This window comes from Oncorhynchus mykiss, chromosome 23 (assembly GCF_013265735.2).
Source record: "Oncorhynchus mykiss isolate Arlee chromosome 23, USDA_OmykA_1.1, whole genome shotgun sequence".
NCBI lineage: Eukaryota > Metazoa > Chordata > Actinopteri > Salmoniformes > Salmonidae > Oncorhynchus > Oncorhynchus mykiss.
The window spans coordinates 52,479,611-52,623,789 of NC_048587.1; the positions used below are offsets into that span (position 1 = coordinate 52,479,611).

At 43.6% G+C, this 144,179-nt stretch overlaps 1 protein-coding gene across 1 annotated transcript; it reads left to right on the forward strand.

Annotated features, from left to right (window-relative positions):
• Nucleotides 1–45,963: 45,963 nt before the first annotated feature.
• Nucleotides 45,964–108,278, forward strand: LOC110502958 (heparan sulfate glucosamine 3-O-sulfotransferase 3A1-like). Its single transcript, XM_021581305.2, has 2 exons — nucleotides 45,964–47,029; nucleotides 104,982–108,278. The coding sequence occupies exons 1-2, from the start codon at nucleotides 46,395–46,397 to the stop codon at nucleotides 105,601–105,603; spliced, it is 1,257 nt and encodes a 418-aa protein (XP_021436980.2). The 5' UTR covers nucleotides 45,964–46,394; the 3' UTR covers nucleotides 105,604–108,278.
• Nucleotides 108,279–144,179: the final 35,901 nt, after the last annotated feature.

Sequence of the window (144,179 nt, forward strand, 5' to 3'; positions counted from 1 at the left end):
GGGCGTGGGAGCCATTCTTTCTCAGCGCTCCCTCTCTGACGACAAGGTCCACCCATGCGCGTATTTTTCTCATCGCCTGTCCCCGTCGGAACGTAACTATGATGTGGGAAACCGCGAACTGCTCGCCATCCGGTTAGCCCTAGGCGAATGGCGACAGTGGTTGGAGGGGGCGACCGTTCCTTTTGTCGTTTGGACTGACCATAGGAACCTTGAGTACATCCGTTCTGCCAAACGACTTAATGCGCGTCAGGCGCGTTGGGCGCTGTTTTTCGCTCGTTTCGAGTTCGTGATTTCTTATCGTCCGGGCTCTAAGAACACCAAGCCTGATGCTTTGTCTCGTCTCTTCAGTTCTTCAGTAGCCTCCACTGACCCCGAGGGGATTCTCCCTGAGGGGCGTGTTGTCGGGTTGACTGTCTGGGGAATTGAGAGGCAGGTAAAACAAGCGCTCACTCACACTCCGTCGCCGCGCGCTTGTCCTAGGAACCTTCTTTTCGTTCCCGTTCCTACTCGTCTGGCCGTTCTTCAGTGGGCTCACTCTGCCAAGTTAGCCGGCCACCCTGGCGTTCGGGGTACGCTTGCTTCCATTCGCCAGCGTTTTTGGTGGCCCACCCGGGAGCATGACACGCGTCGTTTCGTGGCTGCTTGTTCGGTCTGCGCGCAGACTAAGTCCGGTAACTCTCCTCCTGCCGGCCGTCTCAGGCCGCTTCCTATTCCCTCTCGACCGTGGTCTCACATCGCCTTAGATTTTGTCACCGGACTGCCTTCGTCAGCGGGGAAGACTGTTATTCTTACGGTTGTCGATAGGTTCTCTAAGGCGGCTCATTTCATTCCCCTTGCTAAGCTTCCTTCTGCTAAAGAGACGGCACAAATCATCATCGAGAATGTTTTCAGAATTCATGGCCTTCCGTCAGACGTCGTTTCGGACAGAGGTCCGCAATTCACGTCTCAATTTTGGAGGGAGTTTTGCCGTTTGATTGGGGCTTCCGTCAGTCTCTCTTCCGGCTTTCACCCCCAGTCTAACGGTCAAGCAGAACGGGCCAATCAGACTATTGGTCGCATCTTACGCAGTCTTTCTTTTCGTAACCCTGCGTCTTGGTCAGAACAGCTCCCCTGGGCAGAATACGCCCACAACTCGCTTCCTTCGTCTGCGACCGGGCTATCTCCTTTTCAGAGTAGCCTCGGGTACCAGCCTCCGCTGTTCTCATCTCAGTTCGCCGAGTCCAGCGTCCCCTCCGCTCAGGCTTTTGTCCAACGTTGCGAGCGCACCTGGAAGAGGGTCAGGTCTGCACTTTGCCGTTATAGGACGCAGACTGTGAGGGCTGCTAATAAGCGTAGAACTAAGAGTCCTAGATATTGTCGCGGTCAGAGAGTTTGGCTCTCCACTCAGAACCTTCCCCTTAAGACGGCTTCTCGCAAGTTGACCCCGCGGTTCATTGGTCCGTTCCGTATTTCTCGGGTCATTAATCCTGTCGCAGTTCGACTTCTTCTTCCGCGATATCTTCGTCGCGTCCACCCGGTCTTCCATGTCTCCTGCATCAAGCCCGTCCTTCGCGCCCCCGCTCGTCTTTCCCCCCCCCCCCCCAATCCTTGTCGAGGGCGCACCCATCTACAGGGTCCGTAGAATTTTGGACATGCGTCCTCGGGGCCGTGGTCACCAGTACCTCGTAGATTGGGAGGGGTACGGTCCTGAGGAGAGGAGTTGGGTTCCCTCTCGGGACGTGCTGGACCGTGCGCTGATCGAGGATTTCCTCCGTTGCCGCCAGGTTTCCTCCTCGAGTGCGCCAGGAGGCGCTCGGTGAGTGGGGGGGTACTGTCATGTACTGTCATGTTGTGTCTTGTCTCTGTCCTTTCCTTTCACCCTGTCTCCCTCTGCTGGTCGTCTTAGGTTACCTTTTCTCCCCCGCTTTCCCCCAGCTGTTCCTTGTCTCCTCCTAACTACCCATTCACCCCGTTTCCCACCTGTTCCCTTTTTCCCTCTGATTAGGTCCTCTATATCTCTCTCTGTTTTTGTTCCTGTCTTTGTCGGATTCTTGTTTGTTGTGTTTCATGCCTGAACCAGACTGTCGTCATGTTTGCTGTAACCTTGTCTTGTCCTGTCGGAACCTGCCGGTCCATCTGAGCCTACGTTTTGTTTTGTTATTAAAGAAGCTCTGTTTACGTTAATTCGCTTTTGGGTCCTCATTCACGCACCGTAACAAGCTGTGTGCTGTTGTACTATATGCCTGTTATCAATATGATATAAGTGCTCAAAATGGTTCAGATAAGAAATACAAGTTTGGGACAGAGATCACAACGGAAGTTGTACTTGAAAGACAGCGTTAAATCACAGTGATGCCCTTACAACAAACATAAATACAGCGTATACATTGTCATTAGCTCACATGTATTTACTAAACATAGCCACGCTTAAAACTATTTTAATGGACATTGAGGGCTTCAGAATGCCAGAGTTTACCCCAGAATGCACTGGGGAAATTCAGGGTTTCACATCTGACAGCACACCCTCATCCATTAGTCCCTATTATCCCGGTCCCCTGATCTGTGTTTGATTTGCCTGTAGCAGGAGTCAGCTGTCCTGTGTGTTTAATGTGAAGCTGTCCGGGTTTTGTAGCCTGTTTAACCAGAATGAATGCTGCTGCGGGTTAAACCGGACCAAACCAAACAAGCATTCAGGCTGGTTTAACTAGGCTATGGGTCACAACCAACCAGAAACAATGATGAAGCAGTGTGTACCCATGGCAACCCTTGAGGTCTACCATTATTGTTGGTATATTTTATTAGAAATTTCATATCATGGCTCTTCTTCTGAGTAATTTTCCTCACAGCTTGCCACCGCTGGATTTATGACTCATATGTTGTGATTATGTGTAAGATTATTATGTATTACAGGAAGTGTGTTTTACAGGAAAGGTGACAGCTGTGTATGGGGATGTGGGGACTGGAGGCCTGGCTTGGGCGTGATGTCTGGCTGACATGTTAGGCAGGGATTCATCCTGTCTCATCAAGGCTTACCAGGGGACTGGCTGTCACCTACTAATGAGGTATGGAAATCACACATTTACAAACCAGAAAGAGTTACTTTTACTGTTACAGACACAGAGGAGGAGCAATATCATGAGCGATTTCAAGTATAGGTCTAACCCAGGGCTGTTCAATGTCGGTCCTGGTGAGCCAAAACACTTCTGAGTAGGTAAACCACCACTACCCTGCATACTATTGGCCAACGTGCAATCATTGGAAAATAAGCTGGACGATCTACAATTAAGAATATCCTACCAACGGGACATTAAAAAACTGTAATATCTTATGTTTCTCCGAGTCGTGGCTGAACAACGACCCGGATAATATAGAGCTGGCAGGGTTTTCCGTGCATCGGCAGGAAAGAGCAGCTACAGAAGTCGGAAGTTTGCATACAATTAGGTTGGAGTCATTAAAACTCATTTTTCAACCACTCCACAAATGTCTTGTTAACAAACTATAGTTTTGGCAAGTCGGTTAGGACATCTAATTGTGCATGACACAAATCATTTTTCCAGCAATTGTTTACAGACAGATTATTTCACAATTCCAGTGGGTCAGAAGTTTACACACACTAAATTGGCTGTGCCTTCAAACAGCTTGGAAAATACCAGAAATGTATGTCATGGCTTTATAAGTGTCTGATAGGCTAAATTACATAATCTGAGTATTTCAAGGCCTACCTTCAAACTCAGTGCCTCTTTGCTTGACATCATGGGAAAATCAAAAGAAATCATCCAAGACCTCAGAAAAAAATTGTAGACCTCCACAAGTCTGGTTCATCATTGGGAGCATTTTCCAAATGCCTGAAGGTACCATGTTCATCTGGTACGCAAAGTATAATTACCATGGGCCACACAGCCATCGAACTGCTCAGGAAGGAGATGCATTCTGTCTACTAGAGATTAACATACTTTGGTGCGAAAAGTGCAAATCAATCCCAGAACAACCGCAAAGGACCTTGTGAAGATGCTGGAGGAAACAGGTACAAAAGTATCTATATCCACAGTAAAACAAGTCCAATATTGACATAACCTGAAAGGCCGCTCGGCAAGGAAGAAGCCACTACTCCAAAACCGCCATAAAAAAGCCAGACTACGGTTTGCGACTGCACATGGGGACAAAGATCATAGTTTTTGGAGAAATGTCCTCTGGTCTGATGAAACAAAAGTAGAACTGTTTGCCCATAATGACACATAGTTATGTTTGGAGGAAAAAGGGGGAGGCTTGCAATCCGAAGAACACTATCCCAACCGTGAAGCACGGGGGTGGCAGCATCATGTTGTGGGGGTGCTTTGCTGCAGGAGGGGCTGGTGCACGTCACAAAACACATAGCATCATCAGGAAGGACAATTATGCGGTTATATTGAAGCAACATCTCAAGACATCAGTCAGGAAGTTAAAGCTTGGTCGCAAATGGGTCTTCCAAATGAACAATGACCCCAAGCATACTTCCAAAGTTGTGGCAAAATGGCTTTAGGACAACAAAGTCAAGGTATTGGAGTGGCCATCACAAAGCCCTGACCTAAATCTTATAGAGAATTTGTGGGCAGAACTGAAAAAGTGTGTGCGAGCAAGGAGGCCTACAAACCTGACTCAGTTACACCAGCTCTGTCAGGAGGAATTGGCCAAAATTCACCCAACTTATTGAGGGAAGCTTGTGGAAGGCTACCGTTTGACCCAAGTTAAACAATTTAAAGGCAAGGCTACCAAATGATAATTGAGTGTATGTAAACTTCTGACCCACTGGGAATGTGACAAAAGAAATAAAATATGAAATAAATCATTTATCTGACAATTCACATTCTTAAAATAAAGTATTGATCCTAACTGACCTAAGACAGGGACTTTTTACTAGGATTAAATGTCAGGAATTGTGAAAAACTGAATTTAAATGTATATGGCTAAGGTGTATGTAAACTTCTGACTTCAACTGTATGTCTGATAAGATGAGGGATGAGGGTGTGTGTCTATTTGTCAATAACTGCTGGTGCGTGATGTCTAATATTAAAGAAGTCTAGAGGTATTGCTTGTCTAAGGTAGAATACCTCATGATAAGCTGTAGACCACACTATCTACCAATAGAGTTCTCCCTTATATTATTCATTGCCATCGGTTTACCACCACAAACCAATGCTGGCACTAAGACAGCACTCAACGAGCTGTAGAAGGCCATAATTACACAAGAAAATGCTCATCCTGAATGGACGCTCCTAATGGCCTGGGACTTTAATGCAGGGAAACTTAAATCTGTTTTACATCATTTCTACCAGCATGTCACATGTGCAAGCAGAGGAAATAAAACTCAAGGCCACCTTTACTCCACACAGAAAAACGCATACAAATCTCTCCCTCGCCTTACATTTGCCATTTGCCTGAACACTGACTATGATGAGACAACCAATAGGGAGGGGGTCAGAGACCTGACAGTGCGAAGACAGGACAACAACCTCTCCCTCAATGTGAGCAAGACAAAGGAGCTGTTCGGCTGTTCGGCCCTTCATTAACATCGACGTGGCTATAGGTCTCTGCCAGCATTGGTTTGTGGTGGTAAACCGATGGTCGAGAATTTCAAGTTCCTTGTTGACCACATCACCAACAAACTATCATGGTCCAAACACACCAAGACAGTCGGGAAGAGGGCACCACCTTTTCACTTTCTGACTGATACAATTTGGCATGTGTCCCCATATCCTCAAAAAGTTCTACAGCTGCACAATCCTGTGTAATGCCCCAGTACGTCACCAGGGCTACAACAACTCCCGTACGGGCTCGGAAGAGACGAAGGATGAAAGTCATGCGTCCTCTGATACACAACCCAACCAAGGCGCACTGCTTCTTAACACAGCGCCATCCAACCCGGAAGCCAGCCGCACCAATGTGTCAGAGGAAACACTGTGCACCTGGCAACCTTGGTTAGCGCACAGGAGTCACTGGTGCGCGATGAGACAAGGATTTCACTACCGGCCAAACCCCCCCTAACCAGGATGACGCTAGGCCAATTGTGCGTTGCCCCACCGACCTCCCGGTCACGGCTGGTTACGACAGAGCCTGGGCGCGAACCCAGAGTCTCTGGTGGCACAGCTAGTGCTGCAGTACAGGGCCCTTAACCACGGCGCCACTCGGGAGGCACTTGGAAGTAAGCATTTCACTGTTGTCGTTGTTTCATGTGATAAATGTAATTTTATTTTATTTTATTTGAATTAACTACTAGGTAGGAACAAAAACCAGAAGTGTTTTGGTCCTTCAGGATTGGAATTGAACAGCCCTGAGCTGTGTTCGAATACTCATATTAGCCATACTAACAGCACTAACCGTACTACTTGTGATGTAAATTGAGTATGTAGTATGCTTATTGGTCATGGTATGGATATAGTTAGTATGCCAAACGTTCCCGGATGTTGTACTAAATTCGCCAAAATACGAAGTATTCAAGCACATTATTGGACATTATTTCTGTGCTTTCCATACAAATCACAGTATATCATTACAGCAGTAAGTACCAGTATGTTAGCTAGCTACCTAACATTTGTTGACTACTAATAAATCGAACTTGCCAATATATTTACTATATGTCATTCTTAGCTTAGCTAAGTGGTATAGTCGGTATGTGTCACAATCGTTTAAAGATGGATTGGACCAAGGTGCAGCGTGGTAGGCATACATTTTTATTTTATTTTCAATGACACCAAAAAAACACCAAAATACAAAAACGAACGTAAAGCTACATGAAAGCAACTACACACAAACAAGATCCCACAATCTAAGGTGGGAAAAAGGCTGCCTAAGTATGATCCCCAATCAGAGACAACGATAAACAGCTGCCTCTGAGGGAACCATACTAGGCCAACAAAGAAATAGAAACATAGATTTGCCCACCCAAGTCACACACTGACCTAACCAAATAGAGAATAAACAAGGCTCTCTAAGGTCAGGGTGTGACAGTACCCCCCCCCAAACGTGCAGACTCCAGCCGCAAAACCTGAACCTATAGAGGAGGGTCCGGGTGGGCATCTCATCTTGGTGAAGGCTCCGGTGCGGGATACAGACCCCGCTCCGCCTGAGGCCCCCCCACTTTGGTGGCGCCACTGGTGCAGGGATCGTTGCTGGGGACTCCGGACCGTAGATCATCGTCGCGGACTCCAGACTGGGAACCGTCTCTGAAAGCTCCGGACTGCGGACCGTCGCTGCAGGCTCCGGAATGGGGACCATCGCTGCAGGCTCTGGACTGGGGACCGTCGCTGGAGGCTCCGGACTGGGGACCGTCGCTGCAGGCTCCGGACTGGAGACCGACGCTGCAGGCTCCGGACTGGAGACCGACGCTGCAGGCTCCGAACTATGGATCATCGTTGCAGGCTCCAGGCCATTGCTGGAGGCTCCGTGCCATGGATCATCACTGGAGGCTTCGTGCCATGTATCCTCACTGGAGGCTTCGGGCCATGGATCCTCACTGGAGGCTTTGGGCCATGGATCATCATTGGAGGCCGAGTGTGTGGAACTGGCACAGGACGCACCGGGCTGGAGAGACGCACTTGAGGCCGGGTGCATGGAGCTGGCACAACGCGTCCTGGCTGGATACCCACTTTAGCTCGGTAAGTGTGGAGAGCTGGCACAGGACACATTGGGCTGTGAAGGCACACAGGAGGCATAGTGCGTAGAGCCGGCGCAGGATATACTGGGCCGTTGAGGCACACTGGAGGTCTGGAGCGTAGAACTGGCACAACGCGTCCTGACTGAATACCCCCTGTAGCACGGCAAGTGCGAGGAGCTGGCCACAATGAGTTGTGCTGGCGAACTGGGGATACCATGATTAGAGCTGGTCCAGGATATCCTGGGCCAAGGAGACGCACTGGAGACCAGGACCGCTGCGCCGGCACAATCCGTCCTGAACAGATGCTCACCTTAGCACGGCAAGTACGGAGAGCAGGAACAGAACGCACCGGGCTAAGAGTGCGCACTGGAGGCACGGTGCGCAGAACCGGAAAACACGGTATCTGAACCGTGAACAACTCCTCATCGTAATTACAGAGTTGATTTTTGTTCCCACATTTGCTCTGCTCGCCATCCCGTGTGTCCCCCAAAAAACATTTTTGAGGCTGGTTTCTGGCTTCCATTGTTTCCTTGATTCCTGGTCTCGTCGCCGTTCCTCTCTCGCTGCCTCCGCCTGCTTCCATGGCAGGGTCTTGACCCCTGCCATTACCTCCTCCCAGGTCCAGGATATCCTCCACTCCTGGGCACGCTGCTTGGTTACTTGGTGGTGGGATCTTCTGTCACGATCGTTTAAAGATGAATTGGACCAAGGTACAGAGTGGTAGGAGTAAATTTGTATTTTATTTTAAATTACACCAAAAAACACCAAAATACAAAAACGAACGTAAAGCTACATGCAGTGCCGAAAGCAACTACACACAAACAAGATCCCACAAGCTAAGGTGGGAAAAAAGGCTGCCTAAGTATGATCCCCAATTAGAGACAACGATAAACAGCTGCCTCTGATTGGGAACCATACTAGGTCAACAAATAATTAGAAACAGAGATTTGCCCACCCAAGTCACACCCTGACCTAACCAAATAGAGAATAAACAAGGCTCTCTAACGTCAGGGCCTGACAGTATGTGTTCTCAATGATCATTGTTAATTATTTTTACTCCTCTTTATTTCAGAGGAAGCTCATGTGCTGCTAGTGCTCAGGCTGTCCTAAATCTGATGCATTAGACGTTTTTCCAAATTGCACCCTATTCCCTATATAGTTCACTACTTTTGACCAGAGCCCTATGGGGAATAGGGTGCTATTTGGGACGAATCCCATGAGTGAAACAAAAACTGTAGTCTTCCTGAAGCTCTGGCTCTTCTACAGTGCCTTGCGAAAGTATTCGGCCCCCTTGAACTTTGCGACCTTTTGCCACATTTCAGGCTTCAAACATAAAGATATAAAACTGTATTTTTTTGTGAAGAATCAACAACAAGTGGGACACAATCATGAAGTGGAACGACATTTATTGGATATTTCAAACTTTTTTAACAAATCAAAAACTGAAAAATTGGGCGTGCAAAATTATTCAGCCCCTTTACTTTAAGTGCAGCAAACTCTCTCCAGAAGTTCAGTGAGGATCTCTGAATAATCCAATGTTGACCTAAATGACTAATGATGATAAATACAATCGACCTGTGTGTAATCAAGTCTCCGTATAAATGCACCTGCACTGTGATAGTCTCAGAGGTCCGTTAAAAGCGCAGAGAGCATCATGAAGAACAAGGAACACACCAGGCAGGTCCGAGATACTGTTGTGAAGAAGTTTAAAGCCGGATTTGGATACAAAAAGATTTCCCAAGCTTTAAACATCCCAAGGAGCACTGTGCAAGCGATTATATTGAAATGGAAGGAGTATCAGACCACTGCAAATCTACCAAGACCTGGCCGTCCCTCTAAACTTTCAGCTCATACAAGGAAAGACTGATCAGAGATGCAGCCAAGAGGCCCATGATCACTCTGGATGAACTGCAGAGATCTACAGCTGAGGTGGGAGACTCTGTCCATAGGACAACAATCAGTCGTATATTGCACAAATCTGGCCTTTATGGAAGAGTGGCAAGAAGAAAGCCATTTCTTAAAGATAGCCATAAAAAGTGTTGTTTAAAGTTTGCCACAAGCCACCTGGGAGACACACCAAACATGTGGAAGAAGGTGCTCTGGTCAGATGAAACCAAAATTGAACTTTTTGGCAACAATGCAAAACGTTATGTTTGGCGTAAAAGCAACACAGCTAAACACACCATCCCCACTGTCAAACATGGTGGTGGCAGCATCATGGTTTGGGCCTGCTTTTCTTCAGCAGGGACAGGGAAGATGGTTAAAATTGATGGGAAGATGGATGGAGCCAAATACAGGACCATTCTGGAAGAAAACCTGATGGAGTCTGCAAAAGACCTGAGACTGGGACGGAGATTTGTCTTCCAACAAGACAATGATCCAAAACATAAAGCAAAATCTACAATGGAATGGTTCAAAAATAAACATATCCAGGTGTTAGAATGGCCAAGTCAAAGTCCAGACCTGAATCCAATCGAGAATCTGTGGAAAGAACTGAAAACTGCTGTTCACAAATGCTCTCCATCCAACCTCACTGAGCTCGAGCTGTTTTGCAAGGAGGAATGGGAAAAAATTTCAGTCTCTCGATGTGCAAAACTGATAGAGACATACCCCAAGCGACTTACAGCTGTAATCGCAGCGAAAGGTGGCGCTACAAAGTATTAACTTAAGGGGGCAGAATAATTTTGCACGCCCAATTTTTCAGTTTTTGATTTGTTAAAAAAGTTTGAAATATCCAATAAATGTCGTTCCACTTCATGATTGTGTCCCACTTGTTGTTGATTCTTCACAAAAAAATACAGTTTTATATCTTTATGTTTGAAGCCTGAAATGTGGCAAAAGGTCGCAAAGTTCAAGGGGGCCGAATACTTTCGCAAGGCACTGTATTTGTCCCCTGTGAGGCTCAGTCTGTGAGGTGGAGCATACATTACTTCTGAAGGTACAGGGGACCCAGACAAACATACTCCTAATACCCATTCAAATCCTTATTGATGCGGTGGCTCTGGAGAACTCAAATAGAGATAACTACAGTAACTGTAAATGGGTGTTTTGATGAGGAATTGTGGTTGTGTTATGCTGTTGAAAGTTAGAAGGGGCTCTGTGTGTGGAATGAATGTGATGTTTTTCCAGCCCTACTGGAGCCATAGGCCTTCTCGTCTGTCTGCCTCCAACCCAGTGACAGGAGCCATTATATTTGACTGACAAAATTGGAATGGAAACAGATTTACAGAGTAGACACAGTGGAATAGCTCATCTAATGATCAGTTTAATGGTAGTCATAATAACTGGTGTGTTACTGATTGAGTTGGAACAGATGAATGTCTACAACACCAAGAAGTGACAGCTAGATATTTAATTTCAGACTCACTACTGTAGTGACACAAGGTTCCATTATATAGAGCTGGCAAACCATCCAGCTCCCTCTGTTGCTCTCTCTAAGTCTTAGTCACAAATGGCACCCTATTTCCTACATAGTGCACTAATGTTAACCAAAGTCCTATGAATTTTGGTCAAAGTAGTTCACTATTTGGGGAATAGGGTGCCATTTGGGATGCCGACTAATACTACTACCTATAAAGATGTGTGCTGAGAGTCGGGAAGCAAGTTCAGGGAGTGAGTGATTTAACCAATTAACGAAACACGAACAACGCACAGACATGAAACTGAAACAGAAACATTTATAGGGAAGGTAATCAGGGAAGTGATGGAGTCCAGGTGAGTCTGATGACACGCAGGTGCGCATAACGATGGTGACAGGTGAGCACCATAACGAGCAGCCTGGTGTCCTAGAGGCTGGAGAGGGAGCACACGTGACACTACCCATACAATAGAGTAAGCCCATCCGGTGCCTCCATTAATCACAGCTAACAAACAACTTCTATCTGAAGGCCATCAGACTGTTAAATAGCCATCACTAGCCAGCTTCCACCCAGTTACGCAACCCTGCACCTTACAGGCCTTATATACATAGACTGGGAATCACTGGCCACTTTAATAATGGAACACCTAGTCACTTTAATAACATTTAAATAATGTTTACATACCGCTTTACTCATCTCATATGTATTTACTGTATTCTATTCTACTGTATTTTAGTCAATGCCACTCCGACATCGCTCAATCTATTATTTATGTCTTAATTTCATTTTTTTACTTTTAGATTTGTGTGTATTGTTGTGAATCATTTTTAGATACTACTGAACTGTTGGAGCTAAGAACTCAAGCATGCATCTACACCCGCAATAACATCTGCTAAATATGTTTATGTGACCAATAAAATTATATTTTGTTTTATTGTATTTGGTCCTCTACCAGGCTCCCCACCAAGCAGCCAGGTGTGTCCCAAATGGAACCCTATTCCCTATATAGTAAATATGATCCATTGGGTTCTGATTCAAAGTAGTGCACTATACAGGGAATACGGTGTCATTTGGGATGCAATCCATGAAAAGACTCGTCCAAACAATCTCTGACATCATAAGCTCAAGGATTTCCCAGGTGTTCCGGAGCCAATGACATCACCCTACCATTCTAGAGTACAATGGGGACTTTGAGAGGTGGCTGGTGACTGGTGTCTAGTGGCTGGTGTCTGCTGGCTGGTGGATGGTGGCTGGTGCCTGGTGACTGGTGGCAGGAGGCTGGTGAGAACAGTCAGTTAAACAAGAACTGAAACAGACATCAACAAAAAGTCCTCTCTCTTAAAAAAAACATAAAGTGGAGATGAGATCCAAAATAGCTTTGCAGCTGAACCCAGTTAACACTATTTGGAAAATATTGAAGGGGGGCAGTCTGTGGCTAACATTTAGGAGAGTGTGTGTGTGTGTGTTTGTGTGTTTGCAGTCAACACTGGATGGGGCATACATATTCAAAACATAAACAATATCCTTTTTTTAACTCCACTAGAATTCTGCAGTAAAAACACATGTATTATTTCTATGTTTTGAAGCCAAGGTCTTTCTGAAACAACTAGGTGTTTGTGTTAGAGCCCTAGACTGTGCTGTCAGCTTTACCTTATTAAAATGTAATTAAACAGCATATTTATTCATTGCTAACCAGCACTGTGATAGCAGGCAGACAGCAGAGCCTCCACAGCAAAAAACAGATTCCGTATGCGTCCCAAATGGTACCCTATTTTCTATGTAGTGCACTATAGGGCTCTGGTCAAAAGTAGTGCACTATATAAGGAATGTGGTGCCTTTTATGATTCAGCCAAACTCCCTTTCCTTCTCCCTTTCCATGGCAGGCTGACTTATTCCCAGACTGCCTGTGTCAGGCAGTGTCACACCTGCTCCCGCTACTCCTCCCTGGCGCCAGGCTCCCCTGCATTACACACTCCTGCTACCATCAGTACGCACACCTGCCTTTCCCCGTCACACACATCAGCGTATTATTGGACTCATCTGGACCCAATCACCTGTTTATTGCTTGTCCTATATTTGTCAGTTCCCCATCTCTGTTCTGCGCTGCTGCATTGATTGTCGTTTGTCATTGTGTATCCGTGTGCTGACGCTGTTCCTGTCTTGTTCTACGTCTGTTCCTAGTTACATTTCAACTCCATGTACAGTATCTGTTCTCATCTGCGGCATCGGTCCTTTCACAGAAATAAGGTTTATTACGCAATGTATTCACAGGCACTCTTTGATAGATGCTTCTCCATTATTATTATTATTATTATTATGTCCTGGCTGGGTAGTATTTTCCTGGGTGTCATTAAAGACCAGGTCTACTTTACTTGTGTCAGATTCCAACGGCCAAGATGCAGGGCCCGATCTGAACATCGAAATGAGTTGGCAGTGTCAGGGTGCTGGGTTGATGGCAGGCGCAATGTTCAACCAACACAGTTACAGACAGCAGCATTAGGGTTCAGCTCAGGGAAAGTGAACATTTTTCCCATTAAATACAGTGCCTTGCGAAAGTATTCGGCCCCCTTGAACTTTGCGACCTTTTGCCACATTTCAGGCTTCAAACATAAAGATATAAAACTGTATTTTTTTGTGAAGAATCAACAACAAGTGGGACACAATCATGAAGTGGAACGACATTTATTGGATATTTCAAACTTTTTTAACAAACCAAAAACTGAAAAATTGGGCGTGCAAAATGATTCAGCCCCCTTAAGTTAATACTTTGTAGCGCCACCTTTTGCTGCGATTAGAGCTGTAAGTCGCTTGGGGTATGTCTCTATCAGTTTTGCACATCGAGAGACTGAATTATTTTCCCATTCCTCCTTGCAAAACAGCTCGAGCTCAGTGAGGTTGGATGGAGAGCATTTGTGAACAGCAGTTTTCAGTTCTTTCCACAGATTCTCGATTGGATTCAGGTCTGGACTTTGACTTGGCCATTCTAACACCTGGATATGTTTATTTTTGAACCATTCCATTGTAGATTTTGCTTTATGTTTTGGATCATTGTCTTGTTGGAAGACAAATCTCCGTCCCAGTCTCAGGTCTTTTGCAGACTCCATCAGGTTTTCTTCCAGAATGGTCCTGTATTTGGCTCCATCAATCTTCCCATCAATTTTAACCATCTTCCCTGTACCTGCTGAAGAAAAGCAGGCCCAAACCATGATGCTGCCACCACCACGTTTGACAGTGGGGATGGTGTGTTCAGCTGTGTTGCTTTTACGCCAAACATAACGTTTTGCATTGTTGCCAAAAAGTTCAATTTTGGTTTCATCTGACCAGAGCACCTTCTTCCACATGTTTGGTGTGTCTCCCAGGTGGCTTGTGGCAAACTTTAAACAACACTTTTTATGGATATCTTTAAGAAATAGCTTTCTTCTTGCCACTCTTCCATAAAGGCCAGATTTGTTCAACATACGACTGATTGTTGTCCTATGGACAGAGTCTCCCACCTCAGCTGTAGATCTCTGCAGTTCATGTTTAAAGCTTGGGAAATATTTTTGTATCCAAATCCGGCTTTAAACTTCTTCACAACAGTATCTCGGACCTGCCTGGTGTGTTCCTTGTTCTTCATGATGCTCTCTGCGCTTTTAACGGACCTCTGAGACTATCACAGTGCAGGTGCATTTATACCAGGATTGTAGTTATCATCATTAGTCATTTAGGTCAACATTGGATCATTCAGAGATCCTCACTGAACTTCTGGAGAGAGTTTGCTGCACTGAAAGTAAAGGGGCTGAATAATTTTGCACGCCCAATTTCTCAGTTTTTGATTTGTTAAAAAAGTTTAAAATATCCAATAAATGTCGTTCCACTTCATGATTGTGTCCCACTTGTTGTTGATTCTTCACAAAAAAATACAGTTTTATATCTTTATGTTTGAAGCCTGAAATGTGGCAAAAGGTCGCAAAGTTCAAGTGGGCCAAATACTTTCGCAAGGCACTGTAATAGCTTTTTTCAGTCTCTATGTAAACTAGACATGTGCATCCCAAATGAACCTTTACTGCCTTTATAAGGCACTGCTGTCCTAAATTATCCTTTGAAGCTCAGTTTGTAGAGCATGGTGCTTGTAATGTCAGGGTAGTCGGTTTGATTCCCAGGACCACCCACACCTAAAATGTATGCACGCATAACTATTCACTTTGGATAAAAGTATCTGCTAAATGTTATATATTATTTGGCAGTCTCTCTCCCTTCTGGGTTCCTGGGTTGCAATTAACAAGGGCAGAGAAAATGAGTTGTGGATCACATACATATGGAATGATGTAGATAAGTGGTTTTCTCCAAAGAGAGAAGTCAATTAAGTAAGGTACAGTCTTGATTTCAATCTCACCGACTCCTCGCATCCAAGCATCACAAATGTGTAGGCCCGCATCCTAAATGGCACTCTATCCCTTATATAGTGCACTGTATAGGGAATTGGGTGCCATTTAGGACTCAGCCTAAATCATTCCAGTAGTTAGCACTCTACAAGAAACTCTGTATATCACGTAGAGGACGTCTGCATTCGTCATTCTCATTACATGTAGAAGGGAGTTACAGTTTAACCACTTTGGCCAGACTCACATTTTATCACCCTCATCTCATGGGAGGTAGAACTGATGTGAGGAAGTGGGCTATGATTCCATTTTGTATTCACATTTGCATCTCATCCTGGCAGCTCATCAGAGAGAGAAGGGATATCTTGTTTAGTAAGGACCTTTATGATGAGGTGTGTATGTGTGTGTGTGTGTGTGTGTGTGTGTGTGTGTGTGTGGCATCTAACACGTTCACCACGTTAGAGGGCAGAGAATAGAGAATGCAGGGCACTCCTGAGTGTGTGTGTGTGTGCGCATGTGTGTCCATTGAAGTCTAAAAGGTGGTTAAAATTCAATGGAATTTATGTGGTTAGAATTCCATGGAGTTTAGAAGGTGGTTTGAACTCTGTAGAGGTCCGGTGGTTAGAATGCCATGGAATTTAGAAAGTGGTTAGAATTCCATCGGGAGTTAGAAGGTGGTTATAATTAAATGGGGGTTAGAAGGTGGTTAGAATTCCACAGAGTTTAGATGGTGGTTAGAATCCCATGGGGTGTTTAGAAGGTGGTTATAATTACATGGGGATTAAAAGGTGGTTAGATCTCCATGGAGTTTAGGTGGTTTGAATTCCGTGGAGTTTAGCTGGTTGGAATTTTGTGGAGTTTAGGTGGTTTGATTTCCATGGAGTTTAGAAGGTTGTTAGAATTCAATAGAGTTCAGAAAGTGGTTGGATGACCATGTGGGTTAGAAAGTGGTTAGAATTCCATAGAGTTTAGAAGAAAGCTAGAATTCCATGGAGTTAAGAAAATGATTAGAATTCCATGGGGTTTAGAAGATGGTTAGAATTCCATCGGGGTTAGAAGACAGTTAGCATAATCCATGCAGTTTAGAAGGTGGTTGGAATTCCATGGGGGTTAGAAGATGGTTAGAATTCCATGTGGCATTAGAAGATGATTAGAATTCCATGGTCATTAGAAGGTGGTTAGGATTCCATGGAGTTTAGAAAGTAATTTGAATGCAATGTGGGATTAGAAAGTGATTAGAATTCCATGGTCATTAGAAGATGGTTAGAATTCCATGGTCATTAAAAGATGGTTAGAATTCCATGGTCATTAGAAGATGGTTAGAATTCCATGGAGTTTAGAAGGTGGTTAGAATCCCATGGAGTTTAGAAGGTGGTTAGAATCCCATGGAGTTTAGAAGGTGGTTAGAATCCCATGGCATTTAGAAGGTGTTTAGAATCCCTTGGGGGTTATAAAGTGGTTAGAATTCCATGGAGGTTAGATGATGGTTAGAATTCCAGAGTTTAGAAGGAAGTTACATTGCCATGGAGTTTAGAAGCTAGGTAGCATTATATGGGTGGATAGAATTCCATAGGGGGTTATAAGGTGGTTATAATTATATAGAGTTTAGAATGTGGCTAGAATCCCATGGGTGTTAGAACATGGTTAGAATTCCATGGGGGTTAGAAGGTGATTTGAATCCCATCGGGGTTAGAAAGTGGTTAGAATCCCATGGGGGTTAGAAGGTGGTAAGAATTCCATGTTGTTTAAAAGGTTATTAGAAATTCATGGAGTTAGGTGGTTAGAATTCCGTGGAGTTTAGATGGTTAGAATTCTGTTGAGTTTAAGTGGTTAGAATTCCATGGAATTCCATTCCCTGGACTTTAGAAGGTGATTTGAATCCCATGGGGGTTAGAAGGTGATTTGAATCCCATGGGGGTTAGAAGGTGGTTAGAATCCCATGGGGGTTAGAAGGTGGTTAGAATCCCATGGGGGTTAGAAGGTGGTTAGAATCCCATGGGGTTTAGAAGGTGGTTAGAATCCCATGGGGGTTAGAAGGTGGTTAGAATCCCATGGGGGTTAGAAGGTGATTTGAATCCCATGGGGGTTAGAAAGTGGTTAGAATCCCATGGGGGTTAGAAGGTGGTTAGAATCCCATGGGGGTTAGAAGGTGGTTAGAATCCCATGGGGGTTAGAAGGTGATTTGAATCCCATGGGGGTTAGAAAGTGGTTAGAATCCCATGGGGGTTAGAAGGCTGTTAGAATCCCATGGGGGTTAGAAGGTGGTTAGAATCCCATGGGGGTTAGAAGGTGATTAGAATTAGAGTTTAGTTGGTGGTTAGACAATTGTCATTACTTGGTATGATGATTACTTCTCCAGTTGAAGTCGTTCAGTTCCACAGGGAGACATTACAGACACAGAGAATAAATGATCTTACCACTTAAATGAATTAATGGATTCTTTAATTTACAGTTTTTATGTCAGCAATTGAGACTTTAGCACTTTCAAGTTCAAAATACTGTCTTTATAAAATCATTCTGAACAATAAAGGATTAAATTACAACAATCAAACACACATACACTGTCACGCCCTGACCGTAGAGACCTTTTAATTCTCTATGTTTGGTTGGTCAGGGTGTGACTCGGGTGGGAAACTCTATGTTCTGTGTTTCTATGTTTTTGCCGGGTATGGTGGTTCTCAATCAGGGACAGCTGTCTATCGTTGTCTCTGATTGGGAATCATACTTAGGCAGCCTTTTTTCCTTTTGTATTTTGTGGGTCTTTGTTAGTGGACTGTATAGCCCTAGTAAGCTTTACGTTCGTTATTGTTGTTTCGTTTGTTGGCGACATTTATAATAAAGAAAAATGTACGCTCACCACGCCGCACCTTGGTCCGGTCATTTGCGTGACGATGATCGTGACATACACAGCATGCATCCTGCAATTAGCAAACAAACACAGAGTACCAAACTAATGCAAACAATAAGTATACATTATTAGGAATGACTTCTATATTTGTCTAGCTGCAAACGACCACATCTTTACTGGAGTCTGCCCTGTCTTAATGTTTATGTATGTACCAAACAGATTTCTCTCGTCGCTAGGAGACTCATCAGCGATACACACTGAATGACAAAAACATTCCATGACATACGCTGACCAGATGAATCCAGGTAAAAGCTCTGATCCCTTATTGATATGACTTGCTAAATCCACTTCAATCAGTGTAGATGAAGGGGAGGTGTAACGGCATTCTTCCTCCTCTTCAGAGGAGAAGTAGTGAGAAGGATCGGAGGACCAATGCGCAGCGTGGTAAGTGTCCATAACGTTTATTTAAAGACATAAACTGAACACTACAAAACAATACACGTGAAACGAACGAAACCGAACCAGTACCGTGTGGCAAACAAACACTCACACGGAAAACAAACACCCACAACTCAAAAGTGAAACCCAGGCTACCTAAGTATGATTCTCAATCAGACAACTAACAACACCAGCCTCTGATTGAGAACCATACTAGGCTGAACTCAAAACCCCAACATAAAAAAACACACATAGACTGCCCACCCCAACTCACGCCCTGACCATAATAAATAAAGACAAAACAAAGGAAATAAAGGTCAGAACGTGACAGGAGGAGACAGGTTAAATAATTTTTTCAACCTTGAGGCAATTGAGACATGGATTGTGTATGTGTGACATTCAGAGGGTGAATGGGCAAGACAAAATATTTAAGTGCCTTTGAAAGGGGTATGGTAGTAGATGCTAGGAGCAGCAGTTTGTGTCACAAATTGCAACTGCTGGGTTTATCATGCTCGGCAGTTTCCTGTGTGTATCAAGAATGGTCCAGTACCCAAAGGACATCCAGTCAAGTTGACTCAACTGTTGGAAGCATTGGAGTCAACATGGGCCAGCATCCCTGTGGAACACTTTCAACACCTTTTAGTCGATACGCTGATGAATTGAGGCTATTCTGGGGGCAAAAGGGGTTCCAACACAATATTAGGAAGGTGTATTGAGGAATTTAAATGACAATGCTGTGTCAAGTGGCTTGCTTTCATAGCATTGCATGTGATGAGGCTGGCAGAGTAATTTATGCCTTACTCTTACCCTACTGAAGGTATAGTCCTATATCTCAAACCTGTATTTAAACTAGTCAGGCGTCCTGAGACAGTTACACTTATCTCTTCAATAGAACCCATGTTGATATAACACCAACAATTTCAGAGGATGTTTCAAAGATAGTAGTATAAACATTTTATATACTAGTAAGATGGACATGTACAGGAGAGTGGATGCTGTAAAACAGGGTTCCCCAACTGGCGGCCCACAGGCTGAATTTGGCCCGTGGGTGGTTTTATTTGTCCCCCCAAGTTGTCTGAGCATTAAACCTGTAAAAACTCCAGGAGTTCCAAGTAGCATCCACTCTCCTGGGTAAGAGTAAGACATAAACTGATAATGTGGTCATTGTTCAAAGCCTGTAGTCAGACATCTTGGACAGTATCTTGGTCACAAAGACAACTCCAAGACTACAGAACTTCTACCCTTGGCACCCGCCATTCAGACACATAGATGGAATAAACTGGCTCTGCCCTTGACTATTTTTATTTTTTTATTTTCTTTATTTAACCTTTATTTAACTAGGCAAGTCTGTTATTAAGAACGGTCAGATGTGATTCAGTTTGGATTTGAACCAGGGACTGTAGTGACGCCTCAAGCACTGAGATGCAGTGCCTTAGACCATTGAGACATTCGGGAGCCCCATGCCGTGTGGCGAACAAGGTTTCTCACGCTCTGGCTGATATTAACAAGTCATTGAATGCAGAATTTTAATTAGGCCTGTGGGGCCTCTAGCAGTAGATAAATAAATGAAGGCTAAACTTATTCCAGGCCGCAGATGCTGATGTTAACAAATAGTGTTCACTATTTACCGAATTACCAAGCCGGCTTCTCCAGAATGTAAATATTGTGAGGCGAGAGGTTAGCTGGATTCACGCTTAAACATGAAAGATGGTGAGTGGAAGCTTATCGGCCAGTGAGTGATGGTGAGTTTATTGCCCAATTGACGATGATGAAAATTAACCTCTGGAACATAATTTCCTTCTCATCAGCTTTTAACACATCACGCGCCACCTCATTCATTAATGTCATTAAGTGATGGAGTTATAGGTATTTTCAGTTACACAACCATGCTATTTCAAAAACACTTGAAGATACACTATATACGTATGTGGACACCACTTCAAATTAGTGGATTTGGCTTTTTCATCCACACCCGATGCTGACAGGTGTATAAAATCGAGCACACGGCCATGAAATCTCCATAGACAAACATTGACAGTAGAATTGCCTTACTGAAGAGCTCAGTGACTTTCAACCTGGCACCTTAATAGGATGCCATCTTTCCAACAACTCAGTTCGTCAAATTTCTGCCCTGCTAGAGTTTTCCCGGTCAACTGTAAGTGCTGTTATTGTGAAGTGGAAACATCTAGGTGCAACAACAGCTCAACCGCGAATTGGTAGGCCACAGAAGTTCACAGAAAGGACCCGTCGAGTGTAGAAGCGAGTAGCGCATAAAAATTGTCTGTCCTCAGTTGCAACAGTCACTACCGAGTCCCAAACAGCTTCTGGAAGCAACGTCAGCACAATAACTATTCATAAGGAGCTCCATAATATGGATTTCCACAGCCAAGCAGCTGCACACAAGCCTAAGATCACCATGCGCAATGCCAAGTGTTGGCTAGAGTGGTGTTTAGCTCGCCGCCATTGGACTCTGAAGCAGTGGAAACACGTTCTCTGGAGTGTTGAATCACGCTTCACCATCTAGCAGTCCGACGGACGAATCTGGGTTTGGTGTATGCCAGCAGAATGCTACCTTCCCGAATGCATAGTAATTACTGTGAAGTTTGGTGGAGGGGAGAATTATGGTGTGGGGCTGATTTTCATGATTCAGGCTAGGCCTCTTAGTTCCAGTGAAGGGACAACTTAACGTGACAGCATACAATGACATTCCACATGATTCTGTGCTTTCAACTTTGTGTCAACAGTTTGGGGAAGGCATCTTCCTGTTTCAGCATGACAATGTCCCTGACCACAAAGTGAGGTCCATACAGAAATGGTTTGTCGAGTTTGGTGTGGAAGAACTTGTCTGGACTGCACAGAGCCCTGACCTCAACCCTGTCGAACACCGTTGGGATAAATTGGAACGCCGTCTGCAAGCCAGGCCTAGTCACCCAACATCAGTGCACTATCTCACTAATGCTCTTGTGGCTGAATGGAAGCAAGTCCCAGCAGCAATGTTTCAACATCTAGTGGAAAGCTTTCCCAGAAGAGTGGAAGCTGTTGTAGCAGAAAAGGCGGTACCCTTCTCCATATTAATGCCCATGATTTTGGAACGAGGTGTTCGACGAGCAGGTGTCCACATGCGGTTGCCCATAGAGTGCAGTTGTAACGCTATCCCACCAGACGTCACCTCAAACACGCGCACACAGCCAATCACTTCACCAGACATCACCCCAAACACAGACACATACACCAACACACACACACTCTGCTGCCAATCAACCTTGTTTTCATAACGTTAGTCTGTTTCCACAGAGACGGGGAGAGCTCAGGTGTTTTCATAGTGTGGGGTTTCAATTCCAGCGTTCTAGGGTCTCCCTCAAACAGACACCTGGCCTCCCTGACTGAATGATTGACTGAGGAGCGAGAGAGAGAGATAGTGAGAGATAGGTGTAGAGGTAAACAAAATATTGGAGAATAATCTATGTTACAATAATCTATGTTATAATAATCTATTGTTACATATGTTCATAGACTTTCTATACAGTTCTGACAAAAGGAAGTTGGGGAGCCATAGTCATCTCTTCCCACACACCTATGACTGAATTCTAATCCTCATACTCTCCCTTATAGAGCAATAACTGTTTATTATCTTTTTCTTACATGGGAAATCAAGATTTTGATTGATTGCAGTCACGCTATAGTAGGGATTGATTGAATCTCAATGTTAAATTCAAATTTCCCTACCGTCATGTCTAAGCCAATATGACACCAATGTCGAGGAAAATCAGGAAATCAACTTGATTGGAGGTACACAACACACTCCCTGTCTCCCGTCATAGTGGTTACAGAGAACAGCTATACCGGATTTTTAGTCATAGGGACGTCAGACACATTTTTTGCCCAAACCTAGCTCAAATTCGAGAATTCGTATTAAAACGAGGCTACAGAGTCCATTAGGTGACAATTAGACTTGAATCAATTTGGACGGAATATGTTTGTAGGTGTAACAGTTTTTATTAATTGTATAATTCATCGCTCTCGTGCCCATTTCAGTCCATTAAGAACCAATGATGTGTTAAAGAACATGGACCAACAAATTAGGTTTGTGTGTAGCAGCTAGCTAGTAGCAGGCTAACAGCTGTAGCTAGCTAACATTAGCTAACACCAGTAGATGAGAAGCAAAGGAAGCTAGCTTGCTAGGTATATTTTGCTATGGAAGGTTTTTCATATGGCTAAATTCATCTGTGTAAACTAAATCAGAGCACAAACAAATAAGCTAGCGAACATCCTTGGCTGCTATTATAGACAGTTAGCCAGGTGTAGCTGCAAGCCAACGAGACTGTACCATAGCTGTATAGCACCAACCACAACTCAATTTTGACAATATAGCCTAGCTAGCTACATTCTTCCATAAAGCATAGCTAGCTAGCTGTACAAACTTGTAAATCATAGACATCTATGATTGGTTCAGATTGGGTCCAGACCAAAACGTCCGTGGACGAGATTCTCTAAAAACACTCTACTTTGATACAGCTTCAACTTTTTCATAACAGGTTAGCCGAATATACACAACAGGTTAGGATGATTCACGCAGCAGTTTGGGATACTTAAAGTAGCAGTTTAGGAGAATTGGGTTAAGGTTAGGAAAAGGGTTAGGGTTAGCCTTTTTGGGATAAGGGGCAGCATTTTCACATTTGGATGAATAGTGTGCCCAGAATGAACTGCCTCCTACTCTGTCCCAGATGCTAATATATGCATATTATTATTAGTATTGGATAGAAAACACTCTGAAGTTTCTAAAACTGTTTGAATGATGTCTGTGAGTATAACAGAACTCATATAGCAGGTGAAAACCTGAGAAAAGTCCAACCAGGAAGTGGGAAATCTGAGGTTTGTAGTTTTTCAAAGCTTGGCCTACTCAAATACACAGTGTCTATGGGGTCAAGTTGCACTTCCTTAGTCTTCCACTAGATGTCAACCATCTTTAGAAACTTGTTTCGGGCTTCTGCTGTAAAGGAGGGGGGAATGGGAGCTGAATGAGTCATGGGTCTGGCAGAGTGTCTCAGGCTCGTGACGCGAGTTCCCAACAGAGTTAGATCTCGTTCCACTGCTTTTCTACAGACAATGGAATTCTCTGGTTGGAACCTTATTGATGATTTATGTTCTAAACATCCTAAAAATATATTCCATACATCGTTTGACTTGTTTCTACGACCTGTAACGGAACTTTTTTAGTTTTTGTCTGGACGTAGTGCTCGCGCCTCATGAAGATGGATTACTGGGCTGAACACGCTAGCAACAAGTGGACATAAATTATGGACTTTATGGAACTTTATGGAACAAATAAGTCATTTATTGTCGAACTGGGATTCCTGGGAGTGCTTTCTGATGAAGATCATCAAAGGAAAGTGAATATTTATAATGTTATTTCTAACTTCTGTTGACTCCAACAGGGCGGATATTTCTTTGGCGGATTGGTCTCTGAGCGCTGTACTTTCCATAAAGCTTTTTTGAAATCTGACACAGCGGTTGCATTAAGGAGAAGTCTATCTTTAATTCTGTGAATAACACTTGTATCTTTTATCAATGTTTATTATGAGTATTTCTGCAAAATCACCGGATGTTTTGGAATCAAAACATTACTGCACGTTATGCGCCAATGTAAACTGAGCTTTTTGGATATAAATATGCACATTATCGAACAAAACATACATGTATTGTGTAACATGATGTCCTATGAGTGTCATCTGATGAAGATCATCAAAGGTTAGTGATTCATTTTATCTATATTTCTGCTTTTTGTGACTCCTATATTTGGCTGGAAAAATGGCTATGTTTTTTTGACTTGGCTCTGACCTAACATAATCAAATGTTGTGCTTTCACTGTAAAGCCTTTTTGAAATCGGACACGATAGGTAGATTAACAAGAAGTTTATCTTTCATTTGCTTTATTGGATTTGTTAATGTGTGAAAGTTACATATTTCCCCCAAAAAATGTTTTATTTCGCGCACTGCCTTTTCAGCGGAATGTTGTCGAGGGGTTCTGCTAGCGGAACGCCTGCTCTAGAAAGGTTAGCAAAAATGCTCTCCTAACCTGCTACGAGATTACCAGACTATTTGCATTGTGTGCCCCCCTCCCTAACCCCTCTTTACGCTGCTGCTACTCTCTGTTTATCTTCAAAGCATAGTCACTTTACCTATGCATTCATGTACATACTACCTAAATGGCCCAACCAACCAGTTCTCCCGCACATTGGCTAACCGGGCTATCTGCATTGTGTTCCACCACCCGCTAACCCCTCTTTTTACTCTTCTGCTACTCTCTGTTCATCATATATACAGAGTCACATTAATGATACCTACATGTACATACTACCTCAATAAGCCTGACTAACAGCTGTCTGTATATAGCCTTGATTCTTTTTTTTGAAATGTCTTTTTACTGTTGTTTTATTTCTTTACTTACAAAAACACACACACACACACACACACCAAACAATACTGGGTAAAAAAAGGTATGTGTGAGTCTGAAAACACAGCAGCACCAGAACCCAGTCTCCCATCTACCCATATACTATATCATGCCTGACACCTTCAGATCCTTCAGTTTGACAGCAGCTGGCCCCACTTCCCAGTCTCCGTTGTCTTTGCTTTCACAGATAATTATTGTTACTGTGGCAAAATAATCACACAGACTGAGAACTGTGTTTGTTTTGGAGCTTGTCTGGACTATCAGGTGTCCATCATCAACAGAAATGTTGGGAATGACTTGTCTAGCACCTCAGTCCAGGCCTACCAGTGAAAGCTATACTTAACCTGAACACCTCAGGCTTCTTTTGAAGTACACTCATAGGAGCTCATGTAAAGGAAATATGTAAGAGACCATGTTCAATTAAGGAAAGATAATGTTTATAAAAATATATACTGCTCAAGCTAATTATTGACTGTTACTGAAATGGGGCTCAATCATATGATGTCATCTATGGTGGATAAGACGTCTGTGCTGTTTAGTGCTGAACGATTAACCAAAATGTTGTAATTTTTTTTGTTTTTTACACCACGTCGAATCAATTATTTTAATTCCATTCACCAATTAGTTTTTAGAAGAGATGTAGTCGGGAGTTGTAGTTTCCAATAGGCCAATATTCTACATAGTTAAGTGCAGAAAACGTGATCATTAACTACAATGACCATAATCCATTGCATGCCTACTTGCCCAGCCTGTGTTTCTTTTACATCTGCTACATTAGTTTAATGTGGGCGGAGAGGAAGAGGCAAAGTGAGAGGGATAACTGGACCCTAACCTAGTCTTCTCCAACAGGTGCTGTTTTTTCCTCTTTTTTTGCTAACCAAGTGAGGAGTTTTTTTATGGATGTCAATGAGTGTCAAACAAAATATGCAACGGCTTATTTTCTGTGTGACTTACTCGATCAAATATACTTTTCATATTGCTTAGGGTGTTACAAGTGTACTGATATAAGTAGGACAAGTGACATCCTTTGAGAAAAAAACACTTTATATCGTAGTTGTGCCTGTTGTTCACACGTATATATCTGCCCTTTCATTGGCTAGAATGGTCCCGCCTGATCTTGGCTCCTCCCTACTCCATTTTTGAAGACATTTTATTTTCATTGTTAGAGCGGCGACTAGAGGATCTGGCCAACATAATGGATTATCTGTGGTGTGGGCCAGACATGGAGAGGGAGAGAAGAACGCTAGATCCAGAGGGATAAAGAGCAATTGCTTCTAGATGAAAATACATGATCTAAGTGATTGATAGTTGGTAATCAGCAGTCATAAAAGCATGTATTACTTACTTTGAAGAACTACTAAAATAGTGATTTTGTCAGACAGCATACAGTAGGGAGCAGCTCTATTGAGATGAGATGATGACTTGGAATGAAATAATAGTCATCAAATAAAACAAATGTAATATACACAACAACTGAAATGTTTTATTAATGTAAAGTAATGTGAATAAGTTATGGTTAAAAAGGGATAAGGAGTAATGGGCAGTCACTACCATCATAGGAATTGTATTCATTGTTGTATGTGTTACAGCATTCAATCCATGTAATGCATTATGCATTTAATGTAACTTTTTGAAATCTAAAACGAAATAGAAAAAACTGTGAATATTTGTTAATAGCTGAACTGAAACCGAGTCGCCCTCAAAAAGCCCTAATCCCTCAGCACTAGTAGTTATGTTAGCGAAAGACAGCTGGCTTAAACCCTCATCTACACATCCATATCCCATAACATAAAATGAATACAATTTCATACATGTTGCATGATATTTCATCAATTACCTCAAATAAATCATCTTCACCGAGAATTCAAACTGTAGCTGTACGTAACCCACCAGACCACGTAAGGATATTCAACCCTACTCCTGAGTCACAGTGACGCTATGCAATCATTTCATTCAGGAAGAAAAACAACCGATTCAACAAATGACTGACTAAATTGATTTGGCTTCATTCAATACATATGAGAAAAAACTGCAAGAAAATATGCTAGATTTCAGTAAGTCCCAAGCCCTATATGAATTTAAAAACAACAAAAATCCCAGAATGAACAACCAGTGCTGTCCAGCTGCACTATAATGGACCACCAGCTCTGTCCAGCAGCACTATAATGAACCACCAGCTCCACCAGCAGCACTATAATGAACCACCAGCTCTGTCCAGCTGCACTATAATGAACCACCAGCTCCTCCAGCAGCACTATAATGAACCACCAGCTCTGTCCAGCAGCACTATAATGAACCACCAGCTCTGTCCAGCTGCACTATAATGAACCATCAGAGTGGTGGTCTGTAACGGACCTAGATCTGCACTATAATGAACAACCAGCTCCTCCTTCTGCACTATAATGAACCACCAGCTCTGTCCAGCTGCACTATAATTAACCACCAGCTCCTCCAGCAGCACTATAATGAACCACCAGCTCTGTCCAGCAGCACTATAATGAACCACCAGCTCTGTCCAGCTGCACTATAATGAACCACCAGAGTGGTGGTCTGTAACGGACCTAGATCTGCACTATAATGAACAACCAGCTCCTCCTTCTGCACTATTATGAACCACCAGTGCTGTCCAGCTGCACTACAATGAACCACCAGCAGTGTCCAGCTGCATTATAATGACCCACCAGTGATGTCCAGCTGCACTATAATGGACCACCAACTCTGTCCAGCAGCACTATAATGAACCACCAGCTCCACCAGCAGCTCTTTCATCAACCATCGGCCAATCCATCTGCACTACATTGAACAAGCAGCTCGTCCATCTGCACTATAATGAAGCACCATCTCCATCTGCAATATAATGAACCACCAGCTCCTCCATCTGCACTATAATTGACCACCAGCTCTGTCCAGCTAAACTATAATGAACCACCAGCTCCTCCATCTGCACTATAATGAACCACCAGCTCTGTCCAGCTAAACTATAATGAACCACCAGCTCTGTCCAGCTAAACTATAATGAACCACCAGCTCTGTCCAGCTAAACTATAATGAAAACCAGTGGTGTCCAGCTGCACTATGATGAACAACCAGTGCTGTCCAGCTGCACTATGATGAACAACCAGTGCTGTCCAGCTGCACTATGATGAACAACCAGTGCTGTCCAGCTAAACTATAATGAACCACCAGCTCTGTCCAGCTAAACTATAATGAACCACCAGCTCTGTCCAGCTAAACTATAATGAAACACCAGCTCTGTCCAGCTAAACTATAATGACCCACCAGTTCTGTTCAGCTGCACTATAATGAACATCCAGTGCTGTCCAGCTGCACTATAATGAACATCCAGTGCTGTCCAGCTGCACTATAATGAACATCCAGTGCTGTCCAGCTGCACTACAATGAACATCCAGTGCTGTCCAGCTGCACTATAATGAACATCCAGTGCTGTCCAGCTGCACTATAATGAACATCCAGTGCTGTCCAGCTGCACTATAATGAACATCCAGTGCTGTCCAGCTGCACTACAATGAACATCCAGTGCTGTCCAGCTGCACTATAATGAACATCCAGTGCTGTCCAGCTGCACTACAATGTACATCCAGTGCTGTCCAGCTGCACGATGATGAACAAGCAGTGCTGTCCATCTGCACTATGATGAACAACCAGTGCTGTCCAGCTGCACTATAATGAACATCCAGTGCTGTCCAGCTGCACTATAATAATCCGCTGTCCAGCTGCACTATAATGAACATCCAGTGCTGTCCAGCTGCACTATAATGAACATCCAGTGCTGTCCAGCTGCACTACAATGAACATCCAGTGCTGTCCAGCTGCACTATAATGAACATCCAGTGCTGTCCAGCTGCACTACAATGTACATCCAGTGCTGTCCAGCTGCACGATGATGAACAAGCAGTGCTGTCCATCTGCACTATGATGAACAACCAGTGCTGTCCAGCTGCACTATGATGAACAACCAGTGCTGTCCAGCTGCACTATAATAATCTGCCAGTGCTGTCCAGCTGCACTATAATGAACCTCCAGTGCTGTCCAGCTGCAATACCATAATCCACCAGTGCTGTCCATCTGCATTATAATGGACCACCAGCTCTGTCCAGCTGCACTATAATGGACCACCAGCTCTGTCCATCTGCATTACAATGGACCACCAGCTCTGTCCAGCTGCACAATAATGGACCACCAGCTCTGACCAGCTGCACCATAATGACCCACCAGTGTTTGTCCAGCGGCACTATAATGGACCACCAGCTCTGTCCATCTGCACTATAATGGACCACCTGCTCTGTCCAGCTGCACTACAATAAACCACCAGCTCTATCCATCTGCACTATAATGGACCACCAGCTCTGTCCAGCTGCACTATAATGGATCACCTGCTCTGTCCAGCTGCACTACAATAAACCACCAGCTCTGTCCATCTGCACTATAATGGACCACCAGCTCTGTCCATCTGCACTATAATGGACCACCTGCTCTTCTGTGACTTAATCCAGCTTGTCTTTTAACCTTATCCTGCTTACTTGAAATATGGGGCTCCCTGTGCTGGAAAGACTCCCTAACCTCCACCCACCCACCCTCTCTCTCTCTCTCTTTTTCTATCTCTGCATCCCACTTCATCTTAAGTTACGGAATGGGACACTCACACACATACCCACACACACCCACCCGCACACACCCACACACACCCACAAACATGCATGCACACACACACTCAACAAACAGTCTGAGATTTGAATGTTAATGATGTGGTGAATGAAATGTTCTGTTCTGCAATTCATGTTATTAGATCTTTGTTGTAAAAGCATGAGTGAACCAATGAGGTCTTTTCATTTTAAGATATTATCCAACCAGAACACTGGGAATAATTAATTAACCTCTCCGTGATTGGTGTCCCTATACCAGGATGGTTGTTGCTAATGTGCGCTAATGTGACTAGCATGACGTTGTAAGTAACAGCAAACTTTCTAGGACTTAGACATGTCTTATAAGGGCAGAAAGCTTAAATATTTTTTTATCTAACTGCACTGTCCAATTTAAAGTAGCTTTCACTGTGAAAAAATACCATGCTATTGTTTGAGGAGAGTGCAAAACAACAACAACAAAATAATCACGGCAACCTGTTTGATACATTCACATCTGAAGGTAAATAATGCACTTATATTCAGTAATCTTGCTCTGATTTGTCATCCTGAGGGTCTCAGAGATAAAATGTAGCATATTTTTGTTTGATAAAATCCGTTTTATATTCGAATGTAGGAACCGGGTTCTACAGTTTGAACTGCCTGACCATCTAGATGTGTGAAAGTTAGTGTATAAGTTAATGATCCATCATGTATGACATTCCTGGGAGTGTGTAAACTGCAATTTTCTATTACCATAATTTTTGTATGTTCTCTATAGTTATGTAATTGAAAATGTATTAATTGATCAATTCGGCACATTTGGGCAGACTTGATAAAGAATATTGTGCAGTATTGCAATGCTTCGCTGGATCAATCTGAAACTTTGCAAACACACTGCTGCCATCTAGGTGCCAAAATCTATATTGTGCCTAAACTCCTATATTACATTATGGTCTTTCTCTTTGTATTTCAAAGATGTTGGAACAAAACAATATATATAAAATGCCTATTTTTTTGTTTGTATTATCTTTTACCAGATCAAATGTGTTCTATTTTCCTACATTAATTTCACATGTCCACAAACTTCAAAGTGTTTCCTTTCAAATTATAGCAAGAATATGCATATCCTTACTTCAGGTCCTGAGCTACAGGCAGTTAGATTTGGGTATGTCATTTTAGGCGAAAATTGAAAAAAAGAGTCTGATCCTTTTAACCTAATTCAACTGACAAAAAATTGCAGGGTACTTTGCTTCATACAATATATATTTGTGACACTGTGATACAGGTCATGCAAACACAAATAAATAAAACATTCTCAATCTTTTTGAAGACCTCTTTAAATTGATGAGCTATGGACCCTTAAAGTCCATGGAAAGTAGTGAATGGACCTCCATCATATCCTTCCATTCTAAAAAAAGAATCTTCCTGATCAAGTAGCCTCTCTTTAATCCCCTGCCTAGTGCCTACCGCTCACACACACAGCAAACAAACTTTCAAGATAACTCACTTACAGATTAATCATATTGTTTTTGACATATTGTAAAGACATTTTAAAAATCCATGTCAAAACAATCAACTTCACTTGAGCAGTAATCTGATTTAGAGTTTGATTTATTTGTGTTTCCGTGGTTACTTAATAGGAACCCTTCCTCCTATTCAGGCTCAGATGATGACAGTGAAAACATCACCCCAGTGACTGGCCCACAGCTGTGTATATACAACCCAATACATTTCCTCCCTGTCTCCACAGAAAAAAGCCTACAATATGCAGCTATGCAACACTTTAGGTCTGCCCACCTGGATATACAGTGAATGATATGTTGCTATTATATCATGTGATACATATGTTGTGTATCAGGAAAGATGGGTTTCATTATTCCCTGAAACCTGTTACTTTAATCCAGACCTGGGTTCAAATATTATTTTAAATCATTTTAAGTACTTTATCTGGGCATGATTGAGCTTACCTGGAGCATTGGAACCAAAAGAATAGTTACAAAAGGGAAAAACCGTCTGGCACTCCAGACAGACTATAACAACAGATTTCAAATACTATTTGAAGCCAGGTCTGCTTTAATCCCCACTCAAATAATCTAAAGTAGTTCATTACTGGGTGCTGAAGAGGGTATGACATCGCACTGGGTGGCATTAAGCTCTGTCTTTTACTTAGCTCTTACTAACTGTCTTAATTGAACTCTTAAGTGTACGATGCCACTTCAATTCACTTTTTCTTTTTTTGCCAAGTTGCTCTGTTTCAGCCAGAGATCAAATACTGAGCTTGTGTGGAAAGTTTTAATTTAGCTCATAACTCACCCCAGGGAACATATTATGAATCATAATTTAAATTCATCCATTTGTAAAAGTTTTTAATGGTAGTATATTCGTATAACAATGTTTACACTGTGTAGGCCTCAGACTTATTTATCCTGTGTGTCATCCTCAAACCCAATCAAATCAAATTGTATTTGTCAAGCTTCATAAATAACAGGAAATAATAGAAAAGTTAAACACTTTATAGTAAAAGTAATAATAAATACAGAATGAGTAACGTTAACTTGGCTTCAAACACAGGGTACCAGTACCAACTTAATGTGCAGGGGTACAAGGTAATTGTGGTAGATATGTCCATTTAACTGGGAATAAGTGACTAGGTAACAAAAAACAGTAGCAGCAGCGGATGTGATTAGTCCAAAAAGTTTTTTTTAAAGTGTCAATGCAGATATTCTGGGTAGCTATTTGGTTAACTATTTAACTAACTATTTAGCAGTTTTATGGGGTTGAAGCTTTGGGGGTTGAAGCTGTTCAGAGTCTTCTAACAGTAGGAAACTTCTGACCACGTCCAAATCCCACCAGAGAGTTCTGATGAAATTAGTATTTCTGTTTTACAGCCTTGAATTTCCAGAAGCCTCCAGCAGTATGTGGCAGTAAAGATGTCTCTTGTGAAAGACAGGTCCCAAATCTCATAAAGCGGACAATGATGTGAAGGCCTGAGACGCACAGTCCGCATCCCAAATGGCACCCTGTTCACTATACACTGACATTATACACAACTATACAAAACATTAAGAACATCGCTTTTTCCATGACAGGCTGACCAGGTGAATCCAGGTGAAAGCTATAATCCCTTATTGATGTCACTTGTTAAATCCACTTGAATCAGTGTAGATGAAGAGTAGGAGACAGGTTGAAGAAGGATGTTTAAGATTTGAGACAATTGACAATTGATTGTGTATATATGCCATTCAGAGGGTGAACGGACAAGACAACAGATTTAAGTAAACGGGGTATGGTAGTAGGTACCAGGTGCATCAGTATTTATCAAGAACGGCAACGTTGCTGGGTTTTTCACACTCAACAGTTTCCCATGTGTATCAAGAATGGTCCACCACCCAAAGGACATCCAGCTAACTTGATACAACTGTGGGAAGCATTGTAGTCCACATGGGCCAGCATCCCTGTGGAACGCTTGTAGAGTCCATGCCCTGATGAATTGAGGCTGTTCTGAGGTCAAAAGGGGTGGCAATTCAATATTAGGAAGGTGTCCTAATGTTTTTTATTTCTCTTTTTTTTATTATTATTCTTTTTGCATTTTCCAATTACGAACATTCAAAACAAAAGTTAAAAAATTATTAGACAACGATAGGACAAAGTGACAGTAACAGACGAGCGTAACAACAAAAATAAAAATAATTATATATACAAACATACAATAAAAAATAATAATAATGAGACATTGGATCATATGGTCACATATTATACATTACATGTGAAACATTATGTGAAGATTATATAGAGATTCAATCAATGTGATGTGGGGGAGATTCTCCATGTAGTCAATAAAAGGTTGCCAAATTCTGTAAAATGTCTTTAACTTATTCCTCAAGCAGTAAGTGATTTTCTCCAGTGGGATACAACTATTAACTTCTGATAGCCACATTGCAACTGGCAGGGAGGAATCCAATTTCCATTTCAAGGCAATACATTTCTTGGCAATCGCTAGCAATATTTATGTTAGCTTTATAGTATGGCTTTGCCTAAGATTGTTGTTAGTAAAGTTACCCAGTAAGGGAATGCAACCCCGTGAATTGAGGATATGGTATCACATACCCCCTGCCAGAAACCGTGTAGTTTTGAACACTGCCATGTGGAATGGAGGAATGTTCCTTCATGTGAGCCACATCTAAAACATAGGGAGGAGATATCTGGGTTGAACTTGTGCAGTCTAGATGGGGTGATATAGAGCTGATAGAGGAAATTAAACTGGATCAGTCTGTATCTGGAGTTCAAAGTGGATGTAACACCATCCCTGCATAGGTCACTCCATAGACCCTCATCAAGATCAATACCCAGATCTTTTTCCCCATCTAAGTCGGGGTTTATCTAGCCCAGGCAGTGTTAGTCCTGACATAAGAGCATCGTAAACACGGGAAATGGTCTTGAACAGTGGTTGGTCTGCGTGGCAGAGTTGTTCAATAGGTGACATCTTAGGTAGGTTCCATTGTCCCTTGAGAGTCACCCTAATAAAGTTTCGTAGTTGTAGGTAGCTAAAGAAGTCCCTGTTAGACAAGTGGTATTTCTGTTTCAGCTGATCAAAAGACATAATAACTCCCTCCTCACAACAATGTTACAGAAGAGTGATCCCCTTATCAGACCATGGTCTAAAGTTACTATTCTGGAAAAACATAGGGATCAATCTATTGTTCCATAAAGGGGTTTTAGGGGAAAGGAATCACCTCTCGTCCAAACAGCTCATGCAGTTTGCACCATGCCAGGACAGAATGTATGATTAAAGGGTTGTCTGTGATGGTTTTTATAGACTTTCTGTCCCATTTGTAAAACAATTCTGTCCCAGTGTCATCATTTACCTCAAGCTTTTCAATGTTCAACCATGAGGGAGAGGGACCATTGTCAAACCTCTGAGCCAGAAACCTAGACTGTGCAGCCCAGTAGTACATTCTAAAATTGGGGAGGTTTAAGCCCCCTTGACTGTAATCAAGGGTCAGTTTATCCAGGCCAACCCTAGGGGTTTTGCCATGCCAGATAAACCGTCTGGTCAGCTTGTCGAGAGAGGAAAAGAATGCTGCGGGAACAGGGATAGGGAGAGATTGAAACAGATATAGAAATCTGGGCAGAACATTCATTTTAATTACATTGATTCTACCCAGTAGAGTGAGCCGTAAGTCCATACATTTACAAAGGTCACCCTCCACCTTTTGCAACAAACTGGCCAGATTGAGTTTATAGAGGTTGTTCAGATTACCATCTACCATTATGCCCAAAGATGTGAAGCCCATAGGCGACCATCTAAAAGGAAACTTGTGCTTGATGGTATGATGGTCAAAAACAGACAACGGTAAGATTTCGCTTTTATCCAAATTGACTTATATCCAGAGAAAGAACTATAACACTGTAGCAGGATCTACAAGTGAGAGAGGGAGTGTTCTGGGTTTGTTAGAAATAAGATAAGGTCGTCCGCAAAGAGTGATCATTTATGGGTATGGGGGCCCACCTCAAAGCCATGTATGTCAACCTTGTCTGTTCCCCCTATAAAGAGCTAAAGAGGAGGAAGTAATCCCATTGGTAGCAATCCTATCTTTAGGAGATTTGTAGAGTGATTTTATAAAAATGTACAAACACGGTACCTAAACCAAACTTTTCCAAGACGCGAAAGAGGTATGGCCATTCAACCCTATCAAAGGCCTTTTCAGCATCGAGGGAGACTGCGACACTAGGTATTTTGTTTTTGTTAGCAAGGTGAATTATATCAAAGAACCTTCTGAGATTATTGGAGGACAATCTATTAATTATGAAGCCAGTCTGATCTGGGTTGACCAACATTGGAAGACATGACTCCAGTCTCTTAGATAGCATCTTGGTGACCAGTTTACAATTTAATGGCGTCCTAATGTTTTAAACACTCAGTGTACAGGGCACTACTTTCGACCAAGGCCCATTAGGCTTTAGTGTACTACTTTTGGCCAGAGCCCTATGGACCCTGATCAAAAGTAGTGCACTATATAAGGAATTGGGTGCCATTTTGGACATAGCCCCAGTCTCCTTGCTGTATCAAGACTACTGGGCCAATTCAATAATGTTGGCGCAAACAAGGTTTCATTATTAATACACAGTACTATAAACAGGAAAACATACGAATCTGCAGAACTATAATTTAAAACAACAATCAGGGCCAGATTATTTTATGATTTTGGTATTTGTCTTCTTTGTTGACAGTGTTGACTTTGCCTTGCCGTGGCCCTTAGAATTTATTCAGTATACAGGGTAAAGTGTAAGTCTTTATTCTGAGGATAATAAACAGCTTTGTGTTTTGCACTCCCTTTAAACTTAAACCCCAACTCTGCATCCAAGATTCCGACAAGGATCCGTCAATGTAACCATAGTACAGTAATTTGGATAAATAGTGAAGATGAAAGGGGGATTTTGTTCTTACATGCCTTCTAGACTGTTTGCACATTTTTGCTTAAACACCAAAGTCTGGGTGTATAACTACACTCTAAATGCTGTTTTTTGTTTTTGAAGAAAATGTGTATCCTTGCACTCCATTACCATGTTACACAGACAAACCCCAGATCACACAGGCTAAGTCTCGAAAAATATAGAAAAGCTGCTTGATGGATAGTTCTCCTGAATCACTACAAAATCTGTGTGTCTAACTCTTGACTGTCCTCCTGCACAAGGAAGCAGAAACTCTATGAGGTAAGATATGCAGCCATTTCTTCTCTCTCTCTCTCTCTCTCTCTCTCTCTCGCTCTCTCTCTCTCTCTCTCTCTCTCATATAGAAACTCAGCAAAAAAAGAAACGTCCTCTCACTGTCAACTGCGTTTATTTTCGGCAAACTAAACTTGTGTAAATATTTGTATGAACATAACAAGATTCAACAACTGAGACACAAAATGAGCAAGTTCCACCGTCATGTGACTAACAGAAATGTAATAATGTGTCCCTGAACGAAGGGGGGGTCAAAATCATAAGTAATAGTCAGTATCTGGTGTGGCCACCAGCTGCATTAAGTACTGCAGTGCATCTCCTCCTCATGGACAGCACCAGGTTTGCCAGTTCATGTTATGAGATGTTACCCCACTCTTCCACCAAGGCACCTGCAAGTTCCCAGACATTTCTGGGGGGAATGGCCCTAGCCTTCACCCTCCGATCCAACAGGTCTCAGACGTGCTCAATGGGATTTAGATACGGGCTCTTTGCTGGCCATGGCAGAACACTGACATTCCTGTCTTGCAGGAAATCACGCACAGAATGAGCAGTATGGATGGTGGCATTGTCATGCTGGAGGGTCATGTCAGGATGAGCCTGCAGGAAGGGTACCACATGAGGGAGAGGATGTCTTCCCTGTAACGCACAGCGTTGAGAATGCTTGCAATGGCAACAAGCTTAGTCCGATGATGCTGTGACACACCATAACAGACCCTCCACCTCCAAAACGATCCCGCTCCAGAGTACAGGCCTCGGTGTAATCCTCATTCCTTCGATGATAAACGTGAATCCGACCATCACCCCTGCTGAGACAAAACCGCGACTCATCAGTGATGAGCACGAATCCGACCAAATCCTGCACCTCCTGTGCAGGTGTTGTTCCACGTGGTCTGCCACTGCGAGGACGATCAGCTGTCCATCCTGTCTCCCTGTAGCACTGTCTTAGGAGTCTCACAGTATGGGCATTGCAATTTATTGCCATGGCCACATCTGCAGTCCTCATACCTCCTAGCAGCATGCCTAAGGCACATTCATGCAGATGAGCAGGGACCCTGGGCATCTTTCTTTTGGTGTTTTTCAGAGTCAGTCGAAAGGTATCTTTAGTGTCCTAAGTTTTCATAACTGTGACCTTAATTGCCTACCGTCTGTAAGCTGATAGTGTCTAAACAACTATTACACAGTTGCATGTTTATTAATTGTTCATGGTTCATTGAACAAGCATGGGATACAGTGTTTAAACCTTTTACAATGAAGTTCTGTGAAGTTACTTGGTTTTTAAAAATTATCTTTGAAAGACAGTGTCCTGAAAAAGGGACGTTTTTTTTTGTTGCTGAGTTTATTATTATATATATATATATATATACTGCGCCTTGCAAAAGTATTTAAATCATTAGCACCATTAAATCATTAGCACCATTAAATCCATTATTAAAAAATTGAAAGAATTTGGCATCACAACAAACCTAGTCTATTGCATAGTTACAATGTGTAATCATTGATGTCCCAGGAGCAGGAGTGGTTGAAGACGGAACACGGTTGAAGTGTATAATTGTAATACATTCATGCAGACACAGCATCATTCAAATAATGGAGTTAGATACAGTGCCTTGCGAAAGTATTCGGCCCCCTTGAACTTTGCGACCTTTTGCCACATTTCAGGCTTCAAACATAAAGATATAAAACTGTATTTTTTTGTGAAGAATCAACAACAAGTGGGACACAATCATGAAGTGGAACGACATTTATTGGATATTTAAAACTTTTTTAACAAATCAAAAACTGAAAAATTGGGCGTGCAAAATTATTCAGCCCCTTTACTTTCAGTGCAGCAAACTCTCTCCAGAAGTTCAGTGAGGATCTCTGAATGATCCGATGTTGACCTAAATGACTAATGATGATAAATACAATCCACCTGTGTGTAATCAAGTCTCCGTATAAATGCACCTGCACTGTGATAGTCTCAGAGGTCCGTCAAAAGCGCAGAGAGCATCATGAAGAACAAGGAACACACCAGGCAGGTCCGAGATACTGTTGTGAAGAAGTTTAAAGCCGGATTTGGATACAAAAATATTTCCCAAGCTTTAAACATCCCAAGGAGCACTGTGCAAGCGATAATATTGAAATGGAAGGAGTATCAGACAACTGCAAATCTACCAAGACCTGGCCGTCCCTCTAAACTTTCAGCTCATACAAGGAGAAGACTGATCAGAGATGCAGCCAAGAGGCCCATGATCAATCTGGATGAACTCCAGAGATCTACATCTGAGTTGGGAGACTCTGTCCATAGGACAACAATCATTCGTATATTGCACAAATCTGGCCTTTATGGAAGAGTGGCAAGAAGAAAGCCATTTCTTAAAGATATCCATAAAAAGTGTTGTTTAAAGTTTGCCACAAGCCACCTGGGAGACACACCAAACATGTGGAAGAAGGTGCTCTGGTCAGATGAAACCAAAATGGAACTTTTTGGCAACAATGCAAAACGTTATGTTTGGCGTAAAAGCAACACAGCTGAACACACCATCCCCACTGTCAAACATGGTGGTGGCAGCATCATGGATTGGGCCTGCTTTTCTTCAGCAGGGACAGGGAAGATGGTTAAAATTGATGGGAAGATGGATGGAGCCAAATACAGGACCATTCTGGAAGAAAACCTGATGGAGTCTGCAAAAGACCTGAGACTGGGATGGAGATTTGTCTTCCAACAAGACAATGATCCAAAACATAAAGCAAAATCTACAATGGAATGATTCAAAAATAAACATATCCAGGTGTTAGAATGGCCAAGTCAAAGTCCAGACCTGAATCCAATCGAGAATCTGTGGAAAGAACTGAAAACTGCTGTTCACAAATGCTCTCCATCCAACCTCACTGAGCTCGAGCTGTTTTGCAAGGAGGAATGGGAAAAAATGTCAGTCTCTCGATGTGCAAAACTGATAGAGACATACCCCAAGCGACTTACAGCTGTAATCGCAGCAAAAGGTGGCGCTACAAAGTATTAACTTAAAGGGGCTGAATAATTTTGCACGCCCAATTTTTCAGTTTTTGATTTGTTAAAAAAGTTTGAAATATCCAATAAATGTCGTTCCACTTCATGATTGTGTCCCACTTGTTGTTGATTCTTCACAAAAAATACAGTTTTATATCTTTATGTTTGAAGCCTGAAATGTGGCAAAAGGTCGCAAAGTTCAAGGGGGCCGAATACTTTCGCAAGGCACTGTACACCTGGTCTTGGATATGGCTGAAAAACAACTTGCTAAATAGCGATTTTCGTAAATTAACTTTATGACAAAAATTATGCACAATAGTTTATCTCTACATTAACTAACATATTCCTATCAATTGTAAAAATAAAAAAAAAATGGATTGACTCATTATGACGTTATAACTACTTACAGCCATTGTTGCTGAAGAAAGTCACCAGGGACGGGTGGCTCGAGTCAATTTCGTCATTGGAACCATGGGATATGATTGGTCATGTAAAAACCTTGAGACCCAAATGCTCTAAGTGCTTTAAATCCCCCTTGTGGTGGGTACCTACCTCTAAGTCTCGCGGTGTAAGCTCGCAACTTTTAAAGTAGGAACCACTATAAGGCAACAAAATAGGAAAAATGCTAAGGGGTGAATACATTTTACTGTTCAAAAGTTTGGGGTCACTTACAAATGTCCTTGTTTTTGAAAGAAAAGCTAATTTTTTCTCCATTAAAATAACATCAAATTGATCAGGAATACAGGGTACACATTGTTAATGTTGTAAATGACTATTGTAGCTGGAAACAGCTTTTTTTTTTTTTTATAGAATATCTACATACGTCTACAGAGGCCCATTATCAGCAACCATCACTCCTTGTTCCAATGGCATGTTGTGTTAGCTAATCCAGGTTTATCATTTTAAAAGGTTAATTGATCATTAGAAAACCCTTTTGCAATTATGTTAGCACAGCTGAAAACGGTTGTCCTGATTAAAGAAGCAATAAAACTGGCCTTCCTTAGACTAGTTGAGTGTCTGGAGCATCAGCGGGTTCGATTACAGGCTCAAAATGGCCAGAAACAAAGAACTTTCTTCTGAAACTCATCAGTCTATTCTTATTCTGAGAAATGAAGGCTATTCCATGTGAGAAATTGCCAAGAAACTGAAGATCTCATACAACGCTGTGTACTACTCCCTTCACAGAACAGCACAAACTGGCCCTAACCAGAATAGAAAGACTGAACAAGAGGACAAGTACATTAGAGTGTCTAGTTTGAGAAACAGACATCTCACAAGTCCTCAACTGGCAGCTTCATTAAATAGTACCTGCAAAACACCTGTCTCAAAGTCAACAGTGAAGAGGCGACTCCGGGATGCTGGCCCTTACCCTCTAATCACTCTGTGTGACACTGATTTAGCCCACTGCAGTAAAGTTAATAAAGTCTTGAGGTTCTGCTCGCCTCAGTTAGAATACTTCATGATAAGCTGTAGAACATAGTATTTACCAGGAAGGATTTCATCTCTATTTTTCGTAGGTGTCTATTTACCACCACAAACCGATGCTGGCACTAAGACCACACTCAACGAGCTTTATAAGGCCATGAACATACAAGAAAATGTTTATCCAGAGGTGGTTCTCCTAGTGGCCGGGGAATTTAATGCAAAAAAACTGAAAAAACTGAAATCCGTTTTGCCTAGTTTCTACCAGCATGTCACATGTGCAACCAGAGGGGAAAAAACTCTAAGTTACCTTTACTCTACACTGAGAGACGTGTAAAAATCCCTCCCTCGTCCTTCATTTGGCAAATCTAACCATAACTCTATCCTCCTTATTCCTGCTTACAGGCTTATTCCTGCTAAACAGGAAGTCAGTGAAGCGCTCAATGCAGAAGTGGTCCGATGAAGCGGATGCGAAGCTACAGGACTGTTTTGCTAGCACAGACTGGAATATGTTCCGGGATTCATCTGATGGCTTCATTAATTAGTGCATTGATGACGTTGTCCCCACAGTGACCCCACAGTACATATCCAACCCAGAAGCCATGGATTACAGTCAACATCCACTCTGGTGCTCTCATGCATGTTTCAGTGTTATTTGCCTCGAAGCGAGCATAGAAGTAGTTTAGCTCATATGGTAGGCTCTTGTTACTGGGCGGCTCTCGGCTGTGCTTCATTCTGTAATGGTTTGCAAGCGCTGCCACAGCCGACGAGCATCAGTGCCGGTGCAGTAGGATTTGATCTTAGTCCTGTATAGACGCTTTGCCTGTTTGATGGTTCGTCAGAGGGCATGGCGGGATTTCTTAAAAGCTTCCGGGTTGGAGTCCCGCTCCTTGAAAGCGGCAGCTCTAGCCTTTAGCTTAATGCAGATGCCGTCTTTAATCCATGGCTTCTGGTTGGGGTATATACATACAGTCACTGTGGGGATGACGACATTTATCGATGAAGCCAATGACTAATGTGCTGTATTCCTCAATGCCATCGGAGGAATCCCATAACATATTCCAGTCAGTGCTAGCAAAAGACTCCTGTAGCTTAGCATCTGCTTCATCTAACCACTTTTTTATTGATCTAGTCACTGGTGCTTCCTGCTTAAATTTTTTCTCGTAAGCAGAAATCAGGAGGATAGAATTATGGTCAGATTTGCCAAATAGAGGGCAAGGGAGAGCTTTGTATGCGTCTCTGTGTGTGGAGTATAGGTGGTCCAGAGTTATTTTTCCTCTGGTTGCACATTTAACATGCTGATATAAATTTGGTAAAATGGATTTAAGTTTCCCTGCATTAAAGTCCTTGGCTACTGGGAGCGCTGCCTCTGGGTGAGAGTTTTCTTGCTTGCTTATGACGGAATACAGCTCATTCAATGCTGTCTTAGTGCCAGCCTCTGACTGTGGTGGTATGTAAACAGCTACAAAGAATACAGATGAAAACTCTCTCTGTAGGTAGTGTGGTCTACAGCTTATCATGAGATACTCTACCTCAGGCGAGCAATAGCTTGATACTTCAGAAATCGTGCAGCTGTTGTTCACAAAAATAAATAGTCCGCCACCACTTGTCTTACCAGACACCACTGTTCTATCCTGCCGGTACATCGTAGAACCAGCCAGCTCTATGTTGATATTGTCGTCTTTCAGCCACGACTCCGTGAAGCAAAATCATTTACAGTTTTTAATGTCCCGTTGGCAGTTTAATCATCCGCCTAACTCGTCGATTTTACTCTCCAAAGATTGCTTGTTTGCCAGTAGAATTGAGGGTAGTGGGGGTTTATTAGATTGCCTACGAATTCTCAGAAGGCAGCCTGCCCTTTGGCCTCTCTTTCTCCACATCCTCACAGATCACGAGGATCGGGGCCTGTTCCCGAGGAAGCAGTATATCCTACGCACCGGGCTCATCAGATTTGTGAAAGGAAAAAAAGGATTCTGCTAGTCTTTTGAGAGAAATCTCAGTCCTGATGTCTAGAAATGATTTTCTAGACATTTTCTAGATATGGTAGCGGCAACATTATGTACAAAATAAGTCAAAAAATAAGTTACAAACAAAGCCAATAAACGAACAAAAAAACACAATCAGCTGTGGGCACATAAAACATGCACCTTTTTCTCCGGTGCCATCAAACTCTTTACCTCCTCCAAGCTAATCAGTAAGCTAAGTACCCAGGGACTGAACACCTCCCTCTGCAACTGGATCCTGGAACTTCCTGTTGGGCCACTCCAGGTGGTAAGGGTAGGCAACAACCCATCCACCACGCTGACCCTCAACACAGGGGCGCCTCAGGGCTGCGTGCTTAGTCCCCTCCTGTACTCTGTTCACCCACGAGATTTGGCATGGGTAGTCAGATCCTCAAAAATGTATACAGCTGCACCATCGAGAGCATCCTAACTGGATTGCCTCACCACTTGGTATGGCAACTGCTCAGCATCCGACCGCAATGGCGCTACAGAGGGTAGTGCGTATGACACAGTACATCACTGGGTCTGAGCTCCCTGCCATCCAGGACCTGTCAGAGGAAGGACCTAAAAATTGTCAAAGACTCCAGCCACCCAAGTCATAGACTGTTCTTTCTGCTACCGCATGGCAAGTCTGGGACAAAAAGGAACCTTAACAACTTATACCCCCAAGCCTGTTGAACAGGCTTGGGGGTATAGCCTGCTGAACAGTTAATCAAATAGGCATCAAGTAATCAAGTAGGCTCAATGTACACTCAGTGGACTATAACCACACACCCACACATATTACACTGACACTCCAACACACACACAAACATGGACAAACACACAAAACACACACACACATACATTCACATTCCTTCACACTCTTCTCATAACCAGATTGGCCAGACGGAAGGCACTCCTCAGTAGAAGGCACATGACAGCCCTCTTGGAGTTTGCCAAAAGTCACCTAAAGACTCTCAGACCATGAGAAACAAGATTCTCTGGTCTGATGAAACCAAGATTGAACTATTTGTCCTGAATGCCAAGCGTCACATCTGGAGGAAACCTGGCACCATCCCTACGGTGAAGCATGGTGGTGGCAGTATCATGTTGTGGGGATGTTTTTCAGAGGCAGGGACTGGGAGACTAGTCAGGATCGAGGGAAAAGATGAATGGCGCAAAGTACAGAGGGATCCTTGATGAAAACCTGTTACAGAGCACTCAGGACCTCAGACTGGGGTGAAGGTTAACCTTCCAACAGGACAACAACCCAAAGCACACAGCCAAGACAACAGAGGAGTGGCTTCGGGACAAGTCTCTGAATGTCTTTGAGTAGCCCAGCCAGAGCACGGACTTGAACACGGTCGAACATCTCTGGAGAAACCTGAAAATAGCTGTTTATTAACACTCCCCATCCAACCTGACAGAGCTCGATAGGATCTGCAGAGAAGAATGGGAGATGCTCTGCTAATACAAGTGTGCCAAACTTGTAGCGTCATACCCAATAAGACTTGAGGTTGTAATGGCTTCAAAAGGTGCTTCACCTCAGGGTCTGAATACTTATGTAAATGTTATATTTCATTTTTTGTGTGTAGATTGATGAGAGAAAAAAAATATTCATTACATTTTAGACTAAGGCTGTAAAGTAACAAAAATTTGAAAAAGTCAAGGAGTCTGAATACTTTCCAATTGCACTGTATCTTCGTTATTGTTATTGTTATATTTGTTTAGTTTATATAGCAAATTTTTCTTACTTACCTTTTTAAAACTACATTGTTGGTTAAGGTGTCATAAGTCAGCATTTCACGATAAGGTCTACAACTGTTGTATTCGGCGCATGTGACAAATAACATTTGATTTGATTATCTTTCTCTCCCTCATTGCATTCCTCCATCCTGATGGCAATGATGTGATTTGACCCACGGCATCCGCGGGGCGGCATGGGAGCCGGGAAGGACCCTCCTATTGCCTCTCCTTTTTTAGGAAAGTCAAAAAGGCAGGGGGCACCCCCTGTATTGTGGGGGCATCTGGCATTAGTAATACAGCCCTGTGTAATGGTCTCTGTGGTATCTGTCCTCTTTCTCGACCAGTGAGCTGTGCACCCTTGAAGCACTGCCCAGGCATTCTCATGCTAATACACAAATGGCTGACAGCAGATGGGAAACATTTGGTTCTTGTTCACTTGTAAAGTAATAATGTGCCTGTTACCATTATTTTACTTTCTGCTCTTCCGCTCTGTATTATAAAACAGAGAGACAGAAAGTTTACAATGGAGGCCATCTTCTTAGGTGGCCTGACGCAGAGAGAGGGTTGAGTTTACGTGTGACTGTTGGGAAATGGAAAATCTAAGGAGAGTGATGGAGAGACAGTCCCAATCGTTCTCAGGTTGACTCAGTCGGAAAAAAAAACATTTTAGCTCCAGAACAAGGGTAAACCACAGTCATTGAATTATACTATAAGGAAAATGTTAACAATGACTTAATAAAACTGTGTGTGTATGTGTGTGTGTGTGTGTGTGTGTGTGTGTGTGTGTGTGTGTGTGTGTGTGTGTGTGTGTGTGTGTGTGTGTGTGTGTGTGTGTGTGTGTGTCTGTTTTTGTTGAACTATCCTTGTGGGTACTAAAAGACATTCGGATAAGTGGGGTAATTTTGTCGATCCCCATGAGGTAAAATGCTATTTTAGGTTTAGGGGTTAGGTAAGGGTTACAATTAGGATTAAGGTTAGGTATAGGGTTAGGGGTTAGGTATCATTTTAGGGTTAGGGATTTGGGGTTAATGTTAGGTTTAGGGTTAAGGTCAGGGTTAGGTTAAGTGTTAAGGTTAGGGAAAATATGATTTTGGATGGGAATCAAATTGTTGGTCCCTAGGAGCATAGCAATATCTAACTATGTGTGTGTGTGCATGCCATGCGAGTGTGTGTGAAAGCCCCTGAGAAAAGGGAAATTGTACCCTCCCTACTGCGATTTTATTGGTTCCTGACATCACATAGGCTACCTTTGCTAAAAGTTTAAGCAGACTAATTGGCTGAAGACATGACATTGTTTACTCCACATTGCAGTTGTCTGATGTTTTCAGAAGTTTGATACAACAACTGCAATGTGGAGTAGACAGAGGTGCTGAAGTTACCATTGCCTCGTCTTTTTGACCTGGCATTACACATGGACATTTCATTTAAACAATAAACAAACATAACCTAAGTGTCATCTTTTAGTCGTGGCTAGGCTACTTATAATGCTGTTTTGTTAATAAAGGATTCGTTTTATGCGGGACTGCCAGCCTATATAAACAACATTCGACATTTAGAATTGCACTGCATATTCGACAGTTTTTGTTTTATGTTGACATAGACCTACACTATTATTTATTATAGTGTACAGCTCGAGCTCTGGGACACATGTGAGAGTTATTTTGGTGTGACGCGTGTGCGAGGTCTAATCCTCTGCTGGATGCGGAGCAAGCTCAGGTAGCCTAAGAGCTGTCCTCTCTATTTCTTAATGGCAAGACCCAAGAATGTCTGCTTAGCATGGCTGTGGCTCCTGAACCGGCGACCCAAGGACCGTTATGGCTTTTAGAACAGTCTATTCGGACCCCCTGTCCCGAAGCATTTTCAAGAAATTCGTGGTTATGCTGTGTTCTCTCCTCACCTCCATGTACCTCCTCCACTGCCTCACGGACCGCTGTAGCAGCATGCCCACGCCGGTGAAAGCCTCCAGCCAAGTCGTGGGCTTTTTCGCATCGGAACTACAAGACTTGATGTCGCTGAGGAGGAAAAGACTGTTAAAGAAATGGACCACGGAGTCCAAGGTGCGCTTGAGCTACGAGAGCGCTGACGACACTAAACGGATCTCTGAGGACTCACGGTTCGACGATACTGATAAGGGACAGGTTTTGTACGAACCGGTGGACAGCGATAGCGAGAACCGGGAATTGTCGCGTGATATCCAGCTTTCATTGGATGACATCGTTTCTTCGAAGAGATTGTCACACCGGTTTACAGTGAAGACGGGAAGTACCGGTAAACTCAGTCCACTTGGAGAGGGGAGAAAGGAGCTGCCCCAGGCGCTGATCATCGGGGTGAAGAAAGGAGGGACGCGCGCGCTACTCGAGTTCCTCCGCGTGCATCCAGACATCAGAGCCGTGGGAGCCGAGCCGCACTTCTTCGACCGTAACTACGAGAACGGACTGGAGTGGTACAGGTAAATGTAAATATATATATTTTTAAATATAGGTGAAATAATTATACTTTTTTATTGTTATTATTATTATTATTATTATGAGTAGTATTAGTATTAATATTATAATATTATGTGCAGCCTATGCCTTATGTATACTTTTCCCAAACTAACTGCTGAGTTAAATAGTATTTGCTGAAAAGTTTTAAAAGTTGTGCTGTTAAATGCAACGCCAGTGCCTTTCACTGGCAACACTTGTTCACCATTGGGATAATACAAATGGCCCCAGTTTTATAGCATGCTTCTTTGCTATTACTTCATTGCATTTTCTATTTGGACAACCTGGTGCTCTATAGTTCTACTTTATTCAGCTGTTCAACCAGTGTCAATGTTGTGGGAAAGCTCTAATCACACCAAAATATATCTTATAATTCACTACTGATTCATTCGATATTTTCTGTAGCCTAAAATGAACACTGCATAGTTATGACCTATAGACTAACGAGATGGTTGTCCTACCCAATTAGATATTGTTTACATGTTCAACAGTAGTTTACATGCCTAAGTAGCCAATCTAAGCAATAAGTAAATATTTTATTAATTTATCAAAACTTATCTTGGTGAAATTCGTTAAACGAAACTACTGTCTAGGCTTAATGGCAGAGCTCTGCTATGATATCACCTTGTAAAATGTATCGAAATATATGACTATTAACATAAATTAAGACACTTTCCATATGAAATAAAGTATATACATCCAATGTAAAAAATGGACCTAATTGCTGTCTTGTAAAGAATTTAAATTATTATTATTTTTTATTTTAATTTTAAATACAATAGAACAACTGTTTTTCATAGGCCTTATTCAACATCACCAACAGTTGAATTGGGAGCTAAAAGTACAAATTTTCAATTTCAAGGATTATATGGAAGAGGCCCAGATTTAAGTAACAAGCAAAGTACCGCTTCCAAAGTGAGTAGCACTTTATTAAAGTGCTGATGGAGTAGGGTCAATGTCTGACCTGAAATAAATATTCTGAACAAACTCTAGATACACATAATTACACACAAACACTTGCTTCCCCTCAATCCCCTCTCTTCTTTGAGAGTTATCGTATTTTATCTCACTTTTCTCTCTCTGTGTTAAATGGATTTGTGATTGATTTTTATCAGTAGCTTCATGTTCTTGTGTGTGTGTGTGTGTGTGTGTGTGTGTGTGTGTGTGTGTGTGTGTGTTCTCTCTCCAGGGGAAAGTGTCTCTCCCCTCTCACTGTGTCTGTGTGTAACGGGGCATTGCCGACACTGCAGCTCTGTTAGTAAGAAGGATTAGGGTTGAAAAACGGATTAGGGTTATAATGAAGTTACCTGAGTGTCTCCAGAGTTATAATTCACCTTTTGATTGAGGTAACACCAAGAAGCTCACTTTAAAAGCCTGGAGAATCTTCTGCTCTCACCCGGGCCCCTCCCTCTAACTCCCCCAAACTCCCCTTCCAGCCTCAGCCCCCTCTCATACATTAGCACTCCTACCCTCTCCCCACACACAGATACATCCCTCTTTGTGCCTGAGAGTGAATACTCTATATTTTGGCCATCACTCTTTCTTTCTTTTAAAGAAAAGCTACAACAATGTGACTGACTAGTCAACCTGACGGAGTGGATCTGCTGTGCGGAGGAACACTCCTGTCAACTCTGTTTCAGGGAGTCTGAGAGAGAGACCCTTTATTAATGGTCTTTGTGTGTGGACGCTTTTGATAGGAAGTACCAAAAAGCTCTGGAAATGTTTTCCTTCTCTTTTTTTTGTCTTTTGAACTGCTGAATGGAATGGCAAAAAAAAAAAATCTACAGATTATATAACAGACAACAATTTGATGAATGTGTGCAAATGAATAAGAAATAAGGAAACAAACGGACCCTGCGCTATTCATTCATTCCACTTGTCAAGACACTGTTAATTCATTCCACTTGTCAAGACACTGTTAATTCATTCCACTTGTCAAGACACTGTTAATTCATTCTACTTGTCAAGACACTGTTAATTCATTCTACTTGTCAAGACACTGTTAATTCATTCCACTTGTCAAGACACTGTTAATTCATTCCACTTGTCAAGACACTGTTAATTCATTCTACTTGTCAAGACACTGTTAATTCATTCCACTTGTCAAGACACTGTTAATTCATTCTACTTGTCAAGACACTGTTAACTTGTTATGGCTGCAATCCCCCTATTGGGATAAGTGTCATCAACAACCGCTGAATTACATACATTCAATAAATATTACTACAAATATTTATATTCATGAAATCACAAGTGCAATATAGGAAAACACAGTTTAGCCTTTTGTTAATCCACCTGTCGTTTCAGATTTTGAAATTATGCTTTACAGCGAAAGCAATCCAAGCGTTTGTGTAAATATATCGATCGCACGACAAAACATTAAGTTCACTTCGCATCAGGAAGCTTGGTCACGAAAATCAGAAAAGCAATCAAATTAATCGTTTACCTTTGATGATCTTTGGATGTTTTCACTCACGAGACTCCCAGTTACACAACAAATGTTCCTTTTGTTCCATAAAGATTATTTTTAGATGCCTCCGTTTGTTTGTCCGCGTTATGTTCAGAAATCCACAGGAAAGAGAGGTCACGACAACGCAGACGAAAATTCCAAATAATTTCCATAATGTCCACAGAAACATGTCAAACGTTTTTTATAATCAATCCTCAGGTTGTTTTTAAAATATATAATCGATAATTTATCAACCGCAAATGTCTTTCACAGTAGGAGAGGGATAAACAATAGCTGTCCAAATTCTGTTGCGCGAGCAAAACTCATGTGACCACTTGACGCGATGTTATCGTTCTGGCTCATTTTTCAAAATAAAAGCCTGAAACTATGTCTGAAGACTGTTGACACCTCGAGGAAGCGATAGGAAAAGGAATCCGGTTCATATCCTTTTAAATCCAGCAAAGGGAGGCTATGGAACATGGAGTTTTCAAAATAGAAGCAACTTCCTGTTTTGTTTTTCCTCAGGGTTTCGCCTGCAATATCAATGCTGTTATACTCACAGACAATATTTTGACAGTTTTGGAAACTTAAGAGTGTTTTCTATCCAATACTAATAATTATATGCATATATTAGCAACTGAGACTGAGGAGCTGGCCGTTTACAATGGGCACCTTTTCATCCAAGCTACTCAAAACTGCCCCTGCAGCCATAAAAAGTTAATTCATGCTACTTGTCAAGACACTGTTAATCAGAGGTGTGGACTCGAGTCACATGACTTGGACTCGAGTCAGATTCGAGTCACAAATATGATGACTTGCAACTCGACTTTGATTTGAACACCAATGACTCGTGACTTAACTTGGACTTGAGCCTTTCGACTCGAACTGACTTGATACCCTTCCCAAGCCCAAATATACTGTATAAAAATTATGCTATTAAAAAAGTGTGCAGTGCATCAACTCTTAATTTAATGGATTACAGTTTGAATCGGACAGCAGCCAATCAAATTGGGCCAGCTGAGAAAAAGTTGCGCGTGGAAGTGCAGAGGAATGTCTGTGAGTGAACTCAGATGGAGCCCTTGGAAAGATGATAGCCAAAATTATTATTTGCGGATATAAAGACTACACTGAAAAATATATAAAGACTACATCACTGTGAATAATTCAGGCTGTTGTGGAGGCAAAGGGGAGTCCTACCCAGTACTAGATAGGTGTACCTAATAAAGTGTACAGTAATGTCAAATCTGAAAACATGTTCTGGAAAAGCGGTACATGGGACCATAGAAACAGTGTCTGATAAAGAATGATGATGAAATATTACATCCATAGATAATGTAGTCCAATTGGTTCATGTTCCACAGTAATTGGTGTAAATGGATCTCGTTATCCTGAAACTTTCATGATTTTATTAACTTGGAATATTGTTTGTTAGTTTCCATAAAACTATGCATTAAGAGTAATGCAACAGTTACTTATCATTTTGAGCAGTTGTATCAATTGATAGTCAGATCACTGTAATGAAATTAATAGACAGTCATCTCAGATGTAATGTGTGAATTGCATTTTGAAATGGTAATACTTTGACGTTAAGTTGTGTCATTTTTTTGAACAGGTTCAATTAACAAATTGTCTGAGCTTTATGTGTATTGTATCCAATCAATTGGAAAAAGTGTTAGAGTTTTGAAAAAATAGCATTTTGATCATTGGTTGTGAGTTTTGTGTTTGGAGTTTTGAAAAATGACATCAAAGTTCCAAAATTAGTGCTAAAGTGATTGTAAAAAACTGTAATTCATTCTACTTTTCAAGGCACTGTTAATTAATTCTACTTGTATTGACACTGTTAATTCACACTACTCGTCAAGACACTCTTAATAATCCTACATCGTTTGAGTATTGTTTCACAATTCTAGACCATCTTTCTACAACTGTTTTCGTTATAGAAAGATGGTCTCGGTGGTAGTGGGAGCAAGGCCATGGTTTTGTATAGATATTCACTGTGGCCAATTTTGCTGGATTTATGTGATTATTTTCATTACTGTGTGTGTGTGTATGTGTGTGTGCGTGCATGCATGCGTGTGTATGTGTGTGTGTGTGTGTGACGTGGCAACAACAACAACTAGCCGTCTGTGTTCATCCTACTTCCCCAGTGGAAACATAGACAGACATATTGAAGCCCCCAAGTTCACAAGTAACGTTCTCATTGTTTGTGTAGGAGTTCCCAAGATATATCGTCATTATTTGCATCATATTTAATAGAAAATACATAGTATACTCCACCCCATAGTATACTCCATCTCATACACAGTATACTCCATCCCATACACGGTATACTCCATCCCATAGTATTCTCCATCACATACATTGTATAGATCCCATAGTATACTCCATCCCAAAGTATACTACATCCCATAAATAGTATACCCGATCCTGTAGTATACTCCATCACATAATATACTCCATCTCATACATAGTATACTATATCCATAATATACTCCATCACATGGTATACTCTATCCCATAGTATACACCATCAAAAAGTGTACTCTATCCCATTGTATACTCTATCCAGTATTAAAACTATATTCCAGTGTATACTACATCTCATACTTAGTATACTCCATCCCAATCTTAGTAAACTCCATCGATCCCATAGTATTCTATATCCCATAGTATACTCCATTCCATAGTATACTCTATCCCATATAATCCTCTATCTCATATAGTATATAATTTCTCCAAGCCATACTTAGTATACTCCATCCCATACATAGATTACTATATCCCATAAAATACTCTGTCACGTGGTATACTCTATCCCATAGTATAATCCATCTCATACATTGTGCTACATCCCATACTTAGTATACTGTATCCCATTGTATACTCTATCCCATAGTATACTCCATTCCATAGTTTACTATATCACATATTATACTCTATCCAATAGTATACTCCATCTCATACATAGTATACTCCATCTCATACTTAGTATACTCAATCCCATACATAGTATACTACATCCCATAATATACTCCATCACATGGTATACTCTATCCCATAGTATAATCCGTCTCAAACATAGCATACTTCATCCATACTTAGTATACTCCATTCAATAGATAGTATACTCCGACCCATAGTATACTCTATCCGATAGTATACTATATCACATAGTATATTCCATTCCATAGTATCACATAGTGTATATTTCTCTCTCTCACTGACGTACAGTATGGTCTCTCTGGGTGTTTGATATAGATGCAATACTATGGCTCAGTTGATTTATCTGATTTTCCTTGGCATAAAGGTGCTGGTCTACTGGTCTACTGGAAAACACAAAGCTGCATTGAAGTACCCAGAACAGTGCTGGACAGGGTGGTAACAGATCCCCAGAGGGAGAGAGAGAAGCGATTCCCAAACCTTCCATTAAAAAGCCTATAGAGAGATGAACCTGGAGAAGAGTCCCCTAAGCAAGCTGGTCCTGGGGCTCTGTTCACAAACACAAACAGACCCCACAGAGCCCCAGGACAGCAACACAATTAGACCCAACCAAATCATGAGCAACAAAAAGATAATTACTTGACACATTGGAAAGAATTAACAAAAAATACAGAGAAAACTAGAATGCTATTTGACCCTAAACAGAGAGTACACAGTGGCAAAATACCTGACCACTGTGACTGACCCAAAATGAAGGAAAGCTTTGACTATGTAAAGAGTGAGCATAGCCTTGCTATTGAAGAAGGCCACCATAGGCAGACCTGGCTCTCAAGAGAAGACAAGCTATGTGCACACTGCCCACAAAATGAGGTGGGAACTGATCTGCACTTCCTAACCTCCTGCCAAATGTATTACCATATTAGAGACACATATTTACCTCAGATTACACAGATCCACACAGAATTTGAAAACGAACCCAATTTTGATAAACCATCTACTGGGTGAAATACCACTGTGTGCCATTACAGCAGCAAGATTATTGACCTGTTGCCACAAGAAAAGGGCAACCAGTTTTCTTTTTTGTGCCTTTATTTAACTAGGCAAGTCACTTAAGAACAAATTATTATTTTCAATGACAGCCTAGGAACAGTGAGTTAACTGCCTTGTTCAGGGGCAGAACAACAGATTTTTACCTTGTCAGCTCAGAGATCTGTTCTTGCAACATTTCAGTTACAAGTCCAACTCTTTAACCACTAGGCTTCCTGCCCCTCCTGGAGTTTTAAATGTTGTATATTGTAAATGCAACCCATATTTATGTTTTTTTTTTTTTTGTCCTTCAAATATTTACACATAATATGACATTTGAAATGTCTTAATTCTTTTGGAACATTTGTGAGTGTAATGTTTAATGTACATTTTTATTGTTTATTTAACTTTTGTTTATTATCTACTTCACTTGCTTTGTCAATGTAAACATATGTTTCCCATGCCAATAAAGCTCTTAAATTGAAATTGAATTGAATTGAGAGAGAGAGAAAGAGTGAGAGATAGAGAGACCTCCTGAGCATGAGCCCCTGCCCATGTCAGGGTTGTAAAGTGATCCCACTGGAGGAATGTAACCCACCAACACCACACACACACTTCGTAAAGTGATTATCATGGAGTATAATTGTATAACGGGACACAAGGCCCCTCAACTCCCGCTGGAGAAATGTAACCCAACACCGCACACACACACACACACACACACACACACACACACACACACACACACACACACACACACACACACACACACACACACACACACTTCGAACCTACACAACCACCCCTGCACACCCCTAGGAGGCCCCCATATAGAGGAGGCAGCGTAGGTTTTGGCCACAGTCCTGGCTGTCAGCAGCTGCTCCCTGGCATGTAGGGAATGGGAGGGTGAGGACAGGCAGCAGGTACAGGTGCTCCTCAGACACCCTCAGAATCCCCCGACACTCATACCTGATGTTTTCTCCTAACTGACGGTCTGACGGATCAAGGCAACCAAAATAACAACCTGTTTGTTGTCTCTCCATCCGTCTGTCATTCGTCCCCATGGGGGTCTAAGGATAACTTTGGTACAAATGTCCGAAGCCTGGGACCCCTGAGAGGCTGTGATAAGAGAAAGTATAATTGATCAGGGTTAGTGTTAGGGCAGCGAGGGCCACCTAGATGGCTACCAACAGAATGTGCCCCCTCACAGAGTTCAGAAGTCACTATAGCAGACAGCAGATGGCCATGTTGGGAATAGAGTTACACTTCTTGCTGCATTCTGCTTATTGTTTATTTGCTTTGGAGATTTGCATACATTAGTCAGACAGAAACCCTTTCTGAACTTTAGACCACTTCAGTTAAAGCCTTCGACCTACAAGTCAGCAACACATTACCACTGTAAGGCAATATGTGTAACTCCTAAATAGAACGATAGTGATTTACCGGTTCCCTTTCAGTCAATCAATCAATCAATCAATCAATCAATCAATCAAATGTAGTTGTAAAGCCCTTTTTACATCAACAGATGTCACAAAGTGCTGTACAGAAACCCAGCATAAAACCCCAAACAATGTAGATGTAGAAGCACGGTGGCTAGGAAAAACACCCTAGCAAGGCAGGAACATAGGAAGAAACCTAGAGAGTAACCAGTCTCTGAGGGGTGGCCAGTCCTCACCTGGCTGTGCCGGGTGGAGATTATAACAGTACCTGGCCATTAAGGACAGATCCTTCTTCAAAATGTTCAAACGTTCATAGATGACCAGCAGGGTCACAGTGGTTGTAGGGAGTGCAACAGGTCAGCACCTCAGGAGTAAATGTCTGTTGGCTTTTCATAGTTGAACATTCAAAGGTAGAGACAGCAAGTGTGGTAGAGATAGAGATGGAGGTGGACAGAGAAATAGGGAGCGGGAGAGGGAGGGAGAAGGTTGAAAACATCAGGTCCGGGACATGGTAGCACATACATTGAACAGGTCAGGGTTCCATAGCCACAGGCAAAACAGCAGAAACTGGATCAGCAGCATGACCAGGTGGTCGGTGGACGGGGACTGCCAGGAGTCATCTGGCCAGGTAGTCCTGAGGCATGGTCCCAGGGCCTCCGGGAGGAGGGGAGAGGGGGAGGAGAGAGAGAGAGATGGGAGAACTAGAGGGAGCACACTTAAGTTTACACAGTACACTAGATAAGGCAGGCGAATTTCACCAGATAGGACAGACTGACCTTATCCCCCTACACATAGACTAAGTGTATGCTGAGACAGGGGGCGGTCGGACGACACTGTGGCCCTGTCCGACAATACCCCCAGACAGGGCCATCCAGGCAGGATATTTCCCCACCCACTTTGCCAAAGCACAGCACCCACACCACTAAATGGATATCAGCAGACCAACAATTTACTACCCTGAGACAAGGCTGAGTATGAACCATGGAGATCTCCTCCATCGCACGAGACCGAGGGGTGCTTAACCGGACAGGAAGATAATGTCAGTGACTCGAACCACTCAAGTTGAGTAGAGCGAAAAAACCTAGCACCACATGATGCATCCATCCTAGGGAAGGCACGGAAGAGCACTAGTAAGCCAATGACTCAGCCTCCGTAATAAGGTCAGAGGCATAAAATCCCAGTGGAGAGAGGAGAGCCGGCTAGGCAGAGACAGCAAGGGCAGTTTGTTACTCCAGGGCCTTGTCGTTCACCTTTGCAGCCCTGGGCCAGACTGCACTCAATCATAGGAGCTACTTATCATGACACAAGGCGAGACCCAAATGCAGACACAGGAGGCAGATGTTTGGAGTTTAAGATGTTTAATATATCCAAAAGGAGTAGGCAAGAGAATGGTCGTGGACAGGCAAAAGGTCATAACCAGATCAGAGTCCAGGAGGTACAGACGGGCAGGCAGGCTCGAGGTCAGGGCAGGCAGAATGGTCAGACAGGCGGGTACAGAGTCCAGATCAGGCAAGGGTCAAAACCGGGAGGACAAGATAAAGGAGAAAAGGCAATGCAGAACAACGGGAAAAAACGCTGGTAGGCTTAGACATACTTGACGAACTGGCACAGAGAGACAGGAAACACAGGGATAAATACACCTGGAGGTTGTGGAAACAATAACGAGGACAGGTGAAACAGATCAGGGTGTGACACTACTGAAGAGATGAGTCTTCAGTAAATACTTAATGGTCGAGACAGAGTCTCCATCTCTCACATTGAATAGGTAGACCATTCCATAAAAATGTTGCTCTATAGGAGGAAGCCCTGCCTCCAGCTGTTTGCTTAGAAATTCTAAGGACAAAAAGGAGGCCTATGTCTTGTGACCGTAGCATACGTGTAGGTATGTACGGCAGGACCGAATCAGAGAGATAAGACTAGGAGAAAGTCCATGTATTGCTTTGTAGGTTAGCAGGTAACCTTGAGATCATCCCCAGCATTAACAGGAAGCCAGTGCAGAGAAGCTAGCACTGGAGTAATATGATCAAATGTTTTGGTTCTACTCAAGATTCTAGCAGCTGTATTTAGCTATAACTTAAGTTTATTTAGCGTAGACCATTGCAGTAGTCTAATCTAAAAGTGACCAGCATGGAATAGCAGTGTGAACAGACAACAACACAGAGTTACACATGGAGTAAACAATAAACAAGTGAATAGCACAGTAGAAAAAAAGAAAAAAAAGAGTCTATATACATTGTGTGCAAAAGGCATGAGAAGGTAGGCGAATAATTACAATTTAGCAGATTAACACTGGAGTGATAAATGATCAGATGGTCATGTGCAGGTAGAGATACTGGTGTGCAATAGAGCAGAAAAGTAATTAAATAAAAACAGTATGGGGATGAGGTAGGTAAAATGGGTGGGCTATTTACCGATGGACTATGTACAGCTGCAGCGATGGGTTAGCTGCTCAGATAGCAGATATTTAAAGTTGGTGAGGGAGAAAAAAGTCTCCAACTTCAGAGATTTTTGCAATTCGTTCCAGTCACAGGCAGCAGAGAACTGGAAGGAAAGGCGGCCAAATGAGGGGTTGGCTTTAGGGATGATCAGTGAGATACACCTGCTGGAGCGCGTACTGTGGGTGGGTGTTGCCATCGTGACCAGTGAACTGAGATAAGGTGGAGCTTTACCTAGCATGGACTTGTAGATGACCTGGAGCCAGTGGGTCTGGCGCCGAATATGTAGCGAGGAACGGCCGACTAGAGCATACAGGTCGCAGTGGTGGGTGGTATAATTAAGGTGCTTTAGTAACAAAACGGATGGCACTGTGATAAACTGCATCCAGTTTGCTGAGTAGAGTATTGGAAGCTATTTTGTAGATGACATCGCCGAAGTCGAGGATCGGTAGGATAGTCAGTTTTACTAGGGTAAGTTTGGCGGCGTGAGTGAAGGAGCTGACTTTAGATTTGATTTTGGATTGGAGATGTTTGATATGAGTCTGGAAGGAGAGTTTACAGTCTAACCAGACACCTAGGTACTTATAGATGTCCACATATTCTAGGTCGGAACCATCCAGGGTGGTGATGCTAGTCGGGCGTGCGCGGGTGCAGGCAGCGAACTGTTGAAAAGCATGCATTTGGTTTTACTAGCGTTTAAGAGCAGTTGGAGGCCACGGAAGGAGTGTTGTATGGCATTGAAGCTCCTTTGGAGGTTAGATAGCACAGTGTCCAAGGAAGGGCCAGAAGTATACAGAATGGTGTCGTCTGCGTAGAGGTGGATCAGGGAATCGCCCGCAGCAAGAGCAACATGTTTTGACAAAAAGATTCAGACTTTTGCAATGTTACGAAGAAGGAAAAAGCTGCCCTTGAAATATTCTTGATTCGTTCATCAAAAGAGAGATCAGGGACCAGAGTAACGGTCCAACACTTGAGACTTACTTGAGACGACTGTATAAGCAACAAGATTAATTGTCAGATCAAACAGCAGATCCCTTTGTTTTTTGGGACCTAGAACTAGCATCTCCATTTTGTCTGAGTTTAAAATTATAACCTTTGCCACCATCCACTTCCTTATGTCTGAAACGCAGGCTTCCAGGGTAGGCAATTTTGGAGCTTCACCATGTTTCATCAACATTTCTGTCAACTTCGGTAAAACATACTATAGAAAGTCACACTCTCGGCTGAAGGCCCGGTTGAACGCCCTACAATCATGCCTGATTGGAAGCCCAACTTTCCACAGGTGATAAGAGTGAGGCTCGGATTCATTCCTTAAATTATTCCGCTCTTCACTTCGTTGTGAACAGGAAAAAATCAAACTACTAAAACAAAGTACTGGAACACGAGACTGTCTTATGTTGTTCCACTTGATATGAGTCTGAATGAAAAGGACCCATGTCAGTAATTTCACTCACTTCCATTAATACTTCCCTCCTCTGGTATTTCAGTTTTTCTGGCAACCCGAGAAAGATGGGAGTAAAGTGAAATCTTAAACCTATAATTTGGCATGGGAGAATAGTGGCGTTCAAGTCTCTGGCTGTGGTTCAAACACTTAAAAGACACACCCTCGTCCACTTACCCTAACCTTATGCCCTTGGGGGAATCCCCGTCACCATCTTGGATGGTTGTCCAAATGATTAGTCAAGCAAGGGAAGTTTGCAATGTAAGCCCCTCATCACTCGTTTTTAGTGGGCTTTGCGAGTGTAAAATTATGTTCACTCCGGGGCCTGAAACTCCCCATAATTCAATTTACGACTACTATACATCCGCTAAGAAAAGTCAGCGAAAACTTAAAAACAACATCAATGGAGAAGTCAACATACAAGTGTAAGTAAAAACAAATGCAAAAAAGTTTGAAATTTTGCTACTACGGAAAAAGTAAATATGTTTTTGTTAATATTAATAATTAATAATTATATATTTCATATAAGTAGACATGCACCCATAATTGAATGTAGCGCATATAAAGAAAGCCACCGGTGGCTGAAAACACAATCATTGTGGGATAAACGAGTGACACATTTCCGGCCAAGGGTGGTCCATTTAAAAATAATTCCTTCCTCCCTTCCTCCCAAACTGCAAGTGTTTACTCGTCAGCCGTCATGATACGTCATCAGAAGTGTCCATTTAATTTAAGGGCTGAGGGGATAGGGTGTGTTTTTTAAGTGTTTGGACCACAGCCTCTGAGAGCGCTTGAGGCTACATGCACGGTCTCTATGGTCTCTCCACTAAACAAACCGCTAACGAAAACATGTATGCAAATGGAGAATTTCTTTAGACAGAAAGCTGCAATATTTTTGCACATAGATTTGAGCCAAAACCGTGTTATTTAGTCAGAGAGAAGGCCAGGTAAATGATGCGTGATAAGGTATTAAGGTATTATGGAATAAACTCTCCTCCTCGGTTTGATGGATCTCTCTCTCCCATCAAACAGGCAACAGCTTTATCACAGGACAGGGAGCCATCCACCATGTTTCCATGAAATAGAAAAAAAAGAGGTGGGGGGGAGAGAGAGAGAGAGAAAGAGAGAGAGAAAGAGAGAACCCAGAGCTTTGGAAAGCCTGGCAACTAATAAAAAGAAGGAAGCCCTCAACTATTGAGTGTTCTGTTTTCAGTTTTGACCATAATGACTTTGCCACTCTTCCAATGTGTCCAGCTATTTGGCACATATTTTGGAGTGACTGTAAAAATTAACAGCAGTTTTGGTCAGATAAATAATTACTTCTCAAGAGGTTACACGTCCACAGCTCCTTAATTACCTCTACAGTGAAGTTGTAGCTCTCTTCTCCTCCACTGGTCCTATTCATCTGTTCAAACATGAAAGCAACACACTCTCCTTTTAGTGCTTGCGGCCTCCATGCTCCCTCCCTGCTCCCTCCCTGCTCCCTCAGAGACTTGGATGCTGACACATTTGCCATGTGTGTGTTATCTGCAGCCGTCCGTGTTGCAATAGAATGCCTCCAAACCATACTTCCTTTTCCCCTCCTGCTCCAGAGGGGCATGTGGAGAGCCAGCCAGGCACTCTGGCAGAGTCTGGACCTCCCCTGGTCCTTTCTGCGGGATAAACAGACTCTGCTAGAGCATGGAGAGAAAACCCTCTATTCATCAGACAGACGCCCACTGCACAACCGCTATCTACCGTACGAGCACACTAGGGATGTACCATACAGTCAGACTGTCTTTGTGTAAGGCCTAGATTCAATCAAATCAATCGTTAACCGTCGAAAGCCAACACCTGCATAGCTTATTTTTATGATGGATGTGTAACTGCTTTGGAGCCGTCAAATCAGCGAGCAGCTGCTCTAGTGATCATTGTCAGGAAGCCACACCCGTCACTTTAGAAGTTCAGAACAAGAAAGTGTGGGCCATATTGAAATGATGACCCTCAAATACAAAATCATGAAACAAGATAATTAGGATTTGTTTAAGCTTAATCAATGTGTAGATTATTTCACATTCCAGTGTTCAAAGTTGTAAACAAGGCTGCATGGGATTTCTCTTAATGCGACTCGGTGCAACCAATGGCAATGTCCGCTTTAGGTATAATGCCGGGAGCCGCTAGTAGATTTGGCAGCTCTAACACAGTTCCACCTCAAACACTGCCAAAAAACCACCATGCAGGTGTTGGCTAGAGCGGATGGATGTGATAGAGTCTAGCAGTAAGTCCCGTCGCGGAACCTGTAGTGACAAACAGTCATCCTCTTCACTGTGGGTGTGTTTCTGTGGGCACAAGCACTGTTCATGACACAAACTGTTCACACCACTCTTGTTGGTGGAGAGAAAATTGCAGGTTTAAAGCTTTTTTCCTGCAATTCTACACATTGTCATGGGGTGCAAAGAAAACTTGTCAGTTAAAAAAATACACAATTGAAGTCGAAAGTTTACATACACTTCAGCCAAATACATTTAAACTCAGTTTTTTACAATTCCTGACATTTAAGGTCAGGTAGGCTCACCACTTTATTTTAAGAATGTGAAATGTCAGAATAATAGTAGAGAGAATGATTTATTTCAGTTTTCATTTCTTTCATCACATTCCCAGTGGGTCAGAAGTTTACATACACTCAATTAGTATGTGGTAGCATTGACTTTAAATGATGTAACTTGTGTAAAATGTTTCGGGTAGCTTTCCACAAGCTTCCTACAATAAGTTGGGTGAATGTTGGCCCATTCTTCCTGACAGAGCTGGTGTAACTGAGTAAGGTTTGTATAGGCCTCCTTGCTCGCAGACACTTTTTCAGTTCTGCCCACACATTTTCGATAGGATTGATGTCAGGGCTTTGCAATGTCCATTCCAATATGTTGACTTTGTTGTCCTTAAGCCATTTTGCCAGAACTTTGGAAGTGTTCTTGGGGTCACTGTCCATTTGGAAGACCCATTTGCAACCATGCTTTAACTTCCTGATGTCTTGAGATGTTGCTTCAAAATATCTATGCAATTTTCCATCCTCCTGATGCCATCTATTTTGTGAAGTGCACCAGTGCCTCCTGCAGCAAAGCACCCCCACAACATGATGCTGCCACCCCCGTGCTTCACGGTTGGGATGGTGTTCTTCGGCTTGCAAGCGTCCTCTTTTTTCCCCCAAACATAATGATGGTCATTATGGCCAAACAGTTCTATATTTGTTTCATCAGACCAGAGGACATTCTCCAAAAAGTACGATCTTTGTCCCTATGTGCAGTTGCAAACTGTAGTCTGGCTTTTTTTATGACGGTTTTGGAACAGTGGCTTCTTCCTTGCTGAGCGGCCTTTCAGGTTATGTTGATACAGGACTTGTTTTACTGTGTATATAGATACTTTGCTCCTCCAGCATCTTCAAAAGGTCCTTTGTTGTTGTTCTGGGATTGATTTGCAATTTTCGCACCAAAGTACGTTTATCTCTAGGAGACAGAACGTGTCTCCTTCCTGAGCGGTATTATGGCTGCATGGTCCATGATGTTTATACTTGCGTACTATTGTTTGTACAGATGCACGTGGTACCTTCAGGTGTTTGGAAATTGCTCCCAATGATGAACCAGCCTTGTGGAGGTCTACAAATTGTTTTCTGGGATCTTGGCTGATTTCTTTTGATTTTTCCATGATGTCAAGCAAAGAGGCACTGAATTTGAAGGTAGGCTTTGAAATACATCCACAGGTACACCTCCAAATTATGTAATTTAGCCTATCAGAAGCTTCTAAAGCCATGACATAATTTTCTGGATTTTCCCAAACTGTTTAAAGGCACAGTCAACTTAGTGTATGTCAACTTCTGACCCACTGGAATTATGATGCAGTGAGTTATAAGTGAAATAATCTGTCTGTAAACAATTGTTGCAAAAATGACTTGTGTCATACACAAAGTAGATGTCCTAACGGACTTGCCAAAACTATAGTTTGTTAACAAGACATTTGTGGAGTGGTTGAAAAATACGCTTTAATGACTCCAACCTAAGTGTATGTAAACCTCCAACTTCAATTGTATATATACAGTATATACAATACCAATCGAAAGGTTGGACACAGCTTATTCAAGGGTTTTTCTTTATGTTTACTATTTTCTACATTGTAGAATAATAGTGAAGACATCAAAACTGTGAAATAACACATATGGAATCATGTGACCCAAAAGGACCAAGCTATATGACCAAGAAGGAGAGTGATGGAGTCAGATGACCTGGCCTCCACAATCATCCGACCTCAACCCAATTAAGATGGGCAAAGGGTGGCTACTTTGAAGAATCACAAATATAAAATATATAAATATAAAATACTTTTTTGGTTGCTACATGATTCTATTTCATGGTTTTGATGTCTTCGCTATTATTCTACAATGTAAAACAATGTAAATAGTAAAAATAAAGAAAAACCCTTGAATGAGTAGGTATGTCCCGCTGCCGACCCACAGTTTGGGAATGACTGATAAGGGATTGATTAAAGTTTGGAATTGAAACAACACGATTAGCTAATAGTTGGGTTGCTGTACTTACATATACAATTCTAGCTAATGGTGGTATCTCTGAAATTCAGTTCACCCTGCACTACTATTAGAATCAGATGTGCTTTTGATCCTCCTGAGTGATGTCTCGTTCACAATCGTCCAATGTGCAGAAGCCAAGTAAATCACGGTAGAGTGGACTGCTGTGTAAGAAAGAGAACATGCAGGAGATTAGGGTTTGGCAGTGCTATCATAGCTGTCTGTTTGGCCAGAAAGCCAGCGTATTTTCTAATATGGTGTGTGTTCCAAACGGCACCCTAATCCATATGTAGTGCACTACTTTAGGCCAGGGCTCTTGTCAAAAGTAATGCCTATGTAGGGAATATGGTGTAATGGAGCGAGAGAACGAGGAGAGAAAGACAGACTGCATATTTATCTGGCCTGAAAGGCATTTTATTGAACAGAAGCACCATAGATTCATTACATTTGTGGTTTCTAAAATACATACCTGGGTTTCTCTCAAGTAGAAACCCAGCTGTTCACAATATGTATTGTATTGGACTCCAATAAAATAAATCTACATATTTTAAGAGACAGTCAGTCATATTATAGCCTCCATAGGCAGACTTGTTGCCTCCCACACTGTTTCAATGCTACGTCACTTTGCCTAGGGTCGGGTTTACGAGATTAACTATGGAAAGCTTGTTAGGACATTGGTAAACTGAGCTGGGTCAGTGAATGTTAGAGGTTTGTGTGAAGGCCTATGTTTACTCTTGATCTCTCATACATTCATACACAGAACCACAACTGCTCTGTTTCTTCTTCATTCGTGCCTTATTTTAATCCTTTGGAAGAAAAATAATGATATAAGATCCTTACTGACTCCCCCAGTGCCTTACAGTGGCTTGATTAAAGAGAAGAATGTGTTAGAAAAGGAGTGGACCCCTTTATTGGTAGATAGAGAGCAGCAGCTCAGCCATTTCCCATAAAGATGGAGGGAGAGTGTGTCAAATCAAATCAAATTTGATTGGTCACATACACATGGTTAGCAGATGTTAATGCAAGTGTAGCGAAATTCTTGTGCTCCTGGTCCCGACAATGCAGTAATATCTAAAAAGTAATCTAACAATTCCCCAACAACTACCTAATACACACAAATGTATAAGGGTTGAATGAGAATATGTACGTATAAATATATGGATGAGCGATGGCCAACCTGCATAGGCAAGGTGCAATAGATGTATAAAATTGAGTATATACATTTCATATGAGTAATAGAAGATATGTAAACATTATTAATGTGGCATTATTTAAAATGGCTAGTGATCCATTTGTTAAAATGGCCAGTGATTGAGTCTCCATGTAGGCAGAGCCTCTCTGAGTTAGTGATTGCTGTTTAACAGTCTGTTTAAGAGTCTGATGGCCTTGAGATAGAAGCTGTTTTTCAGTCTCTCTGTCCCCGCTTTAATGTACCTGTACTGACCTCGCCTTCTGGATGATAGCGGTGTGAACAGGCAGTGGCTCGGGTGGTTGTTGTCTTTGATTATATTTTTTGCCTTCCTGTGACATCGGGTGCTATAAGTGTCATGGAGGGTAGGTAGTTTGCCACTGGTGATGCGTTGTGCAGACCTTACTACCCTCTGGAGAGCCTTGCAGTTGAGGGTGGAGCAGTTGCCGTACCAGGCTGTGATACAGCCCAACAGGATGCTCTCGATTGTTGATCTGTAAAAGTCTGTCAGGGTTTTGGGTGATAAGCCAAATTTCTTCAGCCTTCTGAGGTTGAAGAGGCGCTGTTGCGTGTGTGTGTGTGTGAGTGTGCTGTGTGTGATTGCGTAAGCGCATGCGTGTGAGTGTGTGTGTGTGGTGATTCAGGGTCTCTCTGGCTCCCAGGATGTGATTGATATGGCCACAGTGGGGCACGGGGGAAGCCACCCAGTAATTCAATGAATTTTAACCTGAACACTTGTAATTGCTAATGTAAATAGTCTTGACTTTTCATGAGGCTGATGCAGGGGGAGATTGCTGCTGCCACAAAGCATGTAGCTGTACCTGGACGGTGATAGAGACAAGGAACATCGTCAATGTTCCAGAGATCCAGTTCCTGAACAAAACAGGTTCTTTCTGCAATGTAGTAATAATAATAATTATTATTATACATTGAATTCGCATAGCGCTTTTCATTAGAGTTATCTCAGAGCTCTCCTAAGAAAAAAGAAAGAACATACATTTAAAGTGTGAGGGTGATGTGGTCTGACTTCTTGGGCCTGGTGCCATAGGGCTCTGTCTCTCCTTTCTCCTAAAGATGAGCTACATACTAACGAATGAAGCTGGGATCAGAGCATGAGGCTTGGATAGGCTGTGATACTGCAGAGAAATGGAGAGCAGAACATATGAGTAATAATTATAAAAATGGGGTATCTATAAACTCCGTCAGACACCATAAAAGGTATTTCATTTTTCCAATGATTGTCCAACTACTGTTTAAAGGCCTTGATTGTTTAATCATAACATTTGATTATTTAAATAGTATCACGTTTCAGGAGAAGACCCAGATGCAGACAGTGTCGAAGTACCAAAGTGTATTACTAGAACAGGGGGCAGGCAAAACGACAGGTCAAGGACATGCAGAGGTCAGTAATCCAGATCAGCGCCCATAAGGTACAGAACAGCAGGGGTGAGGGCAGGCAGAATGGTCAAAACCGGGAAAACTAGAAAACAGGAACTAGAAAAAGACAGGAGCGAGGGGGAAAACGCTGGTAGGCTTGGTATAGCTGACCCTGCTCATTCCTGATACATTTTAGACAAATCTTACAGATTTGACCAAAATCTCTAGACACATCTTTTAGGAATCACAGTTTTCAGATAAATATTTTTTTTCAATCACCCAAGATCATTAGATCATTTCTATTAATATCAATTATTGTTTTTAGAATTTTGTCATTTAGAACACATGCCAACTTATGCAATGTTTTATTATTATTTTGTTATTCTTTTGTGTTCAGCATCCATCATTTCCTGTCCCCTTGTGTCTTGACAACAAATGCTTTAAACCACCCCTGAAAATCGTTTGAATAATGTTGATCCTATTGTTTTGTGTAACGATGCACGTTAAGAGTCGGGAAGCAAGTTCAGGGAGTGAATACATCTAATAAGTAAACAAACACAACAAGAAACACAAACAGCCCACCAACATGACACAGATACAGAGACAATGATGACTGGGGAAGAAACCAAAGGGAGTGACATAAAGGGCAGGTAATCAAGGAGGTGATGTTGTCATGGTTAGTGTCATTATGCGCAGATGCGCGTGACAGGTGTGTGCCATAACGAGCAGACTGGTGACCTAGAGGCCGGAGAGGGAGCACACGTGACATTTTGAATGGAGGGTAAAACAATGGATCTAAGGTGCTGACTCCTAGAGACAGGAAGCGGGGGTGTTTTTATTAGCTGTTTTTCATGCATCGTCTTGACAATGGACACTTTGAGAACGGTAGTTAATACACGTTTGCAGTAAAATCTATTTTTTCTAACCCTCTTGTGTCCCATTCATTACTTTGTCACACATATCAACTCCGCCTATCAACTCCAGTTCTCTCCTTAGACAGTACCTTGAACAAGTTCAGCAGCAGTGGTAGTTCTGAACTATGTTGGCTCTCACCACCACCTCCTCCCCAAACACACCGCCATACATGATTATTTCAGCCAATTAGGTGACCTGCATTATTGGCAGTATTCCAGAGCTTAGAAGTTGCTGATGTTACAATGCCTGGATAGGTATTTTAAGTATCAGCTTAACACGTCATATGTTATAACAATCTGTCAGTCGATAATACAGTCGATGACGTGGCACTCAACCATTGGTTGTTGCATTGCCTCGCCTTAACTGTGGAGCGCGGACCATTCACCAGATGCTGTAATCATTTACACCAAGCACTTCTACATATCCCAGAAATCCCCACTCAGGGGACACACCACGGTGAAGTTACCCCTAGTCACTGATCTTGGATAAGTTTGGCATTTTGCCCACTAATGGTTAAGGTTACGGTTGGGAGAGGGAAAGCTGATCCTGTCCTCTTGGTCTCTACTAGGATAAGCTGCTTGATTGTGTCAATCTGTGTCCCCACACATTTACATTTACATCCATAGACTATTACTTCACTCATTATCATAATTATATTATGTAAACTCATGTATGGTGTCATGGCCTCAAGGATCAAGTCATTTTAAGAGACAGACACAGTAGGACCACACTGTTGATCTCTGATGAGCAAATAGTAAAAGCAGTCCTCCCTTTGTCCTGAAGAGAGGGCAGACTATAGACAGACTAGTATCTAGGGCTGCTGCTCGATGTTTTAAAGCTTTATGACCCCTCAAATCGCTCAGAAAAATTACTTCCTGCTTCCTGTTTCCACCCTATTGTTTACTGGACGTGCAGTCGGCACAGCGACCAGCCGGCAAGTCACCATCAGAAGGGATTTATTTTCATTTCCTTATCTGCTTAATTGATGTCCCCCAGGCCCCCCTGGCCCTGACAACGTTTGTTTCATTACACAAACAATTTAGAGAAGTTTTATTAACACAAATGAGAGTTCAAGGCTCCCCACTGCTTACCCCATGTTGTTCCCACACATTGACGGCCTTAGTTGATCCTCACTGTTTCTCACGTCGACACATTCTTCACTGTTTCTTACATTATCTCTGTCTGAGCCAAGCAAGGCCTTGGCCTAGGGTCATTAATAACCAACTCCCTATCACAGAGGGCAGAATATAAGGAGGGAAGGAATGTCATTATTTGTCTGTCTATTTATCTTTTAGATAAATATTTGTCTCTGACAGTAAACATAACGTATCCCTTTCTGGGGGATTTCAATGAATGAGGGTGGAAAAGGTGAAAGAGTGCTACAAAATATTTCCGTGTGCCAAACAGCATAGCGTTACACTTTGTAAAAACACAATATGATGTTTCGTTCCAAATCTATGAATGTATAATATGTTGGGAACTAAGTCAAATGAAAAGTGAGTAACTGAATAAAAGCCAAGAAATCACTTGGCCGAGGTCAGATATATTTATCTCACTTTGGTAACTGAGGAAACATTTTCTTGCAGTGAAAAAAGTTTCTAAATCCAATTATTTAGCAATAACAAATGGAATCCATTTAATCAAATTGTTTTTCTCACATTATTATCTTAAATCACGAAGCAGATTTTTTCAGAGCTGGTTATTACATTTACATTACAGTGTTTGGAGAGAGAGAGAGATTATTTTTAATTGCATATCACCAGTGAGGGTCTTGGAAATGTAATTTTTTTATATTTCTATATAAAATGTGCTTTTAGTTGGACCTCCTTAAAGCTAAAATCCTTAGTTGCTACATACATTTCTGGACCTAAAAATGTATGTACGGACCTGGCGACCGTGTCAGCGTGCATGCACCTTGCCCGCCACAGGAGTTGCTAGAGTACGATGGGTCAAGGACATCCCTGTCCCCTAACCCGGACGATGCTGGGACAATTGTGTGCCGCCCCGTTGGTCTCCCGGTTGCGGCAGGCTGCGACAGAGCCTGGACTCAAACCAGGGTCTCTAGTGACACAGCTAGCACTGTAATGCAGTACCTTAGACCCCTGCGCCACTCAGGAGGCCATGGGCCGGGCTGTTTCTGACATACCATTCATTACATCATATTATTTTCCACTTAGCCAGCACCAGTGAATCATTCCTTTTACTGCCCTGTTTATCTCTTATGTTTCTCCTCTCTTTCTCTTGCTGCTTTTCTCTTCTGTCCAACTGGCTTCTACTTTAACCGAGGTCTGCTCTGCTCTGCCAAGGCTGAAACCCACCAGACTTTCCCACAAACCTTTTTGGATCTGCCATGTGGCAGTCCTGTTCATGTCTTCAGTCTCCTAGTGATCACCTCCATGCACATTACAGCAGGAAGTACCTTTAAACCATGCATTGAGTCACTTACGGAAATGTCCCTAATGGATATACAACCTGATTTCACATGACATTTCCACATGTATAGCCTCTGGCCCCAAGGTACTGTCCTGAAGCACAAAGTCCTTCTTCCAATACTAAATGTTTAGTATTTACTATTTACATGTTGGAACACTAATGTAAATGCCAATGTGATTCATTTATCATGAATATTAACAGTACTATGCATTCTGTTCTTGTACTCATTTTGTTTTTGTAACATAGCCCATTATTATTTTCTTTCCACATTACTGAAAACATTTTCTAATCACAGTTTTGATGGAGCATATTTATTAATGGGGTTATACTGTGTGGTATGGACGATGTCATTCAAGGCTGGCAGAGTATGACTCAATAACACTTAAAATATTCACACATTATCCCTCTCCAGAATACTCCCTCAATGTTAATATGTTTTAGGACCATTACTTCAATGTGAAAAAATAAATAAATGACACCCTGATTGATAATATGAATCATCAAGACATCGTTCCGATGCTTCTTGAACACCTCATTTAGCATCGTGCTGGCAACATATAGGGAGCAGTGTGTGTGTGTGTGTGTGTGTGTGTGTGTGTGTGTGTGTGTGTGTGTGTGTGTGTGTGTGTGTGTGTGTGTGTGTGTGTGTGTGTGTGTGTACATGCACATGCACATATGAGGGTGTGTGTGGGCTGGGTTGGTCAGAATTAGGACATTAGTTACTAGTCAGATAATACAGGCAGACAGTTACAAGGGACTGAATATTATAAGGCCATACATAAATACAGAGACCTGCTGGTAAATGAATGAAGGGAAACATCCCTCATGCAGATAACGGTTCATCTGTAGCCTAGTAGTTCATGTTAAAGGACCTTGTCAATTTTGCGTACTATTTGAGTTGTGGTGGTTAACCCATTAGATGCTGGTGCAGAGCATGACAGCTAAAGATAATGTTTTTATTTGAGTTATGATGGTTAACCCATTAGATGCTGGTGCAGAGCATGACAGCTAAAGATAATGTTTTTATTTGAGTTGTGATGGTTAACCCATTAGATGCTGGTGCAGAGCATGACAGCTAAAGATAATGTTTTTATTTGAGTTGTGATGGTTAACCCATTAGATGCTGGTGCAGAGCATGACAGCTAAAGATAATGTTTTTATTTGAGTTGTGATGGTTAACCCATTAGATGCTGGTGCAGAGCATGACAGCTAAAGATAATGTTTTTATTTGAGTTGTGATGGTTAACCCATTAGATGCTGGTGCAGAGCATGACAGCTAAAGATAATGTTTTTATTTGAGTTGTGATGGTTAACCCATTAGATGCTGGTGCAGAGCATGACAGCTAAAGATAATGTTTTTATTTGAGTTGTGATGGTTAACCCATTAGATGCTGGTGCAGAGCATGACAGCTAAAGATAATGTTTTTATTTGAGTTGTGATGGTTAACCCATTAGATGCTGGTGCAGAGCATGACAGCTAAAGATAATGTTTTTATTTGAGTTGTGATGGTTAACCCATTAGATGCTGGTGCAGAGCATGACAGCTAAAGATAATGTTTTTATTTGAGTTGTGATGGTTAACCCATTAGATGCTGGTGCAGAGCATGACAGCTAAAGATAACGTTTTTATTTGAGTTGTGATGGTTAACCCATTAGATGCTGGTGCAGAGCATGACAGCTAAAGATAGTGTTTTTATTCATTTCTTTGTGCACATTGCCTTGCAGGAGTTGTCTTCTTTATGGGGTAGCTCTGCAAAGAAACTCACATTCCTGTCTATCTGTTGTTTGCAAAGGCTGCATCCCAGATGGTATAGGGTACATCCCAGATTGCATCCTATTACCTATATTGGGCACTACTTTTGACCAGAGTCATATGGTCCTTGGTCAAAGGTAGTTCACTACATAGGGAGTAGGGTGCCATTTGGGATGCATACATGGTCAGTTTAGCCTGCCGATGGGGTGCTGTGGCTTTCAGGTTCTTACCGGGGTCTATTGAGTCTGTCTGTTGGGCTGGAGCCCAGTCAACCGCTGCCCAGCCTGGTCCTGCTTTAGCCATTTGTGTCATTTTACCAACTGTGACATTCTACAGTAGACTTGTTCCACAGTAGACACCCTCTCCCTCCTTTCCTCCCTCCTTTGTTCCATCCTCTCCTCCCTTCTCCTCCTTTCCCTCTATTGGCATTACTTACTGTTATCAAGATGGCATGGGCCCCTCCCTCTCATACCTCATAATCACCTGTCCGTTATGCACAGTGCCAGCACCACTGTTAGCTGCCTCGACAGAAACAAAAGAGGTGCTTTAAGTTCCTCCCCAGGCTATTAACTGAATGGATAATTCAGGGGGCTCAGAATGGAAATCGTGCATACAACCATGTTGTTTACCCTGCTTGCCTCCCCCACCAATGCCAACCCTCCACGCAGTGCTACATTTACATTTAAGAATACATTAACTTAGTAATTATTATTACCGCATCTCTTGATTTATTCCTCCCAATGTTTAACGGAAACACTATCAGATGTTAAAGCTGAACAGAATGTTTGTGACTGTCTGGATCCAGTAGAGAGTCTCTCTCTCTCTCTCTCTCTCTCTCTCTCTCTCTCTCTCTCTCTCTCTCTCTCTCTCTCTAGTAAAGAGCCTCTCTGTTCCTCTCCTTCCTTCCTTCCATCCCTCTTTCTCTCTCTCTGTCTCTCCATCGCTCTCTGTCCACCTCTCCATACATCTGTCTCCATCCATTGCTGTCTGTCGCTCTCTGTCCGTCCCTTTCCGCCCATCTCTCTCTCTGTCCCTCTATCGCTCCGCTCTGCCTCAGCCACTCTCTCTCTCCTAGAGAGAGGATAAAAGCCTGGCGTGGGTGTAAGGAGAAGCCGGGTGTGGGTGTAATGAGAAGCCTGGCATGGGTGTAATGTCGAGAGAAGCGATAAGAAGCCGGTTTTAGACATGCTAATCTGAACCCCTCTCCAGAGCTGCTTCCAGAGAGAGTGATGCCAGGATGGTGGGGAAGGTGGGGGGATGTAGGATGAGGAGTGGGGATGGAGGGTGAGGAGTGGGGATGGAGGGTGAGGAGTGGGGGGATGTAGGATGAGGAGTGGGGGATGTGGGATGAGAAGTGGGGGATGGAGGGTGGGGAGTGGGGGATAGAGGGTAAGGAGTGGGGCGATGGAGGGTAAGGAGTGGGGGAATGGAGGATGAAGAGTGGGGAGGGAGGGTGAGGGATGGAGGGTGAGGAGTGGGGATGGAGGGTGGGGAGTGGGGATGGAGGGTGAGGAGTGGGGGGATGTAGGATGAGGAGTGGGGGATGTGGGATGAGAAGTGGGGGATGGAGGGTGGGGAGTGGGGGATGGAGGGTAAGGAGTGGGGCGATGGAGGGTAAGGAGTGGCGGAATGGAGGATGAAGAGTGGGGGAGGGAGGGGGAGGGGTGAGGGATGGAGGGTGAGGAGTGGGGGATAGAGGTTGAGGAGTGGGGTGTGAGGAGTGGGGGGATGGAGGATGAGGAGTGGGGGAGGGAGGGTGAGGGGTGAGGGATGGAGGGTGAGGTTATTTTTTGGTATTTGCTATTTTATTAGGATATTATTAGCTGTTGCGAAAGCAGCAGCTACTCTTCCAGGGGTCCACACAAAGCAGGAAACATTACATAATACAGAACATTAATAGACAAGGACAGAACTACATCAATATAAAAAAGACACATGTAGCCTACATATCAATACATACACCCAAACTGTCTAGGTCAAATAGGGGAGAGGCTTTGTTCTGTGAGGTGTTGCTTTGTCTGTTTTTTTAAACCAGGTTTGCTGTTAATATGCGCAATATGAGATGGGACGGAGTTCCATGCAATAATGCCTCTATATAATACTATACGCTTTCTTGAAATTGTTCTGGATTTGGAGACTGTGAAAAGACACCTGGTGGCCTGTCTGGTGGGATAAGTGTGTGTGTGTCAGTGCTGTGTGTAAGTTGACTATGCAAACAATTTGGGATTTTCAACACTTATAATTTCTTATAAAAAGAAGAAGTGATGCAGTCAGTTTCTCCTCAACTCTTAGACAAGAGAGACTGGCATGCATAGGATTTATTTCAGCACTCTGATTACAATGAAGAGCAAGAAGTACCGCTCTGTTCTGGGCCAGCTGCAGCTTAAGTAGGTATATGCTTGCAGCACTCGACCTCACAACTGGACAATAATCAAGACAAGAAGAAACTAGAGCTGCAGGATTTGCTTTTTGGAGTGTTGTGTCAAAAAAGCAGAGCATCTCTTTTTTACAGACATACCTCTCCCCATCGTTACAACCATTGCATTTCTATATTTTGACCATGACAGTTTAAAATTTAAGGTAACAACCTCCAGCATGACAATGCCTCCAGCCATACTGCTCGTTCTGTGCATGATTTCCTGCAAGACAGGAATGTCAGTGTTCTGCCATGGCCAGCGAAGAGCCCGGATCTCAATCCCATTGAGCACATCTGGGACCTGTTGGATCGGAGGGTGAGGACCTAGGGCTATTCCCGCCAGGAATGTCTGAGAACTTGCAGGTGCCTTGGTGGAAGAGTGGGGAAACATCTCACAGCAAGAACTGGCAAATCTGGTGCAGTCCATGAGGAGGAGATGCACTGTGGTACTTAATGCAGCTGGTGGCCACACCATATATACTGACAGTTACTTTTGATTTTGACCCCCCCCCCCCCCCTTTGTTCAGGGACACGTTTTCAATTTCTGTTAGTCACATGTATGTGGAACTTGTTCAGTTTATGTCTCAGATGTTGAATCTTATGTTCATACAAATATTTACATGTTAAGTTTGCTGAAAACAAACGCAGTTTACAGTGAGAGGACTTTTCTTTTTTTGCTGAGTTGATTTGGTTGAATCATCGGCACACACACAGGCCAGAAAAAATCCATTGTTTACAGAAAATAATAAGCAAACACTTTTGGTGTTCACCAAAAGGCATGTGGGAGACATTTGGAAGAATGTACTCTGGTCATATGAGACTAAAATGGAGCTTTTGGCCATCAAGGAAAACGCTATGTCTGACTCAAACCCAACACCTCGCATCACCCCAAGATAACCATCCCCACAGTGAAGCATGTTGGTGGATGCAACATCACCTGTGGGATGTTTTTCATCGGCAGGGACTGGGAAACTGGTCAGAATTTAAGGAATGATGGATGGCACTAAATACAGGGAAATTCTTGAGGGAAACCTTTTTCAGTCTTCCAGAGATTTGAGACTGGGACGGAAGTTCACATTCCAGCAGGACAATGACCCGAAGCATACTGCTAAAGCAACACTCGAGTGGTTTAAGGGGAAACATTTAAATGTCTTTGAATGGCCTAGTCATAGCCCAGACCTCAATCCATTTGAGAATCTGTGGTATGACTTAAAAGAACCCATCCTACTTGAAGGAGCTGGGGCAGTTTTGCCTTGAAGAATGGGCAAAAATCCCAGTGGTGAGATGTGCCTACCTTATAGAGACATACCCCAATAGACTCGCAGCTGTAATTGCTGCAGAAGGTGGCTCTACAAAGTATTGACTTTGGGGGGTGAATAGTTATACACTTTCAAGTTTTCTGGTTTTTTTTGTCTTATTTCTTGCTTGTTTCACAATATGACATATTTTACATCTTCAAAGATTTAGGCATGTTGTGTAAATCAAATGATACAAATTCCCCAAAAATCTATTTTAATTCTAGGTTGTAAGACAACAAAATAGGAAAAATGCCAAGGGGGTGAATACTTTTGGAAGTCGCTGTATTTCATGAGATGCCTATAATTCATGAGTTAATGCTTGGAGTCTTCACAGATCATGTGACATAAAACACTACCTTTCTTTCCTTACATGAATGATATAACAGTGTTATTTGTCATTATTAAGCATTTAAAAATGTTATTAAAATATTGAAATTAAACCCTGTAGGAATCATGGCTCTCAGAGATCTAGGAAAGGGCACTGTAAGTGTAACTATGCCAAAGTAACTTTCCATTAATGACATCAGCTGATCCAGGAAAGGAAACAAATATTTATAGAAAATAATGAAGCGAAATAAATGGTCTACTGCTTCTGGCCACAGATGGCAGAGAGAACACCAGTACCTGTGCGCACCTGAAAAACAAAGCAATGACAGCTCTAAACAGCTGGCTGACAAAAATAAACAATGATAAATCAGCCTATGAGCCTAAAGCATTGTTAAAAAAGCTTTTTCAAGACAAATGGCAAACAAATGGCAAAAACGAGGAAGCACAAAGGATAATCCAGTAACTAACAGATAAAAGTCTGATCCAAAAGGTTTCTGTAATGTAACTAACAGATACGTGTCAGGTCCTAAAGCTTTCTGTAATGGAACTAACAGATAAGTGTCAGGTCCTAATGCTTTCTGTAACTAACAGATACGACTCAGGTCCTAATGCTTTCTGTAACTAACAGATACGATTCAGGTCCTAATGCTTTCCGTAACAAACAGATACGACTCAGGTCCTAAAGCTTTCTGTAACAAACAGATAAGAGTCAGGTCCCAAAGCTTTCTGTAACAAACAGATACAACTCAGGTCCTAAAGCTTTCTGTAACTAACAGATACGACTCAGGTCCTAATGCTTTCTGTAACAAACAGATAAGAGTCAGGTCCTAAAGCTTTCTGTAATGTAACTAACAGATAAAATTTAAGTCCTACAGCTTTCTGTAATGTAAATAACAGATAAGAGTCAGGGCCTAAAGCTTTCTGTAATGTAAATAACAGATAAGAGTCAGGTCCTAAAGCTTTCTGTAATGTATATTTTTTATTTCACCTTTATTTAACCAGGTAGGCTAGTTGAGAACAAGTTCTCATTTACAACTGCGACCTGGCCAAGATAAAGCATAGCAGTGTGAACAGACAACAACACAGTTACACATGGAGTAAACAATAAACAATAAACAAGTCAATAACATAGTAGAAAAAAAGAGAATCTGTATACATTGTGTGCAAAAGGCATGAGGAGGTAGGCAATAAATAGGCCATAGGAGTGAATAATTACAATTTTGCAGATTAACACGAGTGATAAATGATCAGATGAACATGTGCAGGTATAGGTATTGGTGTGCAAAAGAGCAGAAAAGCAAATAAAATAAAAACAGTCTCAATCAAATTTATTTTATATAGCCCTTCGTACATCAGCTGATATCTCAAAGTGCTGTACAGAAACCCAGCCTAAAACCCCAAACAGCAAGCAATGCAGGTGAAGAAGCACGGTGGCTAGGAAAAACTCCCTAGAAAGGCCAAAACCTAGGAAGAAACCTAGAGAGGAACCAGGCTATGTGGGGTGGCCAGTCCTCTTCTGGCTGTGCCGGGTGGAGATTATAACAGAACATGGCCAAGATGTTCAAATGTTCATAAATGATCAGCATGGTCGAATAATAATAAGGCAGAACAGTTGAAACTGGAGCAGCAGCACAGTCAGGTGGACTGGGGACAGCAAGGAGTCATCATGTCAGGTATTCCTGGGGCATGGTCCTAGGGCTCAGGTCCTCCGAGAGAGAGAAAGAAAGAGAGAATTAGAGAGAGCATATGTGGGATGGCCAGTCCTCTTCTGGCTGTGCCGGGTGGAGATTATAACAGAACATGGCCAAGATGTTCAAATGTTCATAAATGATCAGCATGGTCGAATAATAATAAGGCAGAACAGTTGAAACTGGAGCAGCAGCACAGCCAGGTGGACTGGGGACAGCAAGGAGTCATCATGTCAGGTAGTCCTGGGGCATGGTCCTAGGGCTCAGGTCCTCCGAGAGAGAGAAAGAGAGAAGGAGAGAATTAGAGAACGCACACTTAGATTCACACAGGACACCGAATAGGACAGGAGAAGTACTCCAGATATAACAAACTGACCCTAGCCCCCCGACACATAAACTACTGCAGCATAAATACTGGAGGCTGAGACAGGAGGGGTCAGGAGACACTGTGGCCCACTCCGAGGACACCCCCGGACAGGGCCAAACAGGAAGGATAGGGGTATGGGGAAGTAGGGGAAGATAGAAGTATGGGGATGAGGTAGGTAAATTGGGTGGGCTATATACCGATGGACTATGTACAGCTGCAGTGATGCAGTGAGCTGTTCAGATAGCAGATGTTTAAAGTTGGTGAGGGAGATAAAAGTCTCCAACTTCAGAGATTTTTGCAATTCGTTCCAGTCGCAGGCAGCAGAGAACTGGAAGGAAAGGCGGCCAAATGAGGTTTTGGCTTTAGGGATGATCAGTAAGATACACCTGCAGGAGCGCGTGCGACGGGTGGGTGTTGCCATCGTGACCAGTGAACTGAGATAAGGCGGAACTTTACCTAGCATAGACTTGTAGATGACCTGGAGCCAGTGGGTCTGGCGACGAACATGTAGCGAGGGCCAGCTGACTAGAGCATACAGGTTGCAGTGGTGGGTGGTATAAGGTGTTTTAGTAACAAAACGGATGGCACTGTGATAAACTGCATCCAGTTTGCCGAGTAGAGTATTGGAAGCTATTTTGTAGATGACATCGTCGAAGTCGAGGATCGGTAGGATAGTCAGTTTTACTAGGGTAAGTTTTGCGGCGTGAGGGAAGGAGGCTTTGTTGCGAAATAGAAAGCTGACTCTAGATTTGATTTTGGATTGGAGATGTTTGATATGAGTCTGGAAGGAGAGTTAGCAGTCTAGCCAGACACCTAGCTACTTATAGATGTCCACATATTCTAGGTCGGAACCATCCAGGGTGGTGATGCTAGCCACGGAAGGAGTGTTGTATGGCATTGAAGCTCGTTTGGAGGTTAGATAGCACAGTGTCCAAGGAAGGGTCAGAAGTATACAGAATGCTGTCGTCTGCGTAGAGGTGGATCAGGGAATCGCCCGCAGCAAGAGCAACATCATTGATATATACAGAGAAAAGAGTCGGCCCGAGAATTTAACCCTGTGGTACCCCCATAGAGACTGCCAGAGGACCAGACAACATGCCCTCCGATTTGACACACTGAACTCTGTCTGCAAAGTAGTTGGTGAATCAGGCAAGGCAGTCATTAGAAAAACCGAGGCTACTGAGTCTGCCGATAAGAATATGGTGATTGACAGAGTCGAAAGCCTTGGCCAGGTCGATGAAGTACTGTCTTTTATTGATGGCGGTTATGATATTGTTTAGTACCTTGAGCGTGGCTGAGGTGCACCCGTGACCAGCTCGGAAACCGGATTGCACAGCGGAGATGGTACGGTGGGATTCGAGATGATCAGTGATCTGTTTGTTGACTTTGCTTTCGAAGACCTTAGATAGGCAGGGCAGGATGGATATAGGTCTGTAACAGTTTGGGTCCAGGGTGTCTCCCCCTTTGAAGAGGGGAATGACCGCGGCAGCTTTCCAATCCTTGGGGATCTCAGATGATACGAAGGAGAGGTTGAACAGGCTGGTAATAGGGGTTGCGACAATGGCGGCGGACAGTTTCAGTAATAGAGGGTCCAGATTGTCAAGCCCAGCTAATTTCTATGAGTCCAGGTTTTGCAGCTCTTTCAGAACATCTGCTATCTGGATTGGGTAAAGGAGAAGCTGGGGAGGCTTGGGCGAGTAGCTACGGGGGGGAGTTGGAGCTGTTGGCCGAGGTTGGAGTAGCCAGGAGGAAAGCATGGCCAGCCGTTGAGAAATGCTTGTTGAAGTTTTCGATTATCACGGATTTATCGGTGGTGACCGTGTTACCTAGCCTCAGTGCAGTGGGCAGCTGGGAGGAGGTGCTCTTGTTCTCCATGGACTTTACAGTGTCCCAAAACGTTTTTGAGTTAGAGCTACAGAATGCGAATTTATGCTTGAAAAAGCTAGCCTTTGCTTTCCTGACTGACTGCGTGTATTGGTTCCTGACTTCCCTGAACAGTTGCATATCGAGGGGACTATTCGATGCTATTGCAGTCCACCACAGGATGTTTTTGTGCTGGTCAAGGGCAGTCAGGTCTGGAGTGAACCAATATCTGTTCTTAGTTCTGCACATTTTGAACGGGGCATGCTTATCTAAGATGGTGAGGAAATTACTTTTAGAGAATGACCAGGCATCCTCGACTGACGGGATGAGGTCAATATCCTTCCAGGATACCCGGGCCAGGTCGATTAGAAACGCCTGCTCGCAGAAGTGTTTTAGGGAGCGTTTGACAGTGATGAGAGGTGGTCGTTTGACCGCTGACCCATAGTGGATACAGGCAATGAGGCAGTGATTGCTGAGATCCTGATTGAAAACAGCGGAGGTGTTTTTGGAGGGCAAGTTGGTCAGGATAATATCTATGAGAGCGCCCATGTTTACGGATTTAGGGTTGTACCTGGTGGGCTCCTTGATGATTTGTGTGAGATTGAGGGCACATAGCTTAGATTGTAGTACTGCCGGGGTGTTAACATTTCTAGCGCAGGCGTTCTGCTAGCGGAACCCCTCGACAACATTCCGCTGAGAAGGCAGTGCGTGAAATTCAAAAATATTTTTGGGAAATATCTAACTTTCACACATTGACATGTCCAATACAGCAAATGAAAGATAAACATTTTGTTAATCTTCCCATCGTGTCCATTTTCAAAAATGCTTAACAACGATAGCACAACATATGATTATGTTAGGTCATAGCCAAGTCGAAAAAACAGCCATTTTTCCAGCCAAAGATAGGAGTCACAAAAAGCAGAAAAATAGATAAAATGAATCACTAACCTTTGATGATCTTCATCAGATGACACTCATAGGACATCATGTTACAAAATACATGTATGTTTTGGTTCGATAAGGTGCATATTTATATCCAAAAAGCTCAGTTTACATTGGCGCCTTACGTGCAGTAATGTTTTGATTCCAAAACATCCGGTGATTTTGCAGAAATACTCATAATAAACATTGATAAAAGATACTAGTGTTATTCACAGAATTAAGGATAGACTTCTCCTTGCAACCGCTGTGTCAGATTTCAAAAAAACTTTTACAGAAAAAGCATAACCTGAGAACGGCGCTCGGAACCCAAAACAGCCAGAGGATCATACACCATTTTGTAGTCAACAAAGTTGATAGATGCACTCCCAGGAATCCCAGTTCGACAATAAATTACTGATTTGTTCCATAAAGTTCCGTAAAGTCCATCAATTATGTCCAAATAGCCACTTGTTGTTAGAGTGTTCAGCCCGGTAATCCATCTTCATGAGGCGCGAGCATTTTGTGCAGACAAAAACTCAAAGTTCCGTTACAGTCCTTTAGAAACATGTCAAACGAAGAATGGAATCAATCTTTAGGATGTTTTTAACATAAAACATCAATAATGTTCCAACCGGAGAATTCCGGAGACTCAAAGAGGTCTCATGAGCCTCTCCTTTATAGTAGAATCCTCTGTCAAGTTTCTAAAGACGGTTGACATCTAGTGGAAGCCGTAGGAGGTGCAACTTTATCCATATCTCAATGTGTATTCGGTAGGCCAAGCTTTGAAAAACTACAAACCTCAGATGTTCCACTTCCTCGTTGGATTTTTTTTTTTCAGGTTTTTGTCTGCCATATGAGTTATGTTATACTCACAGACATCATTCAAACAGTTTTACAAACTTCAGTGTGTTCTATCCAATACTAATAATAATATGCATATATTAGCATCTGGGACAGAGTAGGAGACAGTTCACTCTGGGCACGCTATTCATCCAAAAGTGAAAATGCTGCCCCCTATCCCAAAAAGGTTAAGCATATCCCAGTTTAGGTCACCTAACAGAATGAACTCTGAAGCTAGATGGGGGAGGGGGAGGGCGGGAGGGGGGGGTCAATTCACAAATGGTGTCCGGGGCACAGCTGGGAGCGGAGGGGGGTCGATAGCTGGCGGCAACAGTGAGAGACTTATTTTTGGAGAGGTGAATTTTTTTAATTAGAAGTTCGAACTGTTTGGGTATTGGCTTGGAAAGTATGACAGAACTTTGCATGCTATATCTGCAGTAGATTGCAACTCCTCCCCTTCTGGCATTTCTATCATGACAGAAAATGTTGTAGTTGGGTATGGAATCTCAGAATTTTTGGTGGCCTTCCTAAGCCAGGATTCACACACGGCAATGACATCAGCGTTGTAGGAGTGTACTAAAGCAGTGAGTAAAACAAACTTAGGGAGGAGGCTTCTGATGTTCACATGCATGAAACCAAGGCTTTTTCGATCACAGAAGTCAACAAATAAGGGTGCCTGGGGACACGCAGGGCCTGGGTTTACCTCCACATCACCCGAGGAACAGAGGAGGAGTAGGATGAGGGTACAGCTAAAGGCTATCAAAACTGGTCGCCTAGAGCGTTGGGAATTAAGAATAAAAGGAGCAGATTTCTGGGCGTGGTAGAATAGATTCAGGGCATAATGTGCAGACAGGTGTATGGTGGGTGCGCAAACAGCGGAGGTAAGCCCAGGCACTGAGTGATGATAAGAGAGGTTGTATCTCTGGACTGATTATAATGGGTGACTGCTGGTTATAATGGGTGAGGGCACCGCATGGGTGGGAGGTGGGACAAAGGAGGTATCAGAGGTATGATGAGTGGGACTAGGGCTCCATTGTAAACTAAAACAATGATAACTAACCTAAACAACCGTATACAAGGCATATTGACATTTGAGAGAGACATACAGCGAGGCATAAAGTAATCACAGGTGTTGATTGGGAGAGCTAGCTAAGACAACAACGGGTGAGACAACAACAGCTAATCAGCTAAAACAATAACAACAGGTAAAATGTTGATGATTGGACAGAGAGGGTCGGTTACACACAGAGTCTGAGTTTGCGGCTTGGGCCGACAGATAAAATAAAATAAAAATAATGGAGTACCGTGATTAATGGACAATCCAGCAGGCATCAGCTATGTAGCCAAGTGATCATAGGGTCCAGGGGTTAGCAATAGATGGAACAGGGAAGCCACTGAGTAGTCGCTACTACTCTAGCACGCGGGCGACACAGCTTTTAAAGTTAGTAGCCCGGGGCTAGTAGAAGCGTCTGCTCCGACTTCCGACGGAGGCCGGTTGAAGGCACAGCGGATGGAGTATTTGTCGGCAGACCAGTCGTGGTGGTGCGGCGGGGCACCGTGTCGACAAAGGATCCAAGCCAGATGGCGAAAGAGGTATTGTAGTTGTAGTAATTTAGTTTTTTAGTCGGGGGATGCCCCTGGCTCACTGCTAACTGGTGCTAGCTTCGGGTAGGGGCTTTAGCCACTATAGCCACTCGGTAACAGCGGTGATCCGGTGCCAAGGTCCAGAGCTTATGGCAAGGATCCGGTGGAGTAGTGGGTTCTTGCCTCGTTTGGGTGGAATCCGGGTGAACAATTGAGTAGGCCGGGAGGTGGGCCACAGGGAACTCTTGGTAACTCGGTGGGTGCTAGCTAGCTGTGAAGATCAGGAGTAATGGTCCAGCGATTACGGCAGGAATCCGGCGTTGTAGTGGAGAGACAGTCCGATACTGGTAGGCTGGTGAGTATTACCCAGGCTAAAAAAGGGCTGGTATCTGTGCAGAAGGTAAAGGCCGCTAGCAGTGTCTAACAATGACTAAATAGCTTGTAGCTAATTAGCTGGTTAGCTTCTGATGGCTAAGTGGTTCTTGCTACAATGTCTAAAAATTAAAAAATAATAGCGGTTTCATATCACATTGGATGAGGCAGGTTACCGGAAGGTATAATTGAACTAAAATGGAAAAGAGATTGAAAATAAAATTTAAATATATCCAAAAATGACAAAAATTACCAAAGTACACGAGAGGACGAACAAAACACGTCTGCACTGCTATGCCATCTGTGTGTGTGTGTGCGTGCGTGCGGGCATGCAGGCGTGTATATGTTGCGCCTCTAAATCTGGTGACAAACTGAGCAAAAATACTAGCTAATTGTGAATTTTATAATCTGACAGCCCACCCCAAAGGGACTAACAACACTGTTTGTTAATGTTCTACGACCCAATTTGTTCAGCTTTAGTTTTTAAGTGATGGAAGTAAAGTTCCTTTGACTGTGCTCAGACAGTTTTTTTCATACATCCTACTGACCACTTGACCTATGTTGTCACATCTAAATAATCATGAAACAACAGGACTTGAACGATGCGTCAAGTTGTCACCAACCTTTTGTTGTCACCAACCTTTAAGATCACTTTCAAAATGCAAGCCGAGATCTACCGCTCAGATCTTTATTTAACATGACTTAAAAACCGTAAACCTCTGCAACATTAACCAGTTAAAACATTACTGTAGCAATGAGGTTTGTGCAGAAAGCTATAGGCCCAATACATTCAAATCAAATTTATCGCACAATCCCCCCGTCGATGAGGTGGTAATTAAGTCACCTTCTTTTTACAGAAGGCGAGAGCGAAATCTGCATATTCTGGGAGGATGCGCACAGTGGAGACCTGGTCTGGACTTTCCACCGTGGTAGCACCAACGGAAACCCCTACACACCTCCCCGAGCACTCTCCCCCGTGAGAAACCTCTGTTGCCAGGAAATAGTGGGGTTATGAAGAGCTAACCAGGGAAGGCCTAGTACCATGGGAAACGCAGGACAGTCAATGAGAAAGTGACTGATTTTCTCCTCCTGACCCCCCTGCGTCTCCATGGTCAGGGAGATGGTGTCTTCCCTGATTAGCCCGGACCCTAATGGTCGACTATCCAGAGCGTGATCCGGGAAAGGTCTAACTACAGGAATAATGGGGATTCCCAGCTGCGCCTGAATTGACGAGTGCTTTATACTGGGAAGGCGGGGAGAAATCAGGAAAACAAACAGATACAAACAGGTGATCAACAGAGGACTCTGGATGAGTGTGGTGCGAACTCACCTGGGGTGACGCCAGAGTGCACTGCCTGTTGCCTCGACTCCCAGAGGGACCAACACGGCACCGACCGGCAGTGTGCCCTCTGCGGCCACAGATGGTGCTCGTGATGGCTCCTCCTCCAGTCTCCCTATGAGCAGCCCCTCCCAAATACATGGGTACTGGGTGCTGGAAGATGGCACCAACAGAGCCCCCTCTGGACGTCCGTGGGTGACCAGCAGGTTATCCAACCGGATGGACAAATCCACCAATTGGTCAACGGAGATGGTGGCATCCCTGCAGGCCAGCTCACGTCGGACGTCCTGACGCAGGCTGCACCGATAATGGTCGATGAGGGCCCTGTCGTTCCAGCCTGCTCCGGCGGTCAAGGTCCGGAATTCCAGGGCAAAATCCTGGGCGCTCCTCGTCCCCTGCCTTAAATAGAAGAGCCGATCCCCGGCCTCTCTACCCTTGGGTGGATGGTCAATGATGACCCGGTGAACTCGAAGTGGTCCAATGCAGCGTCTCCTTCTCCCCACACGGCGTTTGCCCACTCCAGACTTCTTCCTGAGAGAAATGAGACGAGGGCAGAAACTCTCTCCCTTCCCGAGGGAGCTGGGTGCACAGTTGCCAGGTGGAGGTCCAGTTGTAATAGGATTCCCTGGCACTGTGCTGTCGTCCCATCATACTCCCTGGGAAGGGAGATACGCATCCCACTGGGACTGTTTCCGGACGGGAAAGGTAGAGGTAACCCTGGTTGCGCTGGTCGATGCACTGGAGAGACCTCCTGTCTCTCCCAGCGGTCCATAGTCTGGACAACGCGATCCATCATGGCACCAAGATGATTTAACATAGCTGAATGTTCCTGGATGCGCTCCTCGACTCCTCTAACCGGGGTACCTGCTCCTGCTGACTCCATCGTTGGTGGGTAATTCTATTAAGGCTGTGTAAGGGAGGCAAAGTCAGGTGCAGAAGAGCAGAGTAGAGTAAACAGGCGCACTTTTATTCCGTTCAGCAATAGGCACAAAAAATGACATAAGTGCCCAAAAACACAGAACATTAATTATAAAAGTATTGTGGGTGAACATACACCGTTAACAATGAACAATTACACTGTCCATAGGGAGGCTTTTATTCTCTATGTTGGTTAGGCCAGGGATTGACTAGGGTGGGCATTCTAGTTTCTTTATTTCTATGTTTTCTACTTTTTGTGTTTGGCCAGGTATGGTTCTCAGTCAGAGGCAGCTATCTATCGTTGTCTTTGATTGAGAATCATACTTAGGTAGCCTTTTTCCCACCTGCGTTTGTGGGTAGTTGTTTTCTGTTTTGTGTCTGCCCTGTTTTCGTTTTGTTCCACTTTGTTATTTTATGTCAGTGTTCAGTTTGAATAAATGATCATGAACACATAAAACGCTTTGGTCCTCTTCTTCAGAAGAGCGTTACATACACACAAAGACATGATGGGGAACAGAGGATTAGGTACATGTAGATTGATTGGGGATTGAAAAGCAGGTGTGATTGGAACAAGACAAAACAAATGAACATATGAAAAATGGAGTGGCGATGGGTAGAAAGCCGGTGACGTCGATCGCCGAACGCCGCCCGAACAAGGAGAGGAGCCGACTTCGGCGGAAGTCGTGACACGCCTATATGGTCACACCGATAATAGATTAGATGTTGTATTACTTGTGAGGCACAGCTGAAGGAGCATACATTTAAATAATTGTATTTTTATTTTACTGGGCTGATTGTGCCTGCCTCTGATGGACAATCTCGGCGGAGGGAGAGAGCAGCAGACTGAGGGTCCGCCTCTCAACATCCCTCAGCCCTCCCTTTCCTCCACTGACACTGGTCAAAAATGGACACCACGTTCCAGCTGATAGTGAAACTTGAGTCGTACCGCATTATTTCAGCTTCATGCACAATGTTGAGAAAGTGACATTTTCCTTGATAATAAAATAGACCCAAGACACTAATAATAATAACAGAAGCCTATACAATAGATACACTTTCCTACTCATTCATTACAGCTGCAGTGCTGGTTGTAGCGTGAGTGGAAGTAGAATATGCGTTTTATGGTTCGTAAAAGTGTGGACAGTGCTTAGTAAAAACTTTAACACTCATAAAAACAGCAGCTCTTTGTTGTATTTCTTGACAATAAAACATATACGATGAGAGTCAGGAAGGAGGTGCAGAAGGAGCGTTTAATGAATAAGGCAGATTAACAAACAGGAGAAGCGTACTGAACGTGACCAAAACCAAGACTGCCTGATCACTGAGGTTACTGAGGGCTAAATAAATGGAGAGTAATCAAGGTAATGATGAGGTCCAGGTGTGTGTAACGATGGGGAGCAGGTGGGGTTAATGATTGTTGCCAGGACCAGTGGTAAGTAGACTAGCGACGTCGAGCGCTGGAGCGGGAGTAGGCATGACAGACAGTCTCTCTAGTCATGGTTTTAAAAGTTTTGAAATCTCACAGTATCAACTTTGCTTTAGCTTTTTGTTATGACATTGTTATGCCATCCAATGGGAACACTTCGCCTACCCGGCGCGCAGGGCAGCTGAATCAAGTGCACCTACCGCCAATAGCGCGAAATGAATTAAAAAATAGGAACGCAAGGCATTATCGTTGGGTTTTGAAATCTCACAGTATCAACTTTGCTTTAGCTTTTTGTTATGCCATTGTTATGCCATCCAATGGGAACACTTTGCCTACCCAGCGAGCAGGGCAGCTGAATCAAGTGCACCTACCGTCAATAGCGCGAAATTAATACAAAAAATAGGAACGCAAGGCATTATCTTTGTTTTTTTTCTGAAATGTTTAGTGATTGACTATGAATGCCTTGGAGATCGATTAGTCGATCGTAATCAATCGGTTGATGACCACTGGTTTAGTCCATAATGTTGCTTGATCGGTGGTTAGGCTATTAGCTGGACAAAAGTAGGCTACATGAAAAGTGCAACACTGTTAATATAACTGTGTGTTCGTGTGGGTGTCCTGTGAATTTATATCAATCATGAATCTGCATTTCCTGGAAAATTCTCATCAACAAAATTAATCAAATTAAGATCCTACATCTGTACCAATCTGTTTCCCTTCACCAGTTTTCTCAGCAGTTATTGCTGTCCAATATGGTGATATTTTATCTACATCCCATGAGTCTTTCTGGTATCTCTTCATTGCCCCACTTTATCAAAACCATGTTGCTGTTGTTTTCCCAGAGGAATGACTAACAGAGGTCCTGTCCTTTTCCAGGAAGAGATGAGCCTCTTATCTAGTAATTGTGTCGCTCTCGAAAATTACTTCCTACACCTTACAATTCCCATGCATCACTCCAATCCCCCCACAATTCCCATGTGAGTGATTCCATACAAAACCCTCGGAGTGTGGGGTCAAATCACAGCCAGGGTCAGCCATTATCAACGGTGACCCTGGAGCAATTATTGTTTCTCAAGGGCACATCGACAGATCTTTCACCTTGTCAGCCCCGGGATTCAAATGAGCTACCTTTCAGTTACTGGCCCAATGCTCTAACCGCTGTACTATGATTTCCCATTGTAGCCAATTCTGTTACCGTTTCTTAGGAAATTCTCTTACTGATTTGGTTACAGATTTTTGAGTTTTACCCACTTAATAATTCATAAACAAAATGTATGTCAGCAAAATCACTACAGCTAATTGATAGGTCTAACTAATTGATAGGTCTAACTAAGCACAAGGTAATGTTTCTTAAACTTACAGAAGGCAGAGAAAATTATTATACCAAATAAGTGTGGATATTAGTTGGCAAGGGTCTTTATTTCAACAGTGTGTTTTGATTTATTTCTAATACCTTTTAAGACTTTTTCTGGTGGAAGACCCCTTTTCCATCTGTTTGACCACAAATGAAAGCCTTTGCTTTTTCCTAATGTTTAAGATTCAGTCTTATGTAGCAACATTTGAAATTGTGTTTTTTTACATTGGATAAAAGTAGAGAATCCGAGCAAAAAATGTGTATATCATACACCGCAGTTGAGGAACAATGGCAAAGTAAGTATGCTTTGAAGGTGTAAACTGTACAGTGAAATTACTTACATAGTAGAGTATATGGTTTAGACATGTAGCAAGCTAGCTACCTAAACTATTAACCATGGTTGAAAATCTATATATGCTTTCATTTCTCAAAAATCTACACTCTTAGCTTTCATTTGACACCAAATTTGACTCTTTTTTTCACCTTTATTTAACCAGGAAGGCAAGTTGAGAACAAGTTCTCATTTACAATTGCGACCTGGCCAAGATAAAGCAAAGCAGTTCGACACATACAACAACACAGAGTTACACATGGAGTAAAACAAAACATACAGTCAATAATACAGTAGAAACAAGTATATATACGATGTGAGCAATTGAGGTGACATAAGGGAGGTAAAGGCAAAAAAAAGTAAGTAAGTAAATACACTATAGCAAGTAAAACACTGGAATGGTAGATTTGCAGTGGAAGAATGTGCAAAGTAGAAATAAAAATAATGGGGTGCAAAGGAGCAAAATAAATAAATAAAATAAATAAATACAGTAGGGAAAGAGGTAGTTGTTTGGGCTAAATTATCCAGTTTCAGAGATTTTTGTAGTTTGTTCCAGTCATTGACAGCAGAGAACTGGAAGGAGAGGAGGCCATAGAAAGAATTGGTTTTGGGGGTGACCTGAGAGATATACCTTCTGGAGCGCATGAGACAGGTGGGAGATGCTATGGTGACCAGCGAGCTGAGATAAGGGGGGACTTTACCTAGCAGGGTCTTGTAGACGAGTATGAAGTGAGGGCCAGCCAACGAGAGCGTACAGGTCGCAATGGTGGGTAGTATATGGGGCTTTGGTGACAAAATGGATGGCACTGTGATAGACTGCATCCAATTTGTTGAGTAGGGTATTGGAGGCTATTTTGTAAATGACATCGCCAAAGTCGAGGATTGGTAGGATGCACAGTTTTACAAGGGTATGTTTGGCAGCATGAGTGAAGGATGCTTGTTGCGAAATAGGAAGAGATTAGATTAGAGACTAGAGACTAGATTTAACTTTGAATTGTAGATGTTTGATGTGGGTCTGGAAGGAGAGTTTACAGTCTAACCAGACACCTATGTATTTGTAGTTGTGCACGTATTCTAAGTCAGAGCCGTCCAGAGTAGTGATGTTGGACAGGGGGCAGGTGCAGGCAGCGATCGGTTGAAGAGCATGCAATTAGTTTTACTTGTATTTAAGAGCAATTGGAGGCCACGGAAGGAGAGTTGTATGGCATTGAAGCTTGCCTGGAGGGTTGTTAAAGAAGGGTCAGAAGTATACAGAATGGTGTCGTCTGCGTAGAGGTGGATCAGAGACTCACCAGCAGCAAGAGGGATATCATTGATGTATACAGAGAAGAGAGTCGGTCCAAGAATTGAACCCTGTGGCACCCCCATAGAGACTGCCAGAGATCCGGACAACAGACCCTCCGATTTGACACACTGAACTCTATCAGAGAAGTAGTTGGTGAACCAGGCGAGGCAATCATTTGAGAAACCAAGGATGTCGAGTCTGCCGATGAGGATGTGGTGATTGACAGAGTCGAAAGCCTTGGCCAGATCAATGAATACGGCTGCATGGTATTGTTTCTTATCGATGGCAGTTAAGATATCATTTAGGACCTTGAGCGTGGCTGAGATGCACCCATGACCAGCTCTGAAACCAGATTGCATAGCAGAGAAGGTATGGTGAGATTCAAAATGGTCGGTAATCTGTTGACTTGGCTTTCGAAGACCTTAGAAAGGCAAGGTAGGATAGATACAGGTCTGTAGCAGTTTGGGTCAATAGTGTCCCCCCCTTTGAAGAGGGGGATGACCACAGCTGCTTTCCAATCTTTGGGAATCTCAGACGACACGAAAGAGAGGTTGAACAGGTTAGTAATAGGGGTGGCAACAATTTCAGCAGATAATTTTAGAAAGAAAGGGTCCAGATTGTCTAGCCCGGCTGATTTGTAGGGGTCCAGATTTTGCAGCTCTTTCAGAACATCACCTGACTGGATTTGGGAGAAGGAGAAATGGGGAAGGCTTGGGCGAGTTGCTGTGGGGAGTGCAGTGCTGTTGACTTTGGTAGGGGTAGCCAGGTGGAAAGCATGGCCAGCCGTGGAAAAGTGCATATTGAAATTCTCAATTATGGTGGATTTATCAGTGGTGACAGTGTTTCCTATCTTCAGTGCAGTGGGCACCTGGGAGGAGGTGTTCTTATTCTCCATGGACTTTACAGTGTGCCAGAACTTTTTTTAGTTAGTGTTGCAGGAAGCAAATTTCTGCTTGAAAAAGCTAGCCTTGGCTGTGTATATTGGTTTCTAGCTTCCCTGAAAAGTTGCATATCACGGGGGCTGTTCGATGCTAATGCAGAACGCCATAGGATGTTTTTGTGTTGGTTAAGGGCAGCCAGGTCGGGGGAGAACCAAGGGCTATATCTGTTCCTGGTTCTAAATTTCTTGAATGGGGCATGCTTATTTGAGATGGTTAGGAAGGCATTTAAAAAAAAAATAACCAGGCATCCTCTACTGACAGGATGAGATCAATATCCCTCCAGGATACCCCGGCCAGGTCGATTAGAAAGGCCTGCTCGCTGAAGTGTTTCAGGGAGCATTTGACAGTGATGAGTGGAGGTCGTTTGACCGCTGACCCGTTACGGATGCAGGCAATGAGACAGTGATCGCTGAGATCTTGGTTGAAGACAGCAGAGGTGTATTTAGAGGGCAAGTTGGTTAGGATGATATCTATGAGGGTGCCCGTGTTTACGGCTTTGGGAAGGTACCTGGTAGGCTCATTGATCATTTGTGTGAGATTGAGGGCATCAAGCTTAGATTGTAGGATGGCAGGGGTGTTCAGCATGTTCCAGTTTAGGTCGCCTAGCAGCACGAGCTCTGAAGATAGATGGGGGGGCAATCAGTTCACATATGGTGTGCAGAGCACAGCTGGGGGCAGAGGGTGATCTATAGCAGGCGTCAGCAGTGAGAGACTTGTTTTTAGAGAGCTGGATTTTTAAAAGTAGAAGTTCAAATTGTTTGGGTAGAGAGCTGGATAGTAGGACAGAACTCTGCAGGCTATCTTTGCAGTAGATTGCAACACTGCCCCCTTTGGCAGTTCTATCTTGTCTGAAAATGTTGTAGTTAGGGATGAACATTTCAGAATTTTTGGTGGGCTTTTTAAGCCAGGATTCAGACACAGCTAGAACATCCGAGTTGGCAGAGTGTGCAAAAGCAGTGAATAAAGCACATTTAGGGAGGAGACTTCTAATGTTAACATGCATGAAACCAAGGCTATTATGGTTGCAGAAGTCATCAAAAGAGAGCGCCTGGGGAATAGAAGTGGAGTCACCTCTACATCACCAGAGGAAATGAGGAGGAGTAGGATAAAGGTATGGCTAAAAGCAATGAGAATGGGTCGTCTAGAACGTCTGGAACGGAGAGTAAATTGAGGTTTCTGGGGGCGATGAAATAGCTTCAAGGTATAACGTACAGAACTTCACATGTTGGTGCTCATGGGTCCTTTTTACATGGAAATTATTTTATTTTGTTGTGACAATATAGGTCATGTGATCTGTAAGATGTACGAACAATTTGTCTCCTATGAAGCTTTACTGCTTGCTGTTATATGAGAGGTATTTAGATTTAAATCCCCCAAAATATAAACATGAATATTAAAAAAACTAAATTTGAGATTTGACACATTTTTGGCATTAAATAATAAATAAATAATAAAAATAGGCTTATCTAAGTCAGATGAACTCATGGATGCCATTGGTACCACTCTGCGTGCAGTTTGAAGGGGCTTCATTGGCAAAATCCCAATGTATACCTTAATAATGTCACGCCCTGACCATAGAGAGCCCTCGGGGTTCTCTATGGTGCTTTAGGTCAGGGAGTGACTCGGGGGTGTTCTAGTCGTTATATTTCCATGTTGGTGTTTTAGTATGGTTCAGAATTAGTGGCAGCTGAATATTGTTGTCTCTAATTGGGGATCATACTTAAGTTGTCCTTTGTTCCCACCTGTTTGTGGGACATAGTTTGTGTTAGTGTTTTGTGCACTACGGCTGTCACGGTCGTGTTATGTTTATTGTTTTTGTAGTTTCACGTTGTAATAAAGTATGGGGAACTCAACTCATGCTGCGCCTTGGTCCGTTCCTATCGACGAACATGACAAATACATTGTTGAACATAATATAGACTGGGCATATCAAAGATCCAGAGTGGGATCTCTGCTACTTTTAAAGTTATGATCCAATGTATATGCATTACCAACAAAGTGAATGTGAAAATGGATTCAAAATGGTCATCCTGGTGATTTGCAAGATGTGCAATGCTAGAATTAAAAGGAGGGCTGTGATCGGTTACATTGCCTACTGTGCCAATTTCTATGTAATAGATTTTACAACTAGCGGAGCTTTGATATTCCTGAGGATAATATTACTGTTTATATGTTTCAATATTCATCCATCAGAAGAAAATATTTTTATTGAACTCTAAATAGTACTCAAATTACAGAGCCAGTGGTAAAGCTTCATACGACACCACCTACAGGTGAATCACTATGGAGTATTAAAGTAGCTACAGGTGAAACACTATGGAGTATTAAAGTAGCTACAGATGAAACACTATGGAGTATTAAAGTAGCTACAGATGAAACACTATGGAGTATTAAAGTAGCTACAGATGAAACACTATGGAGTATTAAAGTAGCTACAGATGAAACACTATGGAGTATTAAAGTAGCTACAGATGAAACACTATGGAGTATTAAAGTAGCTACAGATGAAACACTATGGAGTATTAAAGTAGCTACAGATGAAACACTATGGAGTATTAAAGTAGCTACAGATGAAACACTATGGAGTATTAAAGTAGCTACAGATGAAACACTATGGAGTATTAAAGTAGCTACAGATGAAACACTATGGAGTATTAAAGTAGCTACAGATGAAACACTATGGAGTATTAAAGTAGCTACAGATGAAACACTATGGAGTATTAAAGTAGCTACAGATGAAACACTATGGAGTATTAAAGTAGCTACAGATGAAACACTATGGAGTATTAAAGTAGCTACAGATGAAACACTATGGAGTATTAAAGTAGCTACAGATGAAACACTATGGAGTATTAAAGTAGCTACAGATGAAACACTATGGAGTATTAAAGTAGCTACAGATGAAACACTATGGAGTATTAAAGTAGCTACAGGTGAAACACTATGGAGTATTAAAGTAGCTACAGATGAAACACTATGGAGTATTAAAGTAGCTACAGATGAAACACTATGGAGTATTAAAGTAGCTACAGGTGAAACACTATGGAGTATTAAAGTAGCTACAGATGAAACACTATGGAGTATTAAAGTAGCTACAGATGAAACACTATGGAGTATTAAAGTAGCTACAGATGAAACACTATGGAGTATTAAAGTAGCTACAGATGAAACACTATGGAGTATTAAAGTAGCTACAGATGAAACACTATGGAGTATTAAAGTAGCTACAGATGAAACACTATGGAGTATTAAAGTAGCTACAGATGAAACACTATGGAGAATTAAAGTAGCTACAGATGAAACACTATGGAGTATTAAAGTAGCTACAGATGAAACACTATGGAGTATTAAAGTAGCTACAGATGAAACACTATGGAGTATTAAAGTAGCTACAGATGAAACACTATGGAGAATTAAAGTAGCTACAGATGAAACACTATGGAGTATTAAAGTAGCTACAGATGAAACACTATGGAGTATTAAAGTAGCTACAGATGAAACACTATGGAGTATTAAAGTAGCTACAGATGAAACACTATGGAGTATTAAAGTAGCTACAGATGAAACACTATGGAGTATTAAAGTAGCTACAGATGAAACACTATGGAGTATTAAAGTAGCTACAGATGAAACACTATGGAGTATTAAAGTAGCTACAGATGAAACACTATGGAGTATTAAAGTAGCTACAGATGAAACACTATGGAGTATTAAAGTAGCTACAGATGAAACACTATGGAGTATTAAAGTAGCTACAGATGAAACACTATGGAGTATTAAAGTAGCTACAGATGAAACACTATGGAGTATTAAAGTAGCTACAGATGAAACACTATGGAGTATTAAAGTAGCTACAGATGAAACACTATGGAGTATTAAAGTAGCTACAGATGAAACACTATGGAGTATTAAAGTAGCTACAGATGAAACACTATGGAGTATTAAAGTAGCTACAGATGAAACACTATGGAGTATTAAAGTAGCTACAGATGAAACACTATGGAGTATTAAAGTAGCTACAGATGAAACACTATGGAGTATTAAAGTAGCTACAGATGAAACACTATGGAGTATTAAAGTAGCTACAGATGAAACACTATGGAGTATTAAAATAGCTACAGATGAAACACTATGGAGTATTAAAGTAGCTACAGATGAAACACTATGGAGTATTAAAGTAGCTACAGATGAAACACTATGGAGTATTAAAGTAGCTACAGATGAAACACTATGGAGTATTAAAGTAGCTACAGATGAAACACTATGGAGTATTAAAGTAGCTACAGATGAAACACTATGGAGTATTAAAGTAGCTACAGATGAAACACTATGGAGAATTAAAGTAGGCGTGGGTAAGGCCAAACGTCACAAATATGCCAACTTTGGTACATTATTTCTAAATTATGCTTTTAGATATACAGTATGCCATTTAGTATGTCAATCTAAAGGACCATTTACAGATTTTTTTTTCGTACTAGTTAGAAATGGAATCACTCGTGTTTGTTGGTAATTGTGCCAGTCAATGGTAGCCTAGCGGTTAGTGTTGGGGCGGTAACTGAAAGGTTGCTAGATTGAATCCCCTAGCTGACAAGATAAAAATCTGTCGTTCTGCCCCTGAATAAGGCAGTTAACCCACTGTTCCTAGGCCTTCATTGTAAATAACAATGTGTTCTTAACTGACTTGCCGAGTTAAATAATAGTTCAATAAATAATAAAAAAAATTGCATGAGAAAGACATTTCAAATTGGCAATATAAGGATTGTATCTGGTATAGCTGAGCAAACCATAATCCTTAGACTTTGGATCATAACTCTAAAAGTAGCAGAGATCCCACTCTGGAACTTTGATATACCCGTAGAGTATATTATGTTCAACAATATATTAAAGGGATACCTCGGGATTTTGGCAATGAAGCCCATTCAAGGTGTGTCACAGCTGACAGGGGCACGAGGAGCGACACTAAACCCAAATGAAGAACAGGATTTGGGGTTAGGCTTACATCTGTGATCCCCTGACCCATACCACCATGATAAACAGATGGATCTCTCACCACCGGGAGCTCCCTGATGTTTAGTTGAATACATAAGAGGTTATATAAAACAGTTGTTTCTCCCACCATAGCATACTACTGTACTCCCCTCTCACATCACACCTCCTATGCCAGCCTTGGCCCACTTCCAGTGCCTGGGGCATTTGCTGTCCCCAGGGTCAGTTAAAGGTGCTACACTGCTACCAGAGAGGTTGACAGAGCTGTAAAGCAGTACGTCCAGCAGAACAGGCGCAGGCGGACATACCACCACACACAGCAGTCATTACTCTAAATCACTGACCCACCCTCCTCTCCCCAGCTCCATCCTCCTCATGACTTCAGCTATAAACCAGTGACCTGGAAAATGTCTGCTGAGCAGAGCTATTCTCTCCTTCCCCTTCCCTCCCTTGCAAACAGCAGAAATATTGAGACACTTACCAGATGATTATCTGGTCACAACACCGGCCATGGCGGCCGTGTGGAAAACACTCTGGGAGTGGAGGAGTGGATGTACAGTATGCTTCACACTGGAATAGAAGAAGGAATCAAAGGCTTCTACATGGGGAGAATTGGACCGGGATGGCTCTTAGTGCCTGTTCCACTAGCCTTTTGGCCTCTATTGCTCCATTGAGAGACATGTACAGATGTAGGATCTTAATATGACCTGTATTGTTACAGCAAAAATGTTCCTACAAGATTTGAACATTTAGTCCATAATGTTGCTGGATTGGTGGTTAGGCTATTAGCTGGTCAAAATTAGGCTAAATGAAAAGTAGAGTACAGTTAATTTAACTGTGTGTTAGTGCAGTTTTTCATTTAATGATCAAATTAAGATCCTACATTGGTAGACGTAAATGAGGGACCCCCTTGTTTGCCGGTCACCAGACACTCATTAATTGGGCCAGATATTAGACCTAGTCCAACCCCAGACCCAGCCCAAGACCCAGACCCAGACTTAGCCACCATCCAAACCCAGCCCCAGTCCAACCCAAAACCCAGTCCAACTCCAGCCCCAGTCCAACCCCAGACCCAATCCAACCCCAGCAACAGTCCAACTCCAGACCCAGTCCAACTCCAGACCCAATACAACCCCAGCCGCAGTCCAACTCCAGACCCAGTCCAACTGCAGACCCAGTCCAACCCCAGACCCAGTCCAACTCCAGACCCAATCCAACCCCAGCCCCAGTCCAACTCCAGACCCAGTCCAACTCCAGCCCCAGTCAAACCCCAGACCCTTTCTGATTGATCTGTGAGTAAAGCAGGAGGGATTTGCTTACTTGCTAGTTTTGTTTTGTTTGTTATATACTGCATTTGTTTCCGATCATAACCTTTGCTATACCTCAATATGTACTCTATGTAGCCTGAAAAATGGTATGTAGTGGGAGGGAGGGAGAATGAAGAGGAAGATGAGGAGTAGGATGAGGGGGAATGAGTATTGGTACTGTATATATTTGTATTTATTGGGGATCCCCATCATACAGTACCACTACCCACTCCTCCTCCTCCTCCTCCTTTTTACCACTACACATATATAGGCTGCATGGGTTTTGTAAGAGAAGTAACATGGATGGAGGGAGGGAGGGGGAAACTAAAGCTGTGATGCATCAGACCATTTGTGCCAAAGTACTCCTTTTATAGACAACCTTACAAAGGACTCATTGACTGATCTCCTCTAGCATTACCTTGTCCTTCAGAATGTGTTCAAACAGGGAATAGAGTAACCTCCAATGAGTTTTGACAGACAACATTGCCTAGGTAGTAGAACCATATGAGCGTATTCTCTCAGAGTACAATTTACGCCGTGTTCTGTCTCACATATTTTCTCCCTAAAAAGTACAGTGGTTATTTGTTTGTGCTCTCAAACGTTTCCCACTCAACCTGTCATTTTCATTTTCTACTGAAAATGTGACACCATAAATCGTCAATTCACTTTCCACTTTCCGCCATATCTTTAAGTTAGTTCCAGCATCAAAATGTTAATATAAACCATGCTTACACTTACATACTGTATATCCTTACTCCATTCTGCTCCGTTGTTTTATGAGTTGACGCCTGCTGTCTGTATTCCATGCATTAGTGTGTATGGGGAGTCGTATTTTAGCAGTGCACAGAAGACATCAAAGCAGGTCTGTGGAGATGCAGTAAATCTCAGGCACTTGGAAGGTACCTCGTTCATTACATCACCTACGCTGCCAATAAAGTTTCATTAGATTGCATGCGGTTCCTGTTGGAATTGAAATAAATGCTCTTGTGTAGCCTGCATGAACAAAAGCCACTCTCTTTTCTCTTCCCTGTATAGTCATCCCAGACCTGTGAATGAATCTATCATGGATCAACTTCAAACTCTCTCCCCACTCAATCCCCAGTCTTTATTCCTTGGGAAGACAGTTAGAGATGATTTTCTTTCTTTAGCATTGCAGAGTTTATTCAAACTACACATCCTCCATATGCTGAATTATGCATGGGAACCAAACATCTGGAAAGTTCTGCTTTGTAGAAGAAGACCATGGTTATGGTTATTATTATATTACTATAATGGTTATGGTTATTATTATGGTTATTATTATATTACTATAATGGTTATGGTTATTATTATTATGTGTATTATTATATTACAATTATGGTAATTAAGATGTTTGCTATTATATTACTATAATGGTTATTGTTATTATTATGTTATTATATTACTGTAATGTTACGGTTATTATTATGTTCTTAATTGTATTACTTTAATGGTTATGAATATTATTATGTTTATTAATATATTACTATTGTGGTTATGGCTACCAGGTGGCCTGCTCACATTACCATATTTCTGAGGGGACCTGATACTATCCTCATACAATCCTGATGCTATTCTGATACTATCCTGATACTTCCTAACACTATTCTGATTATTTTCTGATACTGTCTTGATAATATCCTGATACTACAGTGATACTATCCTCATCCTATTCTGATACTAACCCGATACTATCCTGATACTCTTCTGATACTGTCCTGACACTATCCTGATACTATCATGAGAGTACGCTGATACTATCATGATACTATCATGATACTATTCTGACACTATCCTGATACTATTCTAAAACTATTTTGATTGTATCCTGATACTATTCTGAAACTATCTTGATACTTTTCTGATACTATCCTTATACTATCCCAATACTATCATGTTTCTATTCTGATACTATCCTGATACTATCTTGAAACTATCTTGATACTATTCTGATAGTATCATGATACTATCCTCATACTATCCTGATACTATCATGATACTATCCTAATACTATCCTGATACTGTTCTGATTCTGTCCTGATTCTCTCCTGATAGTATCATGATACTATCCTCATACCATTTTGATACTAACCCGATACTATCCTGATACTCTTATGATTTTATCCTGATACTATCTTGATACTACCCTAAAACGATTTTGATTATATCCTGATACTATTCTGATACTATCTTGATACTGATCCTGATACTATCCTGAAACTATTCAGAAACAATCCTGATACTATCTTGAAACTATCCTAAAACGATTTTGATTACATCCTGATACTATTCTGAAACTATCTTGATTATTTTCTGATACTATCCTGATACTATCCTGATACTATCCAGATACTATCCTGATACTATTCAGAAACAATCCTGATACTATTCTGAAACTATCTTGATTATTTTCTGATACTATCCTGATACTATCCTGATACTATCCTGATACTATCTTGATACTATCCTAAAACGTTTTAGATTATATCCTGATACTATTCTGAAACTATCCTGATACTATGCTGATACTGATCCTGATACTATCCTGATACTATTTAGAAACATTCCTGATACTCTTCTGACACTATCCTGATACTATCTTGATACTATCCTAAAACTTTTTAGATTATGTCCTAATACTATTCTGAAACTATCTTGATACTTTTCTGATACTATCCTTATACTATCCCAATACTATCATGTTTCTATTCTGATACTATCCTGATACTATCTTGAAACTATCTTGATACTATTCTGATAGTATCATGATACTATCCTCATACTATCCTGATACTATCATGATACTATCCTAATACTATCCTGATACTGTTCTGATTCTGTCCTGATTCTCTCCTGATAGTATCATGATACTATCCTCATACCATTTTGATACTAACCCGATACTATCCTGATACTCTTATGATTTTATCCTGATACTATCTTGATACTACCCTAAAACGATTTTGATTATATCCTGATACTATTCTGATACTATCTTGATACTGATCCTGATACTATCCTGAAACTATTCAGAAACAATCCTGATACTATCTTGAAACTATCCTAAAACGATTTTGATTACATCCTGATACTTTTCTGACACTATCCTGATACTATCTTGAAACTATCCTAAAACGATTTTGAATACATCCTGATACTATTCTGAAACTATCCTGATACTATGCTGATACTGATCCTGATACTATCCTGATACTATTTAGAAACATTCCTGATACTCTTCTGACACTATCCTGATACTATCTTGATACTATCCTAAAACTTTTTAGATTATGTCCTGATACTATTCTGAAACTATCTTGATACTTTTCTATTACTATCCTTATACTATCCCAATACTATCCTGTTTCTATTCTGATACTATACTGAAACTATCTTGATACTAATCTGATAGTATCCTGATACTATCCTGATACTATTCTCATATTATCCTGATACTTTCCTGATACTATCATGATACTATCCTAATACTATCCTGCTACTGTTCTGATTCTGTACTGATTCTCTCCTGATAGTATGATGATACTATCCTCATACCATTCTGATACTAACCCGAAACTATCCCGATACTCTTCTGATTTTATCCTGATACTATCCTGTTACTATCCTGATACTATTATCATACTATCCTGATACTATCATAATAGTATCATAATACTATCCTGACACTGTTCTGATTCTGTCCTGATACTCTCCTTATACTATCCTGATAAGATCCTGATACTATCATGATATTATCCTCATACTATTCTGATACTATCCTGATGCTATCCTGATACTATCTTTATACTATTCTGATACTATCCTGATACTTTTCTCATACTTTTCTCATATTTTCATGAAACTATCCTAATTCTATCCTGATACTGATCTGTTTCTGTCCTGATACTGTTCTGATACTCTCCTGATACTATCATGATACTATACTCATACTATTCTGATACTAACCCAATACTATCCTTATACTATCTTGATGCTATCCTGATACAATCCTGATACTGTCCTGATACTGTCCTGATACTATCTTGATACTATCCTGATAGTCTCCTGATACAATCCTGATACTGTCCTGATACTGTCCTGATACTATCTTGATACTATCCTGATAGTCTCCTGATACAATCCTGATACTGTCCTGATTCTGTCCTGATACTATTCTGATTCTGTTCTTACTGTAATCAGGTTGCATTAACCTCAGTGGATGGATTCCAAACTGCACCCTATTTCCTTTATTGTGCACTGTGCACTACTTTTGACCAGGGCCCATAGGGCTCAGTGTGCCATTTGCAACACAACTTATTCCTGATGCTTATGTTGAGGGGCTGGTGGGTAACCTCAAATAACCACAGTCCAATTCCTGTACTCTGCACCTCCTTCAGTACCCCCCTTTCCCAAATCTAGTTTTTCCAGAAATCCTGATTGGAATATTATTGGAATCAGTAGGGAATAAGCAGGAAATCTGAATTCATCCAAACAGGATATCTGGAAAACCCTGGAATTTTGAGAAAGTTACCAGAATGTTGTAACTCTGCACTGCACATAGGAGAGCAGACCATGAACCAGGGTGATAGCCAGGCCACGGAGGTGATGGGGCAAATAATCTTAGGTGGAAACATAGATATTGAAACAAACTATTCCAAAAATCTGTCTGCAATGCAGTATGCAATAGAGCATGCTGGGAAAAAATGATAATGAAGGGTGTGATGATGGGTGTGGTTTTGATTCAAAGTGATGTGTATTAGTTTTAGGGCCCAGTATTAAGGTAAAACTAGGCCCTCAAAATAAGTCCTTGCGAAATATGTACGGTATTGTGTTAAATACTGTAAATATATTTTTTACAATAATATATTCGCTTAGGATCTCACTTGGTGAAGATCATAAGACCAAAAATGAGTGCAACAACCTTGTCTCTGTGTTCCTCTCCTTGTTCGGGCGTTGTTCGGCAGTCGGCGTCACCACCTTTCGTCGCCGATCCACCTTTCGTTTTCCATTTGTTTTGTCTTGTCTTCCTGCACACCTGGTTTTCATCTCCTACTAATTAACGTGTATTTAGCCCTCTGTTCCCTCCATGTCTGTGTGGGGTATTGTTTATTGTCAGGGTTGGTACGCTGCCGGCTGGTTTGCGCCGGGTTTTGTTTTATACTCGTGCTTTGTGGCAGCCAGTACTTTGTACTAAAGGTTTTGTACTTTGAGCTGCCTTACTTGTTCTTTGGGAATTTGTGGTTGCGTTCTGCATGATGATTGCCTAAGTAAAGTGCTTTGTCCTTTCATCTCTGCTCTCCTGTCCCTGACTTCCATGCACCAGCTACACCCACCATTGACACTCTGTCACTAACAAGTGCAGTCATGGGCGGTAACTGTTACAATAAACTCGAGCGGCAAGACACTCTGTGAAATATTTTAATAAGGCTGTGGTTAATTTAATACTGTTCCGGTGTCTATATGGGTCCACAGACAACACTTTCAGTGTTGATTTAACACTCTCAGTGTATATATATATTTTAAAACTGGAGAACTAACTGTGTGTAGCTGTGCTGCCTCACCCTGATCTTGTGACATGAGGCTGCCAGGTTAGAGTCACTCAGGAGGCTCAGGCTATTATACCTTGGAAGCATCTGCACCCTGAAGGGCAGGAGAGGCACATAAACCACGCAGGGACACTTCAAGGTGAAAGCTCTCTGTGTATCACACAGGTGGTTTGTGGCACCTTAATTGGGGAGGACGGGTCTGATATACATCATGGTGTCCATGTGTTTGATACAGTTCCATTCACTCCATTCCAGACTTCCAGTCCTCCCCTCAATAGCCTCCTGTGGTGGATAAATCTTGGCAAAACATAAACTATTTTAAACACATTTAGGTGTCATAGTGGAACCAAAAAGACACTGCCATAATTGAATGTGGTCCTTTTTTGGGTGAAACCAAAACCTCTGTTTTCAGGCTGGATATGGACATTTATTCAAATATCTTGACTTTCCCAGCATCAGTGCAAGAGGGAAATCTTGGAGAGAAGCGTAAGGGCGTAGTGAAGTCATCCACTTCACAGTCTGACAGCTGGCATCTCTCAGAAGCACTCTCACTCTGATAAACACATCTCTCTAGTGGCATCTCAGATGCCTCGTCTTCTTTAGCTGCATGGAGGTTAAACGGAGCATGATCTTTTACCTGCCTGTTTGTGAGACAGAAAAACGGTGCTGCCGTCACATTAGGAAAGTAGCAAGTTTGGTGGTGGAGGATGGCTGTGTGGAGCCGAGAGCTATCTGCTGATGTGTGTCGCTTTATAAAGGCCCTGAGATTGAAAAGATGAGTAGGCCTCACCCTCCTCCTCTCCTCTCATCCTTTCTTCCTCCCCATTTTGACCAGCCAGGGGACCTGACAGAGGCTGAGCCCGCCTCCTTCCCCTAGCACAGCTCAGTAGTTCCGTCACGGACAGTAAAATGCATCTGCCATGGGAGCAGCGCAGGCAGGCCACTTTGTCAGCACACACACACACACACACACACATCCTGGGCTTTAAGCAGAGCCACACTAGCAGAGAGATAGAGAGAACTAGGATGAATAATTGAAGTGTGCATTCTGCAGAGGCTCTAAATGGCTGGGAGAAGAAGACGTTAATGATTCATGGGCTGCTTTTATCTGCTTTGGTTCAGGTCACTGTCCTGAAGGCACTTGGGGCAGCGGAGGAGAGACGAGGGTGGAGAGGGAAGGGGAGACAGAGGAGAGAAGCTGGAAAGGTGTGGTGTCATGGCCGAATAGATTGTGTGAAAAATGGGCCCGCACAGATTAAGAAATATTGCCAAAGAAAACGTTAAAACAAATATTAAGGCTGAGCGGCCTTCCCAGTTTAACTTTTTTGCTGTAAATATTTGAGGTGGGATTTATGTGTATTCTTTCATCACCAGGATTTAATTTCCCAGGCTTTGTCCCAAATGGCACCCTATTCCCTACATAGTACACTGGTTTTGACCAGAGGTCTAAAGTAGTGCACTATACAGTATAGGGAATAGGATGCCACTGTGGAAACAGCCCTTGAGTCCAACAGGACCACTTTTGCTGTGACTACTATGTCTCTGCTATGGTCTGTTCACTCATCTGCAGCTGTTTAGAAGGCGGCCCCGAAACATAGGGTTTCTCTTTTCCAAATCAAGTGTCCAATAAATGTGATATTAAAACTGAAGAAAAAAACATCTCTAATCACAATATGATGCGGCCTGATACGAACACTTTTCATTTTTAATATCTACAGAATAACAAACAGAGAATATGTCCATGCAGCAATGAATCAAATTGTGGTTCTCAAATAGTCTATTTGATGACGTTCCAGATCCAGATTCAGACAAGCTTAGAAACATGTTGTTCCACTGCTGTGTGTCACGAACGAAGGATGAGTTTCTTTCTGCTGGGGAAAGGTTGTTAACGCTGTTGTTTTCTTCTAGTGGTACAGGGAATTCAGGGCCGGCTCCAAGAATAAGAGACAAAAGCTTTTTGGGGAACTCAGTCGGGGTCTCAACTTACTGTTGATAGTAAGAATAGTAGAATACATCAGATGCAATTTAGAAATGTGGTTGTACATCATTCGGCAGGTTTTCCCTTGTTATGTCAGTCACAGGCAGTCACTCACTGACTACCTATAATTTGTTAGATGACAAATTGTATTATTAAACATGTAAGCTAACAATGATAGTTAGTCTAGTCAGGTATCTAAACTTGCAGTAATCATGACCAAATACTGACCAGGCACCCACCTCCCCTGGGCCCTGACCTCCAGTGGGCCCCCATTGACTGTGTTAGTCATTCTCACTCAGATATCAGATTAACATGGCAGAAATCATGCCTAAATGTGTAGAACTGCAAGAAATTAGCTGAAAACTGCAATATATTACTTGTGATGCGCCCTGGTCAAAAGTAGTGAACTATATAATCAGGGAATAGGCTGCATAGGAAACACTACCGTAGAAAAGACATCGCTCCCACGCACCACACAACTATCAATATGCTGATGCACTACACACCTATCAATACTCCCACACACTACACAGCTATCAATACTCTGATGCACTACACAACTATCAATACTCTCAGACGCACTACACAACTATCAACAAGTGTAGATGTGATACTGTACATTTGGCCCCGCTTTTCTGGCTAGTTTTAAAGCTTGCAGACTGTAGCTGCATGATAAAGAAATTTCAAGACAAATCCAATGAAAATAAAGTGTTAGATGTGTTTGTTTTGTGTTTTCTCAGTCTCACATGTTTGTTGTACTTAAAGTTGTTCTTGTCAAAGTTTATACGTATCTGACAGTCTGACAGTCAGGTCTGACAGTCAGTCAATCATTGTCTTCTCAACATATCCCTCTCCTCTCTTCAGAGAGCTGATGCCCAAGACCCTGGAGGGCCAGATCACCATGGAGAAGACCCCCAGCTACTTTGTGACCAGAGAGGCCCCGGCCCGGATCTCTGCCATGTCCCGGGACACCAAGCTGATCGTGGTGGTGAGGGACCCCATCACCAGGGCCATCTCTGACTACACACAGACGCTGTCCAAGAACCCAAAAATTCCCACCTTCGAGAGCTTGACCTTCAAAAACAGGACTACGGGGCTCATCGACACATCCTGGAGCGCCATCCAGATCGGCATCTATGCCAAGCACCTGGACAACTGGCTAGAGTACTTCCCTATGGGCCAGATTCTGTTCGTGAGCGGGGAGCGTCTGATCAGCGACCCTGCCGGAGAGCTGGGCAGGGTGCAGAACTTCCTGGGACTCAAGAGGATCATCACAGACAAACACTTCTACTTCAACCAGACCAAGGGCTTCTCCTGCCTCAAGAAGGCTGAGGGCAGCAGCAAGCCCCACTGCCTGGGCAAAACCAAAGGGCGGACCCACCCCAACATCCACCCAGAGGTGGTGCAGAGGCTACGGGACTTCTACAGGCCTTTCAACAGGAAGTTCTACCAGATGACGGGACGCATGTTTGGTTGGGACGACTGATTTTGCCTTGTTGGATTTACATTTGAGTCATTTAGCAGATACTCATATTGAGTGATTTACGGGAGCAATTATAGTTAGGTGCCTTGCTCATCAGATTGTCCACCTAGTCGGCTCAGGGATTCATACCAGTGATCTTTCAGTTACTGTCCCAACACTCTTAACCGCTAAGCTACCTGCCGCTCCAGAATACAGATGACCAGAGAACACAGATGACTGTTGACACTGCAGTATAACTGTGGGACAGCAACAACACTTAGCCTAGAGGCAATATGTGTCTGTGATAGCGGGGGAAAGGCCTTATCTGCTCTTACTGGCAATTCAGATATTTAACGTGTTCACTGTGTTACTGTGTCTCAGAACCAATATCAGCTGAGGCTGGTTGAAGGAAATGGAGAGGGATTATCCCTTATAGAGCATGTGGTGGTTCTAATACAGAGAGATACTGCATCTCTACCTCTCCCTGTAGTTCCTGTCAGAGGGCTTTCTTTTTTGGCAACCTTTCAGTGATGCAAAAGACAAATATGTTGTTACTGTATAGGAGGTTATATGAAATCAAAACAGAGAGACTTTGGATAAAAAGCCTTGTCTGAGTGATTATATACTATATTGTAAAGCAAACCCAGCTGCTTTTCAAAGAATTGTATTTTTCTAGAAAAATTTTGAAAAGTTAAAATTATATTTAATTTATTTAAGATGGGTGTACACATGCGGAATATAATATACATGTTGATATGCTTTATGTTTTCTGTGCTTATAGAATGTTGTTTTATACTGTACACATTTTTTTCTTCATCATGTTTATTGAGGTTATTCATTTGAATCTGTATATGCGATTCCCGGACTCTTTTCCTGCTGAGCTTGTAATTATAATCCTGCGAGGGTTTGTTATTCTGAGGGCAGTTTCCCCACGCTGAGTTAATGGAGTTGATTGAATTACAGTGTAGAGAGTGAGATAGAGTAAAGATAGCACTCAATGGAAGTGTCCAGTGGCACCCTATTCTCTATATAGTGCACTACTTTTTACCAGGTCCCATAGGGAATAGGGTGCCATTTGACCAGCATCCATAGGGAATAGGGTGCCATTTGACCAGGGCCCATAGGGAATAGGGTGCCATTTGACAAGGGCCCATAGGGAATAGGGTGCTATTTGGGATGCATAGTGAGTCAACTGTTGTATCAGTAACAGCAACTCATCAACTAATGTTATAATGAGACCTCTAGTGGGCCTAACCACATTATTTCTCAGATTTTCTCTTTAACATGCCTCCTTGTGAACTGAAAACAGTTGCTGTCATCCAGCCTTTCCTTGCCTCGGAAGCAACCATGGATGGAGGTGTCTCTCTGTGTCTTTTTAAAGGCGCCAGAGAACAATTTTGAAGTTGTGTTTTTGATTTATATCTGCCTGGTTGTGAGCTTCCAAAAAGCCTCTCCCCTTTCAAATGTTCCTCAAAGGGAAACTTCATCATGCTCAGTGTTTTCAATATCAGTTCAGGGGGAAACATATCAATTTGCCATCACTATTTATCATACGTACATTATAATTTTGTCTATTTCATTTGAAGTCATGTTGGATTTCTAAATCACACTTTATAAACAGTTCACATTTGTGAAGTCCTGATCCTGCCTCATCATCCTCACCAGTGGGCCTGTTGTTATGCTTCAGAACAGTCACTCAATGGACCACAGTACAGCAGATGTATTCCTACGAGGTTAAGTACTGTTGTGTCAAAGTTATTTTGAGTAAAGGCTTATTTACACAGCAAAGAACTACAACTAGCAACGCAAAATGGTGATCCTGCGTAGCAAAGATCTGTGTGCAGCACCTCAATTATAAACCCTCTCCCATCTCCCCACAACTCCTTCTCTAGTTGTCTCTGCTCATCTCGACCAAGCTTACAGGATGTCAAAAGAGGCTCCAACCATGCTAAAATATGCTTTCTATCTAAAAGGCTTATTGTTGGACTGCTGGTTTCCCTTGCGGGGTGAGGTCCTAGTCCGGGAGGCTTGTAGAGCACAGCCTTAAGAAGTTGGTAACAGCACTCCTCATGTCCCCTGGCTCTGAAACACTGTGTGGAACTGGTTGCTAATGTGTATGGTTAAGAGGTTGCACTGGCAACCACAGATGACACTCCAGGGGACGCTCAAGGGGAAAAAGGTTTGTCTTCTCTCAAGAGAGACTCTATACCGCTTGGTACCCTTGCTTATTTCGCTAGTGTTTAGACCTTGGCTAGATTCAACGCTTATCACAGAAGACCCTATTGAAATGTGAAGGACATTCTTGATTAAGCTGACATCAATCAAATCAAATTATAATGGTCACATACACACAGTTAGCAGATGTTATTGTGTTTGTACCGAAATGCTTATGCTCCTAGATCCGACAGTACAGCAGTAACTAACAGGTAATATCTAAGTCTTTGGTAACGGGCCGTGTCCGTGGCACTGTATTGTCCTCAAAGCGCGCAAAGAAGTTGCTTAATTTGTCTGGGAGCAAGACGTCGATGTCTGCGACGAGGCTGGTTTTCTTTTTGTAATCCGTGATTGTGTGTAGACCCTGCTACATACGTCTCGTATTTGAGCCGTTGAATTGTGACTCCACTTTGTCTCTATACGGACGCTTTGCTTGTTTGATTGCATTACGAGGGAATAACTACACTGTTTGTATTCTGCCATGTTTCCAGTCACCTTGCCATGATTAAATACAGTGGTACATGCTTTCAGTTTTGCGTGAATGCTGCCATAAATCCACGGTTTCTGGTTAGGGAAGGTTTTAATAGTCACAGTGGGTACAACATCCCCTATACACTTCCTTGTAAACTCGCTCACCGAGTCAGCGTATAAATCAATGTTATTGTCTGAGGCTACCTGGAACATATCCCAGTCCATGTGATCGAAGCAATCTTTAAGCGTGGAATACGATTGGTCAGATAAACGTTGGATAGACCTAAGCACGTGCTTCCTGTTTTATAGGAGTGGAGCAACAAGATGAATCATGAAACATCATGAATCATGAAACATACACCCCCACCCTTCTTCTTACCAGAGAGATGTTTGTTCCTGTCGGCACGAAGCACTGAAAATCCCGTTGGCTGTACGGAATCTGACAGCATGTCCCTAGCTAGCCATGTCTCCGTGAAATAGAGTATGTTACAATCCCAGATATATCTTTGGAAAGAAACTCTGGCCCTAATTTCATCGACTGTACATTATCGAGTAATATACTCAGAAGCGGTGGGTGGTGAGTGCGCATCCGAAGCCTCACTTGAAGACCGCTCCGACACCCTCTCCTCCGACGGTGTTGTTTTGGGTCGACCTCTGGAATCAGTTCAAATGCCCTGGGAGGTGCAGACAAAGGATTCGCTTTGGGAAAGTCGTACTCCTGATCGTAGTCCTGGTTGTGCTGTTAAGGTAACATCTCTCTGATATCCAATTGTTCTTCCCGGCTATATGTAATAACACTTAAGGTTTTCTGGGTTAACAATGTAAGAAATAATAATACATAAAAAAAACTAAATACTGCTGTCAGGACTCCCACCAAAGGTGGCTGCCCTGCCTGTTTGGGCGGCGCTCGGCGGTCGTCGTCGCCGGTCTACTAGCTGCCACCGATCCCCTTTTCCTTTTCTGTTTGTAATGTCTTATTGGTTGCACCTGTCTCTTATTTTGTTTTGATTCAGGACTATTTAAGCCTGTAAGGCCCGCCTGTTTTTGTGCAGGCTTGTTTTCTGTTAGTCGAGGTTGTTGCATGTAGTGTTCCTGTCTGTTTGTGCCCTGTGTTGGGTTGGAAATGTTTTGATTATTCGCCTGTTGTTTTGGACATTAATATTGGAGGCAGTAATAATGTCCGGTTTCCTCATTATCCTCTGCTCTCTGCGCTTGACTCCGCACCCACCACTTCAGGCTCTGTGACAACTGAGTTTCCTAAGGACTTGAAGCGAAGCTGCCATCTCTATCGGCGCCATCTTGTAAAGGACATAGGACACAAAGGACACAGCTTTTAACGTGAATGCAGTCTCCGTGAACCCATGAATGTTGCCTTTAAATTTCAATCACGTTATACAGTGTGAGGAATGAATCTCTCTCTCACTCTCTCAATTTTGTTTTCATATGCACAAGGAATCTCAGCATCAGATAATTTCTACCTCTTCTTCTGCCCTAAATTTAGAAGATGTTACATTAATTACACACCTAACATCTGCACTTTCAAATCACTTATGGTTGAGTTGAATACATAATGAAAGCCTGTCACTGTCTGACACTGTGGGATTCCCTTAGAAGACCGAAGGAAGTCTGATGAACATCGAAGCGTATGAATACAGCTGTGAAGCTAAACCGTGTTGATAGTCATGGAGATGGAGACTACACGAGCCAGACCTAAAAGGCGTATGTTCACTTGTTGAGTTAGATCATTAGCATTCTGGATGCTGTTTCTTATTCCTCTCTGACTGGGACAGCGAGCCTCTTCAGAGAAATCTGTTAGGGACATAAACAGAGACTGAATCCCAAATAGCACCCGATTCCCTACATAGTGCACTATATAGCAAATAGGGTGCCATTTGGAATGCGTACTTCATGTTCTTGTCTAACTCTCTGAAGGAGAGAGAGGTTAACGAAGCAAGAAGGAGGAAATTAAAGTGTAACATCTACTGTGTGTTATGGGCTTGTGTCCTAAACCTTATTCCCTTCATAGTGCACTTATTTTGACCAAAGACCTATGGGCCCTGCTCTAAAGTTGTGCACTATGTAGGGAATAGGATGCTATTTGGGATGTAGCCATGTTCTGTACAGACAGACAGAGACAGACCACCACTGTCAGAGAACATTCAGCTCAATATCAATAGCAGCACGAACAGAGAGAAAACAAGATCACTGTTTGTTCAATGAGCTTGACTGCATGTGGTTGATTTTAAAACAGACAGAAAGAAAGGCATTTATGTTTTGCTATTCTTCTCCCCTGCTGAAAAAAAACAGCACATACCAGCATAGGCTGGTGACCAGCCTTCTTTGTGCTTTCACTGGTGACCAGCCTTCTTTGTGCTTTCACTGGTGACCAGCCTTCGTGAACAGCCTTTGTTGTACTTTCGAAGGCTGGTCACTAGCACAATAAAGACTGGTCTGCCAGCATAACCAGCTGGACAATTAATTTCACATGTTCCACCCTAAGCTGTCATAATCACATCTCACAAGTATTAGACACAGCAAGCTCCCAGCTACTACCTAATCAAGGTAACATTGACCCACCCCTGGTTAGCCACCATTGGCTTAAAAAGCCAAACATAACGCAATATCTTCCAATTAATTTCCAGCAATATTGCCCCTGTATGTCTCTGTGGTGTTCACGTTTGTCCATTGCTCTGTGTGTAGCCAGTTGATGTGATAAGCTTCTTGTGAGCTGATAGAAATATTTTCCCCAAAACCTACTCAATTAAATGTTTCCTTTAAAGTAGGCTTACCTGGAAGAAGTATATTATGAGTGAGTATATCATGTGTATCTATTATTTGTTATTTGCAAACGTTAACTTGAAATTAGTAGCAGCAATACAGAACCATTACTAGACCGACACATTAGACAGCACATTAGATGGCACGTTCCTCACTCACTAGATGCGCAATTAAAGGGCCAGATGTGCAATTAAAGGGGAATTACACAAAAAAAATTACAATTGTTTTCTTCAAGGCTTTAAAAAAAGTTATTCTAATGTGATTGATGCCTTAACATGGACTCAGAATATCACATTTCTTTGTTTGTCTATGAACAATTGAGTGAAAAACAAAAGGGAATAGGGTGACATCTGACCAGCATCTGACCAGCATGGACTAGCTTGACCAGCATCCGACCTGCTTGACCAGCATCCGACCTGCTTGACCAGCATCTGACCTGCTTGACCAGCATCCGACCTGCTTGACCAGCATCCCACCAGCATGGACTAGCTTGACCAGCATCCGACCTGCTTGACCAGCATCCGACCTGCTTGACCAGCATCCGACCTGCTTGACCAGCATCTGACCTGCTTGACCAGCATGGACTAGCTTGACCAGCATCCGACCTGCTTGACCAGCATCTGACCTGCTTGACCAGCATGGACTAGCTTGACCAGCATCCGACCTGCCTGACCAGCATCCGACCTGCTTGACCAGCATCTGACCAGCTTGACCAGCATGGACTAGCTTGACCAGCATCCAACCTGCTTGACCAGCATGGACTAGCTTGACCAGCATCCGACCAGCATGGACCAGCATCCGACCTGCCTGACCAGCATCTGACCAGCATGGACTAGCTTGACCAGCATCCGACCTGCTTGACCAGCATCCGACCTGCTTGACCAGCATGGACTAGTTTCACCAGCATCCGACCTGCTTGACCAGCATGGACTACCTTGACCAGCATCCGACCTGCTTGACCAGCATGGACTAGTTTGACCAGCATCCAACCTGCTTGACCAGCATGGACTAGCTTGACCAGCATCCGACCAGCATGGACCAGCATCCGACCAGCCTGACCAGCATCTGACCAGCATGTTACCAGCATGGACTTGTTTGACCAGCATCCGACCAGCCTGACCAGCATCCGACCACCTTGACCAGCATCCGACCTGCTTGACCAGCATAGACCGGCATAGACCAGCATGGACCAGCATAGACCAGCATTGACCAGCATGGACTAGCATAGACCAGCATGAACCAACCTGAAATGTATATAATCTATGCTGTCAATGCTGTTTTTTCGGCTGGGTCTCTATCACTCTGTCTTATTTTCTCTCTCTCTCTCTCTCACACGCACGCACCCACGCACACACACAAATCGTCTCTCTTCTCCCCTCCATCTGTTTGAGTCTGTGCATGCCAGGGCAGCATCTGGTGTGCTGAAGCACCTGCACAGAGTCACCTGTGCCCTTCTTCCCCAGAGCCCTGAGTAAGCCACCAGCCCCTCTTAGCCTCTCTGATCACCCAGGCCCTCCACTTTCCACACGCACACTGCCTCTCGTTTTCTTCACAGCAGAGCGGAAACAGTCCAGGCGGCTCCCCAGAAAACTGGGTCCTGCGTGTGGCGCTCCATTTAAGTCTCTGCCGGGGGCTTCAGATATGTCACTCCGCCACCAGTAATCTGATGAGACAGGCAGATCAGAGAACAGCCCTTTGAAGAATGGAGGAGAGACTGTTGTGGTGTTCTGAATCGGAGAGGGACGCACACAGAGAAATGTACGCACACACACATAAACACATAGACGCACACACACACTCGCACACAGACACACACGCATTCACGCATGCACACACACACACACACACACAGACACACACGCATTCACGCATGCACACACACTCACACACAGACACACACGCATTCACACATGCACACACACTCACAGACCGCCAAACTCACCACCACACAGCTTGGTCCTGCCCCGCAGAGGGACATGGAGGAGATCAGACTTCTGTTTTCTCTGGATGTCAGGAAAAAAGCCCTTTAATTAAATACATTTAGAAAGAAAGAACAAACGTTTCCTAATCTTGTATCTCTCAGATGTAGGATAGACACGTCAAAACAAACTTCCTTTAGATTCTTCTTGGGAGTGTAATGGTTTTCTTCATCTGAACGAGAGGTGGACCAAAGCGCAGCGTGGTGGTTATTCATGTTTTAATAAATCACTTCACATGAACAAACTAACAAAACAAAAAATGTGAAAACTCAAAACAGTCCTATCTGGTGCAAACATAGAGACAGGAACAATCACCCACAAACACACAGTGACACCCAGGCTACCTAAGTATGATTCTCAATCAGAGACAACTAATGACACCTGCCTCTGATTGAGAACCATACTAGGCCAAAACATAGAAATACCCAAATCATAGAAAAACAAACATAGACTGCCCCCCCCCCCCCCCCCCAAAGTGCGGACTCCGGCCGCAAAACCTTGACCTATAGGGGAGGGTCTGGGTGGGCGTCTGTCCGCGGTGGCGGCTCTGCGGGTCTGGTCGCCGGTACGCAGTTTTGGTCCAGGGTATCCTGCGCCGGCTCTGCGTGCTGTGTCTCCAGGGCGCTGGGAGGGTGCAGTGCGTCCTCTGCCTGCGCTCCGCTCGTGCCGGGCGAATGTGGGAATGGAGCCGAAGGGAGAGGTGCGTGTAGTAAGCACTAGATCTCCCGTGCTTACCCACAGCCCTGTTCAACCTGTGCCTGCACTCTGGAGGGTCCGGGCTAGAGTGGTTATCCAGCCTGGGGAAGTGGTGCCAAGGTTGCGCACCAGAGCTCCAGTGCTCCCCCACAGCCCGGTCCTTCAAGTGCCTCCTCCTAACCCAAAGCCTCCTGAGGGTCTCCCCAGCCTGGTGGTTCCTGTGGCAGCCCCCACGCACCAGGCTCTGTCTCCTCCCTGCAGGTGGTCCTGTCTGTCCGGCGCTGCTGCCGGAGTCTCCCGCCTGTCCGGCGCCGCTGCCGGAGTCTCCCGCCTGTCCGGCGCCGCTGCCGGAGCCTCCCGCCTGTCCGGCGCCGCTGCCGGAGCCTCCCGCCTGTCCGGCGCCGCTGCCGGAGCTTCCCGCCTGTCCGGCGCCGCTGCCGGAGCCTCCCGCCTGTCCGGCGCCGCTGCCGGAGCCCCTCTGCCCAGAGCTGCCCCTCTGCCCAGAGCTGCTGCCCCTCTGTCCCGAGCAGCTGTCCCTCTGTCCCGAGCAGCTGTCCCTCTGTCCCGAGCAGCTGCCCCACCTCTGTCCTGAGCTGCCCCTCTGTCCCGAGCAGCCCCTCTGTCCAGTGGGGTCATTGAGATGGGTGGTCATGGTGAGAAAGCCACGGAGGCGGACAATAAGGCGGACTAAGACAATGGTGAAGTGGGGTCCGCGTCCCGCGCCAGAGCCGCCACCGCGGACAGACGCCCACCCAGACCCTCCCCTATAGGTCAAGGTTTTGCGGCCGGAGTCCGCACCTTTGGGGGGGGGGGGATACTGTCACGTTCTGACCTTTATTTCCTTTGTTTTGTATTTATTTAGTATGGTCAGGGTGTGAGTTGGGTGGGCAGTCTATGTTTGTTTTTCTATGTTTTGAGGCATTTCTTTGTTTCGGCCTAGTATGGTTCTCAATCAGAGGCAGGTGTCATTAGTTGTCTCTGATTGAGAATCATACTTAGGTAGCCTGGGTTGCACTGTTTGTTTGTGGGTGATTGTCTATGTTAGTGGCTTGTGTCAGCACAGGTCTCATTTTGTAGCTTCACGGTCGAATTTGTTTTATTATTTTTGTTACTCTTTTGTATAGTGTTCAGTCTTTCTTTATTAAAGATTTACCATGGACACTTACCACGCCGCATATTGGTCCTCTGATCCTTTTCGCCTCTCCTCTTCAGATGAAGAGGAGGATGACCGTGACAGGGAGGACTATCTGTTGGTCCATGTAGTGAATCTGTTATTCAATGAATTTGTATGGGCTAATAGCAGTAAGCCCAAATAAAATGCTTAATTAAATGTATATACAATTTTTTTTGTATTGGTCTTAAAATTCTAAATCAAATTGAAAAATTATCTTTGGTATGACCTTAGACAGGGCTTAGACTCTTAAGGGTTAATCACTTTAATTGTCTGAGCAAATATCTGTGTGAGGCACGCTCCAGACCCTGCATGAATAAAACAGGAAGAGACTGAGTGCCCTACACTACCTACAGGGTTCTGATTTCTCTGTTCTTTGGTGTTTCTCCTGTCCCAAATAGCAGCATATGACCTATATAGCGCACTGCCCTGGTCAAAAGTAGTTTACTATAAAGGGAACAGGCTGCCATTTGGAACGCAGTCCTCTGTCTGAAGGACCCGAGCAGCAAACACCATCACATGCATATGTTCCCTATCATGACAGAAGAGAAGAAGGACAGTGGCCTGCTTTGAAACACATTGGAAATATGTGTCTCTCTCCTTGTCAAAATAATTGTTGGTTTAGCATTTAAAGATGCATCGGTGGTTCTCATGAAATGCCCAATTGTTTGTGTATGATCAAAATAATATTTCGCCAATGGTTTGCATGCTACTCGGGGAAAAAAAAGGTCTCTGGTCTCCTTTTCAACGGGCACTTCTGTGCCTACTAGACAGCACACCTAAACATTGGGCAATTAACTTAATCTGGAGAGCAGGACACTTTCCAAACATATGCGTTTCGACTTCTGCAGTAGTTTTCACGCGTCGTTCCTAAGGAGAAGAAACAACTCCTCTTCAGAAGAGGCTAATTTGTCATGACACTTGATGAAAGCCATATTCATGTTAAACTGACATGTTCCCTCCCTGGGATGAAAACCACAGGGACAGTATTCTACACAGGTAGGCTGGACGGGCTTGGGGTAGAGTGGAAGGCTCCCCAGAGGCAGAGGGGCCCTGCTCAGTCAGCTGAAGGCTCTGTCAGGCCTTGTGTAGCCCTGCCACTCTCTCCCTGAAGCCTCTGTGGCCCTGACTGACATGACATCCCACTGGCCCTGGTGACAGCACAGTAAGGGGCTGCTAATGTTATTCTTTCTCCTTTTCTCATGAGTTACCTTTGACTAGACAGCTTTTCAAATTGTTGACTGTCATCTTAGTTGATTTCTTGTGTATTTCTATTAGAGTTAAAATACAATACCATAGCTCAGAGCTACCATAGACTGAAAATGTATGTTATTTGACTGTACACTAGTTTTGTATGATATATTGAAAGTATGACAACAGAGAACGACAGGGTGATAGAGATCCACAGATAGAAACATTACAGTTGTACTATTTCTCCGGGAAAAAGTAATCCTGGTGGTCTGAAACTAATAGCTGTAAAGAAATCAACAACACTTTTTCCTATTCTGTGAGCAGTTTATATTTGCCCATCCCCCTCATTGCAGACTGTGTAATGAGGTACACACACACACACACACACTAGTTCACCAACCACTGTGCCTTATATCCAGCCCTTCTCTTACCCACTCTCTCTATCTCAAACACTCAATCACAGCTGTCCTCACATGTACATCTACACTCACAGCTGTACTCCCACTCTGTAAACAGCTAGATTCCAAACAAACTCCAGACTCCCACTCTGTGCACAGCTAGACTACAAACAAACCCCAGACTCCCACTCTGTACACAGCTAGACCCCAATTAAACCCCAAACTCCCACTCTGTACACACCGAGACTCCAAACATACCCGACTTCCACTCTGTACACAGCTAGACTCCAAACAAACCCCAGACTACCACTCTGTACACAGCTAGATTCCAAACAAACCCCAGACTCCCACTCTGTGCACAGCTAGACTCCAAACAAACCCCAGACTACCACTCTGTACACAGCTAGATTCCAAACAAACCCCAGACTACCACTCTGTACACAGCTAAACTCCAAACAAACCCCAGACTTCCACTCTGTACACACCGAGACTCAACACATACCCAACTTCCACTCTGTACACAGCTAGATTCCAAACAACCCCCAGACTCCCACTCTGTGCACAGCTAGACTCCAAACAAACCCCAGACTCCCACTCTGTGCACAGCTAGACTCCAAACAAACCCCAGACTACCACTCTGTACACAGCTAAACTCCAAACAAACCCCAGACTACCACTCTGTACACACCAAGACTTCAAACAAACCCCAGACTACCACTCTGTACACACCAAGACTCCAAACAAACCCCAGACTACCACTCTGTACACAGCTAGACTCCAAACACACAGAAAGTTCCCCAAGGCATTGGAGATTATCAATATTTAGTGCCATCAGAACACCAAAGTGCTGCACAAAGGGGCAACATACAAACAGGCCAGAAGAAAAGTCAGTGCCTCAATTAGTAATTATTCAATAGCTGAGCTGGATGTGGGGTCAGGTGGTTCTTGGGGGCAGGTGGGTCGGGGTAATGTGTTAGTTTAGAAGTGTGGCAGGTGGGTTGAGGTAATATATTACAGAGTCGACATGGCAGAGTAGGGTTAGTGGGAATGCTATAAGTTGTTTACAGTAAGGTGGCCTCAATACATGATGTCAGACATGTACACTGGACATTGGGAGAATAAATGAAACTAATCAATATGAAATTAATCAATTTATTTGATCAACAGAAATACTTATAAAGCGGCTCCAGAAGGAAGCAACATTACATAATACTACATACCATATGGAATGGTGAATGCATGTTTCAAAGTGGTATACAATATGATGGTGCCTTTGGAAAGTATTCAGACACACACACACACACACACACACACACACACTCACACCCTGTAACATATGACACTGTAGTTGTTTATCCAACAGACCTTTCAGATCACCCACTAAACTCACCATATGGGGATTCTCCAAATCAAATAAAATGTGTTTATATAGCCCTTCTTACATCAGCTGATATATCAAAGTGCTTTACAGAAACCCAGCCTAAAACCTCAAACAGCAAGCAATGCAGGTGTAGAAGCACGGTGGCTAGGAAAAACTCCCTAGAAAGGCCAAAACCTAGGAAGAAACCTAGAGAGGAACCAGGCTATGAGGGGTGGCCAGTCCTCTTCTGGCTGTGCCGGGTGGAGATTATAACAGAACATGGCCAACATGTTAAAATGTTCATAAATGACCAGCATGGTCAAATAATAATCACAGTAGTTGTTGAGGGTGCAACAAGTTAGCACCTCAGGAGTAAATGTCAGTTGGCTTTTCATAGCTAATCATTGAGAGTATCTCTACCGCTCCTGCTGTCTCTAGAGAGTTGAAAACAGCAGGTCTGGGGCAGGTAGCACGTCCGGTGAACAGGTCAGGGTTCCATAGCCGCAGGCAGAACAGTTGAAACTGGAGCAGCAGCACGGCCAGGTGGACTCGGGACAGCAAGGAGTCATCATGCCAGGTCGTCCTGAGGCATGGTCCTAGGGCTCAGGTCCTCCGAGAGAGAAAGAAAGAAAGCAAGAAAGAGAGAATTAGAGAGAGCATACTTAAATTCACACAGGACACCCACACAGGACACCCAATAAGACAGGAGAAATACTCCAGATATAACAGACTGACCATTGCCCCCCGACACATAAACTGCTGCAGCATAAAGACCGGAGGCTGAGACAGGAGGGTTAGGTGACACTGTGGCCCCATCCGATGATACCCACGGACAGGGCCAAACAGGCAGGATATAACTCCACCCACGTTGCCAAAGCACAGCCCTCACACCACTAGAGGGATATCTTCAACCACTAACTTTCCATCCTGAGACAATGCCGAGTATAGCCCAACCCAGACAGGAAGACCACGTCAGCGACTCAACCCACTCAAGTGACGCACCCCTCCTAGGGACAGCATGGAAGAGCACCAGTAAGCCAGTGACTCAGCCCCTGTAATAGGGTTAGAGGCAGAGAATCCCAGTGGAGAGAGGGGAACCGGCCAGGCAGAGACAGCAAGGGCGGTTCGTTGCTCCAGAGCCTTTCCGTTCACCTTCATACTCCTGGGCCAGACTACACTCAATCATCTGACCTACTGTCACGCCCTGACCTTAGAGAGCCGTTTCATTTCTCTATTTGGTTAGGTCAGGGTGTGATGTGGGGTGGGCATTCTATGTTTCTTTTCTATGTTTCTTTATTTCTTTGTTTTGGCAGGGTATGGTTCTCAATCAGGGACAGCTGTCTATCGTTGTCTCTGATTGGGAATCATACTTAGGTATCCCTTTTTTCTCTCCTTCAGTGTGGATAGTTAACTTTGTCAGTGGCACTTAGCCCTGTAAGCTTCACGGTTGTATATCTTGTTTCTTGTTTTGTTGGCGACATTCCTTAAATAAAAAAGAGAAATGTACTCTCACAACGCTGCACTTTGGTCCACTTCTTTTGACGGCCGTGACTACCCACCACCAAAGGACCAAGCAGCGTGGTCAGGAGGAGAGGACACGACGGAAACCTGAGAGGCAGCCCCAAACTATTTTTTGGGGGAGGGCAGATAACGTCGGCATCGGTGCTGAGGGGTGAGTCAGAGACCGAGGAGGAATTCTTGGACCGTTTGAGCGAGGAGTGGTTGGCAGTGGAGAGGGACGAAAGAGTTTGGAGGGTTGGAGTCTGGAGCAAGACAGTCGCTTTGAGGAGCATGTGACCCTTCAGAATCGATGCTTTGCGGTTACACGTACTACGTCCCGCACCAGAGTCGCCACCGCGTATAGATGCCCACCAAGACCCTCCCTTAAAGGTTCAGGTTTTATGGCCATTGTCCGCACCTTTGGGGGGGGGGGGGGGGGGGGGTACTGTCACACCCTGACCTTAGAGAGACGTTTTATTTCTATATTTGGTTAGGTCAGTGAGTGATGTGGGGTGGGCATTCTGTTTTTTTTCTATGTTTCTTTATTTATACAGTGCCTTGCGAAAGTATTCGGCCCCCTTGAACTTTGCGACCTTTTGCCACATTTCAGGCTTCAAACATAAAGATATAAAACTGTATTTTTTTGTGAAGAATCAACAACAAGTGGGACACAATCATGAAGTGGAACGACATTTATTGGATATTTCAAACTTTTTTAACAAATCGAAAACTCAGTGCAGCAAACTCTCTCCAGAAGTTCAGTGAGGATCTCTGAATGATCCAATGTTGACCTAAATGACTAATGATGATAAATACAATCCACCTGTGTGTAATTGCTTTGGAAGAATACGCAGATTTAAAGGAGTTTGCTTTCTAATGATCATGATCTTTTCCTCAAAGAAGTTCATGAATTTATCACTGCTGAAGTGAAAGCCATCCTCTCTTGTGGAATGCTGCTTTTTAGTTAGCTTTGTGACAGTATCAAAAATTAATTTTGGATTATTCTTATTTTCCTCAATTAAGTTGGAAAAATAGGATGATCGAGTAGCAGTGAGGGCTCTTCGATACTGCACGGTACTGTCTTTCCAAGCTAGTAGGAAGACTTCCAATTTGGTGTGGCACCATTTCCGTTCCAATTTTCTGGAAGCTTGCTTCAGAGCACGGGTATTTTCTGTATACTAGGGAGCTAGTTTCTTATGACAAATGTTTTTCGTTTTTAGGGTTGCAACTGCATGTAGGGTATTGCGCAAGGTAAAATTTAGTTCCTCAGTTAGGTGGTGAACTGATTTTTGTACTCTGACATCCTTGGGTAGGCAGAGGGAATTTGGAAGGGCATCAAGGAATCTTTGGGTTGTCTGAGAATTTATATTACGACTTTTGATGCTCCTTGGTTGGGGTCTGAGCAGGTTATTTGTTGCGATTGCAAACGTAATAAAATGGTGGTCCTATAGTCCAGGGTTATTTATTTATTCCATGGGACAAAACTAGGTCCAGAGTATGACTGTGGCAGTGAGTAGGTCCAGAGATATGTTGGACAAAACCCACTGAGTCGATGATGGCTCCGAAGGCCTTTTGGAGTGAGTCTGTGAACTTTTCCATGTAAATATTAAAGTCACCAAAAATTTGAATATTATCTGCTATGACTACAAGGTCCGATAGGAATTCAGGGAACTCAGTGAGGAATGCTGTACATGGCCCCGGAGGCCTGTAAACAGTAGCTATAAAAAGTGATTGGGTAGGCTGCATAGATTTCATGACTAGAAGCTCAAAAGACGAAAACGTTGTTGTTTTTTGTAAATTGAAATTTGCTATCGTAAATGTTAGCAACACCTCCGCCTTTGCGGGATACACGGGGGATATGGTCACTAGTGTAACCAAGAGGTGAGGCCTCATTTAACACAGTCAATTCATCAGGCTTAAGCCATGTTTCAGTCAGGCCAATCACATCAAGATTATGATCAGTGATTAGTTAATTGACTATAACTGCCTTTGAAGTGAGGGATCTAACATTAAGTAGCCCTATTTTGAGATGTGAGGTATCTCTTTCAATAATGGCAGGAATGGAGGAGGTCTTTATTCTACTGAGATTGCTAAGGCGAACACCACCATGCCGTGCCCAACCTAGGTCGAGGCACAGACACGGTCTCAATGGGGATAGCTGAGCTGACTACACTGACTGCCTGCTGCCTGGCCTGCACCCTATTTCATTGTGGATCTAGGGGAGTTAGAGCCCTGTCTATGTTCGTAGATAAGATGAGAGCACCCCTCCAACTAGGATGGAGTCCGTCACTCCTCAACAGTCCAGGCTTGGTCCTGTTTGTGGGTGAGTCCCAGAAAGAGGGACAATTATCTACAAATTCTATATTTTGGGAGGGGCAGGCAACAGTTTTCAACCAGTGATTGAGTTGTGAGCTCATCGCTCCCCCTAACTGGGAGGGGGCCAGAGACAATTACTCAATGCTGACACATCTTTCTAGCTGATTTACACACTGAAGCTATGTTGCGCTGAAGCTATGTTGTGCTCCCCACTCTTTCATTCTTTTGTTCCCCCATTCACCTGTTCTATGTTAAGCTAGGGCTTGTTATAATGACAGATGAAGGTCCCGAGGGGTCTTTCTGGGAAGCATGTACTAGCTGTGACTGTTTTAAACTCAGGCCTCAGACTCAGAAATACCACAGGTATGGCACTTTTTTATTTCTTTCCAAAGGAGTGTGTTTCTTTAGCTCTTAGTGATTCATATTTTTCTGAAAGTGACTGAAGTAGCAATCAGTAAGAGTGTATTGCTAGTCTATGTTGCTATGCAGTATGAGAATGTGAATCCAATAAATGTATCGCATTCTTGAACTAAAACATTTTTCAAGACATTGTAAAATGTCTGTTTAGGACATGAACTTTGTAGTCAGGAGGGGCGGTGCTGTGTATGTGTGCAGGTGAGTCCAGGTGATCCAGGTGGATTGTAAGGGTTTCTGGTTTCATAAAACAGGTGTTGAGCGTAGTACCCCCCCCCCCTCCCCTCTAAGGTCACCCTACTGCCCCCTGGCTCTATGGCTCCACTCCTCCATCACCTGTCATCACAGTCATCTGATCTGAGTTGCCACATAGAGGAGAGCACCAGCTTGTCCATGTGACAATGGAGGTCTTTTAATTAGCGGGCAATGGATGAAGGCCTCCCTAGCTCCAGTGATGAAGAGGGAGAGATGGATGAGAGAGAGGTGTATGTCCCTGTCACAGGACTTACAGTACAGCCATTCAGGAACTATGGTAACTGATCATTTGACAGGCTAGGTTAAGCAATGACCTGGTAGACAAAGATAGTTACAACCAACCACCACACCGGCTTCTTCGTTGATGAAATGTGTAGTGTTTAAGAAATCTAGAACCTGGGCCATAGAAGCCATGATCGGGCCAAAAATGAATTAATAGGCATTGTAGTTCCTTTTGGAATGCCCTACAGACATCGACCCCCTTAGTCTGGGGTTACTTAGCCATTCTATCTGGGCCATATTACAGGGCCAGCTTGTCATAACCAACAACATGCTGAAGTCTGTTTGCCTGCCTGAAGCATCACTCTCTCTCCCGGACAGTGGACCTCTATACAGCTAACATACTCAGTACTACCAGGCCCCTCACTACCATGACAAACAATGCTGCAGAGCCGAGGCTACACCGGGCTTCCACACCGGGCTTCCACACCGGGCATCCACAATTGGCTTCCACACCGGGCATCCACAATTGGCTTCCACACCGGGCTTCCACACCAGGCTTCCACAACAGGCTTCAACACCAGGCTTCCGCAATGGGTTTCCCTAGGCCAAAAGGCAACAAATAGGGCCAATCCAGAGGTTTAGACTGAGGTCAAGGTCAGCTCCGTGTCATTCCCACACAGTAGGTGTCTTGGGAAAGTCTGTGATGGGATAGGTCTGCTCCATGGATTCAGGAGCCTTGAGTATTGTTGTGCAGAGCACAGTATGGGGCCCTCCTTTTTTGACCACCACAAATGCCTGGCCTGAACCTGAGGCCCTCACTCTTTGCTTCAGGACTTTCCAGTTCTTAGGGAACTTGACCATCTGTAATACACACCAGTTATTTTTAAGGATATCTACAATTTTTGACATGTCATGTCATGAAATATTATTTGCAGAATATGATTGATGATTGAGAGGCTAAAGCAGTGAGTTCTAACTAGTTCCTTTTCTCTTGAATGTTAACTAGATAACATGACAGAGGAACATGAGACAGAACATGACAGGGAATTGTTGAAGGGGGTCCACAGTAGGACAGACAGGCAGGGTTATATGCTTCACACAGATTCCATTCCATCTATTTGGGTTGTCAAGATCCTTCAATCTGGGCTCCCTCCCTAAACCAGAGTAAGAGGTTCAGTAGGGATAACATTCGGCAAATTAAAAGAGCTTCATGACCTGGGTTTTAAAGTGTGGTCTCTCCAGTGCACCAAGGAAATTGAGTTTGCGACCGACAAAAAAAACACATTTTTCCTCATGACCAAGCCTTTCACAGACACACTAACTTTTTTGTATTTTATTTTGTATTTTTTATTTCACCTTTATTTAACCAGGTAGGCTAGTTGACAACAAGTTCTCAATTACAACTGCGACTTGGCCAAGATAAAGCAAAGCAGTTCGACACATACAACAACACAGAGTTACACATGGAATAAACAAACATACAGTCAATAATACAGTAGAAAAAGTCTATATACAGTGAGTGCAAATAAGATAAGATAAGGGAGGTAAGGCAACAAATAGGCCATGGTGGCGAAGTAATTACAATATAGCAATTGAACACTGGAACGGTAGATGTGCAGAAGATGAACGTGCAAGTATAGATATTGTGGTGCAACGGAGCAAGATAAATAAATAAATAAAATAAATAAATACAGTATGGGGATGAGGTAGTTGGATGGGCAATTTACAGATGGGCTATGTACAGGTGCAGTGATCTGTGAGCTGCTCTGACAGCTGGTGCTTAAAGCTAGTGAGGGAGATATGTCTCCAGCTTCAGTGATTTTTACGGTTCGTTCCAGTCATTGGCAGCAGAGAAATGGAAGGAGAGGAGGCTGAAGTATGAACTGGTTTTGGGGGTGACCAGTGAGATATAACTGCTGGAGCGCGTGAAACGGGTGGGTGCTGCTACGGTGACCAGTGAGCTGAGATAAGGCGGGACTTTACCTAGCAAAGACTTGCAGATGACCTGGAGCCAGTGGGTTTGGCGTCGAGTATGAAGTGAGGGCCAGCAAACGAGAACGTACAGGTCGCAGTGGTGGGTAGTATATGGGGCTTTGGTGACAAAACGGATGGCACTGTGATAGACTGCATCCAATTTGTTGAGTAGAGTGTTGGAAGCTATTTTGTAAATGACATCACCGAAGTCGAGGATTGGTAGGATGGTTCGTTTTACTAGGCTATGTTTGGCAGCATGAGTGAAGGATGCTTTGTTGCGAAATAGGAAGCCGATTCTAGATTTAATTTTGGATTGGAGATGCTCACTTAATGTGAGTGGATGTGCGGTATGCTCTGGTTTGAATCGCTTTGTGCAAACTGGCAAGTTTTCCGAGGTAAAGGTTAGCTGATGACCGCTAGCAGTGGTTAGCTGACTACTAACTAGTAGCTAGTCAGTTGGCTAGCTTCTGTTGGGGTTCCGATTCAGGAGTAAAAAAAATGTATTTTTAAAAAGAAGATCCACACCATATTGGGTGAGGCGGGTTGCAGTATAGTGTTTTGAAGTTGAGGTTTAGAAAAAAATATTAAAAAGATATGCGAAGAAAAAATATATACAAGATATATACATGGAACACTACAAAGACGAGGACAGAGACGTCATCTGCAACACCATCTTGGCTTTCTTTTTGAAGGCTGAACAGGCAGAAATGAGGGAGGAATTGCTCTTCACCAGATTTATGGAAGGCCTTATACTATTACACAATATGTATTTGTGGGCCTCAACAGCTTTTAACCTTTCCCTGGTCCACTCTGTGATTCATGGGGAGGGGTGGCGGCGCTTCCGTGTGAATGTTGCTTTATGTCAATCTATATGGTGCTCTGGAAAACATCAGCCATTTCAGTGTGTGTGTGTGCACTCGCTCATTTGACAGCATCACTGCAACTGAATTATACAAGCAAACGATCGAGGGCTAGTCCTCTGACAGTAGCGGAAATATATTGTCCTTAAAAATAAGTTATGCTATTTTGTCCGAAATATGTCAACAGTAGGAAATAAGAAGCATGGGTTTGCACTGATGTGTATCGACGGTTTTTGGGAGAAGAAGCCCCGTCAAAACAAAGGGAGACAAGGAGATGGCATTCTGAGGCACATCAAAACTGACAACATGGGAGGCCTGAGGTATATTACAGGTTGCATCTGGTTACAAGATTTGCGACCTCTTTCCTTTGCAAACAAGCATGCATGTCAATCACAGTCATTGAATCACAGTCAATCACAGTCATCATCATCATTGGCGTTTGGTGTTTATTTTTTATTTCACCGGTATTTCACAGGTAGGCCAGTTGAGAACAAGTTCTCATTTACATCTGCGACCTGGCCAACATAAAGCAAAGCAGTGCGACACAAACAACAACACAGAGTTACACATGGAATAAACAAGCATACAGTTAATAACACAATAGAAAAAATGAAAGTCTATATACAGTGTGTGCAAATGGCATGAGGTGGTAAGGCAATAAATAGACCATAGTAGCAAAGTAATTACACTTTATCAAATTAACACTGGAGTGATAGATGAGCAGATGGTGATGTGCAAGTAGAAATACTGGTGTGCAAAAGAGCAGAAAAGTAAATAAAAACAATATGGGGATGAGGTAGGTAGGTAGATTGGGTGGGCTATTTAGAGATGGGCTATGTACAGCTGCAGCGATCGGTTGGCTGCTCAGATAGCTGATGTTTAAAGTTAGTGAGGGAAATATAGGTCTCCAGCTGCAGCGATATTTGCAATTTGTTCCAGTCATTGGCAGCATAGAACTGGAAGGAAAGGCGGCCAAATTAGGTGTTCGCTTTGGGGATGACCAGTGAGATATACCTGCTGGAGCGCGTGCTACGGGTGGGTGTTGTTATCGTGACCAGTGAGCTGAGATAAGGCGGAGCTTTACCTAGCAAAGACTTATAGATGACCTGGAGCCAGTGGGTGTGGCGACGAATGTGTGTTGGTGTGTTGACACGTTGGAGGAGCGACAAAAAGAGAAAGAGAGACAGGGAGCGAGAGTGAGAGCAAGAGAGAGAGAGACAGAGTGAGAGACAGAGACAGAGAGAGAGCGAGAGTGCGAGAGAGAGAGAGAGATTGAGCGACAGAGAGCGAGAGTGAGAGAGAGTGACTGAGAGCGAGAGAGAGTGAGAGCGAGAGAGAGTGAGAGCGAGAGACAAAAAAAAATCTAAAATAGTGGTAAACACTTACAGCCAGGCAGCCAGGCAGCCAGGCAGTAAGTGTTTACCACTACACCACAGGGTAGGGTGGGTTGTGGGACGGGTCTGAACAAAACAACAGGTCCCAGTGCAGAAGCTTTAAATGAAATGGAAGTCTCTCAGAACCAACACACACATGCAGGCATTGCGCACACACACACACACACACACACACACACACACATGCATTCACACAGACGTACACACGTCTCAAAACCTTAGAACATGAGAGCACAGGCACACGTGTGTAAACGCACACACACACGTGTGCAGACACCCTGTCTGTATGATTTTTTTATGGAATTAGTCAACAGTTCATTTCACTCACAACATCAAGGGATTTGGAAACATGTTCACAAACAAACTAAAGTGTTTAGTCAGGTAGTGTAAAGCCACACAAACGGGCCAAGGCTAGCTAGCATATGTACATGTTTGCCATCAGCGGCCCATCGTTCTCCCTTCTATTTACTTTCCATTTCATCAGACATGTAAACAGCACCAGCTTCTTTGAAATATACTCCACATCAGTCCTCGGAAACATATGTGTGTGTTGTGAGCGCTAAGCAACAAAGACGGCTGGGGAAAAACGGAAAGAAGAAGGGAACATTTGAAAGACAGAAGGAAGAGGAGACTGAATAATTCATATCTGTCTACTTCTTTAAAGTGTTTTCAGGTTAGATAGTCTGGTACAGTCTAGTCTAGTTTGGCGGTTCTGTTCCGCTCTGGTCAAGTTTAGTCTGGTCTAGGCTGGTCTGGTCTAGTCTGGTCTGGTCTGGTCTAGTCTGGTCTGGTCTAGTGTGGTCTGGTCTATTGTGGTCTGGTCTGGTCTGGTCTAGTGTGGTCTGATCTAGTCTGATCTAGTCTGTTCTAGTCTGGTCTGATCTAGTGTGGTCTAGTCTGGTCTAGTCTGGACTAGTCTAGTCTAGTCTGGTCTAATGTTGTCTAGTCTGGTCTGGTCTGGTCTAGTCTTTACACATGGGCAGGGTGGGGGTTGTAGTCTAGTCTTTACACATGGCAGGGTGGTGGATGTAGTCTTTACACATGGGCAGGGTGGGGGTTGTAGTCTAGTCTTTACACATGGCAGGGTGGTGGATGTAGTCTTTACACATGGGCAGGGTGGGGGTTGTAGTCTTTACACATGGGCAGGGTGGGGGTTGTAGTCTAGTCTTTACACATGGCAGGGTGGGGGATGTAGTCTTTACACATGGGAAGGGTGGTGGATGCAGTCTTTACACATGGGCAGGGTGGGGGTTGTAGTCTAGTCTTTACACATGGCAGGGTGGTGGATGCAGTCTTTACACATGGGCAGGGTGGGGGTTGTAGTCTTTACACATGGGCAGGGTGGGGGTTGTAGTCTTTACACATGGCAGGGTGGTGGATGTAGTCTTTACACATGGGCAGGGTGGGGGTTGTAGTCTTTACACATGGCAGGGTGGTGGATGTAGTCTTTACACATGGGCAGGGTGGGGGTTGTAATACAATGTGTTTGACATTGACGATGTGTTCCACTCATGCAGGCCTTAATCATTGTTTGAGGTACAGTTCAGTACATGCACACGTGTAAATCGACTTCCATTTCCTAATAGTTGAAGTTTTGCAGATTTGCTGTATCATACTACAGGTTTCAACCCACACAGTTTTGCAATGATTCATGTAATGTCAATGTAACAGTTTGTATGGATCAACAAAACTCAACATGGCCTTAGCTAACGATTTAAACCCCAGCGAGGAGCTCTGAAAACCGACATTAAAGAAGCCTAAATCCCCAAAGAACCATGTGCTTAGCATGCTCTCTGAAAGGTATCGAAGCGTTAATGTTAAACGTAAGCACTAGTTGATCATAGGGCTGTTCTAGAGACTGGGAATGAAGGCCTTGTCGGACTCAACACTGCTTGACGACATTCACAAGGTTTTTTCCTCTACTCAATGTAAGAGTGTAGGTGTGTGTTTTGTGTCTCTCACCAGGGAGGAGGGATAAACACATCAAATCCTTCCAGATCAATGAGAGGGTAATGGAGGATGGAAATAACTTGGTCCTTTGTCTGTCTGTCAGCGACAGACTGGCAAACTAGGCCCTACACAGTAGAAAAACCTCAGTCCTCTTTCTGTCAGCCTGGACTGGCTAGCTAGGCAGTAGAAATACAGTATAAATACCTCAGTCCTCTTTCTGTCCGCCTGGACTGGCTAGCTAGGCAGTAAAAATACAGTAGAAATACCTCAGTCCTCTTTCTGTCCGCCTGGACTGGCTAGCTAGGCAGTAGAAATACAGTATAAATACCTCAGTCCTCTTTCTGTCAGCCTGGACTGGCTAGCTAGGCAGTAGAAATACAGTAGAAATACCTCAGTCCTCTTTCTGTCCGCCTGGACTGGCTAGCTAGGCAGTAGAAATACAGTATAAATACCTCAGTCCTCTTTCTGTCAGCCTGGACTGGCTAGCTAGGCAGTAAAAATACAGTATAAATACCTCAGTCCTCTTTCTGTCAGCCTGGACTGGCTAGCTAGGCAGTAGAAATACAGTAGAAATACCTCAGTCCTCTTTCTGTCAGCCTGGACTGGCTAGCTAGGCAGTAGAAATACAGTATAAATACCTCAGTCCTCTTTCTGTCAGCCTGGACTGGCTAGCTAGGCAGTAAAAATACAGTATAAATACCTCAGTCCTCTTTCTGTCAGCCTGGACTGGCTAGCTAGGCAGTAGAAATACAGTAGAAATACCTCAGTCCTCTTTCTGTCAGCCTGGACTGGCTAGCTAGGCAGTAGAAATACAGTATAAATACCTCAGTCCTCTTTCTGTCAGCCTGGACTGGCTAGCTAGGCAGTAGAAATACAGTATAAATACCTCAGTCCTCTTTCTGTCAGCCTGGACTGGCTAGCTAGGCAGTAAAAATACAGTATAAATACCTCAGTCCTCTTTCTGTCCGCCTGGACTGGCTAGCTAGGCAGTAGAAATACAGTAGAAATACCTCAGTAATCTGTCTGTCAGCCTAGACTGGCTATCTAGGCCCTACACAGTTTAAATATCGCAGTCCTCTGTCTGTCAGCCTTTCTGTCCGCCTGGACTGGCTAGCTAGGCAGTAGAAATACAGTAGAAATACCTCAGTAATCTGTCTGTCAGCCTAGACTGGCTATCTAGGCCCTACACAGTTTAAATATCGCAGTCCTCTGTCTGTCAGCCTACTGAAAGACTGGCTAGCTACTGTAGTCCCCACACAGTATAAATACCTCAATCCTCTGTCAGTCAGCCTTGACTGGCTAGCTAGGCCCTACACAGTTTAAATACCTCAGTCCTGTGTCTGTCAGCCTAGACTAACTAGCTAGACTACAGACTATAGGCCCCCAGTGGATTAGGGCATTTAACAGGCCTCCGCTAAATATATTTTGTCAATAATGTTGCAGCTTCATTTGTTTTTTGACCCCTTTCTCTTCTGTGAATATGATGATGATGCTAAGGATGATGATGATGATGACGAGGCTAAGGATGATGATAAATATTACTACTAATGATGAAGATGAAGTCTAAGAATGTTTCTGACTGTGACTGACGTACGTGTGTGGAGCCTGTGTCACTGTGTCTGCAGAAACCGGATCCTGATCATTCTTCCTGTAGGTCACGACCTTTCCCACCATCAACAGACTAATTTGTCGGCAGTGACCCCTGACGTCGAAGCCAGTTGCACACTGGATTCCCTTCCTCTGGTGATTGTTGTTTCCTAACTATTGATTGGTCCTGTACGGCTCAGTTGGTAGAGCAGGGTGCTTAAATCGCCAGGGTAATGGGTTTGATTCCAGCGTCACTCATTCATCAAATGTATGTACGCAAGTTTCTTCTACACCTGCATTGCTTGCTGTTTGGGGATTTAGGCTGGGTTTCTGTACAGCACTTTGTGACATTAGCTGATGCAAGAAGGGCTTCATAAAGGAATGACATGTAGGATTATTGTGGGAGTTATTCCAACCCAGACTTTGATAGGTACTCTGGAAGGGAAAATAACAGAATCAACTAGAGAGCCAAGACAACCAGTCCTATATTTGACTTAGCTACAATATTGTTCTCTTCATAATTGCTGAACGTGCTTGATATGATCCTATGTTGAGGTCCTACAGGTACAGATGTTGATATGATCCTATGTTGAGGTCCTACAGGTACAGATGTTGATATGATCCTATGTTGAGGTCCTACAGGTACAGATGTTGATATGATCCTATGTTGAGGTCCTACAGGTACAGATGTTGATATGATCCTATGTTGAGGTCCTACAGGTACAGATGTTGATATGATCCTATGTTGAGGTCCTACAGGTACAGATGTTGATATGATCCTATGTTGAGGTCCTACAGGTACAGATGTTGATATGATCCTATGTTGAGGTCCTACAGGTACAGATGTTGATATGATCCTATGTTGAGGTCCTACAGGTACAGATGTTGATATGATCCTATGTTGAGGTCCTACAGGTACAGATGTTGATATGATCCTATGTTGAGGTCCTACAGGTACAGATGTTGATATGATCCTATGTTGAGGTCCTACAGGTACAGATGTTGATATGATCCTATGTTGAGGTCCTACAGGTACAGATGTTGATATGATCCTATGTTGAGGTCCTACAGGTACAGATGTTGATATGATCCTATGTTGAGGTCCTACAGGTACAGATGTTGATATGATCCTATGTTGAGGTCCTACAGGTACAGATGTTGATATGATCCTATGTTGAGGTCCTACAGGTACAGATGTTGATATGATCCTATGTTGAGGTCCTACAGGTACAGATGTTGATATGATCCTATGTTGAGGTCCTACAGGTACAGATGTTGATATGATCCTATGTTGAGGTCCTACAGGTACAGATGTTGATATGATCCTATGTTGAGGTCCTACAGGTACAGATGTTGATATGATCCTATGTTGAGGTCCTACAGGTACAGATGTTGATATGATCCTATGTTGAGGTCCTACAGGTACAGATGTTGATATGATCCTATGTTGAGGTCCTACAGGTACAGATGTTGATATGATCCTATGTTGAGGTCCTACAGGTACAGATGTTGATATGATCCTATGTTGAGGTCCTACAGGTACAGATGTTGATATGATCCTATGTTGAGGTCCTACAGGTACAGATGTTGATATGATCCTATGTTGAGGTCCTACAGGTACAGATGTTGATATGATCCTATGTTGAGGTCCTACAGGTACAGATGTTGATATGATCCTATGTTGAGGTCCTACAGGTACAGATGTTGATATGATCCTATGTTGAGGTCCTACAGGTACAGATGTTGATATGATCCTATGTTGAGGTCCTACAGGTACAGATGTTGATATGATCCTATGTTGAGGTCCTACAGGTACAGATGTTGATATGATCCTATGTTGAGGTCCTACAGGTACAGATGTTGATATGATCCTATGTTGAGGTCCTACAGGTACAGATGTTGATATGATCCTATGTTGAGGTCCTACAGGTACAGATGTTGATATGATCCTATGTTGAGGTCCTACAGGTACAGATGTTGATATGATCCTATGTTGAGGTCCTACAGGTACAGATGTTGATATGATCCTATGTTGAGGTCCTACAGGTACAGATGTTGATATGATCCTATGTTGAGGTCCTACAGGTACAGATGTTGATATGATCCTATGTTGAGGTCCTACAGGTACAGATGTTGATATGATCCTATGTTGAGGTCCTACAGGTACAGATGTTGATATGATCCTATGTTGAGGTCCTACAGGTACAGATGTTGATATGATCCTATGTTGAGGTCCTACAGGTACAGATGTTGATATGATCCTATGTTGAGGTCCTACAGGTACAGATGTTGATATGATCCTATGTTGAGGTCCTACAGGTACAGATGTTGATATGATCCTATGTTGAGGTCCTACAGGTACAGATGTTGATATGATCCTATGTTGAGGTCCTACAGGTACAGATGTTGATATGATCCTATGTTGAGGTCCTACAGGTACAGATGTTGATATGATCCTATGTTGAGGTCCTACAGGTACAGATGTTGATATGATCCTATGTTGAGGTCCTACAGGTACAGATGTTGATATGATCCTATGTTGAGGTTCTACAGGTACAGATGTTGATATGATCCTATGTTGAGGTCCTACAGGTACAGATGTTGATATGATCCTATGTTGAGGTCCTACAGGTACAGATGTTGATATGATCCTATGTTGAGGTCCTACAGGTACAGATGTTGATATGATCCTATGTTGAGGTCCTACAGGTACAGATGTTGATATGATCCTATGTTAAGGTCCTACAGGTACAGATGTTGATATGATCCTATGTTGAGGTCCTACAGGTACAGATGTTGATATGATCCTATGTTGAGGTCCTACAGGTACAGATGTTGATATGATCCTATGTTGAGGTTCTACATCCATACGCACACGTAGGCACAGACACACAGTGCTACCTTGGCACAGCGCAGTCTCCACAGCTTAATGCCTGCGTTAACACTGGTGTTTAATATTCTCTGAGGCCTAGTTCCCCTCCTCCTCTCTTTTCACAGACTCAGAACAAAGGCACCATTTCCAAATTGTCATAGGGAGTGGCTGTGTGACAAAACAAAAACACAACAGGTCTCCTGGGTGGAACTGTTGATGACTCTATCGGAGCACTGAGTGATGCCTGAACTATGTGAAGAGATGACGTTATGGATGTTGAAAGGACGATAAAGGAATAGTCGCAAGGTGAAAGAGAGCGTGGACGGGTTGAGAGGAGCTTAATTAAGTGGATGCCACATTATGTATAGAGAGAGGGTCCAGGTTGTGTTGAATGGTGGATCACACAGTCAGTCAGGTAGGCAAGTTGCAGAGCTGGTGGTGGGTCAGAGCTTTGGCACTGAGATATCAACATTTTGTTCGCTGCACACACAGGAATCATTGTAACGGCAGCACTGCTTCAAGCCAAAACACATAAGGGAACATTTTAATCAAAACATGCATGCATTACCTCAGTAATCCAGGCTACGGTTCTGTGCTGGCCTGGAGTGAAGGGAGGAGGGGCAGGGAAGCATGCTGGAAGTAGAGGGAAGCCGGGTTGGTGTTAATGGGTGGGTAGGAGTGTGTAAAAGCAACCCTGAGGTAGACACACTAACCGGCTATTCTGGGGCTACTAGCTGTTTCATCATATGTGGGTTTCATAATGTATTTTCATGGAAGATAATCTTGTTTTCTAATTGATACGACACACATTTTGATCGACAAGATTATGAACCGCCTTATCTCAGTTCACTGGTCACGATGGCAACACCCACCCGTAGCATGCGCTCCAGCAGGTGTATCTCACTGATCATCCCTAAAGCCAACACCTCATTTGGCCGCCTTTCGTTCCAGTTCTCTGCTGCCTGTGACTGGAACGAATTGCAAAAATCGCTGAAGTTGGAGACTTTTATCTCCCTCACCAATCTACTATCTGAGCAGCTAACTGATCGCTGCAGCTGTACATAGTCTATCGGTAAATAGCCCACCCAATTTACCTACCTCATCCCCATACTGTTTATATTTATTTACTTTTCTGCTCTTTTGCACACCAATACCTCTACCTGCACATGTTCATCTGATCATTTATCACTCGTGTTAATCTGCAAAATTGTAATTATTCACTCCTATGGCCTATTTATTGCCTACCTCCTCATGCCTTTTGCACACCAGTATCTCTACCTGCACATGACCATCTGATCATTTATCACTCCAGTGTTAATCTGCAAAATTGTAATTATTCGACTACCTCCTCATGCCTTTTGCACACAATGTATATAGACTCTCTTTTTTTTCTACTGTGTTATTGACTTGTTAATTGTTTACTCCATGTGTAACTCTGTGTTGTCTGTTCACACTGCTATGCTTTATCTTGGCCAGGTCGCAGTTATAAATGAGAACTTGTTCTCAACTAGCCTACCTGGTTACATAAAGGTGAAATAAAAATATTAATAAATAAATGATCAGAAGGACCTGTATGAATTCCAAGAGTTTCTGAATAGAAAGTTGTTAACTTGTAATAAGTGGAGTGAGAAAGAGAAGTGTTGGCAGGTAGCCTAGCGGTTAAATCCAAGTGATGTGAAACAAACCTCTGTGGAGGAGTTGATTCCATTACAATTCTTTGTCCCAAATGGCACCCTATTCCCTACATATGGAACCCTGGGGCAGAGAGGAACCAGGTTATTACCGGGTCTTAATTCATTGACCATCAAAACTGCCCGTGACCATCGACCCCCCCCCCCACATCTGCGTCATGTTATCCTGTTTGCTGATTCATTGTAGCCATTCCTGTGTGGAAAGGCCTGTCCAAATAAACCAGGCAGGCTTAGGGGCAGGCTTAGTGGCTGATGACATCACAGATGGTGAGAGGAGGAGGTGAAGGGACTGATGGGAAGGAACAGCGGAACAGCAGCCTCTTACAGATGATCCAACAGCATAGGGGAACCCTCCACAAAGAGGTTTCAATATCTGAGAAAATCTGTGCTGTCCTGACCCTCAGGCATTTTGCCTTGGCTCAGACACTCACATTTATTTAAGAGGAGCATGAAATATAGATACAAAGGGTTTAGGTTTAGGGCCACAATGTTCTGGAAGTTGGGATCCAAAATTCTGTTAACTTTCCCAATATTCCCAGGTTTTCCAGAAATCCTGGTTGATTCTTTCCTGATTCCAGGAATCTTCCAACCAGGACTTCAGTAAAACCTGGGAATATTGCGATAGTTACAGTACATGGCGTTCCAAAATTCTGGTATCTCCTATCTCCCCATGCCTCAGATCATCCAGTCATGTCCCATCAAAGCCTTACGCAGTCAGTGGGAACATGTTTCTCTCTCCGTACTTGCTGTTTGGTGAGAGACCACAATGTCTTTTTCCTCTCCACTCTCTCCCTCCCTCTCTTTCATCAATGGCAGACAGCTCCAAGTCTCAGACTCATGAATAAAGGACAGACCTTCAGATTAATGTTTGCAATACTGTTAAAACCCCATGTCAGGGTGAGGCCATCTATGACAGGCCCAGGGGGGGGGGGGGGAGGGGAGGGGAGAGAGAGAGAGAGAGAGAGAGAGAGAGAGAGAGAGAGAGAGAGAGAGAACAACAGGTGTGGGACATTTGAACTGGGATCCACCACCATCATGAGAGAGGAAGACAAGGCAAAACAACGATGAATAACACCATCCTGGTTTCGTTCTTCTCGTGAAGGTTTCTTTCTGCCTCATGGTTTCAAGGTTAATGGCTGTGTGCTTGACCTGCATTTGGAATTCCAATGAAAGTCATCACATCTTGGTGTGTGTCTTACACACATTGATACACTGGCACACACACACACACACACACACACACACAGGACATGCTGGGATCTCTTTTGCAGACTGATGAGCTTTCTGGACCATTAACCTGAGCATGGTCCAGTACGCTTTGTCAAGAACACTGCAAAACCTATTGATTCTTCAGCATGGAGAAGAAGCCAAATCCTTATGTTTTGCTTACTTTACAATTCTTGGGAGCGTCTTTGGAGGGAGAGATATCCGGTCTCATTTTGAGTGTTCCTCGTAGAGAGCTTACCAAGTCTTTTACAGCTCCAGTGATAGGTGGAGGTTTTAAAAAAGGTGCTTAGACGTGTAAATTCATCCAGCAGACAGTCCATCCGTCCATCCCACATAGTAATCTACTGAAAGTGTAGAGACAATCACATCATGGACCTGTGTCTCTTCATATGACACTACTTGAGTCAGGATGCCTCTTTTGGGGGGCTGTTTTGTGCTGCCTAACTCCTGTATGACCCTTCAACCCCCTTCCTTGGTTCATCACAGCAGCACAGAAGTGGAAAGAATATTTCTCTTTCCCCTTGACCTGGTATTCTCTCTCCCCCTGCCCTGGCTTTCTCTCTCCCCTTGACCTGGCATTCTCACTCCCCCTGCCCTGGCTTTCTCACTCGCCCTGCCCTGGCTTTCTCTTTTCCCCTGGCGCTGGCTTTCTCTCTATCCCTGCCCTGGCTTTCTCTCCCCCTGGCCCTGGCTTTGTCTCTATCCCTGCCCTGGCTTTCTCTCTTCCCCTGCCCTGGCTTTCTCTCTCTATCCCTGCCCTGGCTTTCTCTCTCTATTCCTGCCCTGGCTTGCTGTCTCCCCCTGGCTTGCTCTCTCCCCCTGGCTCTGGCTTGCTCTCTCCCCCTGGCCTTGACTTTCTCTCTATCCCTGGCCCTGGCTTTCTCTTTATCCCTGCCCTGGCTTTCTATCTATCCCTGCCCTGGCTTGCTCTCTCCCCCTGGCTTGCTCTCTCCCCTTGGCTCTGGCTTTCTCTCTCCCCCTGGCCTTGGCTTTCTCTCTATCCCTGGCCTTGGCTTTCTCTCTATCCCTGCCCTGGCTTTATCTCTGTCCCTGCCCTGGATTTCTCTCTATCCCTGGCCCTGGCTTTCTCTCTATCCCTGGCCCTGGCTTTCTCTCTATCCCTGCCCTGGCTTTTTCTCTATCCCTGCCCTGGCTTTCTCTCCATCCCTGCCCTGGCTTTCTCTCCATCCCTGCCCTGGCTTTCTCTCCATCCCTGCCCTGGCTTTCTCTCTTCCCCTGCCCTGGCTTTCTCTCTTCCCCTGCCCTGGCTTTCTCTCTTCCCCTGCCCTGGCTTTCTCTCTTCCCCTGCCCTGGCTTTCTCACTCCCCCTGCCCTGGCTTTCTCACTCCCCTGCCCTGGCTTTCTCACTCCCCCTGCCCTGGCGTTCTCTTTTCCCCTGGCTCTGGCTTTCTCTCGCCCCCCTGCCCTGGCTTTCTCTCTCCCCCTGCCCTGGCTTTCTCTCTCTCCTTGCCCTGGCTTTCTCACTCCCCCTGCCCTGGCTTTCTCACTCCCCCTGCCCTGGCTTTCTCACTCCCCCTGGCCCTGGCTTTCTCTCTATCCCTGGCCCTGGCTTTCTCTCTATCCCTGCCCTGGCTTTTTCTCTATCCCTGCCCTGGCTTTCTCTCTATCCCTGCCCTGGCTTTCTCTCCATCCCTGCCCTGGCTTTCTCTCCATCCCTGCCCTGGCTTTCTCTCTTCCCCTGCCCTGGCTTTCTCTCTTCCCCTGCCCTGGCTTTCTCACTCCCCCTGCCCTGGCTTTCTCACTCCCCTGCCCTGGCTTTCTCACTCCCCCTGCCCTGGCGTTCTCTCTCTCCTTGCCCTGGCTTTCTCACTCCCCCTGCCCTGGCTTTCTCACTCCCCCTGCCCTGGCTTTCTCACTCCCCCTGGTTCTGGCTTTCTCTCTCTCCTTGCCCTGGCTTTCTCACTCCCCCTGCCCTGGCTTTCTCACTCCCCCTGCCCTGGCTTTCTCACTCCCCCTGGCTCTGGCTTTCTCTCTATCCCTGCCCTGGCTTTCTCTCTCCCCCTGGCCCTGGCTTTGTCTCTATCCATGCCCTGGCTTTCTCACTCGACCTGCCCTGGCTTTCTCTCTCCCCCTGGCTCTGGCTTTCCCTCTTCCCCTGCCCTGGCTTTCTCTCTTCCCCTGCCCTGGCTTTCTCTCTTCCCCTGCCCTGGCTTTCTATCTTCCCCTGCCCTGGCTTTCTCTCTATCCCTGCCCTGGCTTTCTCTCTATCCCTGCCCTGGCTTTCTCTCTATCCCTGCCCTGGCTTTCTCTCTATCCCTGTCCTGGCTTTCTCTCTCTATCCCTGCCCTGGCTTTCTCTCTATTCCTGCCCTGGCTTGCTGTCTCCCCCTGGCTTGCTCTCTCCCCCTGGCTCTGGCTTGCTCTCTCCCCCTGGCCTTGACTTTCTCTCTATCCCTGGCCCTGGCTTTCTCTTTATCCCTGCCCTGGCTTTCTCTCTATCCCTGCCCTGGCTTGCTCTCTCCCCCTGGCTTGCTCTCTCCCCTTGGCTCTGGCTTTCTCTCTCCCCCTGGCCTTGGCTTTCTCTCTATCCCTGGCCTTGGCTTTCTCTCTATCCCTGCCCTGGCTTTCTCTCTGTCCCTGCCCTGGCTTTCTCTCTATCCCTGGCCCTGGCTTTCTCTCTATCCCTGGCCCTGGCTTTCTCTCTATCCCTGCCCTGGCTTTTTCTCTATCCCTGCCCTGGCTTTCTCTCTATCCCTGCCCTGGCTTTCTCTCCATCCCTGCCCTGGCTTTCTCTCTTCCCCTGCCCTGGCTTTCTCACTCCCCCTGCCCTGGCTTTCTCACTCCCCTGCCCTGGCTTTCTCACTCCCCCTGCCCTGGCGTTCTCTTTTTCCCTGGCTCTGGCTTTCTCTCGCCCCCCTGCCCTGGCTTTCTCTCTCCCCCTGCCCTGGCTTTCTCTCTCTCCTTGCCCTGGCTTTCTCACTCCCCCTGCCCTGGCTTTCTCACTCCCCCTGCCCTGGCTTTCTCACTCCCCCTGGCCCTGGCTTTCTCTCTATCCCTGGCCCTGGCTTTCTCTCCATCCCTGCCCTGGCTTTCTCTCCATCCCTGCCCTGGCTTTCTCTCTATCCCTGCCCTGGCTTTTTCTCTATCCCTGCCCTGGCTTTCTCTCTATCCCTGCCATGGCTTTCTCTCCATCCCTGCCCTGGCTTTCTCTCCATCCCTGCCCTGGCTTTCTCTCTTCCCCTGCCCTGGCTTTCTCTCTTCCCCTGCCCTGGCTTTCTCTCTCCCCCTGCCCTGGCTTTCTCTCTCTCCTTGCCCTGGCTTTCTCACTCCCCCTGCCCTGGCTTTCTCACTCCCCCTGCCCTGGCTTTCTCACTCCCCCTGGCCCTGGCTTTCTCTCTATCCCTGGCCCTGGCTTTCTCTCTATCCCTGCCCTGGCTTTTTCTCTATCCCTGCCCTGGCTTTCTCACTCGACCTGCCCTGGCTTTCTCTCTCCCCCTGGCTCTGGCTTTCCCTCTTCCCCTGCCCTGGCTTTCTATCTTCCCCTGCCCTGGCTTTCTCTCTATCCCTGCCCTGGCTTTCTCTCTATCCCTGCCCTGGCTTTCTCTCTATCCCTGCCCTAGCTTTCTCTCTCTATCCCTGCCCTGGCTTTCTCTCTATTCCTGCCCTGGCTTGCTGTCTCCCCCTGGCTTGCTCTCTCCCCCTGGCTCTGGCTTGCTCTCTCCCCCTGGCCTTGACTTTCTCTCTATCCCTGCCCTGGCTTTCTCTCCATCCCTGCCCTGGCTTTCTCTCTTCCCCTGCCCTGGCTTTCTCTCTTCCCCTGCCCTGGCTTTCTCACTCCCCCTGCCCTGGCTTTCTCACTCCCCTGCCCTGGCTTTCTCACTCCCCCTGCCCTGGCGTTCTCTTTTCCCCTGGCTCTGGCTTTCTCTCTCCCCCCTGCCCTGGCTTTCTCACTCCCCTGCCCTGGCTTTCTCACTCCCCCTGCCCTGGCTTTCTCACTCCCCCTGCCCTGGCGTTCTCTTTTCCCCTGGCTCTGGCTTTCTCTCTCCCCCTGCCCTGGCTTTCTCTCTCTCCTTGCCCTGGCTTTCTCACTCCCCCTGCCCTGGCTTTCTCACTCCCCCTGCCCTGGCTTTCTCACTCCCCCTGGCTCTGGCTTTCTCTCTCTCCTTGCCCTGGCTTTCTCACTCCCCCTGCCCTGGCTTTCTCACTCCCCCTGGCTCTGGCTTTCTCTCTATCCCTGCCCTGGCTTTCTCTCTCCCCCTGGCCCTGGCTTTGTCTCTATCCCTGCCCTGGCTTTCTCACTCGACCTGCCCTGGCTTTCTCTCTCCCCCTGGCTCTTGCTTTCCCTCTTCCCCTGCCCTGGCTTTCTCTCTTCCCCTGCCCTGGCTTTCTCTCTTCCCCTGCCCTGGCTTTCTATCTTCCCCTGCCCTGACTTTCTCTCTATCCCTGCCCTGGCTTTCTCTCTATCCCTGCCCTGGCTTTCTCTCTATCCCTGCCCTGGCTTTCTCACTCGACCTGCCCTGGCTTTTTCTCTAACCCTGCCCTGGCTCTGGCTTTCTCTCTCCCCCTGCCCTGGCTTTCTCTCTCCCCCTGCCCTGGATTTCTCTCTCCTCCTGCCCTGGCTCTGGCTTTCTCTCTCCCCTCGTTCATTTACGAGAAGGAGGGAGGAAGGGGCGGAAGGTGAGAATCTGGCTCTGGGCGCTGAGTGATGTCATATGCTGAGATGATTCATGTGTTGTGCAGTTGGAAGGCAGTAGTATTTCATGTGTTGTGTAGTTGGGAGGCAGTAGTATTTCATGCCTTGTTTTGTGGTGGTGGCGGCTGGAAGCAGTGGCATGGAGGAGACTGTACAGTGTATAATGTTTTCCTCTGTGGTCTGTTTGTTTAGAGCAGACTAGGATCTCACTCAGTTTTCTTTGCTTGGTGGCTATTGGAGCTAGCCTAGCTATTAACCAGCATTCCTGTTACTTTATGTCCCACCTCTGCGCCTGTCAGTCTTTGGTCTATTTGACTCATGTGGTTGGGCTTTAGGAGATGGCAGGTTCCGAACTGGCTTGAGAGAACATGAAGCGCTGACAATCAGTCCACTGAAGGATTATGTAACAAGTTATAGTAGGGATGGCAGGGAGAATAGCGGTTAAGAGCGTTGGGCCTGTAACGGAAAGGTTGCTGGTTTGAATCCCCGAGCCGGCAAGGTGGGAAAAATCTGCCAATCTGCCCTTGAGCAAGGCAGTTAACACCAAACAACAATTGCTCCCTGGGTGCCGATGACATTGATTAAGGCAGTCCCTGCACCTCTCTGATTCAGAGGGGAAGTGGAAGACGCATTTCGGATAAATGCATTCAGTTGTGCAACTGACTAGGTAACCCCTTTCCCTAATGAATGTAATAGTGTAGAGGTAGTAACAGTGTTCAAGAAGAGGAGCAGATACCTGAGCAGCACCAACCCAGGTGCTGTGGCTAAAGGTTTTATCCAGATAGCTATCAAGTTGTGCACTCATGCAGTGAAGGGTATGGACATTGCCGATGCAAGAGCAGATCATGTGTCAGAGGATATCCTTGACTGCAATCCAAATGGCAACCTATTTCCTTCATAGCCTTTTGACTAGGGAAAAGGTTGCCAGTTAATAGGCAGCCCATATTGAGTAGAGCTAGTGTAAGTGAGTAATGGGCAAGGGTAGGGGTAAGGGTAGGTGCAGGGGTAAGGGTAGGGGTAGGGGCAGGGGTAAGGGCAAGGGTAGGCGTAAGGGCAGGTGCAGGGGTAAGGGCAGGTGCAGTGGTAGGGGCAGGGGTAAGGGTAGGGGTAAGGGCAGGTGCAGGGGTAAGGGTAGGGGTAGGGGCAAGGGCAAGGTCAAGGGCAGGGCAGGGCAGGGTTGTGGCTCCATGTGGCCAGCAACCTAACTGTGGTGGTGTAGAAAAATCCAGGGTGGTGCAACTCTTAAGCAGAGGAATTAGAGCAGGCCTCTGTCCAAACTCTGTGCTGGGAGGATGACTTCACCCGGGCATCAGGCCATAGATTCCTACAGCATGTGGGTGGTTTTTTGAGCATGCTGGGATATATGATAATGATGTGGGTGTGGTTTTGATGGGACTGTATAAACAGTGACTCTGGTTATTAACACCAACTCTGGTTATTAACGCCAACTCTGGTTATTAACGCCAACTCTGGTTATTAACGCCAACTCTGGTTATTAACGCCAACTCTCGTTATTAACACCAACTCTCGTTATTAACACCAACTCTCGTTATTAACACCAACTCTCGTTATTAACGACAACTCTGGTTATTAACACCAACTCTAGTTATTAACGCCAGCTCTGGTTATTAACACCAACTCTAGTTATTAATGCCAACTCTAGTTATTAACGCCAGCTCTGGTTATTAACACCAACACTAGTTATTGACGCCAGCTCTGGTTATTAACACCAACTCTAGTTAACGCCAGCTCTGGGGTTCTTTTGCACCACTGAGTGTTAATTTCACTCTTACAGAGTTAATTTAACTCCTGAATCAACGCTAGAAATGTTACAAAGAAAAACCAACACTGACTAATTTGTTGTTTGAGATGGAGGGTTGGGGTGTGTGTTTGTGGGGGGGTTAGTTTTGTGTGTGTGTGTGTGCGTGCATGAGTGCGTCCCCACAGGATTGAGGAGCTGAGACAAAGCAAATTAGTCTTCCTTGTTGTTACATGCAGCTTGCCAGCGACCATGATGGAAAAACAACTAGCCATAGAATAATGAGGATTGCAGTGAAAAAGGGAAAGGGGAGATAGATGGCTGACAGGCAACATGCTTTACAATACTTAATGAAGAGATAGATGGCTAACAGGCAACATGCTTTACAATACTTAATGAGGAGATAGATGGCTAACAGGCAACATGCTTTACAATACTTAATGAGGAGTTATTTGGCTAACAGGCAACATGCTTTACAATACTTAATGAGGAGATACATGGCTAACAGGCAACATGCTTTACAATACTTAAAGATCGTTACGATTGAGAGAACAGTATTTGTCAGGGTCCATCACTTTTTTCTGTGTTTGTGTGTTACTAAACTGTAGCTCATTCCCCTACCCTAGATAGCAAATTAATCACATTTCCCTAGAAATCTGGAAAGGATTTTTCTCATTGTTAATCTGATTCCACATTTCGAGGAGACAGAATGGATTTTGATGCCATGCATTTTTAAAGTGTATTTTGTAAAATGCTCTCTAGTATGCAAATTACTATGTTTTACACACGCTCCTATCCAAAGAGTTTTACAGGAGCAATTAGGGTTAAGTGCCTTGCTCAAGGGTACATCGACATAGTTTCCATCTTGTTCGCTCAGGGATTCGAACCAACATCCTTTTAGTTACAGGTCCAATACTTAACCACCAGGCTACCTGACACCCCTTACAACTGCCATGACTGAAAATCAGATTTTTGATCCAGTAAAGATGAATATGTGGAGCTCAGGTGGTAGAGCATGGCACATGTGACGTCAGGATAGTGGGTTCGATTCCCAGGACTAACCATTTGTAAAATGTTTGTGCGCATGACTGTAATTCATTCTGGATAAATTAATTTGATAAATATCATATTTTATTATCATGATATACTAAATCCACATCTCCAGTTGTTTAGAAGAACCATATGAATCCAGAGACACAGCCAACATCCTGAGGGTTTTATGATGGAGTTTCCCTAAATGCTGAGTTCAGGCTAGCACTCAGGGTTATCATCAAGTCCATCCTCTACTCTCAAGGCTAACATCAATGTCTCAGGGGTGTTGGGATAACAACCATAATTTTATCTGAACTCAATGGTCGGATTCTCTGGTCTGATGAAACCAAGATTGAACTCTTTGACCTTTAAAATAAAGGATAAATACAAAATAAATGGCTTTGTCCATTCATAAATACAGTCCATGGTAAAACCTCTGGCCTCACAGACAATATTAGATTTGAGTTGTGAGGTGTTTGTGTATCGTCCCAGACAGAGAAAGAGGGGTTTCCCTCTCCATTGTTGCATTGTGGTCCGGGAGGTTTGTTTGTCTGTATTCTGTCAATCACATCTTTTATCAATGTCAATGTAATTTAGGTCTGGTTTATTCCCCTCAACGAGGGTAGCTAGCCTCGG

Bases quoted from the DNA above. Each gene is read 5' to 3' on its own strand.
- LOC110502958 (XM_021581305.2), top strand. From the start codon at position 46,395: ATGGCTTTTAGAACAGTCTATTCGGACCCCCTGTCCCGAAGCATTTTC. The intron at 47,030-104,981 runs GTAAATGTAAAT...TCCTCTCTTCAG, and splicing joins AACGGACTGGAGTGGTACAG to AGAGCTGATGCCCAAGACCC.